Below are 144,179 nucleotides of genomic sequence, written 5' to 3' on the forward strand. Positions count from 1 at the left end.
AATCTCAGTGTCACAGGCAACTGTCAACTAGAGAAAGTCTGCCTCTATATCCACTTGTTTGCTGTTCTGCATCCATCTCCTCCTTGCCCAAACACTACGTGGCATGTTTTTGTTTAAAATTCTTTCTTAATGTCACCCTAGTACAACCCTGGAAGGGGCTTAACTATGACGGAGAATGAAATGATTCATTTCTGCTCATTCACAACGTTGAAGGATGTCATGGTAAAACTGGAGATAGATTATATAGAACTATCCTCTCATTTGCGAAATGATGGGGCTGTAGATAGCAGTAAGATCACATCAGTGTCTGCCTAATAATATGGACTGCTGGTTTTATGTGGCTCTATTTACAGTAGCTATCACAGAAGACTGTAGAGCACCTTCTGTAGACCTCATCTGGGGCTGATCACAGCTCGTGCGTGGAAATTCCCTACATGCTCAGTGATCATTTCTACAGGTGTTGCTGTAAATGATTTTATTTAACCATATATTACAGTTTCCCTCCAAGCTTGTTCTGGAGAAAAATGTCAATGCACTGCTAAGCTAACCAGTGACAACAGCCTGTTGTGACGAGCAGTACTGAAAAGATTTTAAAGGAAAGGGAAAACTCCAGCAGTACCTGTCACAGGTACCCCACAGCTGGTGAAGGGCAGACTCACTGCTACAGGATGCATTAATCAATTAGATAATTTATTATTAGATACTGTTATTCAGAGATAAATCATACATGATTACTCAGTCTCAACCACAGAAGAATTCAGGAGCAAAGATACTCATCCAGCAACCCTGATATATGCAGAGGTTTCCCTAGGTGGTAACAACAGAGCTGGCTATTGTAAAGGAGAACACATTTGTTTTAGTATCACAACACAAAAAATATAAGCAGAGGTCCTGTAAGTACAAAAAGTGTTTTGCCAATGTCTCCTGGGTCATAAGTAATTTTTTGTCATCCGGTGCCCCTGCTTCTTTTGCTGAATAAATAACCCTAACTGATTTCCCTGCTTCAGATGATCTGTCCAAGCAAATAATCTTTTCATTTATTTTCCCCTTGCCTAGGAGGAAATTTTTCTTTTCTATTAAAAGATGGTTGCATGGGAATATTGGTCAATGGTCTATGAAATGAGAGAAAGAGTGAGAGAGAAACTCTGTGTTGATAATTTAGATAAGGATTTATCTAGAGCCATTCTTCTGGGTTTATCCTCTCGGTAGCTGTCATTTCCCAAAACACAGAGGGAACAATGTCATTCTCACTTGAGCCTGAATGTGCATTGTTTCTTTCTACTGGAAAGAACCAAAATTGTTCATCTTATGTGTCACGAATTCTGTAATGGCATAATCTAATGGAAATACATCCCCTGTTCATTGGAAAAGTATCACCATTTTAGGAAGAAGGAGGCTATTTTTTGCGTTATAAGGCTCTGACTAGCCTCGGTGGACAGACTGCTGACATCTGTGAAGTGTCCAGAAAGCTACAAATCTGTTTCAATGTAAGCCGCCACTTCGAAGAGGAAAACAGAACTGTGTGACACCAGGCTTATTTGGGTAACATCCTAAAAAGACACTGAGACATATTCCAGCATGGTCCCAAGAAGGAGCTGGGCTGGCACAGCTAAGAGGTAGAGCAGAGCTGGGAAGAAGCAGTTCGGTGTGAGAGAAGGGGAACCGTTTCAGCAGGCAGAGCCAACAAAGCCTGTGCATTGATGAGCTATGGCTTCAGCAAGATATTCAGTCTGCTTTGGTTCTCTCTAGAGTCAGTGCAAAGACAGAGAAACCTCTAGAAGGTGATCTAAGACATCCAAGTTACACTTTTACCGTGAGCAGCCCTCAGAGATCGGCATACTCTTTGCTCACCTCAGACGAGTAGCCTGATATTTCGCTATGTCAGGCACTTAGGCTAAGCCTAAAGATAAACCTAAAGATGAAATTCTTCCTCCAGATTTTGTGGCACATGTAACACTTGTACAGTGCTAAGACTGAAGGGGTCCAGGTTCCCTTTCCCTCTGGTGCTAGGGAATAATTACTATCTATATTAGGCAGAAGTTGAAACGTAAGAGCAAGAACAGTCTATTCTGAGCTCAGATCCGTCCCACAGGATTAGCAATATACTTGTTTCGTAGGAAACAGGTATTCAAAAGTGTTTAGCTATTTAAGGCATCATATCTTCACATAATAAAGGAATCTGGGTGTCACAAAGAGCAAAACAGCCACCTCCTGAAAGACAGTGTCTCTTTAAAATGTCTCTAGTTAGCAACCTAGACACACACCCAAAATCACTGCTCAAGAGATAGCGCTGCTCCTGCGAGATCTCCCTGATGGCAATGCTGATGGGATTTTTATCTTACTTGTATCCTGGTGATGAATGTATAAGCAAATGCAGGCAAATTGATAGCCCTTCTCTTTTTATCCTGCCTATTTTTATTCATATAATTGTCTAATCCTTATTTGAAACTCCCTAAGCTATTTGCCTCAATAATTTAAGTTTTATTCATACTCTGGGGTTTGAAGAAACAGAGCATGGTGTCTCCTGCAAGAAAAATCCAAATGATGTTTCTTTGTGGCTGGAATTTAATCTATTCTAAGTGGTGCCTCTGGTCCCTAGTGCTTTGCTTAGCAGAGGTTAGCTCTCTGGTGCTGAAAATAGAAGATATTTTAGCATTTATGTGTAAGTATTTGCATGCAGGAATGCAAATCTGTAAAAGCTCTGGAGTTCATCTAAAATGCTAACAGAATTATAGAGCTCCCAGTCTACAGAGCTTCCATCCTGAAGAAGACATGATATTCATCGCTCCTTCCCAGACATATGTCGCTATAGGTCTCTCTCTTTGTCCACTGGTCAGCAGGGAGTGGTCATAACTTTCACGGTTGTTATGCAAAGAAAATGGCCTTGAATTTTATTGAGGGTGAGGGTGTCGCTTACATTCTTGCTCTCTAGAGGTGTTAATTCCAGATGTGAGAGCAGTCATTCTCTCGAGTGCTTTTTAGACTTTTATAATTCTGCTCAGGTGTAATCTAATTTAACAGTTAGAGCATCCTTCCTATATACCAAATGGAAAGAGACAAAACCAATCGGCTCTCTCAGCCATATTACAGTGAACAGAAATGAAAACGAGAGAAATCTACCACTGCCTCCATGGAGAAAGACCATGGCCCAGCAGCAGCAAGCTTTGCCACAGGAATGACATGCTGAGTGGGGGCAGCTCTGGAGAGGAAGGGAATCAGGGAATACCACAGCTGTGGGCTCTTACACATTAACTACTAGTCTGAGTATCACATCCTCTCTTACACATTACCTACTAGTCTGAGTGTCACATCCTCGTGTGTGTACACACAGCATTTGTACACTAACTTTACCATCAAGTAATGAACTACTTCTGTTCAAAGAGTGTTCTAAATTAAATCACTTTTCAGGCAATCTGATTTCACAGATCTCCTTCCTCATCATACGTAAATGACATATTCTTTATTTGCATAGTGCAACAGGAGAAAATGCCAAAATGAAGTTTGACAATCTAGTTTCTACTTCTGTCTACTACTACCTAAGTGACTCTGGGCAAGCTATTTTTTTCTGCATGTACTCCCCATTCAGGCAGGTGGGCACATTGCAATCCATGAATACTGTCAGGCAGTTCCGTTTATTAACATTTCAAAGTAAAGTAATTCTAAATCCCACAGTAAGAGCTCCTGAAAATCTTCCATAGCAAAGATTTTGAGCAGCTCTGCATTTCTTGGCTCTCTCCACAATAGGATACGAACTTGTTCAGACATCACAAGAACAACTGCTAGTATGTCACTTGCAAGTGCAACAAGGCCAACAGATGCAGAGCCTGATCTTGCTGCCCCTGTACAACAGTAGTCCTGTTCCAAACATTGTGTCATGTGGGTGAGGAAAGGAGGAGGAAACAAGGAAGCTTGTCTAGAAAAATTTCATCCCAGAGATCAGATTATTCCTGAAACCTACACTGGTGAGCACGGCCCTCAGATCCCCCCTCACGTCTGCATAAATCATCAGCTCTCGTGGGGCCAGGAGAGCACTGGTAGGGCACCTGAGTTCCTTTCGAGAAGGATCGTGCAAGGCAAGTTAAGAACTGGAAAGCACGTTTGCTGAATAATTGCCTGAGGTGAATTTTAGATCTCTCAAGAGGCTCCAGCCACATAATTGCAAATACTTTTTATTTTATCTGAACTTCGTAATTCTAACTTGTAGTGATTAAATTAAAATTCCCATCCCAGATCTGTAGAAACACAAGTCCTAATAACAACCACTAAATATCAGTATCACATTCAGCCTTAGTAATCTGCTTAAAAAAGCAAACATCTGCAATCACATTATCAACCAGCCAAGGGGCTGAAGTCTCCCAAAGGGATATGCTGGGTTAGAGAGAAATTTTGCTTAGAAAGGAAGCTCAGATCATCAGCATGAAAAAATCCCAACCAAAGACAGCAACTATGTGCTGTAAAACCTAACCACCGTAATGAATAGCAACCTTTTTTGTCTCTCTTCCATGCCTGAACAATTAAAAAGCTTCCAATAGATTCTCCCCCTCCTAAATGCAGGTCCATCCACTGTTTAAAAAGATTGCTTCAGGTTTATCATGACTCTAGAATTCTTTGTTTCTGGCATGCACAACTAATACAATAAACACCCTCACATTCTTATGTGGTATTGGTAAATAAATAAAAATAATCCCTAACACAATCCCCCACATGTCATCACGATAACAATGCTCTAGAGCATCTTATGCTTGCACACTGTCATCATCCAAACAGCATCAGCCATCTGAGAGAGCCCGGGTGGGTTTTCTTCTTTAATGAATCACAGAGAGAAACCAAATGTTGAAGCTGATCCTGCTGAACAGAACCCTCACAGCATTATGATACAACCGTAAAAAACAGAGGCAGACTCCGTTTCACATCGCTAACAGCATTGCCTGTGCTTCAATTTCTTCTGTCAAGGCGCAGTTTCTTTGGAAGAACTACAGCAAATATCATCCATGGCAATCAGTCTGTAGAGGCTAGCGTTGCCACTGGCAACTTCGGGCAGAAAAGGATAACTTAGTGGTTTAGGGATAAGTTTGATTCAGAGTAGATGGCAAACACAAGGCCCATGACATATGGAAAGGTGGCTGGGAAGGGAAAGGGGCTGTTTGGGCAGAAGACACGGGGGTACTGCTTTCCCCACTCCATGCCACCGAGCAGCGTCAATGCTGTGTTGCTGCTCCAGGCAGGATGCAATTAGGCATCGTAACGCGTGAAACTCATCTGCTGTACAGTTCTCCTGTGCGGCTGGGTGTCAGCACTCTCTGCTGCACAGTCTGCCTGTGGTCACTGGCAGGGTCTCAACACTCAGATTGTTTTAAGCGAGGTCTCAACATCTATGGTGAGGGGCTTGGTCCAGATTACAGCAGGCTCAGCACCAAGTTACAGTTTTAGCAAATTACCCCCTTTCAGCTGGGCTAGACACACTGTCTGGAGTACCTACCAAATGTGAGGTAATGTGGCTTGGACTAAACCTAAATGGTTTCATGTAAATTGGATTACTTCACCGAAGGCACCCGATATTTAACCTTTACCCCACCCACTTTTCTTTTGTTGTTGGCTGTTGTAACTGTAGTACACACAGGTCAATGGCCAGCTCCCTGCCTAAGGCTTTGTTATCTTTTTGATAAATCTCACTCATTACAGTTTTTACTTCTGCAATTTGAAAGGATTACAAAGACTTGGACAATGAGAGAGTTAACTAGGACTGCAAAGCACATTTTCAAGATCTAAATTCTACATCTTCAGTTCTCTATTGTTTTTCAGTGACTCTGAAGTACAGAATGAGGGGGCTCTACCTAAAAGAAGCAAGTGAAGTCTTAAATGCATACTTGATTGAGTATGATTACCCACCAGCTCTTTTGAACACTCATCTACAGACAGGGAGAAATGAAGCATGGAAAGAAGGCACAATAGCTTTGTATGTAACAAACATTAATGTTCTTGGTTGGGAAGCAGTATGCTTAAGGCTTCGGAAGCACTCTGAAGTCCCTGGTCTCCTTCACACTACAAATGCATCAACAGTAGAAGGGATGTTTACAACTAAACAACTGTTAATATGTTGTAGTTAATTAATACACATGGATTTAAGTCTCAGCATTAAAATTTGGATATGACAAAATACAGCATTGTTTAGATCTTTGGTTTTACTTTAGTATGCTGAAAAAGGCAGATCAGAATAGATTCTGGCTTTCAAACATTCCTGAAACACGGAATTTCTAATGTACACAGAGAGAAATTATAAACGATGGAGAGACGTCCTGTCCGCAGAGGACAGGATGAGAGCACAGTGGGCACTGACCCTCCTTGAACTGGGAAAATTCACTTCATCTCCCTAGCACAATCCATAGCTCTGTAAATCAGGTCACTGTGGATGTGCTGCTGTTGAAGCCCTGGCACTACTACATTAATCTGCTTATACTCCCACTGGCTCTAAGACCGAAGTAAGTTGCCTTTCTTAACCCTAAGACTGGCCCATACGGTTGGGTATAGCCAGACACGACTTTCCTCCTGCACCTATTTTGCAATCGGTATCCCAAGTAGTTAGTTCAAAGCTTTACTGGGTGTTCTTACACGAGGTGACACCTCTGACTGCGGCACGGGTGCACCCAAAGCCCCTGACCCTCTGCTCTCACTACAGATCAGAACGATGAGCACTTCACTGACGTAACGCTCTGCACAGTGTTCACGACCAACGGCCAGCCCAGACAATTCTACATACCAGCTGACACCAGCTCTGCTCCTGGCTGCGGTTAGGGGAGAGCAAAACAGAGTTCTAAATGAGAACACTGCTAGATTTCCTAGGCCCTCGGGCCATGCCTTCTACATGCAGCCATGCCTGCTACACAAGACTTACCATACTAAAAACCAGAAACGGTTACAAAAGGCACTTGTTAAAGAGCTGGCCATGGAATATTATGACAGCTTTTGTTAAAAACATCATACGTTATAGGTCAGCTACAGTACTGCATTGCCATTAGAACAGAAAAGCCAAGAGAGACAGCAGGTACTTTTAAAATTACTTTTTTACCATTAGGCCAGTATATTACATCCTGGATGATAAATACTGATGGCCTTCAAGACACTTGTAATCAATATACGTTCTTTCTCTTCATAATTGATTGGCAATTTAGGCTTAACTGCATAAGCAAGTTAGCCTAAGCATCTAACAAGCATTAAAGCAAGTAAGCTGGGCATCTGTTAATGTGCAAAGAACAGGGAAACAAAGATCCTGAATGGCAGCAAAGAGGCAGATGAAAGCAGCACTCTGAGGTTATTTGTTCTCATTCACCTCTAGGGACTCAGTCAACAGACACACAAATTTCGGTGCACCAAAACCACGTTACCATCTTGTGAATGAGAAAACACCTTCTTCGTAAAGGAACTGGCAGTTTGCTCATCCTTAGTAAAAATATACAGGCTGACTAATCACTGAATTTGTACTGTCAGTAAGAAGCAACTGCAGCAGTGTCTCTGTCTTGTCAATAAAAGGGAAAACTTGGCACTCCTGACACCTTCATGGCGACTAGCAACGGCCTCTGTCTCCGCAAGACTTGACATCCCTCTGGTCCGCAGCGGCGGGGAGATGAAAGAGGCAAAGAATAGCCATGTACAACATGTGCATTTTCTTTGGGACAACTACTGAGCAAACTCTCTGATGGGATGCTGTAAAGACAGTTCTCATGGGGCTATTTCATGTCAGCAGCTGATTCCATCTGTTGACATTACTCTGGTCACTACATCTTGAATACTTTATTTTTAATTCTTTTTTTTTGGTCCTAGATCAAAATTTTGCCCGCAGACACTTAGGTACAAATTACCACTGATGTGGGAGTCTGCAAAAGTCAGGTTTAAACAAGAGCCCTCAGACCATACCCTGTGCATGTTTGTTTGCGTGATATTTTTTTAAGCAAGGTATTTTCAGGTCCCCTATGAAAAATATTCAGGAAAGATGTATTCCCTTTTATTCCATTGAACCAAATGATTCTGTTCATTAAAGATACACTTTATTCCTTGCACACAGCAAGCTCCTGCTCAGCAGGCATTTCTGGCATGCAGAATCACTTATATTCACCCTCCACAGACCCCGGTGTTTCAAAGTCTCCTTGTCCTCTAGCACCACAGGCCAAGTTTGGTTACAGGCCAGCTCCTTCAACTTTTTTTGTAATTCTGTGATTAAGTAATGTCTTCAACCTTTCACTTCACAGAAGCACAGCGTAATTGAGGTTGGAAAGGACCTCTGGGGACCGTGCAGTCCAACCCTCTGCTCACAGCAGTCAGCCAGAGCAGGCTGCTCAGTACTGGGCCCAAACTGAGGTTTGAATATTTCCAAGGACAGAGATGCCATGACTCCTCTGGGCAATCTGTTTGAATGCAGTTAAATTTGAAATTCACTATCCACACTTATCTCAACACCTTTTATCTTTATAATTAAAAGTGACTATTAGCAATGTCTGCATGTGGAGATCACACACAGATCCCCAGCCTCACCTGCCCTGGGGGGAGGATGGTGCCTTTCATACCCAAGTCAAACCTCTCCCGTCAGACAGAGGATTGTTGTTGCCAGTGTTTAAAGGAGTATCATCATAAATAATTTGTTTTAAAACAATATCCAGATTTCCAGAACACACGATAGGACTGAATCCACAGAAGTTATAATATTTACTTTGCCTTTTATCACTGATGTTTGGCATTTTCATTTCAATGCAAGCATTAAAACTATAATATCTCCCGACAGTTTTATTTTCCATTTTTTATCATACTTTTATTTTTGTTATAGGCCTGTCTCTGATACTCATTATTTTAAGGTCTAATTGCTATCTGATCTTCAGTGCAGACTAGTATTAAAAGGAAAGGGCAAATTGCTTTAGGAGATTAACAATCCAATCAAAAATAACTACCCTACACGTTTTGGTACTGTAACTTCCCCACTTCCTTTTCTTCCCTACATAGCCTACCACTCCAAGGACAGACATTATCATATTCTGCTTCTAACAACAAATACATTATTGTTAAAAGACAAATATGCCCTGTCTATCAAACAACAGAGCAATAAATATGCAAACTGAATAATGCAGAGGCACCTGAAGCCATCGGAACCTCTGTCCAGAAGCAACACTTAAGTTTGTTATGTGCTGTGACTCTACTGGTGTCTTTTTCTTTATAAATAAAAAGATACTAAAATGTGTTTCTTTGTAGTAGTTAACACTGACCACATTATTGCAACAGTGGTAAGAGGCCTGGGAGAGACTGGGTCTGATAGGATCACACAGGTCAGGAATGAATTGGAGGGAGAGTGTTTTAGAGGTGGCTGCAAAGATCATAATTGCCAGCAAGAGTAGCTGTGCCTGCAGAAACATCTACCCAAGCCTGCCAATCCGCAGGGGAAACCAGAAAAACACAGGGTATCTGACGGGGACACTGTGCTCAGCAGCAGTAGCTACAATTGCAACAAGAACGGTTTCCTAGTCTAACTTCCCAGGCCATTTTTAGAAAAAGATACCAGTACTGAAAATAAATGAAGACCTTAAGCTCTTAAATTATTTCCATCTGTACACCAAGTAGGAAGCCTTCACAGTAAGTTGGCAAAAATACTGATTTTAAAACAAAAAGGTAAGGTTGAGTTATCGCTGGAAATTGTTAGCATTGCTCAAGAGAGCCAGCAAATTCTGCATTTGTCTTCAAAACCGGCACTGAGCAGGCAGCAGCTCTGCCAGCCCTCACTGCCTGCAGCCTCCTGCCAGGGGGCTTCACCCCACTGTTGTCCTTCGCCTTTAGGGAGCAAACCAGCCCTGTCACACCACGGCTCCTCTGCAGAAATTCCCTGTCAGGAGGCCAGGTAGTGGTTGCCTCTGTAGAGCAAGCCAGGTAGGATGCTTTGCTGTTCTTCACAGAAAATTCTGCAATGGCCTGCCTCTTGTAGCCACCGGGTCAGCAGTGACACTCCTTCCATCCAGCCACCACAATGGTTTCCCAATTCACGGCATAAATTAATCACATGCATCTGCCTAGTAGGTAACTACGCTCGCACTTCCAACTTGTTTAACTGCTTCAACTGAACCTTTATTGCAGTACAATGATTTTAAATTAATACTATTATAAACAGGAGTTGAATGAGCAACCAAACCAGAAGGGGCCTATACCCTGCGCTGGTGTTCCACTATCCCATGGAGCTGTAGCAAGAGCTGCTATGGAAAGCCAGAAAACGGGACAGGTATGCTTCGGTTCTTGTGATTGTTAAATACATAGGGCAAGAAATGTTAAGAAGGAAAAAATTCAGGGCCAAGCTGTCTGGACTGTATGAAAAGTTTATTTGTATAAAGGTTGTGACGATTGTTAAAAACATAAGGTATGAAATGTTAAGAAGGAAAAAAAAAAAGGGAGGAATTGTAGAGGAATGAAGGCAGGTTAATTAACGTTGATAATATATAGCTGTGGGCCGGCTTCAGGGGCAGTGGGTTGGCTGATGGGGATAATGTGCAGCTGTGGCTGGTTCCTGCTAAGTAGTTATATAGCTCTAAGGGAAGAGAATAAAGTTTAAGTAACAGCCTAGATTTTAAGTTTTTAAAGCTTCTGTAACTCCTGGGGTTATACCAGCCTAGGTCGGTGTCACCTTATCTAGCCATTTTTTTGGGTTTAGACACAAGCCTGCTCTTGTGCTTAATGTTCCCTGATGCTGGAAAGGACCAACAGGACACTAAGACCCTAAGGACAAGCAATTTTATTCAGCCAGAGTACATTTAAAAACACGTAACAGCTTCTGTTACATGCTAATGGTGCCACAGTTTCACTGTCTCATCTTACTCTGTCAACTTGGTGGCTGAATTACGGTTTTAATATCTTAAGCCTCTACTCTGACTATGATTAGTTGTTGTTTTTTTCTGATCTGCACTTTAGAGTAATACATTGTTAGATACTTTATCTGGTTATAACAGAGCATTGTGAAAAGAAAATCTCTTGGCTATTGTGAGTTATGTATCTCTATGGCCATACATGATCTAAACATGTTCAGAATCTGTGAATTTTTCAGAACATGAGTACAAGTTCCTGATAAAAAAGCAATACATCTTTACGCTTCATTTTTTTGATTAAAACCAGCAGCACATTTCAGCATTAACACTTTTCCCGGTTTACATATTTTCATCACAACCTCCATTCAAAATGCAGCTTCCATCCATTCTTTACAATCATTCTGCTTTAAATATTTAACGATAAACACACAAAATACAATATTGGATCAATGTGGCCTTTATTTCACAAGCCATTCCCAAGGGAATACATGCATGCAAACACCTTAACCCATAAATAAGTATGCAGCTGATCAGTCTATGTAATTATCCATAGCTGAGAGAAGACTATAAATGTACTTTACTTTTCAAAATTCAGGAACAATCTAGCAGAGTTTTTTAAGCTGAGCTATCACAGGAGTCAGCAGGTGTTCTATGAATGAAGAATTTGAAAGCTCAGGGTTTCGGCTGTAAGTGTTCCTCAGTTTGAAGAATTTATAAAGGTAAATAGGTGCACGGAGTAATAATGGAAAATTCCATTTAATACAGGACAAAAGAAGGGCGGATGCAGATATATTCTTAATGAAGGGAACAAAGCTTGACAAGGAGCTGACAGACTAGCCAATACCTTCAGGTCTTCGGGGTAGGTAACTATCCCAAGCTGAATCAATCTATGGACTGTGCAAATCACAGGGGCACAAAAACCTGCCTTCCACCAAATCAAGTTAAACACTTCTCCCACCACACCTATTCAGACTTGATATGCCCCAGCTTCTTTCCTGTATGTCTAATTTGTTCCACAGAACTGCCAGGTAGCCCCAGTCTCTTCCTTCACGAGCATTTTGATAACAAACAGAGGGTTACATTGATTCAGGAGGCTCGTTTGCTAGCAGGATGGGATTTTCAAGCAAAGGTTTCCAGGCTCTGAAGTCCACAATTCAAAATGCACTGCTATGTGAAGATACCTAATCAAATTCTAATCTAGCTGGGGAGAGCTAAATTCTTAGAAGTTTTAAACTTCTAAGGAAAATAACTAAGCTACAAGTTTTTATAGCTCTCCAGCTTAAGTATAATTTTTGAAAGCATATGAAGTTGAGGTAACTGAAATAGAATGATACTTTAATGATGCTTTGCCCATTAGGTTATTAAAGAGATCAGTCAATTTGTTTCACTTGCTTTTAATTATCTTCTGTGGAGTCATTCTGGTTTTATACTGGTGTAAACACATCCCATCCCATGCTGTTTAATTTCCTTAAAGATTTTGTTTGCCTGTTTCTAATTTTATGAGGACTTTAACTTCCAGGTGTTTAAATCAGCAATGAAAGAAAAAGATGATCATCTTACACTGCAATAGAATCAATCCAAACTATATTTTAACTTTATGAGTGTTCGTTTTCTTATATCGGCAATTCCCAGTCAGCAGTCTCAGGCAAGATAGCCTGACACTTTTAACCATATAAATACCGTGATTTTGAAATAACTGTAGGCTTCTGCTTGTTATTGCTTAAGATTCAACAGAGGATGCATTGTAAATGGGCCTTTAAGGAAGCCAATTCTATTATTGCTGCTAGCTGGGGCAATGACAACCATCCTGAAAGTAAAATTACTGCCATTAAATCAAGAAACTAATTAGAATCAGATCATCAAGTTCATTTTCTGCTGGAAACTTGGTCTACCAGCATGGGGTAGAATGATTTCCTCAAGAGTACATATCAGGGCTGAGCCAATCCTATTGGGTTAGTGTATTTCTGATATTCAAGCTGACTGAAAGCAGCTCAGCGGTTCAAGAAGGTTCACAGGCACTTGTGGTAGCTATATCTGGGCTAGCAACTCTCACGAAGAAGAAGGTTGGGAACATGCAGATTTGGAAATCTGGTTCATGCCTGTGCATGGAGTCAAAAGGAATCAGACTCTAATCTTCCTCCATAATCGCAAGTGTACATGGAGCCTTCAGATGACTGCATCAAAACCAAAGGCACTACTTTTGCCTTTCCCACCCTTTTTCATTATTGAGATCCCTCCATCCCTAAACTCTGACAGTAAAGATCAACATGGTATCATATGGAAAGGATTACAGTTTGACTATGCTCAAGCTTCTAAAATAAAGAGAAAATCTCTCTAGTTCACATAACAAGATATTAACTGCATTTGGCAATATTTGTGAGATACTTGCTGAAAATCCTCTTTCATACACAGACACTGGAAATCCCCTGCACACGTCGTTTAACTTGTCTGCCAAACTCAATGTCAGCTTCCTGCTGTCTATCTTCTCCCTCTGTAGGTGGTTCAGCTACTCAGAAGGTGCATAATTATTTGATGAATATCCTTCAGTAAGCTTATTAAACTTGGGAAAAAAGCATAGGACTTTTAAAGTTCTGATCTCATACATACTTGAGAATGCTGTGATATGGTGATTCACTCAAAATGATAACCAATTAGACAACTTTTCATTATCAAAAGATAATAATGAAAAAGATAATAAATAAGAGGATGTATCTTGTCATAGAAAGAAGTGCTGCTGTTAGAATTCAGGAATCTTGGTTGTCATTCTCTCTGACCTTAAAGGAGTCATGTACTCTTTAAGCCTTTGACTTCCCACCTATAGCGTGGCAACACTAATACTAAGACATTTTGCATGTCTTTTGAGAGCAATTAAATGTTTTGAATGTTCTTCAAAATTATATGAGTCAGTGCAAAATGTGTTCCCACATGTATACTTAATTGGTTTTTAAGAACATTTTAGGCATATGCGTGCCTATGTGTCTAATATGAACTCTCACTCAGCCTGTAGTTATTGGAGACCAAAGAAAAAACACCAAAATTTACATCTATGAGGTCCAATCTATTAATGGGACTTCAGAGTTATCAATTCTACAATTGTGATTTCTTTATAGCCAACACACACTGAAGGGAATGATAAATTTACTTAATAGCTGCAGCATTATTGAACACACAGTCTAGTGGAACATTCCACAAAGCACCGAGTGGTTTGCCTGATTGCTTCCAGCTACCTATCCCACAGGAGTTGGAAACATCAGCCATGTTTCAAGGAAGCTGCTGGTAAGAATATAATAGCTTAACCAATACAATGAAAATCACTATTTAAGGTTATGGAGGCTGTATTTATTGAGAAGGTCTGTCTTAGACTAGGATACTAAAGTCCTCAAACATCTGCACACACATGCATACACAGTTAAGTGGCAGAAACTGGTTGCTCAAGTTGAGATTTTCGTCCAGTTTCTGAGTTCTCAAACAGTCCCAGAAAAGGAAGACAGAAGTTTTTTCTCCAAAAATACAATCACCTGAAACAACTCACCTTACCAATAAGGAAATGCTCCGAGCATCATTGATGTTCCTTCTTCCAGGCCACAACATTTCTCAGAAATAAGCCTGCCTTCAGAGGAGATTACAAAGATGTCAAAATGGTGTTCTCTGAACAAACTACAAAATCACTTCACCTTCTCCAGTAGAAATAATATTCCACCAATAAAAGAATTAGAAAACCAGAAAAAGCCTTGGCTAATATGACTTACAGCACATGTAGGACATTTCAATACAGCAACGACTAATATCACAAAAGCTGGTGAAAGAAAAAATAAACACTGTGTTTTTACAATAGATGGATATATGATGGGTTAAACCCATCATATCAATGTCAATATGAAAAGCTGCAATTTCTAAATTAAGGCATTTTCTGAACTATCAAAACAATTTATCACTTTGAAGCAAATTCTGAAAGATTCCCAAGAGAGTCAACCTATTAGTGAAGAAAACTGATTAATATGTCTACTATCGATCTGTTGAAAGTGTATGACGACTTTGCCTTTTCCTTTGAAAGCTCTCCCCACAGCAACACACTGGGAATTCATCAGGATGGTCCACAAGGAAATCATTAAGCAAAAATTATAAAAGGAGAGAATAAAATGAAGAAAATCTCAAACATTTACTCTGTGGGTTTCCCAGCTCTCTTCTTTCACAGGAATTCATGTCATGTTCAGGAAAAAAACCCAACCCATCCATCTAAGGGAATGCTTTGTTCCTCCGAAGCACAATGATAAACCACTGGCCTCAAATACCCAATTATTTAAAGGATCTTCTTGAATGCACCTACAATAACTAACTCTGAATGGGGAAAAATTAAAATGAACTGATGCAAACATGTATACAAGGATGCAGACTGAGTTTAAAAAACACCACCTTTGTGCACCTCTGAAAGCAAGAGGATCTTGCATTGGAACTTTCTTATGCTCAAGTTGCTGTTGTAAGCAGCACTGAATCTATTCAGATACAAAAAGATCAAGACTATTGTGAAAGATGTGATTTAGAGATTCAGTCCCATCCCATCTTAGGTTTAGGGTCAGCAGACAGACAATTCCAAGTGAAGTACTCTGAGAAATCAAGAGTGGATCTAATTCTTAACTCTCTTCCACTACAAGTTTTACTTCCTCTGAAAGAAACTACTTTCAAACGCCTGGTCAGTCTCCTCTGCTCTTCAGACAGCACCTCCCACAGCTGTGTCTCCTCCAACAGGTCTTTATGTCTCTGTTGAAGAGCTCAGATGCTTCCACAGAAATGGAAATACATATGTACATACGTATATGAACAGATATCTCATAATGCTGGCTAATGGAACTTTATTGCATTTTCAGATGTTTTCCCACAAGGTTATTGCAATTTCTTGCTACTGTAAGGAGAAAGGACTCACAAGGAAATCCGCAATCTATGCATGCAGTTTGCATTGAAATGCACCCAAAAATGGCAAGGTAAATGTTTTCTATTTACCACCACGTTAGGACACGCAGTGAGTAACAATATTTGTCCAGCTGAAAGCGCAAAGCAACATTAGGAAGACAGTTACGATACCCGGAATTTAGCCTATGCACTGAGGCTAATACCAAGCCTTGGAATGCAGCTTTGTGATCACAAGTGGTAATTTCTGTTTTGTGTCTCATCCTAAGGACAACCTTTCCTCACGTTACGCTGGGGAAGGCATAAAACACTCTCCAGCATCTCACAGAAGCAACACATTGTACAAAAGCTTGGCATAAAAAGACACTTGTCATGCTCTTCACAAAGGATCTTTACTAGATATTTCTCCCCCGGGTGGTTACCGAGTCTGGCCAAGACAAAAGCATACCTGCCTGCAGAGATGCTACTGTGACCAAGGACAAGATAGTAAGAGACAGTTTGCATCTTTTTTTCACAAAAGATTTTTAGTCTTCTTTTCCACACCATGAAGCCTAGTGAAAATGCAGCTAATTGTGGTTTCCTACTACCAACAATAGCATAATTAAGAACGGCTACCTATAAATATAGGTTTACAATTTTTTCTGTCTGAAACTTAGTGGACAGTTTTAACATTTAATTTGTATGCACACTTCTGATCTGCCATGGACACCAGCCATTCTCCAGCAACTTTAAGCAAAGATCAATCCATTTCCTAATTAGAGATGTGAATTAATGGAAACTGAAATGACCATTTTAAATACAGCAGGCCCTAAATGATGACTTCCTGAGATGCTGCATGCCCTAGAGCATTTCCTTTGTAATATTTTCAAACTATCCACTCTCATCAGTGATTTATGGCGTCTAGGTGCTGCCTGGCAGTACTTTGAATGTCTGTGCTGATAAAGAAAACCTTATTGTATCTTGAACTGTCAACAAATGCTTTGAAATTTCCTAAGAGTTCTTGCATTTGTCCTTCATATTTCCAGAGTTAAAAAAGCCAACCTCAAACTACCTGCCTTTCATATAGAATAATGCTTATGAGCATCTCATTAATGAGTCACATTAACTTTCTCCACCATCAGAATATGCGTAATTCCATTGGCCTCACACCATAATTCTCCAACTGGATACTGAATCTCGTTGTGACAGCCCAATTAGTTCTGCTGGCAACATTAATGAGATTATGATTATTTGAGAAACATACCTAGCAAGTATGAATTCTTATGCAGCCCTCTGGTTAAAAGGGATATTACAACTTTAATAGAAGGAGACATCAAAAAGCACTTACCCACACAAAGGAATTCAGCAATTGTGTTTAAATTTAATTTAACATATGATAAAGAGACAAGCTGGAGTAAAAGCCTGTCACTGCTTCTCACATAATATTATTTATGGCTCTGTATAGGACCAATTCCATGACATTAGCAGATGGAAATCGTAATACCTTCTGACACAACTGGGTTGAGCCATCTATTATCACCCACAAATCCTTTAAAAACAAATCCTGGTTCAAATAATTATGCTGTTCAATATATTAACTTCCCAACAAGAGGAACCACAGTGATAAAATGACCTGGTTTAGGGAAGACCAGTGAAAAGAATGTGTGTATCCCAGGCTTCAAATCAAAAGCCTTTAATATTAGGATCACACTCTCCACTGAATAAATGTCAGAGAAATAAACTTGATAGAACAATATATTTTCCATGGTTTAAAATTATGAATTTTAAAAAGGATCAAGAACATGGAACTACAAAGTCTTTAACCTCTAGGGAATAAATTCAAATACCAACCAGGTCAGCAATAATCTAATGTCAGCTGTTACCACTAAAAAAAATGGACAATGATATATAATGAAGAACCAAGCTGCCAGGGAGGTATTTAGTGGGAACTGTGAGGATCTGCGTTATTCTTAGTTATTCCGTGCATCTTGATTAGAATTTTAAAGAAAAGGTAATGCTTCTCCCAACCCTATTTCACCATCATTTATAACCCAGAGCATGAAAACTGTCAGCTTACCTCTTAGATTCTTCCAGATACTGATCTTATTCAGCTTGGGTGCTTGCTAGCTTGTTTGCAACATTACTTTCCTGAGAAAGAAAATATAACAGTTGACGAAAGGTGAATCTTTGGTTTGGAGAGGTTTAGTACACAATGCAGATTTTGCTGATCTACCTAGCATATAGTTCCTTAATCACATTTTCCTCCCTCTGTAGTTTTGACAGCCTAAGTCTCATTGGTATTCAGCTGACTCCCACCTCCAGCAGTATGGATAACTGCCCCTTCCATTTGCAGTTGCACACCTGACCACTACTATAATTTGTATGGATGGCAAATGTAAAAGAAATGTTAGTCACATCTAAATTATTTTAATTTTTTTGAAGCAAGCTAGATGAAAAGGGCCAGCGCCAAGCACTCCACTGTCTGCAGAAAGCAGTGAACAACCAAATCCGAGAACATTTGAATATGTGCTCAGACCTGTTTACATCCTTTTGCTTTACACTCCACTGCACCAATGCATTTATTTACTCTTCTGCAACACTGCGGATCTATCTCATTATGCTGGCCAAAGTTTCTTTATATGATAGGTATAGCTGCAGCACAGAGTTGTCTCTTTCAAGAGAAACACCATCCACGTAAGCTGCTAACACCCCGTGCTGCGCTGCATCAAACAGGAGGGAAGCCAAGAGCTGTGTCCTAGAGCTCTCAGTGATGGCGAGACCTTGGCCAGTTGGTCCAAACACCACGTGAGGTGCTTGTCAGGATACAGCCCCCCGTGACTTACACGTGGCAGACATGCACCACGCTATGCACCCCAGAACTAAAGAATAAGCTTTTCTTGATAAAAATAACGACTTCACTGAAATAAAAAGAGTGAAAACCTGAAATAGCAACATTAAAGGTATGTGTGTATATATAAATATATACATGTGTACATATATGTATACAGAAGAACCGGTTTTATCCACAATGTAACCTGTTGAAACTAGACCTCAGGCTACAGGTGGATCTCACCCCCTAAAACACACGCTGCTTGCACCTTACCCCCGTGGCAGGGTCCGGCCCAAGGCCGCAGCCCCCGCCATGGCGCCCCCCCGGGACACCCCCCCCCACGGCCCGCGCCACCCCACCCGTGCCCGGCCCCCCCGCCCGGCGGCAGCGGGGCCCGGCCCGCCAGAGCTTTAACCAAGGGCTCCCTCGGCCCCTGGCTGCCCGCGGGGCTGGGGGCGCCTGAGGCAGATGGCGGCCGCTGCCGCCCAGGACCCCCGGCAAAGCCCCGCCGGCCCTCGGTGCCCGCAGCCCGGGCGGGGCGGAGCCGCAGCCGAGGGCAGCCGGGCCTCCCGCCCCCGTACCTCAGGCGGAGCCGGCGAGAGGCCGCCGGGCCCGGGCTGCCCGCGCTGCTCCCCTCGGCCCAGCCGGGGTGAGCCGGGGCCGCCAGCGGGGTCGGGCCCGCTGCGGGGACCGCCCCCCTCCCGTGCTGCTGTTGGCAGCGCAGCGCCCTGGGCGGCTGGCCGTGCCGAAGCGGGTCGGGGCCGGCTCTCGGTAAGGAGCCCCGCTGCGAGGAGAGGCGGGCGCCCCGGGGCCGGCGGGAGGGCACAGCTCCGGGCGGGAGCGGAGCGCGGCGGGGCAGGGCTGCCCGCCACAGCCCGGACCGCGGCTGAGGGGACGGCGGCGCTGGCGGGCTCGGTCCTGGCACCAGGCCCCGGGGCTGGCGGGAGGGCCCGGGCCCGGGGCGGGCCGTGTGGTAAAAGGTAGCCTGAAGGCCAGGTTCGCGGTAGGGTTTTCTAAAAAGGCATTTGTCAGTGGAAGCGTGTGTTAAATCGGTTTGAAAAATGCGTTTTTTCCAGCCTGGAGTGTGAAATGAAAGAAACCCAACACACCACAAACAACCCAGCACCCCACCTGTGTTGCCTCTGGGTTTTAACTTGAAGGCGCACGGAGGAGAGTATCTTAATTGGCAGTAATTTGGTGGAAGTGACGGTTTTTCACGAGTGGGGTGTGTTACATCTGTGCCTCCTGAGAGGGGGGAGCCTCGTTCCCTCAGGTGCCTCCCGAGCTCGGTGACATGTCGCGGCAGCCCCTTCTGCCGCGCCAAGGGTTTGTCACCGTGTCGGTAGGACAGAGCCATCCTTAGCAAAGCGATTGGAACCGTTTTGTGGCTTCTCTTTTTCAGAACCCTTACTGAAGCACTAAGCTCGCTTTCTGCCAATCTGTGAAGGTGGGTATTACCTCAGCCTTGCGAGGAACAAAAGCTGTATGATAGCAGATGGGGCTTTAAAGTTGTCTGTAAAAATGTTTTATTTGCTCTTTATAAGTATACTTAATGCTTCCAAGTTATTTATCTGCTGGTGTTGTAACAAATACCTATTTTTCAATGTGAAAATGAGCTAGTATCGGTCATATCTGATATTATGAAGCCTTTCTAGTTCAGCCAGTCTTGTTACTTGCTGAAATTCATCTCGCTCCGCAACCATCCCCGTGCTGCTTATGCAGCTGTGACTCCTTAGGCGGGCTGGAACACTGACTCTCTTCTTGAATTTCCTGTTTTCTTCAGTAGACCTGATCCTAATAACCAATCTCCAGCCTGAATCAGTGGTGAATAATGAACAAAAGAGTTACTTAAAGTTTATTAATCTTTAAAATTTAGGTCAGAACAGTTCTTTAATTTTTGGGACCGTGTTAAAACAAAAAGGAAACTTTTGGATCTAGAAATTTGGCGCAACAGATGAGTTTTGGAAGTCTAGCCTTGGGAATGATGTTCTGAATTTGTTGAAGGGGCATAGGGTCTTTACACAGCAGGCAGAAAGACTTCGGCAGCAATATGGCATGTAAAACAGGCAGCATAGCATATTCAGTAGGGAAATGGCCAAACTCAGCAGCTTTAAAACGAAGCTGCCCAAACCCCGGTAACAAACACCAAGTACAGTGGCATATCTGAGTTTCAGGCATGACAAGAAGTGCCTTTGTCTACCTGCTGTTAGCACGCTGGGGTTCCCATGCTTCTCATGAAGCAGCCATGGCTGACTGCTGCAAGCATCTTTCTGGAGGGATATTGCCCATACATTTACTGTCCGTAGTTTATGAGGGTAGGGAAGACATTGAAGCAAAATTATTCAGGACAAAGTTATTTAGGTCCTTAAATTCAAAGGAAGAAGGGGCATCACATCATCCTAATTAAAAAAAAAAAAAAAAAAAGGATAAAATAAGTAAGAACAAAGATTTAAAATAAATCAGTTACACGATAGGGAATTACCTTAGGTCTGTTTTGTTCCTGGAGCTTGAATCTAGAGAACTTTCTCTTTTTCACATTGAGAGTGTGATCCCTCATTCGAGAGCATCAGCTGGCTTATGTTTTCATCTTAATGAAAGGCTATGTTTTCATCTTAATTATTTAGACAAAATCTAAACAGAACAAGAAGGTTTGCATTTCTGAGTGGCAAAAGGCTTAATAATTAGGAAAAACTGGTGTTTTCAGATTTTTTTTTGTTTGTTTTCATGAATGATTTTATCCAAGTGTTACTGTAATTCACTACAAATGTGAAAGGGACACTGCTCAGAATTCATTGCTAGTGGTCAATGGTAATTGTTACTGAAGGCTTACCCACCAGATCTGCATGTGCACTACTTTGATCAGCAGTAGTGCTTTAAAGGGTGTTGCCTTGATGTAGGGTGCTGATTAGGTAGTTATTTCATTCACCTGTTGTGGAGGCTAAATTGGGTGTGAACCGAGCTGTAGTAATCCTCCATATGTCCCCCATTGCTATAAGTAATCCAGTCATTCTTCCTGTATAAATGTATTTATTACATGCTCTTGTTTTTATTTGCTGTGCTGCACCATGACAACTGTCTCAGCAGATAGCTCTGGTAGCTACACAAAGTGGCCAATGGAATTGAGCAGAAGTTACAGCAGCTCTGGTTCGGACTATGCAGAAGATACCTTTGAGTCCTTCAGCGAGGAGGAAGAAGCCTGCAGGCAGTGGGAAAGCAAACCATCTGAATCGTATTGTTCCACAGAAGATTTAGAGGGGTCTGCTGTGTCAGATATGTTGGACAGCGTGTCTAGGTTAGCAGGCCAAAATCATGCAGGTATGCGGAGCTTACCATGCACGAGACCTACCTTTCACATCTTTAAATCAGTGCAGCAGAGACTTGAATCAGCAAAAATAAAACCGTAAGATTTGCGTACAGTGTTCTTGCTGTGCAAAGTATGCTGACTAGATCTGTGTTATGTGCTCTGTGGATCTGCTGATAACTACATGCAGAAGGGTATGATTTGGTCGTGGAAACCCTTCCTTGTGATGCTGAAATTCTGTTGGCACGGTAAAAAAAAAAATAATCTGCAAGATATCTTGACTGAGTTACCATGTATAAAAAGTAGTCAGGCTGTAAAATAATTTTTCCAAGGGCACAGGGAAAGTTTCAGGACCTGAAATCTTAAAAGAGGGCTAGGTAGTATCTTAAGGCTGTATCAGATGAGTGATGAAGAAGCAGACAGCAGGACATAAGCTAACTCTCTTAATGTCATGTTAGGTTTTCTTTTGTCTTTGTGGGTTTCTCTGTCATTCTCATACATTCTCCTTTTCTCCAAGTTTAGTCTGGCAAGTATTGTGAGTACTTGAAGAGATTAATATTTCTGTAAAATCTCTTTTTAATTTGGGAGCTTGTCAGCATATACAAACGTTATAGCTTTAAAGATTACCTATGGTACTTTTAATATATTTTTTAAAGTAGTGTAGATTTAAAATATATTTTAATGTTTACTAGCTGTTACTCTTGTAATCTGATTCTACTCAGTTCAACTTGATCAGCTGGCATACACCAATATATAATTAGCCTTGTCTACACTTTAAAATTGGGAAGCTGTTTCTTTTCCTGCTATAGACAAGTCCACTAGAGATGTACCTCCTGTCCCTCATCTATCTAACATGTTCATGTGGGTGGTTGTTGGTTGGTTTTTTTTCACTCTGCAGTAATATTGTTAAGAATCCTTTTAAAATACTGTTTAGGCATGAAATCCCCACAATACTGGACAAAATTTGCCATCAAATCTACATGAAGTAAACCCTGTTTATTGTAGCACAGAATATAGCATTAGGTATCAGTGCTTCAGAAATCTGAATAAAGGATGATCGTTGCCTTGGCGTCAATTTATGCTACATTGATACAATTGAACATCGTCTAATGGATTTAACAGTTTTGCTTTTCTACAGTTTATAGGTTTTAATAAACCATTTGCTTCTGGGGTATAACAGGTTTTTTTTAAATTATTGCATGTCTAACCATTGAAATCATTATTTCTGGTGTCAAGGAGTGCATGCTAGGAGGAATCCTTGCTGTGTGCGTAGAGGTTTTTTTTAATAAGTATTACCACTTTTTATCTTTACAAGGTTAATGTTTCATAAAATTATGGAGTCTTCTGAATACTACTAGGGAATATTTCATAGAAAAATATTTTGGGAAATTGATTGCTTTCTATGGTATATATCTTACAGAGAACAGCATATATATATATAATAAAAGCTATAGAAAACCTGTCATGCTGGTGTCCCCGTAGGGACACACAATTTCCTTGTATAAACCCACTGAATTTGCTGTTGGTATCCTGAAAACAAAGTAGAGAGGTCAGGTGTTTCCTGAGTGTCCTCAGTATTTGGAAGTAGGACCATGCTGTATGCATCTTGCTGTCAGTGGCAGTGACTTTTCAGGCCTCTTAAGTCTTCTGTCTTTTTGCAGCTATTTGCTTTCCTGTCTTTGGTGTTTCCTTAGCTTCTGCAGAACTGGACTTGTACTGGAACAAGCTGGAGAACAGGGAGCTGATACGGATGTTTTATTGCCCCTGTCCCACATGATTTTTCACTTGGATCAGTACCTTGCAACAGTTCAGCTGAGCTCCTGAGGGTATTTGTACTGCCACAGGTGAAGACCCTGTGCAAGGCTGAAAATAAGTGATGGGGCTCCATGAGGGAGGACATAGATTGAGGTTAAGTTAGCATTACAGATAAAATTGAATGTGACAACAAGCTGTAAGCAGGAGTTTGTTTTTCTCAGTGCATCCTATATTGTTGTTCAGTAGCGTGATTAGAAATGAGCAAGATAAGAACTTTGTGGGACAGAAGCTTGCTCAGCGTTTCACCCCAAAGTCACCGATACCTGCGTAGTCCTGTGGTTTGGGGTTTCTTTTCCCTCGACAGGGAAAACTGTCACTTTTGAATGGATTATTTGCCTCCTGCTTTGTTTTTCTGCAGTCCTGCTTTCTTTACAATGTATGTTCAAAGCTACCTTTTTTCATTGCAGATGAACATTCTGAAGTAGCGGATTCTGCAGCTACAGAAAGAGGCGTCATGGGAAAATGGATTGATCTAAAAAATAAAGAAGCTGGCATTCAGCAAGACAAATTTATCATCAAAACTCATGCTGGTGAGTTCAGTAACTTCAGTAGCGGTAATAATTCTTGTTCCTTTTGAAAGGAGGTGTAAACTTTTAACTAGACTTAAATTTTATATACAAGCTGTTAAAGTTAAGCCAGGTAATTAGCCTGGCTTAATGAACCAGGTAATTAAGTATGCAGTTCCTCTCTTATGCTTTCTCAGAAAGCAGTTTGGCTCCCATAGCGCACATGGCTCTGATGCTTCTGACATAGTGACATTATCCTAGTGATACATTATGACAAGATCTGGATAAATGCATTAAAAAAATGTATCCATATTTTAAATTTAACTGTAATCATGAAAATTTTACTGGACTGTTTAGTTTTTCTCTTTTCCTCTTCAGCTGTACAGGTACTAGGTGTGTGATTGGGGTTTTTTTCCCCTCCAAAATAAACAGACTTCAGAATTTATTGTGTGAAATGTTTTCCCCCTCCCCTTGTTAATGCGTTGTGTTAATTATGGAATTACTTGTTTGCCATGTTTTAGTTCCTCTCCCAAGCTGAGGGAGGCAGCAGGACACCAATTTTGGCAAGAACAATGGAGCAGCTTTAACCAACACAATGATGTGTAGTGTATGGAGGAGGAGAGGGAAAGGGAGGAAGGAAGGTTGCTGTTTGCATATACTGGTTATGCAAGCAACGGTGAGAGCAGATGGTGGGATCCAAGTCCTGCTTAAGTCGTTCTAAAAAGTGGGTCAGAGATACTATTTTTAATTTTAAAAAAGAGCAAGAAAGCTGTAGTTGAGCAAAAAATAATTGAAGCAGAAGGGGAATCTTCCTGTCTGTGTGTATATGAAAAGTGAACTAACTCAGAAGTTTTGTAGGTCACCTGTAAGATATTAACCTGGGAGATCCTCCTGCCTAGTTACTTTATGGCATTGTATTTGCATACAAACATCCTCAAACCGTCCATATAACATGGGAAAACATGACCTAGGATCATTTTTAGGCTATTCTTGGTTGTATAGCTCATTCACAACAGTGGTGAGTCAATGTTATGAGTTTCTGACTCATCTTCAGCATTTACCCTTCTATTAATGGCTTTCCAAGACTGCCGCGTAGTCAAGTGAGAAGACAGTTAATGTAGATCATCTCATCTGTAGTAGGGAGGCTTCTCCTGGCAAGCTCCTCTGAGATAGTCTTCCTAAAATATATCAGAATCTTGTGACCACTTGATTCATAGAGAAATTGAAAAGGACCTGATGGAGTTCAGATTCATTGAATGAATGATAAACAACAGTGTAACACTGAGGAAGTCTTCCATCTCTACAGAGCTTTCCCTTGAAAGTTACACTTGGGAAGATTTTATTCTCTTAATCTCAGACTTTTATAGTTCTGCACAAGGGAACGTTCTGCCTTTGGTGTATGGACTTGGATGGGCGAGGAGAGTCAGCGTGGTCACTCAGTCTTGAGTAGCCAGTTCCATTTCATTAGCTTGTGCTGATATATAGGTTGATGCGTTGTGTTTTGCCTGCCTGTCCTGTTGCTTCTCATCTTAGGTGCTAAGTGCTTTTCAGGTACGCTGTTACAGTGCTTCCAACCACTATCAACATGAAGATCACAAAATAAAGTTCAGTTTGTTTATATCAGTTTTGTTTTACCTGCAGGAGTTCTTCAAACAGTGTGTTTGTTGATCAGACTGTCAGCATGTTAATCTGAACTGCTGTGCTCAGCTGTACAAACAATTTAGATAATAATGAAAATGTTATCTTGAGATGCAGGGTTAAAATCTTTCTGGAAAGTAGTTATCAGTTACTGCCTCTTACAGTTATCTCCTTTAACTGTTCTACATTTTTTCTTCTTAAAGTAGAGTATTAATAAGCATAACAACAACAAAATGCCTGCCTATTTTCCTATTAAATCAAAGTTAGACATCAAAGGAAAAGGAAAGTCAATATAGGTTTTCTTTATTTTTCTTCCTTCATTCCTATGGATTCAAAAGGTCATACTTTAAAGATGTAGTTGCATACAGAAAGCAAAATCTATGTAGGTCACTTGGTTATAAACCACACAGCAGGGTTTAGCATATAGACATGGAGATTAGCTTATCTCTGTTGGTACACAGAGGGCTTCTGTAATCAGAGCAGCTTCTTAGTCCAGTTTATTATGCTTTACTTTTCAAGTATTCTGTGGTTTGTGACCTTACTGCTGTATGATACGTGGCTCTGACTTTATGACTGTTTTGGTGTCTGGTTTTGCTGTTCTTGTCCCCTGTTCCTGCCTTATTCCTCTCCAATGAAGAGGATGTGGAATGCAGGATTCGGGGCAACAAGCATCAGCTAGATGTACTTCTGGAACAGTAATTGGCACTAGAAGGGATTCACTGTAGACAGACATGCAGTGGCATTTAAATCTGCCACCACAAGCACAAGATTGAGCCTTTGAGCATGTCTAGTTCAAAGATGGAAGGGAGGGAATATGTGAAAATCACAAGAAATAAAACCAATCACCAAATTGGGTGCTTAGACCCTCTTGTATGTACCTCTCTCCTTTCAGCTGAAGGACAGGTGAACCACATGTACCTAGAAGAAAATCTGAAAGTGTAAATAGTCCTTGTGCAGTTAAAGGCTGAGTATTCAGAACTCAACTGTGTGCTGACTTTTGCCATAATTTTTTGCTCTTGTTTCAGTAAAATTATAGTCCTTGATTTTTTTTCCTTCTGAGCTTATTTTGTTAAACATGGATTGATGTTAAACAATAACTTTTTGAAATTGGTCATGCTGTCAGGTTTAAAAATTGCTGTTCTCTTTGCTGGTGTTTCTTCTAATATCTGTAGGTGCAAATGAGTGGGTATATGGCACCACACAATTAGTGCAATATTAGAAACCGAATCTTAATTAAAATCCACTTCTATATATCAGGAGAAACTTAAGTGAATTAGACTGATATTAAATTGTTACAAAACGTTCAGCAAACCCCTTGTGTTTTACTTACTAAGTTGAGTACTCAACTTGGTATATGTCAATGCTTTGTTCTGTGGGTTTTTTCCTCCCTACAATAGTAACTTTTAAATCTTTTTATTCATTCTGTGTCCAGTATAAATGAATATGCCACTGTTTTTGTTGGTGTGATTAAACCCAGTAGTGGCACATGATTTTCACTGTTTTATAGGGATTCTACATTGCAATTGTAAGGAAAATGACCTGATGACTGAAATGGTGGTTTCAACTCAAATGTTTATAATCCTACCCAAGAAATTTTTTTGGTTAAATTGCATTTTAAATTAATGTTAATTCTTATTCATCTGTCTATAAACTATCACTATGTCTTTTTCTTTAGCCAATTTGATACATCATCTTTTAGGGGAGGAACAAATTGCTTTACAACACTTGATTCTGAACTGTGGTAGTTGCCCTTAAATCACATTGTTTCCTTGTTGTCCGTAAAGCAAAGCTCACGGATTCCTGCTTTGCTTAGTCTTAACTAGAGGTCCACTTACCCTTTATACACATCGACTGCATTTCTGAAGGGATAATCACTTTCCTTTCAAAATTCCACAGCTCTATCTTGTGTACGTGAGACTAAATTAACTGTAACAGATTTAGGCAGAGTTTTACATTCATGTTGTTCAGTGTTTTAAGGATTTGTGTTGTGGTTATGCCAAGATACCCCACAGGACTGGAATGCCAGTATACTAGTTGTCAGATAATGCACCCTGCAATATGTAGTACTTGTCTAAAAAAAGTAAAACTGAATCACTGAAAATGAGTGAAACTGACAATATGGATGGATTTTTTTCCCCAATTATATAATCGTACATTCGAGCTAAATGGGCAGTATAATTTGTTTCTGAATACATTGAGTTAAAACAAACTGACCATACCTTACCTCCGTAGTTATTACCAGTTGTCTGGCTAATTTTTAGCTGTCAGAGTGGAGTCCTGAGAAGGGAACGCTGTGTTAGCATTAGCTATATGCAGAGGTATTCGCAAGACTTCTAGTAATGCTTTCTGTAATACTTTGTCTTCTCATTTTTTCTTCAATTACACACATTAAAGTGTTTATTTGGGGTTCAGTAGTTGCATAAAAGTAAAATCCATGTAATAAAGATAGAAAGGTACTCTACCCTGTGTAAGTAGTTGAAAACAGTGGTCTCTTAAGGCTGCATAGTACCACACAGCATCATTACATGTTGATGCTCATGAAATACTGTATTGATTGGTTGTGTTTAAGCCTGTGGAAAATCTCCCACTAAGCAGTGAATGAAGTTGTAAATCCATCCTTACCTGCCCATCTGAAGTATAATCTCTCAGTTTTTATTTATTATTACATGCCACTGGGAAGGATAAGAGAAGATGAAAGGGTGAAAGATACTGTTTAAACAAGGTCATATAAAGAATTTAGGAAATTATTATTGATGCTTTAGAGAGAAGTATCTTCTAATATAATTGTATTTCTAAAAAAAAAAAAAAAAGCCGAACCATAGGTTGTAGAATATATGTGAGGTGTTTTCCAAAGTTACTTTAATAGACACTGCTTGTAATTTTTCAGTGTCTTCTGAGTTGCTCCTTAGAGTTACTAGATAAGTAGCTCTTTTAAAATGTTAATTCATTGTAGTTTGGCAAGTTGCAGTTTCAGGTAGGAAGAAGCTAAGTCTGTATTAGGCAGTCATTGAAACTCAGTTTGTTTAATGTTATAGCATTTAAGTACTTGATTTAGTAATATATTTGTGCTGTATCATTAAGTAATCTAATTCTTTAGGGTTCTTAGCCCCTCCCCTCTTTGGAGGTTATTAATATCAATGTTTATTGTGCAAGTTCCTACAATTATGATCCAGATTTTTATTTAAATTCTGCACTGTTTTATTACAGTCATTGCCTCTAGACTTGACATTGTTTTTTTTTTTTTTAATTAGATAATACAAGGTCACAGAGGTGGAAGACCACTAATTCTTCTCTTTGCCTGATACAGTAATTGACACTTTTGTTTTATTGATTTATGCCTGACAGAAATTACTGAATTATCAGATGGAGAACTGGATGCTTTCCGGGCTTTTTGCACCATTAAGATAAGTAAGATGCGACAGCAGCTGATCTCTAGGCAGGCAACTGGTGGCAAGTCAAGAAAGCTGCAGCACAGATTCACAGGAAAGAAACGGGAGACAAACGATTTGAACTGCATTGTTCCTGATGAGCTGATGAACAGAATCCGCCTGAAAAATATCAGAGAGACTGTTAAACAGGTACTGAAAGGGAGAAAAAATTGTATGTTTTGCCTGTGCTGTTGGGAGAACCACTGAATAAAAAAGCTGTAATATGAGGCTCAAATCAGGCAGACCTTGCTGATGCCATGCTCAGGCCTCTGAAAGGGATTTTTGCTTGGTATTTCAAGATACACCTTTCTAATTTTTTGGTTTTTTATTAGACATTACTGCAGAACTGTTGCTATTAAATAATCTGATCATTATAAAGTATTGTCTGGTGATCTAAAAAAAAAAAATGTTTTGTGTGATTGAGTGAGGCTGGGATGGTCAGTTATTGCAGACCACGGTAAGCCCTGAATCAACTGAAGAAGAAGTCTTGTTTTCTGGTTACATTTGCAACTGCTGTTTATAGAAATGTCCTGCATATTATTTGGTCATGGGGTCTTTGTGACTCCAGTATTAAAAGTATTCCAAAGGCAAAACCTCCCCCCTGCTCCCAGATTTTTTAGACATTTGGTAATATCAAGAATTAAAGCACATCCAACAGTATCTTGATGGCATCAGTTCCCTTACTAAGAAGCATCTGTATTGTCTTTTCACAATTCAAAGTGTTTTTCTTTTTCACCAGCTCAGTGTGTTTTTCCCCACAATAGGACAGGCATTCTGACACAGCCCTTGCCTTCAGCTCTGCATCTGAGAGTCTCAAGGCTGGGATTTTTTTGGCCAGTGATACTCGCATTCTTGCTTTGTGCTTGCATCTGGATTTGAATATGCGGTTACGTGGATTTGAGTACTGACCATTACCTACAGATGCCTTCACCCATAAATCTGGGCCTTGGCAAATGTCTATACGTGGTTTGAAATTGGTACAGAATGTCTGCATCTCTGTATTTCTGATAAAAAATGAGCTTTGAATAGTCCTTTATTTTGTTTTCTCTCTATCGCTTTTGCTGGCTTTCATTTATTGCCGTATAGCATAGTAAAAGTGATAGCATATTCGTCTGCAAAGCCTGCGCCAGGTGAGCAGGGAGCAATACTTTTAAAGTCAGTTCTGGCATGATGATTATTTCAGGCTTCCTGTTCATTTAAATTGTTTTAAGATTTCAGCAGTCTGCATTCTGTCATCATGTTAATGTTAACCAACCCACCATCCAAATTTTGTAGAATTTTTACTGCGTCTTACAGTGTGGTAATAAGTTTTTTTTAAGAAAAGTAATTTTGACTGCTATGTGTATTTGCTTCTGTCTTTACCGCCACATAATAATGTTTTTATGCAGAGAAGAGGAAATCAAGGAAGAAGACGACAGAGACGTGACTTTCTGGGATTGATTCCACTGCTTTTGTAGCAATTTACTGTGTTTATGTAGCCAGATGGAATCTGTATAAATTACATCAGATAAAATTATTGTGCATTTTTGAAATAGCAAATACTGGGATTTGTGTAATGCTATTAAATATGCTTAAAATTTCATGGTCAATAAAATAACATAGGAATTTATAAGTAGTACTGTTTATCATGGAAAGAAAACTGTAGAATTTTGTCTGTGTTCTGACTTGGAGCTGCATGTAGACATTTGAACTAATTGCTTCAGGGTTTATTTACCTCTTAAAATTTGCACAGTTAATTATAACCTCTATGGTTGGTATTTAAGCCCTTATGTATACTGTCAGCGTAGGAACGCTGCTGTTCCTATAGCTTCATTACAGACAAGCAGTTACATATGGTGGAATTATTGCTGATTAACAATGGCTGTTACTGAGTTGTGATGGTCAAGTATTCGAAATGTGGAGTAAAACATGTTAATTTAACATAATTGAGCCTTCAGGAATTACTGTATTTGCTATTGTGGAAGATTGGTTAGCATGCACAGGCTGGCTTCCTGGAACATCAGGTACTCATTAAGCAAGAGTAACTAATGGCTGGTGGTGCTCTAAACGTGTTTAACGCTAGCAAAATATGTATAGATTTACATTGGCAAAATTGTACTGAGCATCTACCCAAGGTTAAATGGGTTATACTAATTAAAACAATTTTTTTGCCAGTATAACTGTATCCTCACAGTCGGTATTGGCTGGTCACTGATATGTTGCTTGGCAATCTCATTACTTTCTTTTTGAAGGTTGTAGTTTCTGTGGAAGAGGTCAGTGATGTCCATGCAACCACAACCATCAGGAAAACTTTGCCTGTTACAAAAAGTAGTATATTACGGATCAGTGCTGTGGTTCTGAGATACAGATAACTTAGTTCCATTAAAATTATCTATCAGTGTTGGAAGGGGTAATACCTGGGGAAAAGCCAAGTATGTTTAGTGTGAAAACATTCAGACAGGCTCATCAAGATGATAGTGACAAAGATTATGAAATAATTTACAGCTGCCTACAAAAGCAAATTTTTGTCTTGAGACAGTATCTATATCTTTATTTTTATTGATTGTTCTTAATAGAGTGGCCATATTGCTAGGACAAGCTCATTGCATCAAAGTCTCATCTTTCAGGTGACAGAAGCTCAAATTCACGAATCTTTGATGTGCCCTGACTGTCAGAAGAAGGAAGCAGAGCTAGCTGAGATTACCTTTCTCAGACAAAAGAAGATTCTAATGGAAAGTGCTTTAATCCAAGAGAAACTGGAAGAACAGATTTACTCCAGAGTAAGCAAACATTGTTTAAAAAAGTTGTGGTACATTTTTATACATGCTGTAACTGAAGAGTCTGTAAGCCAGACTTCGCTCTGATTTATGGCAATGAGATCAGATTGACCTGAATGTGATGTGATAGTAGGTAACTACACTCATACTGGTCTTCCTTATGCATCCTTTGGTATAGGAGTCTATGTAGGACACTGCAACATGTTATGGAGGCTAAGGCCTCTTGGATACACTGACATTTCTTCTTGGAAGAACTGTCGTCTTCTGTCTGCATCTGCTGTCAATAAAGCTTGGATCTTTGTGTTAGGAAATACCTCTGGAAAAGATGGTAGGCAGTGTAAGCTGAAACTTACAGAATTCCTTGGGTCTTCTCTGCTGTTTATCAGGATGATCTTCTTCCTGAAGGAAAAACTCTCACTTCTTGAAAGGGAGTCAGACTGAAAGCAGGTCGTTTCTGAGCAATGAATAAGTAGTGCTTCCAAAAGTCCCGAGATCTGTCTTTCTGTGTTTGTAAGCAGGGCAGAAATTTGTGCGCTGTACCACACATTCTTTTTTACTTAATAATTACAGTCTTCTGATTTTTGACTCTCATTTGCTCCATACCTAAGATTTGAGAGCTTCAGTCTGAAGTGAGGCTTCACTTTTTTTTTTCTCTTGGTTTTCCCTCAGCTTCCCTGAAAAGGCTTGCTGCCTTTTTCGTTCCCCTCCTCAGGGAAGAAACTTGCTTTATGAGGCAGATCGCTGGCCACACTGTTCAGCAGAGTTTTTAAACAGGATGCTTTGAAAATCCGGCAAAATTATGCTAAGTGCTGCCTGCTTAGTTGCTTTTGAGGGACTCTTGTAGCTGGCAGTGGTAGTCCTGTGCTACAGGACATGAGAAATAGCAGGAATACAAAACCAAGTAATTTCCATATTTCCTTTTTATTTCAGGATGTGCTTACACTTATAGGAGAAGCACTCAGAAGCTTTCCCAAACCTTCAGAGGATCCCAGGAACTTATGGCAAAGGCTGAAAGGTCAGAAAATGTAAGGCCTGAAAGTAGTAAACATAACTCAAGGACATAAAGAACTGGGAGAGTTCTGTGGGCAGTCATGTACTGAATGCCAACGATTGTGGATATAACCTGTTTTGTCAGTGATGAATTGGGTGGTGGTTTAGTATTCTTGCAGGTGGAACCAGATATGCCCAGCACGCTGGCATCTGGGTTGTGATTCAAGTCTTCATTCTTCCTAAATGCAAATGCTGCAATATAGTAATCCAACTATATACATTTTTCAAATTACGGAAGCTCACACTTTGTATTATTAATCTGACAAGTAATAAGTATTGTTTTTTGTGGGATTGCTTGTGGGATTTCAGAGCAGCTCACAGCTGCTTCCATCCATAAGAAAAATAAATTATTCTGTTTTTTGGGCCAGGGAGGTGTAATTACTGGGTTTCAGCTCAGTCTTTGCCCACTGTCTCATGTTAAATTGCAAGTGAGAGCCCCAGGTGGAGGAGAAAGAGGGTTGCAAAGTAACTATAGAAAGGAGTAAAATGAAATGGACTATTTATAGAACTGAAATAATGAGACTGTAACAGAAATTAATCAGCAAGACTGCAGATGCCAACAGGACAAGAAATGATCCTAAATTAATCATGGAACTTACATAGGATAGGTGTCTAGCAACAGAAAAAAATAACATAGATTAAAATTGGGATAAGATGCCAAATAATATTTTGACTGTTTTTTGAATATACTCTGGAATTTGTTGGAATTTTCTGTGATTTTTCAAGATGCCAAATGTTACTAGACTAGAAAAGAATATATCTGGGTGAAGACTGGCATTCAGTACACATTCAAATAAAATGGATTTATACCAGCTCTGTGAGTAAAACAATGAAATAATCTTCATTATAGCCTCAAAAATACATGTGTTATCTGTGGGCACAAATGCAGCCCACCTTTCTGACTGTTGCTGACAGCAAGAGCTCATTGCATCGCTCTTGCAGCGACCTTGTGGCCGTTGGACTTGTGTGAGTCATAGAGTTACTGACTCTCCTCAGTCTCCAGTTCCCTGACTGCTGTGCATTCAGATCTCTGAAGTCTGTGGAAATCTTGGGGAAATGTCCTTATCTATGAACTCATACTGAGTTTTTGTTATAAAGCAAATAGGATTAAATCTTACTGTTGAGTTTTATTTGTCTGTTTTGGGACGAGGATATGTATTGTTGAAGTTGGTTTTGTATTTTTATACCCATGTACTTATTTTCATTTGTATGCTATATATTGTTTATAAGAGTGCTTGAGGGCTGTTTAGCCTCTTATTTTCGCTTCCCACAAATCAATGGAAAATCTGAAAAGAAGTGCTAGCGTACAGAGGTAGATAGGCCCACCTATCTTAGTGACTATTTGCCTTTTGTTGCTTAAAAACCTACCTTGGGTGACTTCACCTGGGAGTTGATCCTGAGTAGGTCAAGCCCCAAGAGAAAACATAATGCAGCCCTGAGTTATTCAAAGCTAGTTGTCCTCACTGCATTATTGGCAATTTATTCTTGTTTCTTGTGAACAGCAGGTTTAATAGTCCATGAAAAATACTCCCCTAGCTTGGCTTTAACTTCTGAATTGTCACTACAGAATACATAGCTACCTATATAATGAATAAACTGCTACTTGTTCCTTCCCATTACTCTACAATCCTTAGAAATGTTTAAGTCCCTTAAATCTCCTATCTTCCCATCTTACAAACCTTTTCTTTTTAGATACTCCATCTCTGTTCCTTGTTTGCTTTGGGCTACGCTTCCCTTTTCTGTTGAGTCTTTCGAAGTCTCTAGCAGCCTGCCCAATACGAGGCAAAGGATGCCCATTATTCCTTATGAAGTCTCATAAGGGCTGTCAGATACAGAAGTGGTGATCAGAAATTGAATCCTTTGAAAATGTAATTTTGTTGTTATTGCCAATGAACACAGCTTTCAGACCTTACAGAAAACCACAGAAATTGAGTTCCAGGACTCTAACTGTAGATTGGTTATTTTTATAAGTAAAGAAGAGTTGTTGATATTTTTGCTTACAGTATATAGGTGCTTTCTAGAAATACTGAAATACTTCTTTGCAACTCTTGTCAAGCCTTTATGTAAATATATTGAACTATGAGGTGTTTGAGTTAGGCATCTGACAATATTTGTCTGTAAAATAGTATTCATACTCACACAGCACAGTGCCTGTACAGTTCTTGTTTGTTTGCATAAATGTTACAAAGACAATTCAAATAGCTCCTCTGAAAAATCAAAGCACATTTTGCTTATGTCTGTTACGTTTTCCTACTGCTCACTACAGTTCTTTCATTTTTTTCATCAGGAATGACTCTGAGATATGAGTGTTTGTCTTCTGCTTTCTTGTAGCAGCGATTAGGGACGTATAATGGAATGAATGATCTGAGTCTCTAAATTTATTTTATAATCCTGCAGTGTTTGAGACTAGAGATTCAAAAGTTCTGACATGGAGGATGTAGGGGAAAAAAAAGTAGTAGATTGTGTCTCTTCCTTTTTCCCTCACAGGAACTCCCCCCCCTGCCCCCTTCCTCAGCAGTAGATTTTTCTTTTCATCTAAAGAAACACTCTAAAACCATGATCAAGAAATATTTATTCATCTGCTTCATTGTTTGTGCTTGCTGGGGCATAAAAGGAGCGAGGTGGATCAAGGGTGATTCATATGGTAAGCAGCTGAGCACTGAAACAAATCAATCTGCCTATTAAAAGTACTTTGGGGCTTTTGCTTTCTAGCTTTCATGCTACACAGTTCCATTCTTTAATCGTTTGAATTATTTGAGATGTAGAGTTTATTGCTCTGAACTTTGTACAAATACAGAAGGGTTTATCCTATATACATTGCTTTATATTATGTGCATGGAGATAACCGGTTTCATGATGTCATACTTTATAACTGACCTTTTGGATAAAATTATATTCCTCAAATTATCATTAAAATCAGTTTCCTGTGGATTGTAGCGATGTAATTTCCACTTTCATTTGCTGTGGCTTTCTCTGGGGGAAAAAAAAATTAACCTGGCTTCCAGGCTCAGTCATTCCTTAGTCTTGTTTCTAAACAGCTGTTGGACCATGGGACTTTGTATTTGTTTTTCCTCTACGATAAACTTCTGTGTCGTTCACAATGGGTTACTAGTATGTGTTTGAATGGGAATGAAGTTCTAGTGCAATTAATTTGCCTGGATATGAACTGGGAACAAATATAAACACATTTCAATACTGGTTTCCAGCTACTGGTGAAATATGTAATCACAGAATGGTGAAGGTTGGAAGGGACCGCTGGATGTAGTTCAGCCTCCTGCTTGAGCAACAAGGTCATTGAAGCCAGGTGGGACCTGGTCCCACCAGTCCAGTAGTCCTTACATTAATCTTGAATGTTTTCTCTGAAGCTATACTGGAGCCTGAAATGCTTCAGGCCCCCTTGGGACCACTGTCTCTTCATAGATCTATCTCCCAGTCATGGTTTTGTTGTGTGGCAGGAGCCAGTTTGTTGGTTTTTTTTACCATAGCCAGTTCGATCAGCTTCCAGGAAGAGAAGCTGAACCCATTTATTTGTATTGGGAGCTTGGCAAAAATTTTAACTGGTGTCACTGAGGATATGGTTTTGCTGCTGGATGCGTTCGTGTTCCCCTGTGAAATTGTTAGCTGACACAGTGCCCAGATTCTTCTTCAGTAAAAACCTGAATTGTAGCTTTCAGTGCAGTTATTCCAAATCATACATACTCCAGCAAGAGCTGGAATGCTTCCAGCTATGTATTTTTAAAGCATTTTGAAATATACTTGCATTCTTCAAATGGTAATTTTATTACCATTCAGTAAGATTTTCAGAGAATGACTTTTTATTGTCTCCACTCAATAAGAGCTAACATAGACACTATGTGCAAATTGTTACTGCCTGCAACAGAGTTGGTATTCTAAATGCCACTGTGTTTAAAAAATGTTTTTTAATTTTGTGAATACATATATTAATCTTATGAATACTACATTTGCACTGGTTTTATATAACTAGCTCTTACTTTTTCCTCCACAACTGATTCTGAAAGTCTTTGCCTGCACTGACAGCAGCATCGTCCATATGGGGGGTAGCTGGGAAATGAGGGGGAGTGTATACCTTCTGTCAGTAAGGTACTAGGTTCTTTCTTTCAAATTACCTGTAGAATTGATCAGGGTACCTTTTAAAAAACAAAACCCAAACCAAACGTTTTCCAGCTTCTGGGCATGGATATTCATTGCTTATTTATTCATTTATTTTGTAATAAAATAGTACTGTTTGTTCTCACATTAACTAGTGTGTATGATCCATAAATACTTTTTTAAAATATATCTGTAGTGTGTAACAGAATCCTTTAGAATATTCTGTGAAAATTAATAATTTTAGTTGATAGCACTTTAAGAACATTTACATCTTTCATATTGACATTTTTAAATAGAACATATTTTTTCCTACAGAAGTAAGTTTACAGCATCATCACAGTAGTATAGCTTGTTTAAAAATACATACAGCATTAATGGTAATTGCAAGCAAGCTATATACTTGAGCAGGGTTTTTGTTTGTGATTTTACACGTTTTCTACTCTTTAAAACAATTACGTATATTAATATTACATCTATCACTTTGTTAGAAAATATTACTTATATGCTACTCACAATAGATCTGTCATTTTTCTGTAACATAATATTACAGGCTATGAAAATAGAAACACACCATTGTATGGTTGGTTTAAAAATAATTACAAGCCGGATTAAAAAAGTGCGTTAGGCTTGCTCTTCCCTTGGTACCTTAGATTCTGCTAATGTTGGATGTCCTTAATCCACTTAGGGTTGGAATGCCACTAGCACCTCTCGGCACTGAACCTTACGTGAAAGCAATGCTGACTTACCCCCTGCTAACAAGCCTGGGGCTTGGTCCCCCATGCTCTCTGGGTGGAACTGTTGCTGAAAACCCTGAGGAGTTCTTCAGCTACAGTCTTTCCAGGGCCATTCTGTTACTGCTGAGTATCTGTGAATCTGATTAAGACTCCAATTAGATTTCTTTCAAAATCTTCAACCAGATGATTAGATCGGTGCAAGGTAACACAACTCCACTGATTTTTATCAGCTGTGTTGGTTTGCATTAACAAAAGTCTGACCTCTTGCCTTGCATGGGCCAGTGGATTTTTGAAAGAGTGCGAGCAACAACAGAGTTAAATTTACTGTTTTAGTAACACGATAGGAGTAAAAATACATGATTGCGTTGGTTTGACTATGCACAAGTAAGACTAAATATATAAATATATATATGTGTAATAAAGCTGTAGGAAATCTCCAAACTGCTAACAACTCTTATAAATGAGATAAAACAAGGATATATTTGCTTGGAAATTTCATAGTTGCCATTCTTTTATTATTTTCATTTTCATGTAATGCAAGAGTATTTCATGGTGGATCCATTTTTTTTTTTATGAAACAAGTCCAGGTGTGCTTTGAAAAATGCTCTTTTCCTGGTCTTTCTGATACTCCTCTTGTGCTTTCTGCAGTTTTTTACTTCTCAGTTTCCACTTGTGAAAACAGTAGGTTACTAGGGATGTCATTATCAAAGAGAAGATAATAACCAGCACTATTATCAGTGCAATAGTGGATGAGAGGGACCCCTCAAGCTGCTTAGTTTCAGTGTCTCTTGTTGTGTTTAGTTTAGCAAAGTTTTCATAGTCTGTTGAGGCCAAAAGTGCCGGTACTGGAACTTCTTTAAACTTGGGCCTCATTGGGACTCAGTAGGTGTTCTCACTCAGTCAAAATTTCTGAAGAAGCAAGGACTAGGATTTCCTTGTCACCTGTGTCATTCATAAGACTGTTTTCTCCTCAGGTTCTCCAGGCATAGATGAGGCTCAGAAGCTTTATTTGTTTGTGAAGCCAGGGAGCGTAGGAATAAGAGTGTGTGTCATAAAGTTTACAGCACAGGTCGTCTATATCCGAAGTTGTGTAAGTCAGAAATGTGTGTACGCTGTTGTCGTCTTTATCAAGGGGCAGGGGAAAGCTGCTTAGCTGGCTGCCAGTTTGTGATTCTTTGTTTTCTTGAAGAGATAATTGAAGAAAATCTAATCAATTTTCCAGTAACATTGTGGTGGCAGGGCTTATCCTCAGGCTTTAAAGAAAAACAAGTACTGCAGCAAGCGTAGTTTATATCTTATGATTTTTTTCAGTGAGAGGGGTTTTTTTTCTTCCCCTAAATATTCCCAAAAGAGAATGAAATCAAAGGCATATTTTTTTACTGAGGGACAGGCTTGGTTTTGCGAACATCATAGGCATTAACAAAATCAGCTACAAAACAGCAGCTCTCATGTTAACGAAGGGTTTTTATTTTCCCCTCTTCTTTGATATTTGCTCTCAAACTTGGCTTGTCTGGAGAGGATTTTGATTTGGGGTTTTTGTCCTCGTTAACTGGAGTTTAGGAGATGTCCTCACTGATTGCAAATCTCGAATCTGGAAAAATGACCTGGGTGAGAAATGACACAGGATTATTTAAAAGGTGAGCTCCCCTAAAGGCAGTGAGCTGTAATCTAGAATTTAAGAACCTTACTTTTTCATAATTCTGATAGAATTGCAAATACGTTTAAGTCATTTGGCTTTGATACATGCTGTGTGTGACAAATCCTAAAAAATGTACTCATCTGAGCAGTTCTGAAGTTACGAGCTGGTCTGGAGAAGGTGAAGAGCTGGTCTGCCCTCATACTTCTCTCCCCTATTCCAAATCTCATCTTGGAGTTAAATCTGATGAGGAACAAGTCTGGTCTGCTGTTACTGGTTTCTGCTTTCACTCAGGACAGTGGGATTTGGCCCCAGGATGTTTTACTTTGAGGATCTGTAAGCACTTTCAGAGCTATTTATTTCAAATAACAGATTGCTCCAAACCCCCTCCACCCTACTCCCAAATGCTTTGAGGCCATAATTAGGTTTCAGAGATCTTGCAGCATAACTTTGTTTGGAGATGCTCTGTTTGATAGGATGCAATTGCAATTCATCCTCTTTGTAGAAATCTATGGTTCATCCCACTCAACTTAGCAGAGAACTGAGGGTCTCTCTTACTAATTAACAGCACGTTCTTGTTTGTAATGAAGACTGTTTACTATAGATTAGCATTCTGTTGATGTTAAAAGATGTAAATGAGCAGTTCTTGCCAGTTTGGAACAATATGTTCACATAGTCAAAAATAAATGTTGATTTTAAAGAAAGTTTAAAAGCCAGATTTTACTGTAGTTTAGGACAAAAAAAAAAATATGCATGTTTGTAAAGCTGATTGAAAGTTCATTTCACATAAGGGAACAAGTGCAACATACCGCATCTTTGATGAATGTCTGCATGTTGTACTACTGGCAAGTCGTATATCAGTAGGTTATGACAATAGAATATTTTAGTGCCACTTGGCTATGTATTCAACATCTTTCTCAAGTAGCCTAAAGAAAGAAACTGCAATAAAAGGACTTAAACTGAGAAATGCCCTTTTGATTTATGGAGTAGCTAAGTGTCTACCACCCACGTGAAAGTCCAGGAGGGTAGAATGCCTCAGCACTAATGAAAATCAGATCTTGTCATACTTGCCTGAACCTGCATCTCATCTCATATGTATCCACAGCTATCAGATTCCTATGGGGAATATAAAATATATAAAATCATTAGGCATCTGGTACTGTACGGTACTGTTCCAGGGTGGTGAGTGGATGTTATTTGTAACTCTTATTTCACCATCAGTTCAGGTATGTGTATTTCCAAAAATACAAACAGGAATGCTTTTAAGATCTTATGTCTGCAAAGTACTGTTGTGTTTCAGCTGCATTTTGGGAGAAGGAGACTACTTTTATGGACAAATCCCAGCCCTTTAAAACAATGTCTGAGGATTCTGTTCTTTGCTCTGCTGCAGACTCCTGAGCGACTATAACCAAACCACCCAGTGTCTGTGGGTGATGTGGCAATGCTACCACCACTGTCTAGTCTGCCTTGCTTTGAAGATTCTTGAGGGCAAAGAATGCTTCTTCCTGTTGTTTGTGGATGAATTGGTGAACCAAGTTGGCAAGCAAAGGGTGCAGGGTGGTGTAGATAAGAGAAACCTCAAAAACTGCAAAACACGGCTGAAGGGGGCCTGCCTCAAGTGTCTGCACAGAAATAAGTGCCAAGAAGGCAGCTTTATGGGAGAAGCTCTTGCTTTTTCCTAGGAATCAACATGACCAGGTGTCTGTCTGCAGTGCCTGTACACTAACACATGGAGTGTGGAGAAAAAACAGTAGGAGGGATTAGAGGGCTTCAGAAGTTGCAAGATGATGGGCTCACTGGGATCACAGACACCACCAGAGTGCTGCCATGGAAGCTCAGGAAAGCAGACCTTGGCCTTTTCCGGGACTTGCTTGGAAGATTCTAACACAGACACTCTTGGGGAGAAGAGCAGTCCGGGACATCTGGCTGATTTCTGAGGATTACCTACCAAAACCTCAGGAACGGTCCATCCCAATGTGCAGGAAATGTGGTGATGGTGGCAGGCAGTCTGCATGGGTGAACAGGTTGCTCCTGACAAAACTCAGACGTGAAAAGGAAGCATGTAGGAGGTAGAACCTGTCATCTGTGAGGAATAGAGTGACACTGTTGGAGCATGCAGGGATGGCGGTATGAAAGCTGAAGCCCATTAGGAGATGAGTCTTGCAAGGAACAAATGCAAGAGGAAGGGCTTCTCTAGGTATACCTGCAGCAAAAGAAAGGCTAGGGCAAATGCGGACCTGAATGGGGCAGGAAATGCGTTGACCAAGGACATGAAAAAGACCAAAGTGCTCGATACCTTTTTCACTTCAGTCATTACTGGTCAGATGTGCTCTCAGCAATCCCAGCCCTCGTAAGACCAGTAGAAAAGTGTGGCACAGTGAGTACTTGCCCTTGATATGAGAGTATAGAGTTAGGGAATGCTTAAAGATACTACCGAACACTTACAAACCCATAGGAGCTGTTGGATTACACCCAGGAAATGCTGAGGAGGCTGGACAGTGTCATTGCAAGGCCATTCTCAGTAAGTTTTTAAAGGTCATGGTGACCTGTGGGATGCTTCAGAGGACTGGAAGCAAGTAAATTTCAGTCCTGCCTTCAAGAAGGGCAAGGAGGAGGATCTGGGGAAGTACAGGCTGATCAGCATCACTTCAATCCCTTGGGAAGGTAACAGCAAACCCTCCCAGAAACCATTTCCAAACATTAAGGACAAGAAGGTAATTGGGTGTAGTCAGCGTGGATATATGAGAGGGGAAAATAACCTTGACCAACCTGGTAGCCTTCTGCAATGAAGTGATTAGCCTGGTGGATGAAGGAGAGTGGGGGCTGTTGTCTATCTTGAATTTGGAGAGGCTTTTTGCACTGTCAGTAAGACTATTTCATAGACAAACTGATGAAATATGGACCAGATAGATGGATAGTGAAGCGGGTTTAAAACTGGTGGAGCTGCTGATCTCAAAGGGTTGAGATCTGCACAAAGCCCACTTGGGGGCAAGTCAGTGGTGGCGTTACCCTGGGGCTTAATACTGGGGTCAGTGCTGTTCAATATTGTTACTGATGACTTAGATGATGAGATAGAGTGTGCGCACAGCGGGTGTGCAAATAATACAAAACTAGGAGTGGTGGCTGATTGTAGAGGAGTGAAGGCAGTGGGTTGGTTAACACTGATAACATGCAGCTGTGGCCTTGCCTCAGAGGCAGCGGGTTGATTGACAAGGTTGATGTGCAGCTGTAGCTTGTTCGTGCTAAATGGTTAAATAGCCCTGAAGAGTGTGGGAGAGGGGGGTGGATGGATGAGGAGCAGGGTGGTCTGGCCTCTGGAGGAAGGAGAAGCAGCATGGACAGTAGAATCTGACTGACAGTAAAAGCCTTGTTGCAGCTTGCTAGTGCTGTGACAGTTGGTGCCACGTGTGAGGCTGCCTGATTTGGACTCCAGCTCCAACACCTGAACTATGACAGCCGATAAACCAGGCAGTTGTGCTGCCATTCAGAGGAGCCTCAACAGGCTGGAGAAGTGGACAGAGAGGAACCTCATGAAGTTCAGCAAGGGGAAATACAAAGACCTATCCCTGCAGAGGAACAGCCTGATGCACAAGTACATGCTGGGGGCCAACTGGCTGGAAAGCAGTTTTGCAGAAAAGGACATGGGAGTGCTGGCAGACACCAAGCTGAATGTGAGCCAGCACTGGGCTCTTGTAAAGTCCAATGGCATCCTCGCCTGTGCTACAGCGTTGTCAGCAAGTTGAGGGAAGTGATTATTCACCTCTACTCAGCACTGATGAGACCACAGTATAATAGAGGCAAATGTCTTGGCATCAGCTCATATTGCAATGTCCTACTGAGATTTCAGTTTTTGAGAAAGAGTTGGACCTCTAGGACTCTGCTTAGATTTCACTGAGACTGTTCAGGTCATCTGTAATCATTGTGTTGAGTACACGCATGTACTCAACACAAAAGCACTGATTTAGAGTTGAGTCAGGTTTCACGTGCTGAAGTTTCAATGTCAACATACTCTCATGAGGAAACTTTCCATTAAAAAAACCCAAAACATTCTTCATTGTCCATGCTCTAATTTAATTCAAACAGTAGAAAATAATTTATTCTTGCATTGTTTTGTTGGTTTTGTGTGAGTCATAAGTCTTCAGTGTATTTTTATCTGAGCATTATGAACATGCCAACTAGTATCTCAGGACTGTGCACATTTAATTCTCATTAACATTTAATAAAATATATTAGAAAGGTTTAGGTATTTACAAAAATAGTTTGATTATTTTTTTTAATATATTTTCTTTCCCCCTGGAAATGCTGGTTTGTTGGAAGAAACTTTTCATGAAAGGATGTTAGAATATTTGTAAGCCGAACACATTTCTAAAACTTTTAATGAAATAGTAGCATTTTACTTTGATATTTACATAAGTATAGGCTATTGATGTAGTGCATGTGCTTGCCTAGGGATGGACTGTGCTGTCGTGGCTCATGTTTTCATCTCTTACCGTTTTAGCAAGCTAATGTTTAGAGTAAAGTACAACTCTGTATGAGATGGGGAAGACAAAATCTGCTCCTTATTTTGTAATATACTTAAGATAGGTATTGTCTCTCCTTTTGTTGTTCAAGCTTGACCTCTGTCCCTCTACTTAGAGTACTCCAACAAAGTAGTGACAAGTGTGTTTTTGAGCTTTAGTGTAGTTATTGTGGGCAGAAAGTAAGAGCAGGTTGGATATAATTTATAGGAGAGGAACAAAAAATCAGTCTTTCAAATATTAATTCAGATTATTGGCATCTGTCAAATACTGAATTACTGAAAAGAAACAAGAATGTTGATCAACAGATTTTTGGGCTCATTGAGACTCCTGCCTCTTAGAGGCAAGTTTTACCCTTACAATTTGGTAGTGACTTGGTAATAATGACATTATCAGTGTTCAATTAGAAAAAGTAATGGCAATTTGCACTGAATCCTAAAAAAAAAAAAGAAAAGTCAAAATGTCAGGTGGGAGACAAGACTTGTATGAAGTTTTAATTGGCTCTGGTTTGTGGGATATTTATTTATTCATTTTTAGGATAACTCTGTTTCCTGATTCTGTGTTTTAGTTAAAGGAAGAAGCAAGTTTGGTGGATGTCTGAAATCTTCAGCTTTCTTGGAAGGATAAAGGCCAGGCATTATATGTGAGCTACTGCAGTTTTATTGTTTTAATAGGAAACTGATTGTGTGTACCTGACCCTTAAGCTAACTGAAACTTCCTTTGACTTTGTGATGACATTTAGAATGGTTGATAAGGACATATAAACAGCAGCAAGTGACAGAAATGTATAGTATTGTTCTTAAATGAACACAAAAACATCTTTCCAAAGTAAAGACAACTGATCTGAAACTATACACCTGCTCCTTGTGAATTAATATGAAGAATCTTTGTTTTCTATCTTAGTGCCTGTGTCTCGTGCACTCATTCATATGTACACTGTCCATTTTCAGATGTTGAATTACTTACAGTGTTTATATCATCTTAAATATATATTGGCTTTTTAATATAGTTTCAGGCTTTCTTTCTGCCTTCAGCTTGCCTGTACATTTCCCTGCTGCCTTTCAAATTGTCTCTTCTATTTTTATTGCATTATGGAAGAATGTGGCTCCTTTCTCTAAATTTGCATCTTTTTGATGTAAAAACATTTGTATGAAATGTATCCCTAATGTTGTAAACCTGATACATGTAAATGAATCTTTTCTCCTCCTCCAGAGCTAGTGTAGCAAGACATCTACTAATACACTTGTACACAAATTTGCAGATGAAAGCCACAGTGGGAGTGGGAGCAAATGAAAGCGGGGACAAGGAGGAGGGAGGGAAAGAAGGAAGGAAGGGGGGAAGGAGAGAAGGCAGCAAAGGCTTCAGAAAGCACGTAGTGAGATGTTCTAGCCTTGCTACTAGTTTTTCACTGCATCTTCTATAAACTCATGTGTAAGGGCAAAGGGCTAGATTTTAGGAGTATTTTAAATATGTATGTAAGACCACCCTTGCCATTTTCGAAACCTGTGTACATCTGTCTTTATTTTTGGATGCTTAAAATGCTTTTGGAAATCTTAAGGTTTCAAGCTGAGAACCAGCTAGGCTTCCTCTTCCCTGTAGGTTCTGTGTGCTTTAGGTTAGGCTTATGGCCTTAAGTGATAGACTTTGTCGTTACAGAATGACACGCTAGATATGTTTAGTGTCACTGGGTTTGTAGGTGTTAAACACCATAGATTTATCTGGGAAGTCTTAAAATCAAATTATGCCTTTGTCATCCATATTGTTAATCTAAAAACAAAATAGAAAAAAAATGTCTCTATTAGATTTTTACATGTAGTCATCCTTAGGAACTTAATTTTCATAAAACCCTTCTGATTACATCCAGTGATATAACTGGCAACTTAGATAAAGATACAAGATAAAGTCAATTAATCTTTTAATTAAGTGCATAAAATTCTAGCCCTAGTCTCAGAATGCATTATGCTGTTTTTATCTTAGTGAGCAAGAAAACTCTGCTTTTAAGTAGTTGTTCGGTCTGTTCTGTCTTCATTATACCTAAGGTTTTCTTCCGCCTTATGCAGGAAGAGGAAAAGACCGCAAGTTTTGGAAGCACTTGTAATAACTCCTTACAGCATTGGTTAGATCTGTAAGCCAACAGAAAGTTCAATCTTATTTCTATAAAAAGATCTAGTGGCATCCAGACTCTCCTTAGAGCTGCAAGAGGCTCGGATATCTCTGAGGGGCAATTTGTGTATGACAAAAGCAAGTAATTATAGAGCAGAACCTGATCCCGTCTTACCTCTGCATTGAAAGATGCTGAGCAGAACAGCTTCCGTGGATTCAGATGGAAGTTGCAGGCTGTACGACTGCTCAGGACATCTGCTTTTATGTTCCGGAAGAACTCGTGTGGGCAGGTGTCTGTGCTTAGCATGGACCACAAATGTAATGTACTGTTTTCCTGGGCATTTAGTTTATAGAGAACCCATATGGAACTTAGGTTTTTAAGGTTTTAATTTTAATGAAGTAATCCCTGAAGTATAGAGCAACAATTGAAGCAACAGATCTGTATTGTTGTGGATTTAGACTCTCTGAAATTTATATTAATCCCACTGATTTTATTGGTGACTTCTCATGATAGTTATACTAAATTAATATGTTATACTATGATTTGATAAACACCAGCAGCTTTTTAGGTGTGATTACAGCCTCCCTGTAACTGCATGTTTTGGCAGATAACTGTCTTTTGTCTGTGAAAAGTCCAAACCCTTATAGTAGTTGCTGGTGCCTATTACCAGGAACAAACTACACATAAGTCATGTTACAGACTGAACGCTTGACAAATTCCCTCCTTAAGCCAGTGCTACTAAAATGTACCTGTGATACATATTTTAGCCTTCTTCTGTCTTGTCTTTCCAGTGGTATGGGGAAAGCCTGTCCTGATCAGTGAAATCCTTCTATGACATTTTTAGGGTAGCTTTGAAACTGTATATTAAATGCTCCCCATAGGTGTGCTGACTGAGGCTTAGGCATACTGTAATAAAACATGGTAGGAAGAGATACTGAGTCCTGTTCCTTTTACGTGCTCATATTTGGGGAAGGGTTTGGATTTTTTTCCCCTTTCCTTTTAAACTTGGAAAACAGTGCTGTATCAAAGTGCTGTTCTCTGAAGTTGAACAGATCTGTTCATTATATTTACTTTGAACTAGGCTTCACTGCATTTTAAAAAACACGTTGAGATTGGTTTTCTCAAAACAGCACATACTATTCCTCTTTTTGGAAGATGGGTTTTCCTGATAAGCCATTCTTTGTTTTTCCTACTAAAGGAACAGTCTTATTTCATCAGCTAAAATATATACCCCATAAAATATGGATTCTTTCTTCTCTTTGGAATTGGCTTTCATGGTTAACTTTTTGCTGATTTAGTTCATAATCATTTCTTTTGCACAACATTCTATGCAGTTCTTCCCCCACCATTCAAAATCAGGGGCGATTACATCCTGCAATTACAGAGGGCAGCTTGTGAATTTTTTCATTAGTCCATATTTTAGATGTTATTCTCTGAAAACTCAAATCCTGGAGTGCAAACAATTCCCTAGCCACACTGATACATAAACTTGCTCAGCGATTTTTTTTTTTATTTTTTTTTTTTTTTTTTTTCCATTTGCCTGTTTCTAGAATCAGTTTGTCCTGATGCTCACGTTACGTGTTTTTTGGAGTCAGAACAAGTACTTACCAGTCCAGGTACAAGTGCATGTTTAATTGTTCCCTTGAGTTAAAGGATAAACAACTGAAAGCTGTTTAGAGCTGAATTCAAATTAACAAAACCAAAACCTATGAACCTTAATGAAATAAGATCTTAAGACAATCAGTGGCCTTTTCATTAAATTCTCATTTTCTTTGCAGGTGAAGGAGGGTTCTGATTCTGGCTAATTGGCTGTGAAAGGGAGATGAACAAATGAGATCTGCTTTTGTATCCCCCTCCCTTTTTTAATCTCTTCTCCTTTTTTTCACCTTTCCCCCTGCTAGCAAGAAAAGTAATTATGGATGGGACACTTTGCAGCCCTTCTCTTGGATCTAAAATCTGCCAAGATTGAAACTCCTGCAGGGATAACATTTTTTTTAAAAATGTGCCAAAGAGCAAAAGATGTTTGAACATTCAAGTATTCATCCAACTCATTTAAAAAGAAAACTCTTCTCATTCTAGCCAGTGTGCCTGTTAACAGTCTAGGACTACAATATATTTAATACTCAGGGAATTTCACCTTTAAAATGTGCAACAAAAAGAGTAAGTTAAAGGATGGGAGAGAGCAGGGGGCTGAGAGGGGAAGTGATGAATGTTGTTTTAGATGCAGCTACTTTGTGTCTGTACGTTTCTGAAATAAGGCTACATTACTTTTCCCACAGCATGGGCTGGGGCCAGTCTCTGTGCAATTTGAGAGTTCCTAAGCAAGCAGAAAGCACCCTTCCTTCCTCCTCTCCCAGTCTTAAAGCCCAGGGAGCTTGTCTCTGGGGTGGGCTGAACTGGTGTGCAGTAAGCTGGTCCCAGTACTGAGGCTAAGGGAGTAGGCACGGGGAAAGAAGGGAATAAAGACTTTCTTTAGGCATTCAGTGCTTACTGGTCAGCATTGATTTTTCCCTTCAGCTCCAAAACACATTCCAACAGGAAAAGTTATGTCAAATGCATTTGAGATGAGGGAACATGTTAGAGATCGGTGAGTGATGTGGCAGGTGCCTGTGCACTGATTTAGCCATGGGTGGCAGGGGCTGCGGGGCACGTCACCTTCCCCTCTTTGTGGTTTGGGGGGTTTAGCTCTCATGCAGAGGTAGCAATGCAGGGCTTACATGCATGTGGAGAAGTGGGTGCATGATGAGTGGGAAAGGGTGGGGGGTCCCTGGGCCCCAGTGAGGATGGAGAGAAAGATGCACGTTGTGTGAGAGGAGGAGGCTGTGTTTATAGGGGAGTTCAGTGCACCTTTGTGCTGTGAGGGAGGGTGTCGGATACATCTTTTGTGCACGGTGGGTGCGTGGCAGGTGTATGCATGGAAAGCTGCTGGTACCCAGGGGAAGACGGTCAAGCCTCTGACTAGAGCTGGCTCACCCCAGGGGGGGCCACGAGTGGCCCTGGGCCGGGTCGGGGGGCAGCAGGGTGGGTGGTGCAGCCCCGGATGCTGCTGTGCTCCGTGCTGCGCCGTGCCAGTCCCGCATGCTGGTACCGCGCTGCCCGCTGTGGTGCCGTGCCATGCCAGCCTGCGTGCTGGTGCCGCGCTGTGCCAGCCTTGCCTGCCAGGTGCCAACTCTGCGCGCCGGCTATCGCCGTGCCGTGCCAGCCCTGCACGCCGGCTGCTGCGATGCCCGTGCCGTGCCAGCCCCGCGTGCTGGCCGCTCACCCTGCCCTGGTGGCCGGCCTGGGGGGCTGTGGGGGGCTGGGGCGGGACGCAGCGGGAGCTGCCCTCCGAGCTGTGCCCGCCGAGGCACCCGCCTGCCCGGCCGGCCGAGCGCACGTCTGCAGCAGGCAGTTCTGACGCCTGGGCTTACTGCTGCTGCGCTTTGCGCCCCGCGCCAGGAAAATGAGCTTTGTTGGGAAATCAGCTCATTAGGTAGATTCTCTCTGAAAGGGGCACACGTGCCCTTTGCATAATGGGGAAGGAGAGGAGGCTTTCGGCTGTGTCCGTTTAAAAAATTGCAACCGCTGCCCCCTCCCTCCTCCACTTTGTAACGAGCCTCCGGTTCCGCACAAAGGATTCATCATAGCCATGCAGCACTCACCTTCTCCGGCCACATCTTCCTCGGCTCGCTGGGCTACTTTCAAAAGGGGAGAGTGATCGGGGGGTGGCGAGGCTGGGAGCTTGTGCTGAAGCCTGACCATGGAGGTAGCCCGAGACCTTGCTAACTGGCCAGTCTGGTCCCCCCTTGGTCTTTAAAACCGAGAGGCAGATAGTGCTGAACAGGCGGGTTATTTGTGCTGCAGATGCAGGGAGGGCGGAATAGCTCCACACACCCGCTACCTCAGCAGCACTCACTGATCCCAGCCAAATTTTTCAACTTTATTTAGGGGGAAGAATAGATCACATGGGGAGCTTCAACAAACTGGGAGGAGCGTGTTAGTGCAGAATCAGGTCACTAACATAAAAGCCCAGGAGTTAGTCACAGACACAAAGATTAATAGTGTTAGCATAATCGAGACATAAAAAGCAGCCTAAGACAAAGACAAGAGATGCTTATGGGAATTAGATGCTTCTGTTTTCTTCCCTTAGCTGTGTCATTAAGCAGGGAAATTTCTTGCTTCTTTTATCAGGTGAGTTTTCCTAACTGAGTAAGAAATAGAGTAGATGTAGAAGAAATGTATTCAGCTTCTAAGTGCTTTTGAGCACATTCTTCTTGGCTGGCAATCTAGCATTTGCACAGGCTTTAATTTTTTTTTTTTTTTTCATTTCTGAAATACTGTCTGTCTCTGCCCTGCTGCGTGGTATTGATTCAGTCCCAGAGAAATAGATGCTACAGACCCATTACAAAATACACATATGCCTGCATAAAATAGTCTGGGTTGAATAGTTGCCGCACTCCTAGTCGCCTCTCTTGCTCAGACAAAGGCAAGCAGGCTGCTGGCTCATCCCTTATTGTCCCAGTGGTTGAGAAATCATTGTGGAATTAAGTTTCTACAGCACCTTCTTCTGATCTCTGCCTGTCATTCATTAATAGATGGCAAGGCTCCCAACAGGACCATCAGTAATACAAAAGCTGTCCCTGAGTGCTGAAGAGCTGATTGCTGCTAGGACCGCAGCATGATTCTTATTTTAATCATCATTTTAATATCTTTATTCAATCAACTGCACATTCCAAAAAAACTGTGATGGATTTTGGTTATTTAGAGGCCAAAACTCAAATGTGGATGCCTAAATGTGGGTACCTAAATACATACATATCTTGCGAAGAAGTGGGTCTGACTTTTATAGGTGCTAAGCAACTGTTCTTCTGCATTTCCATCTGCTTTTAAGTCACATCCCACCCTCTGCCACCTTCCTCATGTCCACACTTTTAAAAAGAAATTAGCTTTGAAAAGTAGGCTATCTTGTTCCTTTGCTTACAGAAGCATCCTGCCCGAAAGAAGCTCTGTCCTAAAATTTGATACCAGATGAAGAGGAAATTAGTGACCAGGTGAATTGCCACAACAAAGCCGAGAGGCCTGGTGTATCCAGTTTGTGTAAAACTACAGGAGAGCTTTTCTGCTGCGCACCCAAAAATTACTCAAACAGTCGTCAAACAAGTTGCACCTGCCTACAGAGTGACTATCCTTCCTTCAGTTTTCAGAAAAATTAACCAGCTTTGGCAGTTAAAGGCTATAACAGTCAAAATGTTGATTCTTGGCAACTTCTTAATGAAGTGCCTCTGGATTAGATATTATATCAATCAGGATATCACATCAAGAAAAGCAATCTTCATGTTAGTGTAGATCAAAATATGTAACTGAATCCTTTGGTGTGCAGTGCCGTTCTCTGCCGTGTTACCTGTGCAGTATAACTTTCTGCTTCTTGTTTTCATTTCCCCAGCCTGGGGTGCAGGGGGGTAACCTGTGTCTATTCCAGGCTCCCTGCTTCCTGCGGGTCTCTTACAGGAATCCAGGGAGTGCAGCTGCTTACTCTGGAGGGGAGAAGAATTGCAATTGCAGTTGGTTCTTTTATAGGTCAAATCAATGGAGTGGAGAAAAAGCACTTTACATCTTTACTACAATACAGGCATGCTGCAAACACAGTTAGAACCTGTCCTGTGCTTTAAACTTGGAAATTTCTCAGCTGCATTTTATTACCTAGAGACTGACCTTTATGTATAACTTCCATTTCAAATGTGCAGAGGCCCGATTTTGACAGAGATGCCATCCATTCCTCTGTTGATAGAGTTTGAGATATTTTCTTTGGTTTTATTTTTTTAATAATTTCCCTGTATTACCGGCATGCAATGGGAGATAACATGCCTAACAAAGGCTTTTAGCGGTCTGGTTAGCCCTTATTTGTATTTTCATCCCCAAGTTCTTCTTTTCTTACTGACTGAACTTTTCTGTCTTATGCGTTTCATAAAACTTCCTTTTATATTTCTTTTTATACACAGCTTCTTACTGAAGTGTCTTATGTCAACTGAAAAAGCTATATATAATGTGCGTGTATACATACATATTTATATATATGCATACATATACATATGCAAAGACCTGGGGATACAAATTTCTACCAGTTTGTATTAGTGCAAGGGTAGTTTTTCCTCCATTTTTATTTATATTTAACTCTCCCCAACATTTTGCCTATGAACTCCTAAGTAAAGCAGTAATGGATGTCTGAAAATGTTCTAATATATTTTTATGCTACATTGAATCTTTTTTTCAAATACTTGGTTCTTAATCCAGTATGACTAATACACTAAAATTTCTCTCGCTATCAGATTTGCCACTTCCTGAATCTTCTCTCTTTCAAGGCTCATAACTGGTCAAAAACTGTATCAGTCTGTTGGGGATTATGACTGTGTCAGAGGACACAGTGTTGACCAGCTACAGGAGCAGTTGTGGTGTAGCCCTGCCTCCTCCAGGAAAACTGAGGCTTCTCAGAAAATCAGTTGATACCACGGTTAAGCCCACAGATCCAAATCAGCAGTGGCTTACAAATGCCCAACTCCCATTGATTTCAATAGGACTTAGACCAAAGGATCTTTGTGCTTATGATCTCTTGACAACGCATGCTAATTGAAGTTCAGGGGAGCCGTTAGAAGGACCACAGTATGTTCTGACAGCAACTGAAGGGCTAGAAGAAAAATGAACGTTTGTAACTCCTGAAGTTCTTCAAGCTTTGAAAAATGACCTAAAGGTTCTCTCCCAGTCTGCAGTGAAATGTTCCTTATTCATCGTTGCAAAATTCTGTGATGTCCCAGTCAGATTATTGACATTGCTATTGCTGCTTCTATTTTAAATGTTATAATTAGTAATTTTTCACGCTTCCAGCTTGTCCTTTCTCTCAGAAATTTAAACTACAAAGACTGATGAATTAAAGCACATCAGATACCACTGTAATGTACGTATGTGGTACAAGGAGATTACTCCCAAGGTAATGTTTTCTCCTCTTCTACCTTCAATGCCTACATTGTTGTCAAGGTGCTATTCTCATTATGTAGAGATTGAAACAAGTCCATTACGTGTAATGGGTCACCATTTCACCTTGGCACAGTGAGAAGGGAATATGGCTTTCCTTATTTAGAACGGAGCATGCATGCATTAAAAAAAGAATTATTAAAAGCAAAGTTTCTCATCAAAGCCAGGCCATCAAAATCCTCTTTGATAAAGTTATAAATATTGACTGCAGGGGAAGAGCAAAATTTATAGCCAAACTTAATGAAATGAAATCACATTATGCAAAAAGTTTCAGTACTTGTGTGTTGTTCTCCTCTTCAGTCCTAACCAGAAGGTTTGATTTTATTAGGAGAGACAAAATTTACTTAATAAAAAAAAATCAGTTTAACAGTCTATTCCTGGATGAGTACATAATGTAAAAATGGCTTACCCTAGTGCTGCTGCTACATCTATCAGTATCACTAATTTTAATTGAATGCAGCCTGATCATAAAATGTGGAATGAGTTTTGAGATTTCAGAGGCATTGTTGGTGGGTATTATTGGACTGTTCCACTAGCATTGTACATGGGTAGCTATGAAATGGCTCCTGGAGAAGACTGACAGTTCCTGAATTCTTTATTCCAGAAAGAAGGCAGGCAGGAGGGGGTATGGTAGGAGTATATAAAATACATAAAACTGAGGAAGTAAGTCAGAAATTCCTAATTAATCTCTGCCATTTTTTGAGAAGAAGGAGAAATTCAGTGAAATTGAAAGGCATTACAGATAATGTTAACGAAGGAAATGCTTCTGTACATAGCACAGTATTCTCCTGTAGAATTCTCTTCTGCCAAGTGTGCACTGAGGCTGAAAACCCTGAAGGATTTCTGTACAGGTGTCAGTGTTCATGTGGGAATGAGAGCATCCGTAATTATAAGCAGTGTGTTTTTATTGTGGCCTGTGGTTGTAAGACACACGCTACTTAGCACATGTAAGAAGGAAATTCCCTTTTGGGCAGATTTCCTGTATTCATTTTTCTCTTTAAGCGTAAAAGCATTTTTAAAAGCATCTGGAACTGACCAGCGTCAGAATCCAGGGCTACATAGATAACATGTTTGATCTTATATAGTGACTTTTGTGTTCTTACCATGAAACAGTTCTGGTTTCAGATCTGCTAGGTGAGGAATAAACTCTGGTTCAGCAATAGCAATATTAATCTAGATTTTTCCACTGCAGTCAACTCCTCCTGTGTATATCTCTGTACATTTTTAGTCCTAGCACTAGTGGCCCGAGAGGCAATGTGTTTCTTTTGCCAGATCAAAAATCTCCTCAAAATGGCTTAAATCAAATAATGAGCGTTCTGGAAACATGAAAAGATAGTAAAAGCATTCTAATGCGTGTAGGATAGGTATATCTTACTTTACACTGCTGTATTGGAAAGGTCGGAACTGTTAAAGACATGTTCTTTGGAATGACCCCGAGTAATCCCAGAACAGATCTCTTGTCATTTCTTGGATTTTCTTTTGTTGCCTCTCTTGCCTCATGTCGAACTAGTTAACTTTCAACACCAATCGTGTCTCTGGACAGTTTCTCATTCATGAAACACATGCCTACTCCTGTAAGTGGACTTCCACGTGCTGTACATACCCTCCTGTGTTTTGTGGCTGAAGCTTTTTCTTCTAACCTCTGATTTTCTTTTAAAATGGAAATAAAGCAGCTTTTGGAGCTTAAGAAGGCCCTGTTCAACAGTTGGCAGACCTAAGGTTAACAGTCTTTCATTTTCTTTCGATAGGGAAATAGCAGCAGCTGCCTCCCTTCCTGCAGAGATTCCTGGGAAGCCCAGCCTGGAGGCTTTGGAGCTGGACTCTTCCAGAGAGAGCTGCTTTCTGGGATGGGACTGCCAGAAAAGGGAGTAAACTGGTTGCTATGAACTCCACTTTTCCATCCTTTTATCTTGCTTCTACCGTCACATCAATACATTAGGACACAGAACAGGGTTAACTTTTTGGCTTCTTTTAGGCAGGAGAAGCTTTTAAAATCACAGCCAGACTCCATGCAAGGTGCGGCGTGCTGATGGGCACACGGTGCTTTAGTGGTTGTGCTGATTGCACTGGCCTGAGAGGAGCCCAGGTTGAAGAAGGTGCAAAGAGGGCTGAAAACACCTTAATTCTCATAGGTTTCTGAAGAGCAGCTGTGTGTTTTCTAGTCACTTGCATCAGTTCTTTTGAAGCCTGAACTAGCTGTTCCTGCTAGATGCTTCTGCTCGCAGTGATCTGTGCGCCACCTTCCCAGGCCATTCTCTTCTTGTGCTTCAGGGATAGTCTGCAGCCAGAAACCCTGTGTTTTCTGCTTTCCTGTGCTCTCTTTTTCCGTGCCAAAAGATTTGTGTACCTCCTCTTCTCCCTTAACTCTCATTCCCAGTAACTCAGTGTCCCTTATTCTTCTGTGCCACACCATGGACTTCCATGTGCCCTGCGCTGTACCCTGCTGCTTTCCTGATTTCTGCCAGAGGTGATACGGTTCTGTGCATTGATGCCTGGATGCAGAAGTACAAACAGAAAACCATCATCCATTTGAGCTCAAGACCTTACATCACTTGACCAATTATCATCAGTTAGCTCTTCCATTCCTGAGGTTTCCTTAAGCTTTTTTGCTTAAGCTCTGTTTCTCAGTTGCAGTTGTTTGGTGACAATGTGCTGAACGTGTAACACCATGTCAGCTGGGTATGTCTCAGGGGTTTTTAGTCTTTCGCTTTAAGGTGTTAGTGCTTCTAGTCCTAAAACCTGCTGGTGTGATGAAATTTGTCACCATTAGTAGTTTTTTCCCCCCCTCTTTATTAAAATTTACCCAAGTTTGGCCAAGTTATAAGTGCAGTACAGACTGAGTTTTTCACAGAAGTTCACATTAGTCTGTGAGGATAAGCATGCAAGTCTCCTACAAATCATGGCAGAGTCTCCTTCAGAGGGCAGATGAAGGGAAAACCTGAATTTAGGAATTGAGGAATCTTACCTCTGGGCAGTTTCAGGAATCTCAGGAAACCAGTGAACCTGCTTTAGCAGGGGGGTTGGACTAGATGATCTCCAGAGGTCCCTTCCAACCCTCACCATTCTATGATTCTGTAATTGTTTTAAACTAGCTTTTCCAGAGCGTTGCGGATAGCCAACCCTAAGCCCAAGCACCTGCAGATTTTGTCACCACCGACCCTGCAGCAGCCTGGATCAAAAGAGGTCTTAGAGGACTTGTAACTCTGGACTTTGGCAGGCTGAGTTGTACTTGGAGGTGAGGTGAGGGTAGCCCAGAACAGAAACTGGGGGTGAAGAGACAGTGCATTCGGTTAAGCACTTTATAAAGGGTGATTAGGGTGGGGAGCCAGTACATACAGGGAAAGTGGAAAAGATGTGCTTTTAGGGAATGTGCTTCTCTAGGATGGGGGAGGAACTGGTTGGGGACAATCTAGGAGGAAGGCAGCTGTGTCCAGGAGCTAATATGGGAGCGGCTGCAGAGACTGGAACAGGAATGTGGATACTGATAGTGTCTGGTGAGGAAAACGGGAAAATAGGATGAAGAATCAGATGTGAAGACAGGACTGGAGCAGAGACAGTTTGGCAGTGATGGAAAAGAAGGGGACCCAAAGGAAACAGGCAGTGGGCTCTGAACACATGCCCCTCCACAGCCTGGCATGGAACCAGAGACCCCTTGCCGTTCCTCACCTTCCAGCTAAAACAAGTGAGGATCACTGACAAAGAGTCTCATCCCTTCTTGCACTGCTCCACATAAAGCTACCAGTTTAGTGATAAACTGGAAGCCTGGCAGGTTGTGTTATGAAAAAGTCTTGGACTTTCCTACACAGCTTCAATGGTTGCAGAAGTTTGGAAATACATACCAAACAACGATTTAAAGTGCAGGAAGAAAGGAAGTGGTCTCACCAGGGCAGTTGACATACAAGAGTATGTTTGACATTGATTTTGATGGAAGGAGAGTAGTGAGTCCACTTATCCTGGTGCTTCTCCCTCTCTTCCCTTCGTCTTTCTGGTCTGGCACTTGAATCTTTTGGGTCTGTGGATCTGGGTGCATTTGCAGTGCTTGTTCTGCTGATAGCCACATTACTGGGTCTCATTGTTAACCCAGCTAAATGCAGCCTTGGAAAACTTTATTTAATTTCTGCCTTTACTACGGAGATTCTAGTGCCAAGTTACTGCAAATAAAACCTTTTCTGAAGTGTTCATTAACTGGATGTTCCTCATTTTCTGGATACTCAGTTTGAGGCAGTATCTGATCTGCAGCAGCACCATATACTTAGAGCTGCAGCTGGACCTGAGTTTTTAGCATTTAAAGCACCCTATAATGCTGAGCAGTCTAGAAAAAGCATTCTCTCATTTTCTAAATTGTATATCCCAAATTAACGAATACTTTTACCACACAGAAACTTTCTAATATTTTTTTTCAGTCAGTCTAGTTAAAATGGAAGTGTTGGGACAATAAGTTCATCAAAAATGTATTAGCAATGTAAACCTTAGAAAAGCTATGAATAAATTAATCATGTGTGCTCAGAGTAGAGTCTGAGTTTGGTGAAGTGGGTTAAACTAAGCAGAGATGAAAAGGTCTTGTTCTGCAGTCAGGGAATTGTTCAGCTGTTTCTGAGTAACCCCCTGTGGAGGCAAGCCATCAGAAATGGGCTGCACACTAAACAACAAGAAAACAAATATTGAATAGCTGCTCGCTAATTGAGAATCATCCATCCTCTTCTCTGAACAAGGCAAGGGTCCTGCAGAAAAAATAATATGTGATCATGTAATTGAAGGTGGTAGCACACTGCATAACAACAGATTCAAATTAAGATTGCATAGGCGATCTTAATTCTGAAATTTCTTAATTTTTGAATATTTGACTTAGCATTTTCAATAATGTTCTTTTAACTTGGAATATTGTGTGTAGTATATATAAACGTTGTTTTTAAATAAATCTGGTTTGTCTCCAAGTCATGTCATTTTCACACTGCCTGCTGTCGCCGTTTCTGAAGGAGAAGCAGCTGGTGTGCTAAAAGAAGTTATGGACTTTGAAATCCTGCAAGGTTAGGAACTGAGTGGTTGGAGGCAGATATTTACACAAATGTCATCTTTTTTGGCCTGCTAGATTCCTCCCACTGTTTTCCTCACTGTATTTTATGGAGCAAAGTGTAAACATTTGCTTTGAGGTGTTTTGTGGCTCTAGTCTGTGAGTGATCCTAACAGTAGCTTGATGGGGTTCCATGGTTGTGGTTTCTCAGTGGCTTCTCAATCCGGTATTCTCACTTCATAAATAGAAAGTTGGGGTTCTTCATAATTGCCAGCTGCAAGCTCAGCGTGGGATCTAAGAGTCAAACCGGGCTCTGCTGGCTCAAACGTTACCAGCAGGAGAGAGGCTGTGATCAGAATTTGGTTAACTGCTCTGTTCATGTTTGGGCCGCAACAGAATCCAGCTTGCGCTCTGATAACTGTGTAGGCTCTGCCATGCTAAATAAAGACAAAATTCCAAAAATGGGTATCAATTAGGTGAGCAGGTGCACGTTTGACTATAGGGGACAGGTCTAGTAAATAGGAACTTGTGGGTTTTACTTACTTTCAAACGAATGAGATTTTAGAGCGTGTCTTTAGTTAAGGAAATTGTAATCTTTAATTCTGTTTCTTTTATTCATAGTTAACATAGAATGTAAATGAAAACTGATTAATTTCTCTTAATCTCATAATCTTGACACAAAAGAAAGAGCAATATGTTTAACTCTTTGAGAAAGACCATTAGATATAATACTGCAGTAAGACATACAAGGCAATGACTAGCAGCTTAGTTTTTTTAATGAATCTCCTATTTAATCATGGGTGATTGGTAGTCAAAGAGCTCGTCTAAGGTTGCTCCTGACAGTGGAATACAAGTTGATCAGGAGCGTGAAGAGCCAGGAGGAGTGTTTTGCCCAGTACACAGCTCTGTCTCTGTAGCTAAATTTGTTGGGTTGAAGGTTTATCTTCCGCTAGGATGACAACGTATCTTGGAAACATAACCAGCTTTAGACCAGTCAAGATTTTGGTGATACCGCTGAGACAATCTGCACTGGAATGGAATGAGAACTGAGTCATCGTTACACAACTTGGTCTATTATGTGTAACAAATACTACATACATACACTTTTTAAGGTGTTCTTTGAGCAGTGTGGGATGTTTCCTGCGGTTCTGCCAAAATGAATCTCTTGCCTTTGGAACGGGGATTCTGGAAGTCAACACTTGATTGCTGCAGAAGACTCAGTGCTCAATTCATGCCCAGGGACAGGAATCATAGCTGGAGGAAAGAGAAATATGACCAGAGAGATGAGCTTTGGAAACTCACAGATTGGATGTGCTACCTTGTTATGATATATGTGCATATATATCAAAAAGAAAGTGACTTTCTTAGGAAGAGATGTTACCCTGTGCTGTGTCTCATTTCAGTAGGTATTTAAAAGAAACTGTTGTGCGTGTTTTAAGTTAGCAAGAAAGGCTCTGGTTCTGTCAGTAGCATTCCATCACGGTAGTTTTTAACAATATTTTCCCCGGTTTGCCTTATTTCTAGGCACAAGTGGAGTTAGTGTTGAATTTGGCCACCATAGAAGAGGTATTGGCTTAGGGCTCCAAACAGGACTTTAGAAACAGATGTAAAGTACACGCTGAGATCATACTGCTCTTTTATCAGGTTCTGTTAGCAGTGTTGTGTTTGTACTCAAGGTCATTTAAGCCACAATATAACCTTACACCACATTTCTGTGGATAATTTTTTAAGACAAGGGGTGCATTTTCATCCCCCACTCGTGTGAGTCATCAGGTGTATTGCAAATTCGCTCTCTTAATCAAAAACCTCTTTGCTATAAGAGGGTGCTATAAGGAGACTGTTATAGTTTCTTTGCTCTATCCAGCCTCTTTTTTTCATGAAACGTGATTTTCTCTGAGCCCTTCTGAAATTGGATTTCCATTGGCCAATGACTTCAGAAGTTACTATCAGTGGGACAGTTCTAGATGGACATGCATGGACGACCACCAACAGGACTGCAAATACAAAATATTTGGACTAAGCCCGGGTATTTCTAAGAGCGTGATGGGAGGACATCTGAATCCTGCATTCCAGTTTGATTTCCACTCTGGATGTACATGCTTTTTCTGCTGTGTGATAAATGAACACAGTTAAAGTAGAATTTCTGGCCAGTTGCATTCAGGTCTGCTACATGGTGTGGAGTGTGCTGCAGCAGTAAATTTCCAGTTTTGCTTCCACAGCGGTACCTATCACCCTGGGAAACATAGCAAGTGCGACAAGTTTTTGATCCATTTCTGGTTTGGGTTTTGGTGGGGTTTTTTCCAACAGTTGGTCTAAAACTTTCTGTGTTGCTGTTTAGATATGGAGCTTTAATGGATTTTTGTTCTCAAATACTAGATATATGTATCCTATATTTGCATAAACCTTTGAGTTTATGTGTTTGCATGTGTCTCGGTCTGTGTATTCACAAGTCTGTTTCCTCGTCCTTGGGGAAAAAAAAGTAACTTCACACCTGTACTAGTGGTGTTAACTTGTGAAAGGTTTTGTTGGCTCATGTGTGCATCTATCACTTGTTACATTTCACAGACCCTAGCATTTCTCCCCCTTTCAGTTTTATTCTGAAAAGCTTTGTTTCTGCTGATCCACACACCAGATGCTACTGTATTTTCTGGATGCCTGAACTTTCCACTCAAAACCTGTCAATGTCTTTTGTATAGCTATTACATGTAGCTAACTTGAAAGTGGTATTTGTGTACTGTGACACTCCGTGGTAGGATTTTTTTATTTTTTTACTTATGCCAGGAGAAACTCATGCAGTCACATTCGTGCTGGAAAAATAGTGTTTTTACTGGTGTGCCTCAAGTGAGGTGTGCACAGTAGATTTCTGGTGAGTGCATCATTCAAGAACAGGAAAAGATGTGCGATGCCAAAGCCCATGTGACAGTGAATCTCATCCTTTTGTGGTGCGTGTTTTCTTCGAGCAGATAGTTTTATTATATTTGTACAAAGTACAGCTATACCGGTGCAGTTTCATTCGCCTTGGAGCTCTTTGCCAGCACGGGAGACTGTAACCCTGGCTCAGCAAAGTGGTGCTAGTATAGGGCTGACCTTATGAGCATTCCCTAGTGTTTGCGTTTTTAAACTTGAAAAATGGTTCTATAGAGTTTTGCTGAGTTTAATATCACCAAGCTGCACAGTTCTACTAAAGGTAGAATTAGTACTGGCAAAAGGAGCCTTTGGACAGTTGGGAAATTGGGTTAAGATTACCCCAAAAGGACATAATTGGCTATGTGTCATCTCCCTGAAAGGGTGTGGGATATAACTAATAGGTAGCTGTTTATATAGTATATTACATTATTATTATTACTTCTACTGATAATAATAATTCAAAAGTATATACATAAAATAAGGTATAGCTAAGTCTGCGGTAAATCTTTTCCAAAGGCTTTATCCATTAAATGCCAGGAGAACCTACCTAGAGTAAACAAGTCTGGATACCTACCTTTTGAGAATATTTTTTAAATAATAAGTGGCGCTGAGATATTTTATATAAAACTGCAATGCATTGGGATGCAGATCCAGTACTTTGCAAGGAAAGCTCCAACAAACAAAAGTTAATGCTTTAAAAAAATCCTGTCAAAATGCCACTTCTCAGAAGGCTGTTTTTCCAACCTTCTGTTGTAGTGGTTTGAAGTTTTGTTAGAAGCTAAGGCAGGCTTCATCATGACAGAGCCGCTTAAGCTGGTATTTCACATGCACAGTTCATGTCTCAGCATCTGCTGAGCACCCAGAATAAATGGTCTAGAAGTACACCTGTTTGAACCTAAATCGTCAGGCTTTCTGAGCAGATCGGTTTCTCTTCGTATTTCTCAGCAGCAAGAGCTACAAGCCTTTAAGCGGTTTAAAACTGATGTTTCCTGCTTCCCCCCCTCCCCCACCCCCAACCCCAATTAAATTACATGACACAGTAATTGGCATGTCCTTGTTGCCTGGAGCCTTAATACTTTTAATGATGTCCAAACAAATTAACTATTAAACAAGTTATGAAGCAGCTCAGTGGGAACTGACTTGTGGAAGCAGAGGATGAAAGCACAAAGCTGTAAAATGACTCCTGAAGTGCTAATAACTTCTAATAACTTTTAAAGGGAGAGAATTAAACTGTGGAAAGAGCAGCTCTGTCATATTCTGATTATTTAAAGGGAAGCTTGGTTGGGATGCATAGCTGTTTGTCATTTGAGCGGAGGAAACTAGTGAGAAAGCCTCAAACTAGCTTGGGTGGTTTAAGAAAGTTCCAGTCCCAAAACAAAAGAGAAGAACCAGATAGGATGGATCTGTCTGCTGGGCATGAGCTGTCTGCATAGCTCACTCAGACAGCAAAATGTGTTACTGCTTTCTTCCCTTCCCTTTCTTGCCCTCGATGCAGCTCACTCCAGGGGAGTGAGCTGGAATCCAGACTTTCTGGAAGAGCTGCTGAACATGGGCAAAGCCACCCCCAGTAACGGGCAGAGCCACCTCCAGTAAGGTGCTTACCCGGCTGCAAGTGATGACTGTGTGACCTAAGAACCTGAATCCATAATAATATGTGCATAATAAATGAGAATCCAGCTGGTTCCGTTCCGTTGTACACATTTAGAAAGGACCGTTATTTTGTTCCTGTGCTCAGTCAATGTGATGCAATGCTGGAAGCACAAGAAACACAAACCCTTCCTTTCCCTTCCCCTCCTCACTGCCTCAGAAGCCGGTGTGGCTTTTCCTTCCCTGCCTTCATTCCTCTTCATCTGCTTTCTTGTCTTTGCTCCCTCTAGTGTTCCCGTGTCCGTGCTGTCTTGCTCTCCAGCTCCAAGCAGAGAGATTGAGTATTAAACTATTCGATTTATTTTCCCTACATTTTGCATAACGTGGGAATGACAACAGCCTACCTGTCACACCCATCGAAGAGAGAATAGTACCGAGTCTCTGCGGCCGTACGTCACCTCCTTACAGCATCTCTAGCATGCTAGTAGCGTGCTAGCACCAGCCTTTGACAGTCCTTGAGGCCAGCTTAAAATTCATTAGATTTTTAAAAATACCTGTATCGTTCTGATCATTTTCAAGTCTGTAACTCATTCTCAGTTCATGGTTTTGGAGTTTCTTTTACAACCATTAAAATTTCTTTCTAATGCAGGGAGCTGGGAATTTAGGAATAATGTAGGATATGACACTTGGGATTAGAGCCACAAGATTTTGGTAACGCTGCAACAACATCCATTGCACCCAGATATTATGCTAGTTCACTGTTGACTCTTGAATTTAATCTAGCTACAAAAGTTTTCTTAGCCGTGAGATGTACCGTCCTGCTTATTAGTTGAAAATCAGAAAATATGAAAGGGGACTGGAGATCTGCGTGTATCTCTGAATCACTGGATCACTGCTGCAGAGAGAATGTTTAATCAGAAACGGGGGCTCCTCTTTACATCATATAGGAAGCTGCTTTACAGAGTTTTTACTGAAGTGCAACTGTTTAATGTGCTCTGGAACTGTGGCTTACTTTCATATGTATGCCGTCTAGATGAGGGTATCCACGTACTTGTGCTGTGCACATAGGCATTTCAAAGATGAGAAAATACTTTGAGGCCTCCCCTTTTTAACTAGGAATCCAGATGCGGCCTGTAGAGACTAGTCTGTCAGGGTTGGGGATTACTTGTTGGTCTTAAGTAAGTTTTGAAGGTTTCAAACAGCCATCTTAAAAATCACATCGAGTCTTCCATCATCGCTGGAGATGAAGTGACATTCCTTATGTTAGGAAAGAAGATTACAGCTAATGAAGAGCAAACACTGGGCTTTCTGCTTTAGTCTGAGGAATGATCCTTTTGTTATCTAAACTATATAAGACTAGCAAGCCAAAGAAGAGAGCCTAAATTACTGAAACTTCCGTGTGTTCTCTGAATAACTGGTAGAATAGAGATAAGTGAGTTATCTCTCTCACTAGTACTAAATCTAGTAAAAAAAAAAAAAGATATAGTCAAACTATAACGATTTGAAAATCAGTCCAGCCAAAAACGGTCAGATGACATGATATTAACTTTCTGTGGACGGCTCAGCACCCTGGTGTTGACATCTGGCGTGGTCTTTGGTTGGGATTCAGATTGATAACTCTGAGGAGAAATCCCCCCCGACACCCAGCAGATGTGGAGCTGGTTGGCCAGGGACAAGGGGTCCTCTGCTTTTGGGAGCAGTGAGGTGGAAGGGTTCCCTCCACAGGTGCCCATTTGCACAGTATGTGGAGGGACACCATCTCCAAGAGACAGGAAGGTCTTCCACAAATTCCCAGGAGTGCGTGAGTGGGTGAGTGACAGCTGAACACCGAGTCCATGGTGAGCTGCAGATCTGCTAATTACCACCTTCCTCCACTCACCCTCCCCACAAGCAACTTCCTGAAATCTGTTTCAGGGAGTTTTGTATTTTTGTCACTCCGCATTAGGCTGCAGCGCAGCGCGGCTTGTCACTTTGCCTTACGTGTGATCATGCTGTCTGGAATCGGACCGAACGTAATGGAAAATACATGGTTATAGTGGGATTTAACTCATCAGGTTTCTTCCAGCACATCTTTCACGTTGGATCATCAGTCTGTTGCAGAGCTGGGTGTTGGAAGCCTTTTGCGTCACAGGGGAATAGAACAAGAGATATAATACCCTATCTAGACCATAATGTTTACTCTTCAGGAATGCTTGGACCTGTTGCTTCCAGCTCAATGGAGCAATGTTAACTTGGTGGCAGACACTTCCTCACACACACGTTAAAAAAGTAGAAAACCAACGCTTTTTTGAAAAGCCCAAAATATTACCGTATAGCATATGGCACCCAAGATATGAGTAAACTTGCAACATCCACTTACGTCTGGCTTCCCGTGGTATGTTGAAGGTGTTGCTTTGGGATTTTTAGTGTGGAAATGGAGTTGCTGCGGGGCAAGGGAAGTGTTTTATACCCTGTCATCTGTGAAGAAGAAGAAAGCTGATATTCTGTTAACTCCTTAGAGACTATATTGCATGAGTACCCTGTGAGTAAGAGGAGTAGGCATGGTGATCCATATGGAGACTCGATTCCTAATTACCTGTGTCAGATAATGCAGCCCACTCCCGGTGACCCTGATTTTTTGGCATGTCTCCAGGGTAAGCTGCAGGTTTGGCAGCAGTGTGTTTGCTGCAGGCCAGAAGGTGCTAGAAACCTTCTCCCATCACACCACCACTGGTCCACAGCTCTTTCTACCTCCAGGCCTGGGGAGCTCAGGAAAGCTGCTATGAATTCCTTCGATGTCAGCAAACGTGTAAAGAAAAATTACAGGGCTTCATTCTCCTTTCACAAGGTTTTTACAACAGTCCATATCCAAGAGAGTTTGTCCTAATTTACACAGCTAAAATGAGAGGAAACCCAAACTTTTCACGTCTTTTTGGTGAAATTACCTAACTACTTATGCAGATGCATAACTACCCCAGATTATTTGAGACCATTAATTGCACTGAGATTCTGTAGCGTGTATAAATTGCGTGACATTGCTGAAGACACCATTTGCCTTTTCAGTGAAAGTCTTTTACCAATAGATTGGATGTATGATATTTTGGGCAATTGGGAGCCTGTTCTGGTAAAGCAGTCAGTCCAGATTGCGCTGAGGACGATGTCTATTACAGGCCTGATTGTGCAGCATGCATAGGTTTGTGCTTGAAGTGAAACAACCAGCATTTTGCTGATAATAGCTGGTGACCTCTCTTTGCTTCCCAACAGCTGGCTTACAGAAAGAAGCACATGGTGAAATGGCACCTGCTGAAGCCTGAAGCATGGAATGACAGTCATGATCCAGGAATGTCTCATTATTTGATCAGCAGTAATACATATTTTCCTCTCATTGCTGCACCCTTGAAGAACACGGCTAAATACAAGGCGCTTTAAGAGTTGGGGGGGGGGGCATTTTCAACAACGTTAATGCTGCCAGCAAATTGACATTATTGCGATATGATTGCGGAATTGTGGCAACAGAAATGAAAGGCAGTAGAAGTGCTGCTCCTTTTGTTCCACCCAAATGATAGCAATCACTGGACACATTAATGATATCTTCATTAAAACGTGCCGGTAGAAAATCACTGTCTTTTTTGGCGTGTGCATTCCTAGATCACTTTTTTTCAATGTGACCGTAGGGGTTTGACACAAATTACTGTGCTGCCAGCACAGCTGTCCTACATTATTTGTTGTTGCGTAGCTAGAATTAATGATTTTAACCAAGTATCAAGACAGGGATTTTAGGAGTGTGCGCTGCAGAGCTTCTGGCTCTCTAATAAGACCCATCTGTTATAAACCATATACAGTGTGGCATGAGTGCTGAACAATGAGCAGCTTAACCACTTGTGTAAAGAAGATCTTAATGGGATCAAACCTGCTTCAACAACTGGCTGAGGGCTTTGCGGCTTCGGCATGGCACTAGCTATATCAGGGCATGCTCCTCCATCTCAGAAGAGGATGGTATTGGGCAAGGAGTTGAAGTTAGCGTTGTGATGCATCCGTCATGGGGCAGAACAGTACTCACCGTCTTTGCGATGCTGCCTGCGAGGAAAGATGTATCCTGGATCCCTCATTGGGATGCTAGGAGCATGTGGAAAGAATATGACTGAACCAGTATAACTGGCACTCTTTAACTGGAAGCTGTGAGTGAATCGGTATGATGGCAGCCAGTGGATCCATGAACCTATCAGTCCGATCTAGAAAACAGAACATTTACTGTGTCACTTTACTCACTGATTCCTTGAAAAGTATTTTCCTTGCTCACTGAAAAGAATATTCTTGAGCTATGGGAAAGTTTGGGATCACATCCGGAATAAGCAGGTCAGCTCTACTGATGCACAGCTTGCACTCTAGAAAACCTATAGGAAGTTGCAGGGAAGTGTAGAAACATTAGCTAAACCAGTATTTGCATTTTCCAGTTGCTCCTGTTTAATGGTAATAGCACCAAAAAAAAAGAGGATGGGAAGCCATATGAGGTTAATTATTTTGTTCACTTGTTGCTTCCTCATATTATAGGTCCTGCCAAGTACCAGCTCTTCACAGAGAAAGTGATATCAGAATGCTTAAAACAGTTTTTTTCTTGAACAGAAGAAAATAACAGTTCTAGGAATTTGACTTTATTTTGCTGCATGTGAACTTTAATAGACCACAGAGAAATAGTAGAAGAAGCTTTATTGATTTATTTGATTGGCCAAAGCTCAATGAGTCATGACTCAGAAGATCTAAGCGAAAGGGAAAAGCCAGTGAGTGCACAGGAACAGGTTACTTATATTCAAGGTCTGGTCATGAAATCTGCAGAACTTGTGTCTTCCATCCCCAAGATGGCAGAGTACAATATTCTCATTTTTGTAACGAGTTTTGTTGTTGCTGTTGCCAGTCAATCATGGAGTCTGATCTCAAGGGGTGCCTAGTGCTCTTGCTATAGCTGGTAGAAATTCTGCATGCTGATAGTTCACAGGATCGATACTTTTGCTCTCCAGGGCCTTTAAGTCTGATCCCATATGAAAAGCATTTTGCTTTAGTCATGTATTAGCAAGTTATTGCTCAGTGGGAAGAGGAGAGGAGCTAGAAGTTTAAGCTTGTGAAAGGTGTTCCAAATGTCCTTAGAAAAGTAAATAATTCCAGTGAGTCTCATTGCAAACTGGCCATTAGCAGGTTTACGTCTTTATATCCACAGAGCAAATAAGCAGAACTGAAAGCAACAGTTTCAAAGGAAGGAGAATCACTCCCTGAACTGCTTTAGATGTTAGCAACAGCAAGACCTGAACAATGCAGACACATCGAGAGGTAAGTTAAAAGTCTTTTAGTTCATCTTCAAGCACTTTGTTGTAAGGGAAACCAGCGTGGTATCAAAACGGGCCTTTTATACAGGGCCTGTTTACTCAAGCAGCACAAACCAGGAACTTAGCTTGGTAGCATGAAATGTGCAGAACATTGTCATTTTTGATCTGTTCACTTTTATTGGAGACAGTAAATGTAATAGTTTCTGGTTCTCCCAATCTCTGCAAAGCGATTTTCCAGTAACTGTATTAAAGAGGGCTTTCTGCTGGTGCACGCAGCCTGTGGCTTAGTCGCACTGCTGCACCGATGGGTGCAGATCCCTGGTTGTCCTGTAGTCCCAGACCTTGTCTCCTTACAGTCAACAGATAAAGGCAGAAAGCACAACTGAGGAAGGCAGATAAACAACCTGACAAGATCTCCTACCACTGTCCTTTGTTAAATAGTCTGAAGCACATTTGTTCTCTTTAACGTAGATGCCACTTAAGTCTGCAGATAGGTGGTTTGAATTCAGCTTAATGGAAGTAAAATTTTTAGCAGAGACTGAGCCATTTCCAGGAGATATGATCCTCAGCAGGCCAGATATGAGAGGGTGCCCTGGTGTGTTTAGGGCAGAAGAGAGGGAAATTAATGGAAGTGCCCAAGGCAACAGGCGGTTTCCTATGCAGCTGCAGGAACAGTAGAGGAAGAGCCCTTGGCCTGATGAGAAATGCTTCTGGAAATTCTGCCAGTGGTGGTACACCCCAGCCTCCCAGTGGGAGATCTGCTGATTATATTTCTTTGGTGGCCGGAGGACCACTCACCATATCCTCTGGGCCTTACAAACAGCAGCTATCTGCCCTCTACAGAGAGAATGTTAAATGGTAGCAGATGCTGAAAGGTCAGATTTGATTGTTGGTCGCTATTACTGACACCTTCCAAACTTAGAGACACACTGTAGCATCGGACTGTTAACTGATGCTCCTTAAGATTGTCTGGGTTCCTCTTAACTTTGCTATTTCCTGGTTCATGGGAAAGGCTCCTAATATCAGCACCAATATCTTGCTTGTTCACAGATGGTTGCCGAGAGGAGACACCTGGCACTCTCTGGGTCTCTTTGCATTGCTCAGATAATATTAATTACAGCTCAAAGGGAAACAGCCGCCTGCCAACCTTTGACTTGATGCTGTTTGTATTATGAATGCCACAGAACACCATTCTTTCTCCATAGACCTGCAGTTTACCCTGCTGAGAGAAATTCATTGCCACTTTCCAGGTTTCCGGATACTCCATTAGTGTTCCTGAGGCTGGGAAAAGGGCACTCTTGCTGATTACAGCACAGGGTGAATGTCAGGGCTTGTGACTACTGTCTGCTGCTTTGTTCCTAGCTTGACTTGCCTACATTTACAGAGGTGCCATGAGGCTGAAAGTATTGATGTGTATATAAAAAGTCATTTGAGATCACTGGATGAAAGGTAGCCAAACAGATAGTTTATTCAGAGCTGGGTTTTTTCTGGGCTTTGGAAGGTCTTTGTTAGCTTTATCCAGAGCCAGGGAGCTAATTATTTTCCCAGGTTCTTCTTCTGTCTGCTTGATAACAACCTTTTCCTATTGCAGCCGAAACTTCCACAGTGATGACCACAGGGCAGGGGGATAGGAGGGAAAATATGGAGGTTTAAGAGATTTAGCATGCTGAGCAAAGAGAACGAGCACAGTTCTATAAAAAGACTGGGTTCATTATGATTTTCCAAACACCCCTTCCCTTTCTCCACACCCTTGCTTCAGTTTTCTCCATATATTTTCTCAAATGATTTCTTGTATTTGCTATACAGCTGCAGTTCTCTCCTATTAGTACCTCATAGCCATTTTGTATTTGTTCTCAGAGAGGAGGTTCTTTTCATCTTATTTCGGAAGGGTTTAATTTATCTGACCTACCTGATGTGTTTGTGTGAATGTATTTGTCTTCGCTGCCTGGAACCAGGCACCTTTCCCCTTCCCCAGCAGTGACACTGGATCACCCAAAGGCTTGTTCCTCTGAGTGCAAATCATATAAGTGCTTAACCTGGGTCATTTTCTACTGAGCATCTAGGTGCAAGATCAGAAGTTGTTTTGCCCTTCTCATTCCTGCATAGTCAAATTGCTTCTTGGGCAGAAGGAAAATGCAGAGTGACTCACTGACGTGCAAGACACAGCCAGAGACTTCCAAATCACAATTATGGGTTTGAGGGAAAGCTGTGTGCTTCAGAATTGTATTAATAGACTTGAAATAATGTGGAAATTTGTTGCATGCTCAGTTTTCCTGCATGCTGCTGGAAATCAGAAGCTGCTGATGTGTCCAAGCCAATGGTATCCTCTAGGAAGTCAGTTGCTGATCTCTATTCAGCTCCTAGAGGATGTGTGGATTCGGCACAGCTGTTCTCTTTACATCCAAGAAAGGGACATCATCTTAAAGAAATGTACCTCCCTGCTCAATTTTCAATTCCATTTCAGGACTGGCTGTATAAGGTTTTAGATGTCACTTCATATGACCAGTTTAGGGGAGTGACACGGCCAGCACTTTGGACTCTGAAGGACAAGCCAGCACATTTGAAAAGTGGATGGGGGGAAATGTACTGTATATATAGGCTGAGGAGGGTAGCAGCATTCAGTGAAATCCCCTAGCTAGTTATAAGGTCATAAATAGAGTGTAATGAAAGATTAGAGCCAATTATCCTGTATGCATCCCTTGGATTTAGGCATGCTGGGACGCCCTGAATTTTGGGTCAGATTCTCCCTAGCAGGGGATGAGCGGACAGGTCCGTTCATTCCCAAGCGTGGCACTGCCCTGCAGCGTCTGTTTGGCCTTTCTGCTTCAGGCCCTCCTCTGACAGCAAAGCCAGGGAATTTCTGCCCCTCTGATATAGTGAAGGGGGCCATGAAATGCCACCCCCTCCCTGCTCTGCATCTGGCGTCCCTTCGGTGCTGCAGCGGTGCGCTGCTCAGAGCGGCCAGGCCTCCCAGCTCTTGCACACAGAGGGGTTCTGGGGGCTTAGTACCCTCATGGAACTGCCTTCGCCAGCTCATAGGCCACACGCCAGGCCCTCACTTTCTCCAAAAGGAATTTGCTTTGGTTATGACTTTTCTTCAAATACTGGGAAAAAAACAGAGCTCTCCTGGCTCCCTTGGCCTCTCTCGAGGAGTACTTGCTCTGGAGTAATTTTTTCTCTTTCATTTTTTACCCTAATGAAAACCACTATGCTGTGTCCGGTATTTTCTATTTGATCCTACCCCCCTTGTCTTCCATGATCTTAGTGCTGGATTTGGTTGAGAGATTTCTTGCAAAGCTGTTTTCCGTTAGAAGCTATTTAGCCACACCAAACCACTTCACAGGAACATCTACTTATACAAAACTTTCAACAAACATTCAGACATTCAAGACCTCCTTGTGCTGTGGGTGTGAGTGTTTCATACTGGCAGTGTTAAGACTTTTTTCACTACTTTGTGCCAGAATGTAAATTTTTTTCGGAATGATAAAGCTGGAAAAACATGCTTCCACCTAGGAAAGTAAGGCAGTTCAGTGAGGCTGTTCCAGATCATCTTTCTTGCATGTATTTATTTCATGTGGAATTTCAAAACTTCAGTTTTCTGTTCCAGTTTGGGACAGCAGAAAGTTTGTGGAGCAAAAAATCTGAAGTTCAGTCAGTTCCTAGTCCTTGATTTAAAATATATAACATTTAAATGAAGAGAACCAAAAAAGATATCCAGGAAAGAATATCTAAAGCTCTTCATGATCTTTCACTGTTGTATCCCTGTCCTCCCATACACTCTTATCCATCATCTTCCCTTGCTGTACTCTAATTATAGATTCCCTGAGGCAGAGACCTGCCAATGTTTCCATCAGTAAAGTGCCAAGCACATCTATGATGCTTTACAATTAATCATAGAGAATGAATATTTTGTAAAGTGTTTAAGCTTCTCCTGTTAAAAAAAATATCTATCTGCCATATCAGGCATGATTAAATTTCAGTGCCATATCCTTCCTTTGCTAAGATGCTAAATTAAACTTTTTCCTCTGTTGTTCTTGCTTCTTGCAAATGAGAGGCAGGGGCCGCACTCCCCTCTTCTTCCCACATTTAAGAATTTTTTTTCAAACCCCAGCAACTTAGATACCAGCCCCAATCCCGTCAAAATAATTTGAATGTCTAAGGTGTGTAAGAATAAGGGACAGTCATCTCAAATCTCCTTTAGCTGCCCATGGAGTCTTTGTGTTTACTGAACTTTAACTTTTTATTACCTAAAATGACACAAAATACCTAGAGTACAAGAGGCACCATGTTGAAGGCTGCATCATTCTCTCTGTCTTCCTTAGAACTGCCCAGGACCTGAGCACGTGCCATGGTTTAGCCCCAGCCAGCCCTATGCAGCCCCCCACTCACTGCCCCCCGTGGGATGCAGGAGAGAATCGAAAGGGTTGAAGTGAGAAAACTCACGGGGTGAGATGAAGGCCGTTTAATAGGTAAACCAAGAGCCAGGCACGCAAGTAAAGCAGAACAGGGAATTCATTCACTGCATCCCATGGGCAGGTCTCAGCCCCCCCCAGGAGAGCAGGGCTGCATCTGCGCAACCGGGAATTGGGAAGACAAACGCCATCGCTCCAAACGTCCCCCCTCCTCCTTCTTCCCCCAGCTTTTTATTGCTGAGCATGACGCCGTATGGTGTGGGCTGTGTCTTTGGCCAGTTGGGGTCAGCTGTCCCAGCTGTGCCCCCTGCCAGCTCCTTGTGCCCCCCCAGCCTATTTCTTGGCAGGGTGGTGTGAGAGACAGAAAAGGCCTTGGCTCCCTGTGAGCACTGCTCTGCAATAACGAAAACATCACTGTGTTATCAACACTCTTCTCAACAGGAATCCAAACCATTGTCCCATACCAGCTACTGTGTAAAAAGTTAACTCTATCCCAGTCAAAACCAGTACAGCACGTCAAACATCTTGCAAAGGAATAACTGTGTGACAGATCACCTTCTGTGCTGGTAGAAGCCTGGTTTCCAAAAAGAAGGCATTTCACAGGTTAGGAAGTGCTGCAGAAAGCTCCTGCAAAATGAAGCTTCTCAACTTTCTCTTTATTCCCTGAACAAATTATTCATCATTAAAAGCAAACAGGCACGTAGCACTCAGGAGGGACGGGGCCTCTCATCACCAGCCGTGTCATGATGAATCTGCCGGCAGGGCTCTCCGGAGCTGGGTGGCCTGCAGCACGGAGCCCGCCTCGGCAATCAGCTGAGCATAACGCCGCAACCGCCCGATCAGCCACTTAGTAATTTGCTGAATTTACGGTGGGGGATGGAAAACCATTTCTTTGTGCCTTAATATAGAAGCAACGGAGACAAACACCCAAGATTCAGTGTCTGAAGAGCTGGCAAAGCCTTTCTTAAGTGTCTGTGTGAAACGATGACTTGTAAGTGTTTGCAGAGGTCCCCAGCGCTTTTGCCTGCTTCTGCTTTCCAGCCGGCTGGGCCAGCCTTTGTTCTGTCCGCCGAAACGTGCGCTGCCCCCACGCACCCCCGTGGGGTGACGCTGGCTTGGCACAGCAGCAGCTGGGGTGGTCGCTGCCTGCTGTGCTGCTAAGTACACATCATGCGGGCTGAGCGGTCAAGATTTAAATTGCTTCATGTCACTGTTCACTTAAGTCTGAATGCAGATGTTGCTGTTAACCGTAATGAGGTTTACCTTTTTCCCTTCCATCTCGTGCCTCGCACGGCTTTCCTTGACAGAGAGGACACGCTTTCACAGTGACACAACAATCCTTAGGGAAACAAATGGAAGAGTGCATGATCTCAAGCAAAGTGAGAAGCCCACCAGTGATAAAAGCTTCCTACGGTATCAGAACTGAGGCATTTGTGTGTACGTGTGTGTGGGTGTGGGTGTATAAGAAAAGAAAAATCTTCAGGTTTGAGGTCTTGGAACCTTTGTAACAAGATAATGATTTCAGGCTGAAAGCAGCATTCGGCTGATCTTTTAATAGAATTCTTGATCAGAAAAGATCTATTCAGAGAGGCAGAGATCAGAGACAATCAATAACAACACTGACCCTGTATTACATTAGACCTAAGGTATGGTTTCATAGACACAGTTCTTTTTCAGAAAATAGAATGTTGTTTTCTGGTTACGAATCTAAATATAGTTGCTCCAAATTTTCTTCATCAAAAGGGAAGTTGCGTTATTGGCTTTTTCAAAATTTTCTGAAGTCTACTTTTCATGATTTTTCCTTTCTTCATCTGTCAGGAGTCTTTCTTGAAATGAGATGGTTTTTTCCTCTCTGCACAGTAAGGATTTGAGAATAAGTGGTTTTTCTTTAAGATCCTTAGGGATTCCATAATTTTGTATTATTATCGCTGTCTTACAAACTGAATTTTACCGACACATGCTGAAGGAACTTTAAACAGACAGTGATTCCCTTTGCGTTATCACAAATGGTTCTTTGGATATTTCCAAATCTGTTCAATTTGACTCTCCAGCTCAGAGTGATTCAGGAAGTGCCATTAGGAATATCAAAGTAAGAAAAAAAATCCATCTAGAAATTAATTTTATTGCTTGTCTTTATAAAAATAATCTATTCATTCTGTGATGTATTACCAATGAGTCCTTGCCTCATTAACTGTTAGTTACTTAGCTATTAGCCACCCATAAATCAACCTATTAACAATTTCTGCTCCTGATCTACAGTCATGGTTTGACTGTCAATATCCAAAGAGGCTGGTCTGAATTCAGGGACATGTAGTCATGATTTTTCTCCTCTCTATCCGTAAGTTAAAAAAAAAATTAATGGCCTGAGCATTGCTCCATGGGGAGATAAAGAGTCAGAACTGTCAAACCAGGCAGCAAAATCAAAAGATGTGGTGAAGGATGATGATGATCGCAGAAGGAGACATCCAGCAGAACAGCCTTCTCCTGAGGGTAACACATGGTGATTAGTGCTGGTTAGGGCTTAGATATTATTTGTCTTAATAAGCAGATTATTCAGTTGTTCATATATTTTTTTTCCTGAAGCATTTGTCACTGCTGCATTGCTAGCTGGCTGCAGGATGGTTGAAGCAAGCATCTGGACAAGACACTGGAGAAGAGCTGAGGTCATAGCGTGAATCATTTCCTGTAAGTCTTTCTTCTGTTAGACACTCGCTTTCCACAAGGTGCAGGCAGTTTTCCAGGTAGAAGCCTTTCATTAGCAAAGGGGTTTGACCCACGGGATCTAAGTCTGTGGAAGATTAATGTGATGGCATGAGCTCCTAAAAGTGAGCAAAGAAGGGAGAAAAGGGTTGGACAAAGCACCTCTAAAAGCCTGCTTTGTCATCTGTCTTACCAATGTTTTAACCGCCAGTCACCCTGAAGAACCTAGGTCCTGCTGGGCTACAACACTGGCAGAATTGTCAGATTAGTTGAATAATGTTATCAGAGTTGTGCTTTTTATGATGTATGTCATGACCATCCTCAGAATGTTGTAGTTTGCCAGAAGGCCGTTTAAGCCAGAAGAAATCCACTAATGGGAAGAGTGCCACAGAATCCTAAATTCGGGGAAGTTTTCCCCTAACTGCCCTGAACAGATGGAAAGACAAGGGAGATTAACAAATAAATGGGTGGTTATGCCATTTTGAACAAGGGAAGAGATGAAAAATTGAGCAGGTTGCTATTGTGTGTAGGCGTGGTGTGTAGAGGTAGCCAGGTGTACCACCTTTAAGGTGTTAGTCTAAGTGACAGTACTCAAGATGTATTTTCCATTTGTAAATAGTGCCTTGAGTTTGTATGGCTAATGGGTGCTTCAAGGATTCGTGGTAACAGCGGGGAAAGAAATTTGATGCTAAAATTATATTTTTGGTTATTTTCCTCTTTTTGTAATCTTCTTTCTCGCTTAATAATTAAGAGCCTAACTTTTTTGTGTGCTACAATTAAATTATATGCTTTCACCTTTAATCTGCTTGATGTTGAGTGAATTCAGCTGAAGCTAGCAAACACAAACCAGATTACTGCTCCAGAGGAGACACATCCATTTATAACAGTAAGTGTAGGAAACCTCTTGATGTGTGTCTGCCATTTGAGGTGCACCCTACAATGGAATATGTCTCCTGCTCTTCAAAAATGAGCTTGAGGACTGGTATCACCAGCTGCGGGGTGCTAGGAACAAGTGTCTGTGTCAGTAGAGATCAATTTATATGTAGGTATTCCCCAGTCATCTCAGTGAGCTGTATAATTTCAAAGATAATTGATCAGAATGTGAGAATGATTAAAATGAATCATGTATTTCAACAAAATAAGTTGATTCTGTATGAATAACAGTGCGGCCAGCAAGGTCTCAATTTCTCACGTGGTTTCCATAACTTATACAACATCTCATCATTGTATTTTTTCATTAAAACCTTAATAATTAGATCCCACCTCATTGGGACTGTACGCTCTGCTTGTCTTCAAACAAGCTAGCAATAAACAAGATGTTCCTGCTGATCACAGTGTGGCTCTGAGCTAATATGTTAATAAAACCATCCAGGCAGGATAAAGGCTAGTAAAAGGATTTGACAGAGGTGTAAGGTCTGTGTGGGGTCGGTTCGCAGGCTTATTATAGGACTGGTGACCGGAGGGAGAAATTATCCCCCTTCTCATGCCAGGTCTCCCTAAATTTGAAAAATCCTCAAGCAAAGGTGTGTCTCGAAGAAAAGAAATGTGTAAGTGTTGTAATTTCAGTAGGATAAAAAATTAGTTCTCTCTGTGCGTGTGTGTGTGTTAGAAAAGAACAAATCTTTACTGTGGAATGTAAGCAGTTTCAAAGGCAGTTGAAGCTAGAAGATGCAAGTTAAGACCTTGAGCTATAAAAATAGTTGTAGAAGCGAATGCATAATGTGACATTACACAAAAGGATTAGTGGGAGTGAGAATAGTGTTAAACTTTGCTCTTTAATAGGCAGTGTGGGACACAGTCACATTCAAAAGAACCAGACTCAAATATAATCACTGCATCTTCGTCTAAATGATGGACCTCATGCTTGTAGTTGAACAGAATAGCTCACCTTTGAGTAAAGGAAAATTATACTCATCAGGTTGGTAGTGAGAGCACAGGTAGCTTTGAAAAATGCCCTTGAAGCTTGAAGACATCCAGAAAAGCTGCTGTGACCTACTGATAATACTAGCTTAGACAAACTGCCAGCAATTTGTTTCCTCCTGTAAAAAGGACAACACGGGTATGTGAAGGATGAGATCCAGAGGTGAGAGAGGAAGAACTTTCAGGCTGTAGAGAGGCAAGCCAAACAAGAAATCAGCTGTAACCCCTGAAGGCAGGGCATGGTGGTGCGATGCTGAACTGCCTTGGCAGACAGAAGTTTATCTCACCACCTATTCGGAATTTTTTTCATTCAGCTGCAGACCAACCAAGTAAAGGTTGTCCCATAGACAGAGCAGTGCCCTCCTGATAACAGTTTCAGGGAAATTACCTTCAACAGATCAATGGGCAGATGGGACTTCATGATGTAATGGGTCTCTCTCACCCAGGCTGGTGGAGGACCTGTGTTACAGCTGCAACTTGGCAGGTAAATTCAGACGCCATCCAGATGGGTCACGGTAACTTGGGCATACTGGCTGTCATATTGCAACAGTTTACAAAGGACAGGGAAGCAGGAACATAATCATATTCCTCCTAACCTCTTAGCTGTCCTTTTTGGCCAGAAGGAAGGGATTTGCCCCCTCTGGATGATCCCTCTTGCTCCTTTCTTGTCCGGTGTGAATCTCCAGCTGTGGCTTGCTTGGGGAGCAGAAGCTACAGACCGAACATTCAGACCTGTGTTCCCCGAAGCAGCTATATCTGTACGAACACAGCAAGTTTCAGCAAGTTAGATCTGTTTCTAATTCTGTATTTGAAAATGAGCTTAAATGCCAGTGGTGACGTAATTATCATTTACATTTAGATTCTGTTTATTTTTATTCCTATTAACTGAATCTGGATTCTAACAGTTTGATTTTTTTTTTTTATTCATCCAGGCTCTCTTTGATATGAACAGCTCATTTCTTACTTAAAGCCTGCCAAATTTCATGCCTTATTGATTCAATAAACGAAGAAGAATGACAGGTAGAAGGGGAAATGGATGTTTCCTCCCCAAGGGAAGTCTTATAAATTTGATATGAACTGTTTCTCTAGGAAATGTTTCCTCTGATTGCCACTTAAATGGGTCTGGAAGGAAGTTAGAGAGTATCATTCACCTCAGGTTTGTCCTGGATATGCATAGCTGGAGAGATGCTTTGCTTTTAAGATATCTCATGCACCATATTCCATAAACATGAACTGCCTATATGTGAGAGATGGCTTAAAAATAACTGCACGTCTCTATCTGCAGCCTGTCTTTCTGTGGTTCTTTGCTCTCAGTGCTGCTGTGTGCTCTGACACTCCTGAGGACTTTCCTGGAGGTAGGAGCTACCAAAGCACGCTGTCATTAGGTGTGTCCTTGTTCACAAATAGGCACACTTCAAATGCAGGAGCTCAAGTGGTTTCTCAGCCCCTTCATATACCTAGAGCATGAGGCAAAGACAAAAGAGCCAGGGCATCGACCAGCGTATAGCAGCTGGAAATCCAGACTGAGAAGAGCAGGCCAGGGGATTAAGGCAGGGACCTAAGTGCTTCTGAGCAATGGGTTTGTTTATTCTCCCAGAAAGATCAAGGAGATTTATCTTTAGAAGAAACAAAGTAATAACAGCTAGGGTCATCAGCACGATTTCTCCAAGTACTTACTCCCATAAATATCCACTGGGGTGACAGAGTTCCCTAACGGAATGGTGTTGAAAGAATTGCCAGAATAATTAGTTTTCTATTAGGATACACACGACATTTGATATCTCTCAAAACTATTGTTTCAGGCTCTCCACAGACACAAACACACCAGTTACGCTGGATTCGCCTGCTCGCACTTTCCTTCAGAACAGAGAGGTTTACGAGAGTCCTATTTTTTAATTTAAGATCCTGAGATAATTACATGACTTCAGGAGGCAAGAGACTCATTGGGCTGTGACTCAATCCAGGCAGGCATGCAAGTGAGAGAATAGACAAGTCACAGCTAATAAGAAAGCTTGCTATTGTACGCAAAAAGTTACATTAAACTAGTATTATAAAGGCTGCAAACGGACGAACTCCACAATCAGAAAACAGCAGAATAGAGGTTGACTTTATGAATTTAATTAGCCCCTTTGCCCATTTACATTATGATATACTCCTTAATTACATGATCACACCTTTTTCCAGAGGACTGCTGTCTTGAGGTTAGATATTGTTGCCAGCTTTATGTATCGTTAATTTACTTTTTTAACAGAGCATGCAAACCGAATGTGGCAATTGCTTTCCACTCATTTTTTCTATTATGGCGAACTGCTCTTACAGAAGAAGGCTGCAGGGAATATCAGAGCACATAACACATAAAGTGCAACCTATCCTACGGATTCCACAAGTCTAGCAGGAGAGGTAAGACTTTCATTTCCTTATGAGCAAGGTTGCATCATGCAGGTGAGCTCAGAGATACTGGTCTCCTCAGGTAACCAGCTTTGCTGACAGTAGGGAAATCTGCTGTGCAATTTACTTCTGTGCTGGGCATTTCCAATCTTTCAGACACAATGGACCAGATTTACAAATAATGTAAGCTGAAGTAGCTTCTACAAACTTTGGAAATCCAGAGACAGGATGAATTTTGATCCTTTAAATAGATTGAAGCAAATTCACAGGCAGGAATTCATCAAACCCTGAAAGATACAGGTTTTTTTGGTCATAGCTTTTATTTCCTCACAGTTACTTGCTTGCAATTTTAGTATTTCTCAAGTTGGCTGCCTCTTCGTTTTCCACTTTCCTCTCTTGCTCCCCTCCTTATCAGGCTTTTAAAAATACCCTCTGTAAAAATCCTTCTTGTTAGAAATCACCCTGTACCCACTGCACATGATGCTCTGGTGAGTGTGTGAACAGGACAGTCCTGAGCATTGACCCACACAGTCCGAGATGTGGTTGGGAATGTTGTTCACTGCACGCTGGTCTGAGCCTGGTCACATCCTTGCTTTTGTCAGTGAGTAGGTCAGATAAGTCCTTCAGAATAGCTGCAGTTCTGTGGTACTTCTTGTGTAATGTGTACTAGCCCCGAATTGAGGCGGAAGGCAGCCACTGTTCAAGACAGCAGAGCTCCTGGCGATGGAAGCCTGCTCTCACCCATCGGTGCTGGTGTTGGCCGACACCGCGCCCTGCTGCAGGGCAGAAATAGAAGTCAAAGCAACTTTGCTTCCAAGGATTGTCTTTTTCTTTGCTTCAACAACAGCTTGAGAAAACCAACCATCTCCCTCTGATCCTTACAGATGCTCCATCAGAAGCAACTTTGCCTTTTATTTGACAATCACCTCTGCAGACAAAAAAGAGAAATGGACTGTGTCCTTGCTGTGCAAAGAGCCCAACGCAAACAGAGCAACATGTGTATGTGCAAGGAAGAGGCTGTGTGTGGAGTAACAAAGCAGGTGGCAAGCAAGGACATCTGATTTATGGAAGAGTCGTCGGGACTCATCCTCTTCCCAGCTCTGCACTTTGTAGAAATGGGCCCTTCATTTTAGCCTAATAATGAGTCCAGAATATGGTATAATGAGTGCTACCACTGTCAGACAACAGACCTTAAAGTTTTTTCAGCCTTTTAACAGACATGGACAGACTTCCAGCCTTTTTGTCTGCAGCTTTGATTAAACTCTTGCTGAAGTTTCCCTTTGTTGATACATTCCCTTTCAGGCAAAGGTGAAGAGTAGGAGAAAAAACCCAGCCGATGTCTGAGAGCATGTAGGCTCCCATCTCCATCCCTAATAGCGCTATACAGATCTAAGCCACTTGTTGCCTTTCCCTGCTCAGTGTCTTGACTGGTTGGGTCATGTGGCTTATGAAATGCCTTGCCTAGTGAGGGCACTGGCTGAGATGATTGACAGCTTTTCCATGTCAGAAGACCAGGCTGGCTCAATCCACGGCAGGGAGCTTTAAAGCCTTAAAACGAGCAGTATCTCCACTGCTCACAGGAGCCCATTAGTGATTTTCTGCTTTTGAATCTAAGTTTAGGATGTACCATTAGGATCCCAGCTAACCTTATCAGAGATGTCAAAAGGAGTTAGCAAGAAACTCTCACTGTTTGATTCCCATCTGACCACAGAAACGAAAAAAAGGAAGAAAAGAAGATGAAGATAGAGGGGGAAATAATGCTGTGGGGAGGGTTCTTCTAGCCTCTAACGGAGCGCTATCGACTGTTAATAGATACTAGATGGCACTATGTTAATAACAGAGTATCAGTGTTTATCAGGCACTACATGACAGGTGAAATTTCTGATCACTATGTTGATAATGAGTCCGTCCAAGAGAAGTGTTTCGAATTGGCTGCAGATTGTAATTAGCTTTTCCCCAGCCTTTGTTTTTCCCTCATTTCTCCTCCCATCCTGATATACCACTCTCACTACTTACACAGTTTTTTCTGTCAGGATTCAGGAAAAAAATGAAGCCATTCATGATCTTTCACCATGATAAGTCGTTCCTGAATTTCATTAATATTGTCAGATCTTATCAGAAAAGTGACAGAGACACTTGCATCAGCCCTCTGCCTGACTGCGTCTGCTGCCACATGGAGACACGGGAAGAGAAGGATGTGGCATCTCTGTCTATTATCTTTAAGTAGCACAAGTCATGACACAAAAGCTGTGGTAAACCTTTGCCATACATACTTCTTGCAGAACTTGCATGGTGCTCTAAAACAGCAGAAAGAAGGGAGGAAACTTCTGATTTCATTTGGCATTAAAGGTTCTTCCTTCAGGCAGCCATTGATGCAAAATGCACCTGCTGCTCCATTGCAGTCTGCCATGGCCTGACATGGACTGAGCACTGCTTGGCTGTAGTCACAACACACAGGAGAATGCCGTTAGCATTTAATCTGAATTGCAGGGTGAGTATTACTACCTAATCCTACCCTCACTTCATACAACCATACTTGTAACCCAGATTTCAACCTAGCCAGTGTCTGATGATTCTCTTCTTGCTGCGCTGCAAGAGGTACTTCCATTAAGCTCAGCAGAAGGATCAGGCTGTCCAGGTGAGGCAAGTAATGGGCTCTCACCTGAAGCCTCTGCTTACGTGCCTTTTTTTAAAATCTGCTTCTCTTCAAACTTATCCAAGACCACTGATTTTGACATGTATAAGAGCTTTCAGCATTAGGATCTGGGTGTGAAAGTCTGATTACCCATCACTTTGCCTACAAGATGAGCTATCTCTTGCTTCTTGCCTCCTTCCATGTGTTTGGTAGTTTTCCTGATGGGTGGAAACAGAAGAATGTAGCAGGATGATGAGGGAAGATAAATATGTAAGAAAGGTTAGGAATCTGTAGGCAAGGGCATCTCAGGTTGCTTATTCCCCTGCTTGCTTGGTGGAACGTTATGGGAGACTTCCACACTCCCGGGCTGCCTCAGGCTCCTCTTTAAAAATCTTCAAAGAAGGTTTCCCTCTGACCGCATTAGGGCAACCTCTTAGACCTGAGATACGTTCCCAGAGATTTGCAGGGAAATCTGGTAATTGATGATAGTCATGAATATCTGAAAGATAAAGTTTTATCAGAAGGCAGATAAAAATAGTGAAGTCAGAATTCATGCAGGGTGGGACTTCTAAAGCATGTCATGAGTTGCTGGTGCTTTCTTTGGAAGCAAGCAGCCTGGTTCAAACTCTGCTTATAGTCCATGGAAAAACAACTGATTTTCATGCCGTTCCCTGCTATGGATAATTCTAGGGGGAAAAAACAGAGAAAATCAATGTTTTTTCACTTTGTGCTGAAATGCACAATGAAAGCGTTGAAGATGAACAGTCATAGAGGTTCTAAAAAACCCTGATTCTTCTACTTCTGAGAACAGAAGTAACATAACTATACCTCCATGTATTATCCAGATCTAAGGCAGCAGACACAGCTATTGAAATGTCTGCACACATTGCAAGTGTCTCTCCACTGTCATCCTGCCAGAGGTACAGCTGAGATCTCAGGAGAGAAAGAAGTCCAAAGCAGTGCCTCGTGTTTGTCCCCTCCTTGTTGAGAATCACAACTGCAGCCTTCCAGGCCCTTGAGGTACTTGTTTGTTTATAGTGAGTGAACCCTGACAAGGCATTAGGACAGGTTGTTACAATGAGGCGCTTCATCCTCAACAGTCATCGGGCTGGCGTTCGCTCATCTGCCCAGCCAAGACTGCCCGGTGACATGATACAGTACATTCATTTGATTTCATGAAAGAACACTGTGGCGTGATGAGCACAATGCTTGTACCCTGGAACAGAAAGGGTAACATTGCACAAAGCTGTAGTGGGTCTGAAGCCAGCCTGTTTGGCAGCCCAACTCTGGCTGTGCTCCGATGGAAGGCTCTGGGCAACCCCTGCTTTTCAGGGGTTTGCCCCCACGCCTTCAAAAGCCAAACCCATGCCCAGACAACTCTCAGGTATCATTATTTCTCAAGACAGTACAGTCTAGAAAAACAGCAAAGAGCAAAGCCAGGCTGAGAGATTTTATATTCTGAGGAATATAAGCATATATTGATGCCCTGGGTGAGCAGCCTTGGGGTGGTGTGCTTGGGAAAGGGGAATTACTGGTTTTAGCTATGATCTGTATTGTAAGGGACAAGGTAACTCAGAAAGGGAAGAGCTGTAAAATGGTGGGGATGCCATCTCTTAACAAAGCATATGAAACAACTGATTTCCACTTGAGCAAGACCCTTCGCAGGGATTGTCTTCCTCCATTTTCCCCTTGATGCCTCCGTTCTTGTTATTTTGTCACTTCATCACTGGAAGGAATGTGCTGAGGTGCAGGAGCATGCTCTGTCTACCCATGGTGCAAGCAGCTGTTAGCTGACAAACGAGATGCTCAGAGAGGCATTTTAAAATATGGTGTGATTCTGATGAACATTAAATTTCTTTTAGAGGACAGCATGCTTCCAGACAGAGAAACAAGATCTCTTCCCTGTGAATAGACAGCAAAGTATCAATCCTTCCTTTAAAAAAAACCACACGGTTTTAATTGTGAGACAAATGAACATGAATGCCTCCCTTTCTTTCACTTTGCAAAAAGAGGCTGACTAGGAAACTAATTAAGTGGTTGGTTAACTTTATGCATATAAGTAGCTTCATTTAATTTTAAGTCAGGTTACTGCAGCTTCCTATTGAAAGCATCAGCAGAAAGGCGGGCAACTAAATCTCCATAAAAATGCTGTTAATCTTGAGGAGACCTTGAAAGGCTCCTGCATTCCCTAATGGAGCCTTGCATGCGCTTTTCTTTTCACAGTCTCATTTCTATGTGGTGCACTTTCACTTGTGTGCCAGAAAAAATAGAGTAACTCAGGAAGAACCATGAACCTTCCTTGAAATAATAATCTGTAACTCCCATGGAAGAGGAATAGAAATAGGAGTAGGATGCATGTTATGAACATGCCGTTGGCTCAGCAGTGCAGCAGGTGTACAGGACAGTGCCAGCGGTAACTCAAATGAGACGTCCGTCAGGGTTCTTCAATGCGTGCTACGTAAATTTTAGAACTGATTCATCATGCAAAATGTCTGTAGTTCTACAGTAAAGTTATACGGTGGTTTTCGTGATTATATGTCCATGATGTGATTTTTGGCACAGGAAGACACAATTTATGCATATTCATGATAACAGAGAAAGAAGATTTTCATGTATTTAGGCTTGAGTTCGCATCTGAGGCAACCGGTAAATCTGTATGATGTTTTGGGTGTGAGCTTGCATCAGTGCTTGAGTTCAAAGTCCCCTTGTATCACACTGTTTCCACTCAAACGTACACCCCGGCACGGCTTTTGGGAGCTTTGGGGCGTGCTGAGGGAGAGCCTTCGGGTGCCTGCTGTTGACTGAAGGGTTTAAAGCAAGGACCTCCTCTCAGTGAGGATGGGCCAGGCTGAGCCCGTGGGTGAGGATGAGGATTGCATCGGTTTCATGGCGCTTTCACAAGAGCCCAGGCTGGGCCCAAGGCGTTAGGTCTTCCAGGAAGGGCACAACAGTGGATCAAGGAGAAAATGAGATCCTTAGGCTCAGCCTGCCTTCTAACTGTGCAGGCAGCCATATCTGCTGGACCTACCAGCTGAGCAGCTTGTGGGTAAGTAAGTGTGGGGGCCGTGACAGGTTTTAGCGTTTTTGAACAAACAAAATCCAAACACTTTATATTTACATGGTTTTTTCCATGCTCTGTCTTACACAAATCAAACCCTCCAAGGACAGATACCCTGAAAGTTTTGCCTCCCTCTTGCACTTTGCCCATCTTGTAGGACTTGTCACACCATGCCACACGTTCCTCACTTGCAGCCGTGTGGGTGGCTGCTGGTGCAGACCAGCCGGAGAGACGGTGGAGCCACAGGTGCAGATAGGAAGGCTGTGTAATCACCAGGGTAGAAACGTTAGCAGAAGGCAGATGCTAAGCCAGAAGCAGCAACAATGCAGAAATATATTCAGAAAGAGCGAAGGCGAAGGGTAAGGCAGGGGGAAGGTGGGGCATCACCTCGAACAGCGAAGGCAGCAGCAGGCGTCTCTCCTCCTAGTGTGCTGTGCCAGACCAGCCACGGGACACGCTTCTACCTGCCTGTACCAGTCACCAAGAATGCGTGACACCTTTCTGCTGCCATGGGTAGCGTTAGTAATTTATTGAGCTTTCAGGAGTATTTAGAATGGAAAAGAGCACTCATCCCTCATTCCCACATGCCCCCTCCAATATCGGCTGTCACTGGCAATGGGCATGCTGTTAGTCATTTGCTTGGTTCATCTGTTTTGCCTGCTGCTTGGGTTTAACGGAGGCTTTCTGGCTTTAAAAAAGCTCCAGCTATTGGTTTGATGTCGGTGCAGAGGTGGGATCCCAGTGCACAGCACATGAAATGCCACCTACCTTTTTTTTTTTTTAATTCTGTGGTGTGCCGTAATGTGGGGTGGCTAAGGTTGGGGAAAAGGGTCATATATGTATGACCTTTATGTATGGCTATATCATTACCTTCAGCCCTTCATTATTCCTGAGCACTGTATATACCTCTGTGTGTTTAATTTCTGCTATTTCTTGGAGTATAATTTGTATTTTTGGTGTGACTGCATCTGTATCTGTTTGTGGACTAGACTGAAGAAATCAGTCAGCCTTCTCCTCCCTGTTCCATCTTTGTTGTAGTTCTGTTACAGTCAACTGCCATGAGGTGCAGCAGCTGGGTGATTGGAGAGCTGTTTGTCCCCAGAGAAAAAAGCCCTTTATTGTCACGCTCGGGTTTTGTTCTAGCAGGAGACATGCTCACACACTACACTCAAGTTGCAAGATCCAAGGCTGTCAACTGTCAAATGGCATTTTACCCAGGAGCTGAATTGAAGATATAAAAGTTCAGCCGTGGGTTTGGTTGGGTTTTTTGAGTAATCCAACAGATGAGAACAGAACTGTATAGGACAGTGGCCAGAGAAAGAGAGGGTCGCTGCCACACCGTTACAGCTCGTACCTTATTTATGACGTGTTTAGAAAAACCGACTGGGTTGTACCAGTTCATACCAGACCATTGAGTCTGGACTTCATGGAGCAGCGTTGGTAACAGACTTGGTAGCAAGCTTTGTTCCATGCAACAGCTGTCTGTACTGGGAGAAACTGATGTCGCTCAGATAATTCTGGCAATCAAGACAGCAATCACTTGCACTTTTTACAAGGGTACATCTTGCAAGGGTATTTTAAGTCCAAGGCCTTGGCCGTATTCCAGAGTGTGTTATTACATGGCACTGTCCTAGGACTCAGATTCATCTGGAGTGTACGATTCTCCTTTCGTTGTCTCTTTCAGGCTGCTATATGCACTGTTGAACAACTGGCCTGTTCTACCCCGGTGGTGAGACTTTTGTAAGTTGTAAGGCTTGCGCAGCCTTCATTCCTCAGGTCAGAAGGGAGATGGGCGAGTTCAGGCTCTCTGAAGGCAGTTTGTGCTGGAGCAGGTCGATGGTGCCACCACGTCCCCTCGCAGGAGCTCCTGCCCATGAAGCAGCGCTGTGCCGGGGAGGGCTGAGGAGCTGGCGGCGGGTCCTGTCCTGCACTGGGTGGCTGGCATGTGTGGGCAGGAGGCAGAGGCACACGATGGGATCGCTCTGTGCTGCTGTGCTGGTAAGAATCACCAGAGTGATCCTGGGGCTTGGAACAGGCAGGAGGAGCCAACGGGAGTGGCTTTTGATGGGAGTCAAAGCCAAAGCCAAGCTAGGATAGCCTGAGCCTACAGCAGGAGCTGCGAACACGTCACTGCAGTCCCTGCTGTGGCCGGGGGTCTGGGAATACTGTGTCTTCACCTTAAGGGTCTGGGAACTGGAGGGGAGGGAGGAATCTTCTGAGTGACCTGCTGTGTTAGCAGAGAGGTAACCCTGGGGTGTGAAGCTGCCGTTGCATGGCTGAGCCCTGGGGCTGCGGGGTGATGGAGAGGGGACCTGTGTAACCGAGGGGTGTCAGACCCAGGTCTGCTTTCCAGGGTGGAAGGAGGTGTGAGCTGAGCCCCTCATGAAGTCTCTGGATTAATTTCTGCCTTTTCCAAGGTTGTGGAAAGACGTAGCGGATTTGGGCCTGGGAATACAGAAGCGTTTATCTCAGATACATTTTTTGAACATTTAAAATCCCCGTAAAAACTCCAAATGCGGTGGTGAGGTGATGAACGGGGTAGATGTGCAAATCACCGAACCCCATGAAGTTCTGATGCACCGCTGCTGTGTGACTGCCTTTAAATGCCGTTCATACGGGCGTGCATGCGCGTGACAGCGAGCAAGGGGAGATGCTGAACTGTAACAGTTCCGTGGACCTGCAGTTTCCCGCTGGTTTAAGCATACTTCATCCCCAGTATTTGCTAGCACAGAAATCTCAGTAAACATAACTGCTTGTTCAGCATATCCTAATTGTTTTGGGGACGTGTGTCAGTATGGCATTGATATTAATTACATGTCATTGTTCCTGAATTAAAATGTTCCTATTTACTAACCTCCTTCCTCATTACAGTCCTGAGCCTCTGGAGAGTTTGAAGTTCATCTAGTTGTCAAATATGTTCTGTGAGTTAATTCTTCTGTCACCATTATTGGGTCTTTGTAGCCACTGGTAACAGCCCAGGAATTGCCATTTCACTCAGAAATGGGTTGTCTGACCTGACTGTCAAGGATTATGCAAGTAAATAAATGAGCAACTGGAGACATTATGTGTCTGTGCTAGGAATACCAAGTCCAATGTCACTGTTATGTTAATAAGTTAATGGACTTTAATAATTTATAATGGTTATAGATAGATGCTCATTATGAAATCAGTTGCTTTGTTTTCTTTTGTTTTTAGTTAACAGCTGCTCAAATACTGAAAAGCCTGACTGTTTTCAAGCTGACAACTACTTAGGACCCAGAACAATTTATTTTCTTAAATAAAGGTAAGCAAGAAGTTATTTCGCCTGAAAAATGTGTCAGATTTTTTAATGTGTCCCATGCTGAAGTGGGATGAAATGTCAAAACTCATTAAAACTTCAGCAAAGCAGAAATCGACGTGAAAAGATTCATTTGGTGTTTAATTTGTATAGGCCTTGATTTACCAGAGTGCCTAAATGCACGTTTAATTTTCTGTATCTATAATTTCAACCACTTAGGGTTTTATTGAGTCAAAAAATTGATGAGGTTTCTGGGAGTCTGGTCCTGGAGTGCCTGGGGAATAAACGTGACAAACAACATGTTTTCCAAGAGTGCCGTGAAGCCGTGGACCTCTACCGCTGGCTGCTCTGCACCACGCAGTAAGTGCCGGGAAGAACCCGTTCCTGAAGGGTTAAGCTGCGCTTTAAATGGCACATGCAAGACTCATTCCAGGCTGCTTGTCTGGAGTGCTTGCAGGGGTGGGTGGCAGCAACACCTGAAAACAGATCTGTTGTCTAAAGCTGTCTAAAGCTGTCTAAAGCTGGTGCTGTCCACAGTCACTTATCTTCTGGATAAAGAAAGGAATCAAACTTTTTTACTGTCGCGTTTAATGTTTTCCTTTATGGAACCTCTGCAGGCCCTTTTCTGTAGTCTTGGGGTTCCCTTTCTCTGCTCTGCTAAATAACATCTGGGTAATGGAGCAACCAACTGGGCTGAAGATTTTTAGATGCTTTCGAATTGTCTTGGTCAATGTTAACCAGGATTTCATTCCCATAATCCCATGGCTGTGCTTGGCAGCTTGTAAATCAGAGATGTACGTCAGTGGGAAGGAGTGGATTCCTTCTGTCTTAATCTGCAGCCTCCTACTTTTATGACCGCTTTGTATCATCAGTCTTTATTTCCATCACAAGGAAAAAATGTCTTCCCCCAGTGGTTGCACCCAGATGAATGTGTTTTATTCTCGGCAAGATCCGAGGAAGGCGATTTACAAGGGTTCTGGGCACTCAGGACGCAGGAGCGCTGGTGCTTTTGAAACATGCGTTGTATATGATGGATGGGGCATATTATCTAAATGCTAATAAATACCGAGCCACAAATTGGCTCAATTTTTCTTCATTCCTCTGCTGCCTGTGGTTGTTGAATGATGCTAAATCTAGCCTCAGACACATCACAGTACTAATTAGTTCTGATTTCTTTCTTTGTTCTTTCTTTCTGGCAGGGCAACATGGATGTGCTGCCTCTGGGCATATTTACATGACGGCCCCGTTGGCTTGCTTCCACCATGAGTGCGTGGTGTGGTTTGGTGTGAGACAGACGAGGTACAAAGCTGGTGTAAATCTCATCTGGCACAGGACTCCTGAGCATCATTTAAAATGGCCAGTAGGTTTGTGTCTCTGACTAAACTCTGCAGAACTTTCCCATAGGGATGATGTCCCTTCAATGTACGTTTGATCACATACATACGCATCATATAATTTACTCTGTTGGATGAATACTTGCAACAGCATCTTCTGCATCAACTGAAGAACAAATCAATTGTTCTTTTTAGCATTCCAGAATTTAGATTCTTAAAGATAAGCTGATGGATATTGACTTCTTCAATTTTCACTTTGGGCCAAAATTTTAAAAGCAAGTGCAAGACTTCTGCTTAAACAACTTTAAATATACTCCTGCTGCTGGCAGTGCCTGAGCAAAACTGCTGCTGGAAGTACATACCTGGACCTGCAGAACCCCTTATGTCAAGAGTTACAGCAGTTCGCAGGTGGATATGTTGGAAGTGCTGGTGATGTTCACAAGTATGCCTACACATAATTTGCAAATATATCAGAGCTGCTTTTTGAAAATCTGTCCCCAAACTCTGTGAGGCAGAGTTCATTTGCAGTTCTTTGTATTCAAGACATTCTCAGTAATAGCACCTGTTGCTTTTTGGCCAGAAAACAAATAAGCCAGTTTGCACTGATGCTACACATGCGTCCTGCAAGTCTGACATGTTATTCCAAATTAAATAAAAAGAATAAATAAAATTCATGGCTCATAGGCAGCCTCTAGGAAGGCTCTCTGGTACCTTCTGTGAGCTTTTGGGACCAATGCTGACTTTGTAGCGGATGAAAACTTTGAATAACTCGGCACTTCAGTACTCAGAAATAATATGTCCTTTCTTAAAGTCCTGGTTATTAAAGATTCAGAGTCTTTTCAGTCTACTGTGAGATCACTAACAATTTTCTGTCTCAGAGAATTCAGATGTTTGCTAGGTACTTGTGGAAAAAATCCTTGCAATTTAGTGCAGTGGGAATGGCCTGTCTGAAGCAAAGGCAAAATGAACAAATACATATTTAAGATACCCACCACTTTCATATGTTTATTCTGTGAAATACAGCAGCAAATTTTTCCATCAATTGGTTTTTGGTCTTCTACCAACAGACTCCAGAAACTGAATGTACTGAATTTAGCAAGCAGAGGTTATGAGTGACTTCATGACAGTCTGTGCACGGGGGGAACAAGACCTGTTTTTCTCTTCTGGGTGGCAGACAAATGCATAACCTAATCTGAGTTAAAGCAAGACTGAAGGTAGGGTTCTCATTTTTAATGATGCCAGTGATGCGTTGCAGGAAACCCTGTCCAGGCATTGCAATTATTTCTTATAACCAGGGTTTCTGGTTGGGCTTACCTTCTAGACTCTGCTCTGTAGCTCAGACAAGTGGTTCTATCAAGGATACAGTTTATACTCTTTGTTACAGATCAGATGGAATGGTTCAATTGGTTCTTTCTGGTTTGAAAACAGAGTCAGTGGTTCTCGTAAATAGTAACAGGCTGCTGTGTGCCATCCTTGCTTAGAGAGTTCTCCCAGGCTTCCTTAGGAAGCTGAGTTATGGTTGGAGACGTACATAAGCTGTGTCAAGAAATTTACTATGAGATTGCTGCATTTGTGGTTACCCTGTGGTACAAATGAGGCGTATCAGGTGGGTGTGTAGACAGAGGATCTACTGGGACATTCCCATAGCCCTTACAAGAGGCTGACTGTTGTGTGCATTTACCCTGGGGAGCGTATGATGGACATTCTGTAAGTGAAACATAAAATACTGGAGGTGGGAGAGATCAGTGTCTCCTACTGACTCCTATGGCACTTGTCTGAAAGACATTTTTTAACTTGATAATTCTCTAGCTTACGATGTGGATAAGGGAAGACATTTCACATTCTTCACAATTTAGACATTGAAATATCTCGGGAGAGTTTGATGGTACTGAACTAATCATACGGTCTGGCTCTGGTCCCTAGCAAAACTATCCTCGACTCCAGATGCAGGCTTGCATGGCCTGCGTTTGCTACCTGTGCTTCTGTGTTATTACTGTCATCTGTGTTTGTTTGCTTGTTTAGAGCCAAGTCGGGACTCACCTGACGTTGTGGATTTCTGTAGGATCAAGCTCAGCTCTGAGCATCTGGCTTTGGGTTTTTTTTTCCATGTTCATCTTTTCTAGAGGAGGCTGATAAAAAGCAATTCAAAGGTGCCCAGTGGGTGCAGAGATACAATATGCCAGCGCTGTCTGTAAACGGTGATGAGACGACCTCAGCAGTCCTGAGGTTTGATCATACTCATCCAAATACATAGACGAGACAATCTTGTTAAATAATTGAAGTGGTATTAAGTTCAGGCCTCTCACATTTAGTGCTTTTCAACTCTCCTGCCACTTATTTCATTGCTCTTTGCAGAGAAATTACACTTTTCTAGTTTTAGCATTTGTTCTGCTCTGTGCCACTGGCTCCCAGCAGCTTCTGCAGACCTCTCGACCTCCCTGTTGCAGCTGGTAATATCATGACTTGTTTCCATGGAGACCAGAATAAAGTGATAAATAAATGTGGCTGGGAATAGCAAGCTTTCACCTTCTGTCACTGGGATAAAAAGAGGGGGAACCATGGCCTAACTGTGTAGTTACACCAAGAAGAGGGGAGAGCCCCCAGTGCCTTCCTCTTCTCCCTCCTTCACCCAGAGCCACGGCGATGTGCGCGGTGCTGGCGCGGCTGGCTTTGCATCCCCTCAGCATCCCCAGGGGGATGGGTGAGCGAGCCCCAGCCCACGGGTGGTCCTTCACTGCAGCTACTACTGAGAAACCAGCGTACTGGGTGCATCTTCCATCCCTGCTGTGGTGCCTTGACACGGTAGGGGCAGCATTTATTTCGGGGTATGCTTCGTTTCACTGACTGACACTGAAGACCATGAACTGGGCAATGTACATTCAGATGACATGAGTGAAAATATCCGTGCTGCTTTCCTTTGATGTGCTGATGGAATTGTAGACTGGGAGCCAGAAAAACTCAGCTTTTGATCCCAATCATGTTGCTGAGCTGCTGTGTGATCTTGAAAGATCATTTCTTGTTCGTCTCTTATGCTTTACTGATGAGGTTGTAACGCTTTTGGAGCAGGAAACTTCTTCCTGAGGATAGTTTATATGCTGTCTGTCCCAGGGATGGCTTTGTCATGATTACAGTTTCTACGTGAATCATAATAATAAAAAAATAAAGTTCAGGAGTGCTCCTCGAGGCCGGTATTGTGTTTCATTCTCCCACATACATCCGGTTACAGGTCCTGCAGGGCGTAGTGAGGACTGCCAATGAACATGGGTCTTCCAAAACTGCCCTGACAATGAAAATGGAAAACTGCTCTCAGGCTACTCTTTGTTTGGTTTTTTTTTCTGCTTAGAGAGAAGTTGTTCTCAGAATAAATGGCTTTTCTTATTGGAGGATTCAGTCTAACCTCACCCCTGATGAGTATTTTCTCCCATGGTAGAGTAGGTGAATTTTGTCAGGCTGAATGCCATTGTTTAAAGATGTGGTAGGGTCAGTCCAAAAATTCTAACCCCAGATCCTCCTCACCTCTAGTGAAATGAAAAGCTGAAACCAGATCTGAGTGCTGGGGTGGTTCAGCTTCAAAATAAATTAAAGAATAAAATTCAGAATGTCCAAATTGGGAGTGGAAACTTCAAACTGTGTCAGATCTGAATTGTAACCTGTTCATGCTTACTTTACTATCAGCTCCTTTCTGTCTTGTCACATTTATTAATTACTGCAACTATCATGTTCGTCTGTAAGCAGTCAGTCTTTTCCAGGCCTTGTTATTACTCATTACTTGAATCACTCTCTCTTTATCTCGTTTGATTCTGCTGGGAGACCCAGGCAATTTTCCAAGGCTGTGAGCACAGGATTGTGTAGAAATCATTGCCTGGCATTGATGCTTCAGCTGAAGATGCTCTCTCTTGTGATTTACCAATAAACCAGCGAGACATTTTGCTGCTAGCAGCCTTATACTGCTGAAAATTGTTTTTCGGGTGAGATGGTAAATTATGGTCTTTCACTTTCTGTTGACATAGCTGTTTGATAGCTGTAGTTTTGGTGTCTTATGTAGTCAAACGGAAAGTCCCCTGTACTTTCCCTCCCTCATGTTAAAAACCCAGTTGTTTGGTGTTCTGTGTTTCACAGAAGTGGCTGCATTGCATTAGGACATGTATGTGCAGTGTAGATGGGGGGGGAAAGCTTGGCACAGCAGAAAATACCATCTTTCTTCTCTTCTCATTACACAGGCAACAAGAACATGTGCGCCACCGATGTGCTGAGTATTACATTGCGAGGCATTGCCATGACCTGTGTACGTGCCTGGTTTTATATACTCCAGTCTAGTTCTTCCGAGATTTACATTGCTACTGGGATACAAGTCTTATGGCTGAAGGGACGCTGAAGGGAACGGTCCCTTCCGTAAGCCTTTGGTCCTCTGACGTTTGTCCTGTGGCGCTGCCTTATGCACTATGGGTCCCCCATTTTCAGTTGTCTGAACAGTTCTGTGTTAGCGCTTTACTGCGAGTGAACACTTACTTCTCTCTCGTACCCCTGTGGTTCCTTCCTTTAGTATTTGCTGGCTTTATCTTTAGGATCCCTCTTAACTGTAAGTTCTGAAATGGGCTTCTGATTGACCATCACCAATGAATGCCATTTAAAAAATACCAGAATTGTGCTTGAACTCTCATCTGTCCTTCTTTTTGCTCCGATGGGACTGAATACCTAATTGTAAAGAAGTAAGAAAAATGAAAGGAACTGTTCTGTCCTTTCTAGAATCCTGTTTGACAGTCCAGTTATCCTCAAGAAGAAAGGACTGTCCTAGTGCAGCCCCAGAGGATAAGGATTAACAACCCTGGAAGCAGTGAAAGAAGATTCACACTGATGTGAAGAAGACAGATGCGTGTGTAGTTCAAGTTCATCTTGGCAGAGTCATGCTGAAAATGCCAATTCAACAATTTTAATGCTGGCAGGAAAAGAAATGTATGAGGGGGCTGGGTAAGTGATGGCTCATTGCAGCTCAGCAGGAGCTACGGCAGGGAGGCTGCACTCCCCCACAGCCCCCACACGCCCAGGGTGGCTCTTTTCTGCGAGTACAATCAAGGTGACAAAGGACACCAACCCAGAGATGATCGTTCATCTTGGGCTCTTGCAGCTGGGTGGTGAGAGAGATGTGAGCTGAGATGTTTTTGCCTCAAGCAACACGGTATATCGATGGGGCAGGCGAAGGTGCAGCCATACCTGCATTCCCTTGGAGCTCGGTGCTGATGGCCAGGCAGCGGCAGCAGCACTGAGCCGTGCGGGCTGCACCGTGCACTTCAGAAGGGAGGTGGACACGGCAGGAGAAAGCTAGTGCTGGAAAACACTTAAGTCTCAGTGGTTCATTGGAATCCATCTCCTGTGAACATTCATCTCTCAGGAGTTTGGTCCTAGATTTGATCTTTGTGGTCACAAATGTGATGTAAATGTTGGTCCTTCTTCGCTCTTCAATCACACCCATCAGAGCTCTGTCCCCGACTTAGCACCGGGCAGGGCTCTTGTATACGATTGCCTGGTACCCGTTTGTCACATCGTTGTAGTATTCACAGGCTCTTCCAGTGTTGTAACATTTGGATGTAGCCTCTGTGGAAATTCCTCAAAGGCTTAATGTCTGTCAGTCTAGAATCCTTAGCAGGATTTCAAGAGGGATTATGTCCTATGGGAAAGTGTCAGCATTTCATCTTACAAGCAGCTTAGGAAAGGAAAGCATCGCGCTGCTTTCTGTCTGGTTCAGATTTTTTCACCTTTCTGCATTGGGAATATGGACAGCAGTAGTCTTTGCTTGTAAAGTAAAGGAGGATATGGCCATGTTAGAAATTCTCCATGGTTTTGATGCGCTGCCAGCAGTTTCTTGGAGGTGCCCAGGTGAAACAGTGGAAATGGTGCTTTTTAACAGAGGATCTTGGAATGCACTGAGTGAAGCAAATAAAAGACATTTCTGGAATGATTCTTCCTGTTGAAAATCAATGGAAGACACGCTGAAAAGAGTGAAATGAGGAGAGTCTTGCAAAGTAGAAAAAGCTGTAGGAGCCCTTTCTTGGAGCAAATGTGTCAGTGAAGTACCCTCACTGCCGTCACCCACCACTCCCTCTGCCTCCTGGAGAGACAGGCTGGGGTACCGGCCCCGCAGCACGGCCACCTCACCCACCAGCCAAAGGACCGGCTGTGGAGCCAGGACACACCTGAGTGCGCAGAGCAGCAAAGGAGCAGAGAAGAGAAGATGAACCTTATCACACTGAGTCCCTGGGTGGTGACAGGGCAGTGAACAGCATTGGTTTTTACCGCGTAACTTAGATCTTGCCCAGCTGCTCAGTGGATGCTATTGCAAGGCTGACAGTAAAGAGCAAGCTGGAAGCGTATAATTAATTCCCTTCTGGAGAAGAAACATTGCTGGTTATTAGGATTCATTTTTTTTTTTTAGTAACTGGCACACCCTAACCATCTTATAGAGTGGAAGGGGATGAAAATCTAAGCCAAAGGTGAGACAGCTTAGTTCTGGGGTGTTGGACACCTGCTGGATGCAGCAGAGCAGGAAACCCAAGTGCTTTTATAAAGCAAGTTTCTATACTGATGGTAAAAGAGAGGAAGGTTCATGTGAGGCTTTCAGCAGTTCTGCATTGGTGACTTCAATCTGGGTTATTTTTTATGCAGAAAGGATCCATCAAGGCACTCAGAAGCAAAAACATTTTGACTGAATATAATTAGGAAAATGCCTGGTGTTGGAAAAGACTGAAAGCGCATTATGTGTGTATGTATTCAGGGGAAGCTTTGTCACTCAGTGTGTTTGAAATCGCAGTTAGTCTCCTGAGTCTAATGGAAAAGCAGTTTGCATCTGGGAGAAAGCAAGAAGGCTATCCCAAAGAAGGAGCCTTGTAAGAGGCAGTAGCCAGTCTCTGTATCTGTTGCAGGGTCTAATTTTCATCAGTGGCCGATTGCAGTTCATTTGTGAAACGGCTAGCACACTTCGCTCCAGAGGCGCGGGGCTCCTGCAAGTGGGCATGCAGGATAATGGGATTCTGTCTCCACAAGGAACATCATGCCTTGATTTTGAAATTAAAAACAGGATTTTAGCAGTTGAGTAAAACCAGGGGGTTTTGTTGTTGTTTTGATTAACAGTGGTCCCTTTACAATGTAACTTTCTGGAGCTGGAAAATGTTTCCTTCTTCTCCCCTTTTGTTTTGCCATGAACACATAAACATCCATAAAGTCATTCTCTCTCTGCTTTGCACAACATTCCATGAGCCTGAAGGGTTGCCCAGGCAGCAAAAATTCCTTGCATATGTTATCATAATCTCCAGTTTGGTTGTTGTTTAACACATCTTGCTTTTACAGGTTTTGCATCTTAATCCGAGATGATTTTCTTGCCCTATCACGGACTGTTAACAATTTTTTTTCTTCTGCTTTACACAAGTTACATGCATTTACTTTTGCAAAACTAACTTTCCAATCTAACTCTGTCGAAGAGTTTATCATTGCAGCTACTTGATGTTTCATAGATAACAGACATGATGGGGGAATCTGTGGAAGCAGAACACCTCTGCTAGGCAAGCTCTGCCCCTAAAAGACAGTATGAAGCGTAATAAATACAGTTCCTTCTCCTGTTTCTCAAAAGATTCTCTTCATTAAGGTACTGATCTTCACTAATCTCTCATGTGGCTATTTAACACAGGTTTGTCTGCATTGATTTTCTTCTGCAGATCACTTCAGCTCTTGCACACTTTGAACCCATCTTGTGTGCTTGACATGGTTTGTTGCCTCTGGATATATTGCGGGACACAGCAAGCCGGTGAGTCTCTGAAGCCAATTTTTTTACATTTGAACTTGCTAGGTCGCCTCTTATTATAAGACTGACAGGCAAGGGCAGCTTCTAGCTGAGATAATTTGTAAACTTCTTGCTGATTTCTTCCCAAGTGTCATAACGAAGCATCTGTGAACAGATCATTTCTGGGATCTGCAGCTGGACTGGCTTGTAGGTGACAGCCAAAAAAATCTGTCCCTACAGAAACAGAATTTGAATTGTCTGCCGTAGGTCAGCTCTGTTCTCAAGTATAACTTAAAATAAAGCTGGTATGGAACAGAGCAGAATGCATTCCTGTGTCTGTGGCAAGCTTTGCTGATGTATTGAGATGAATTAATTTTTAATACCATCAACAGAGCTGCTGGAAATCATGCTAATCTCCATGACTGTCTTATACTTAATATGGAAGATTTTGGCTTTGATTCAGGATGACTTGTTACTGCAACAGAGGTCTCAGTGCACAGGAGCACAAAACTAGGCAGAAACAAGTAATTGGTGATGTTGACAGGTTGGGAGCGGTGTGGGGGCAGACGAGCCCATTGCCTGCCTGAGGGAGCATGTGGGGGGCAGCCTGCTCCTGCTCCAGGGGCTGTCTGCATCACAGGCTGGAGAAGCGCTAGGATGCCTCCAAGTCTCCATCACTCCAAACTGCAGAAAACTTCGAGTCAGTATTTACATTCAGTTGGGTTGCCTCAGTGCCAAATTGATGTCAGAGAGAAAACAAAAATGGTTAAGGAATTTGAAGGATTGACTTGGAGAGGTGGTTAAAATTGTTCAACATGCATCGTTTGCCTTAAGGGCAAACTGGGAGGATATGGCTAGGAAGTAAAGAATTAGGAGGATAAGAAGACAAAGGAGAGACAGGCTGTTAGTGGGAGTTGTGGAGGAGCCACTGGGGTCAGTGAATAAATTAAACAGCAGGAAAATAGACAAAGTGTGTTCTGTTCCCAGCACTGAAACTGATTTCTGGAATGATCTTGAACAAGTTACTTAAGTTATTTGGCTGTCACTTTTCTTGCACAGTGCTGGAAACTTGATTTCTTGTTGCCTACTAAACAGTTTTTAGGTGGAGCCCTGAAGCCACATTGTTCTCCGAGAATGTACAGTTGGATTGTTGTTGCTGAGTCGTCTCCTCCAATTCTAATACAAGAATTTAATTAAGAGTCTTTTCTCTGTACTGTAAATATTTGCCCTCTCTGCTGAAAAAATTAGTTATGGTGATAATACATGAGATGCTTTGAATTCTGTGGATGAAGAAGTATTGATATATGCTAGTATCATGTTTTAAAGTGACCAAATGTTTAAAATTTGTCAAGATTGTCATACACAGCAAACACAAGGTATTGTACTAAAGTGTGTCTAGACACACTGCTGCTAAATGTAAGAATACAGCTCTTGTTGCAATTACATAGCCAGGGGTTTTAGCAAGGAGTATGTCAATAAAATATTGAAAGTTAAATACCAGGTGAAAATGCAGGCTCATGAGATCCATTAGGTGGAGATCACGTCCCTGACAAGGTGCTGATGCTGGGAATCAGTGGTTGGTGCACTTGAGATTACAGTGGTAGAGAGTAATCTTGAGAGATGCAACAGCAATCCTTTCCTGTTTGCTCGCTGAGATTCTTGGTAAGGTCAAGAAGGTGGAAGGACAGCAAATGCAGGACATGTGTTTCCCCTTGTGTTTCAGTGCACAAGGTGCATGATTGCTGAGTTCTGTCTAGCTGGCATCCCCCTGCTTTTGAGAAATAAGCATTTAGAAAACAAGACAGAGAAGGAATGCAAGCATATGTGCATTGTACAAGCCATAACAGTTACCAACGAGTGTTCAGAAAAAAGCCTGAAGAGTATCCCAGAGCACTGCGGAGGTTAACGCACTGCCTGAAGCTGTTGCTGTAGACTTTCCAGGAGAGAATGATTTTTATGGGCTAAAATCAGCAGCTGTATGTCACCCGTCTGTGTGACTGTCAAATGAGCACTGCTGTCTCTTGAAGCTGAATTTTCTGAGGTGACCAAGCTGGTACAGAACTGGTGAAGGTCCATGTTTACAGCAAGCCTCTGTGGGACTGACGTGTTGTTTAAGGTGTCTTAAATAGGGACAGCAAGGTGCTAGGAGAGACTCTGTGCCAGGCTGAGCAGCAGTGAGTGGTGTTTTTTGCAGCAGGCAGATTCAAAATCTTTCCAGTCACTGTAGACAGAGTAGTCGTGGGTAGTCATGGATATGTCAAAATGTTAAGCTCATTATTTCATATTTAGGTAGGGTTCAAAAATGTAGTTCATAAAACCAATGCAAAATAATATTATTCTCTAACTGGAGTGTCAGCACTGGAGAGCCAGCTGACTTCTACCCCAGGGTCTGATGCACCAGCATGTTTTGCACCATGTGTACCACTGTATCAGACATCTAGGGGTACATCTGTGATAATCATCACCTCTGAGTCTCATAGCAGGAGGATGAGGTCCCTTAGGTATAAGTGGAAGCAATCAAGGGATCTGAAAATACCAGACCGAATCTTTTCAGTGATTCATTAGCTTCTGTATGGTTTGCACATTCCAAGAATGATCTCCAAGGTCCCTGCTCTATAAGTCAGTATCTTGGGCTTAACATTCTGTATGAACAGCTAGACTCCCATCTGAACGGTATGTACACCTGAGGGTTTCATTAAAAAGTTAGCTTTTGCAGCCTCACCATGTCAAGCAGTTCAGTGTTCTCCAGCAGGCTGATAGATGTGTGCGTGTGCCTGTGTATAAACAGGGACTGTAGGTGAGGCTATCCACATTTCCATCTCAAAACCTAGGACCGGTTTTGAGCTGCAGGGTTTTCTTTGTTCCTAGTTCTTCAGATGACCACATTAATCCTGTTCACTGCAGTCTCAATACAAACTGGTTTGTGGGAGAGGAGGAGACTTGCCAGTTCCAGGACAAATGTACTTCAGAGTGTATTCACACCATTGAAAAGTAGGTGAGTATGTAAAGTTTTCAGTAGGGCTTACTTTTTCTGCAGCTGCAAGGTTGTTCTGTATGCTCCAGACACCTTAGCGCTGTCTATGCAAATGGTGAGTCAAGTCTTGAGATGCTCAAGAGATATTTGTATTCAGAAGCTGGGATCTTTCCCGTATTTGAAACTTACCCTGTAGTCTCCTGGATCATCAGCAGGGCTGAGCCCCGAGGCTTTCAGCACCATGCCACGGTGCTGATGTAAATCCCAGGGCTGGTGGTGTTACTGTACTGGGGACAAATGTGTTCTGAAGAATGTCTAAATCTGTCAGTGCGATGCCTCAATGCCTTTTTGTTAGCAATAACACGCAGCAGAAGAAAGCTTGTCAAAATTATTTGCATGCCTCTCAATGTTTTGTTCCACTGAAAATGTTACAAAATATAACCCAGTGAAGCTAGACTTCTCATCAGTAGTTGTCTACTTTTAAAGATGTTTAAGACATGAATTATGTGATCAATGTAGTTTGCTACAAAGGGAATAAATGCACCCACTGAGGTTGATGTGATGCTCAGCAGTACTGTAGCTAGAGCTCAGGAAACAGGATGGGGCTCACTCAAGGAAGCAGAAAGGAAAGGAGAGCAACGGGAGAGAAGAAGAAAATGGAAGCAATACCAACCTTTCCTAAGGACTGGAACAGGGAGGAGTATGTTTAAGAATCTCCATTATCATTTAGTCTAGACATGATTTCTTTTTTGCTTATTGCTTCCAGGATCAGGATGAATAGTTTAAGTAATTAGTTTAAAGAGTCTGGATCAATAACTAGTTAAACAAACAATTGTATTCTTGTTTCAAAGCACAGATTTAGTTTTAACTACTTCTGGAAGGTCTTTAGCAATTTGGCTGGGCTTAGTGGTGCTGATAGTGTGCTTTTGTATGTTTTTGGTGGCTTTCTTTTTTTACCCCTGTTCTTTTTTTTAATAATATGTTAGAGGAGGGAAATGGCAACCACAGAAGAAAGTCTACTCTTGAGCATGCTGGTGAAGGATACCGATCAGGAAGACAATGGACTGCAGGGGTTTTAGAGTGGATATTGAAGTTTCTGTAATACTTTAAACTCAACCAATCCTTCAGTGCTTGTTAACTATTTGATCCACATGAAATGGCAACTTACAATGCACATATAAAAGCCTCTGTACTGCTGCTCTTTGCTCCTTCCTCCTCCTTTACTGCCAGACTCAGTGAAGTGCTGAAGTAGCTTGCCTAAGGCTATGGATACAATCGATTAGGAGGTTGTAATTAGGAGTCTTAGCCTGCTGGTCATTCTTTTGGTCTGTCTTATCTTTATTTTTCAGAGGAAGAGCCCATCTGAGGTGCTCTTCAGAAAATCCAGGTCAAGATTTTCAGCTCCTAGAAATCTAGGAAACTTAATGTCTAGTCTTAGATTTGGTATTTAAATCCATGTCTTATCAAACCAACATGAAGATGCACCACACTGTGATCATACTGAAATGCAGTAGAGGATCTGATAAAGGAGCAATCCTATAATCTTGAAGAGATAGCCTTTTAGATTCTCCATTGCATATTTTACATTGGTATTTGATATGTCATGAAGCCCAAAGCATACCCTGCCAGTGAGATCCATAACCAGTCCTTTGGGTTAGCATTCTCAGGCCTTTCACTTCTTAGATATTCATGGAAAGTAGATTTTTCTATTGCATGTCAAGAAAAGACCATGTTTCTTATTAAGGGTGGAATGGTAATATGTCATTTATAAGAATCTTCCATAAGCTTCTAGCAAGGCAAGAAAACACTATAGGTATCTTCAATTTTTGTGATTTTTTTTTCCTTTTTTTTTTTTCCCCTTCCTTTTTGGAAGATTGAAAATTTGTTACTTTACTTTCCAACTTCAAGCAATATTCCCTGCACACACATTTTGTGGATCATTATATTCTGTGGACTGTTTTAAGGGGATGCGGTGTGCTTGAAGGCTTGACTTCCCTACACTCTGTCTTCTTTCCTTTTTAAGGTACCTGCAACTGAAAACGTTTCTGCTTGGTGCATGCTGACACATGCAACGCAGCACGTCTGCCTGTTTACGCAGAGGAGGCAAGCAGAGAGCGGGGCAGGAAGAACAGGTAACAGATGTACAACATTTCTTACACGCTTCTCTACTATTAATATAGGCTGCAAGAGAAGATACTGTGAAAAGGAAGATCCAGGTCTAGGGGTGGGAAAGGGAAAACACATTTTAAACCAACTCCAGCTGCTTTGACCTACTGCATATTTACTTACTGTTCAACACAGGGAGAGTGAAAATAGAAGCCTAAATTGCTGCAAAGGGTTTTCCCTCTGTAGGAAGGCTATTTTCTGCCTCTTCAGCGTGCCAAGATACAGGGCTGTCAGACCAAGCAGAGGGGCTTACAAGGCCAGGCAGACCAATGCTGGGCTAGACTTTCAGACCCAGATGTGCAGCCACTTGTTTGTGTCTGGTAGGCACAGAAATCTTGCTCTCTGCACAGGCTTTGTGACAGAGCTTTGTGTTGTGTAAGGCTGGAGAGAGACATCTGAAAACAAAGTGCACCCCAGGGGAGCTCGTGCTGCCGAACCGTCGGAGATGAGTTGGCAGCACACCAGCCCCCAGAATAACGAGACTGAAAATGAGCTCTGACAGGTTAGATGTAATGCTGCAGGGCCCACTGTGCTAGATAGCAGCTTCGGTGCTGGCGTGCGGAGGGATTTCAGCTGTGATAGCTTGCCCAGGGAGAAGTACTCATCCCACTGTAGGATGGAAGCAGCAACCTCCTTGAGTGCCGGGACCTCTCCGAAGGCTGGATACAGGAGGCCGTGTTCTCCGAAGCAGGGGTTGGTAGTGAATGCCTCCGCCGAGGGCGGCAACAGGGCAGCCCACGGGCAGCATGCTAGAGCCCTGGCTTTTCCACGGTGGGACTGAGAGCTTAAGGTCTAGGTTGTTTGGGAAATCCCATTCTAGCTCCAACCCTCATCAGTCCCTGAATCCTGCGTCCCATTCTAGCTCCAGCCTAAATCAGTCCCTGAATCCTGCCAAATGGATACACCTGGCTTTCTGTGTGTATGACCTTTAGTCCTGAAATAAATTGACGTGGGCAAACAGGGACTAAAATGAAACTGCTGAGCTCTGGGACAGCTCTAGAGGCGACTACGCAAACCCAGGAGAGGGTGTGGGTGGAAGTGCACTGCCCAGTGGGTGTTTGGACAGAGGATTACAGCACAGCTAATGTTGTAAATTTGGATAAAGTGTGTTGGCAGAGCTGTGTTTTGACAGGAGCTCACCATGTCCAAGATGATAAAGCAGAGTTGGAAGGAAATGGTTCTGAAATGGTGAACTACTGCCAGACCTGTGTCTGACAGATCTGTCAGCTTTTCCATGCACACTGTATTTATGCACTTAAACACTGACTTCACTAGTAAATTTGTAAAAAGCCTACTCCAGTGGAAAACTGAGCCCTGATTACTGTGCCAGTGTATTCCTCGCTCAGAACTTAAGAAAAGAATTCCAACCCCTCCAAGCCTCTTCCAGAATTGAGAAGAATTTAAATACGTGACCCAAATACAGCTCGGTTCCAAGCAAAGCAGCGGTTTAGCTTGCCAGGTGGGCCGGCTGTGTTAGATACTCTCCAGAACAGGGTCCCAACTGCAAGAAGAAATGCTGGGATGTGGGTGATCCAGACTGGGATGATCCAATATGGCTGTGTTCTCACAGACTGGCTTTTCTGCAGAGAGGAGGCAGAGGGAGAGCAGGGCTTGAGAAATCCTTTTGTTCCCTTTGCTGAAGAGTTCTGCCTGCATGCAAGCTAGAGGAAAAAAGTAAAGGTTGGAGTTGGTGTCCTGAAGGAGTGTTGACTGCAGCGTGTGTGGACATGGACTGAGGGAGGGTGAGGGACAACAGGAGACTGTTGTGTTCTCTTGGTGGGAAAATAAAGGATGTGAGAATGGTACTGCTATGCTTCCACAGCACCAATGCAGCTTGTAGCACAAGTCTGGATATTTCAAGACTTAGCTAATGGATTAGGAACCTTATTTTTAATGACTTCTACCCCACTCAGCCTTCTGACAATCATCTTGAACTTGAGCTTCATGAAGTTGTTGCAACTCTTCCCAGGAGAAATTTAATTTACAGCGAGCCCTTAGTGTTTTGTGATGGTGGCTGTAAGTACATCTTGTACTTCTCTCTTTTTTAAAGTACTGTGAAGACAGATTTGGTTCATCTTCACCATTCCTAGAATTGCCTGATTATTCACACCAGCTTCTCGCCTCAAAATAATTTATAAGTTCTTACGTCACCTTCTCTCAAGAGCCTCTACATTGATTAATCAACTTTTCTAAGGTGATTAATAGTTTGACAGAGACCAGGTAAAATAACTGCATGAAAACCATCTCTTAGTCCTGTATCAAAATTCCTAACGGAGGAAAGTGACCTTGAGTTCCTCCCCTTCCTATAAAACATGCAAAATCGGTACTGCTGTCCCTATGGAAATAACAGGTCCAAAGGAACTCTTGTTTCCCTTGCTACTGGATTCAAACCACTCACGAGATAGGGATACACTGAAGTATTTTTCCTCTCTTAAGTTTTGAATAAGTTTTTAACAAAAACAGCCCTGCAGATAATCTTGACATTAGTCTTTGAGCCTTTCTTTGTGTTATTCATGATGCAAGTAAAGTCAGGGCCTTGTAATTAGCTAATCCCTGTCGGATTTGCTAGCAGAACATCTGAAGTCCCAACCATCTTTCAAGACCAGATAACGGCAGCAACAAAACATTAATATGGGCTTTGTCTTTAAAAGCAAAATCTTTGAAAATTAGTACTAGAGTCTGAAATGCTCATTTGTTCAGGACTTTTGCAGATCTAAGCACGTGTTGCAGCCTGTTCTAAAGTCTAGTTAGGTTTTCAGCTAAAGGAAACTTTGTTTTTCATGTGGTCTTAAAGAGAGATTTTTCTGGCTTTTAAAGCTGTTTTTCTCTTAAGAAAATATATTCAATTGTCTGGCCGCCTTCCCTCAGAAGGTGTCATTGCATTTTTTGTTAAAAAAACCCAAACCTTGCAGTGCCCTGTGAAAAAGAGCTGATGTTTTTCTCACACATGGAGAATGGGATGTACAAGTTGTAAAAGTGATTTACCAAAACTAATGAAGAAAATCCGTGATGGAATTGAGATTAGAAACTTAATCTGCTTCCTTCTCTACACCTTACTCTAGATTTAGGTCAGCTCTTGCTGGGCTGAAGCTAGGATCACTGAAAGCAGTGGCAAGCCTTCCACTAACTTCAAATGCGACAAAAAATTTTGCTAAATATGTCTGAAATAATAGTAATATAGAAGTTCATAATGGTCCTTTTGCTATGTCCAGAGCAGGCCACCACTAGTTCACAGGCTGGTTTAGGATTTCTCCATGGCATTCTTCATAATGTAATTTTCATTACATGGCTTGTATTATGTTGAATTCAGAAGACACGTCACACGGACTAACAGCACATCTCAGAAGCAGGAGGGAAAAAAAGCGGGTATCTTCTGCTGGCTGCAGGCCAAAGCTTTTTGTCTCTGTGATGATACAAATGTTGGGTGTTAAACTTTACTGGTCATGCAAGATTGCTGTAGTAGAGGTAAAGGGCAAGAGTACCCTGTATTCTCTGATGTGATCGCCGAGTTCAGCACTGATGTAGCATCGGTGGGGGTTCAAAATACGGCTGCCACAGATTATCTGGCTGGATCAGAGAAACGGAGTTTCTGCTTGCAGGATGGGAGAGTTTGCTTTGGGCAGCAGTGGTTCGGAGATGGGTTTAAATACCATCACAAAGAGCAACTTTACTATACGTTCTTGGTGCACAGTTACAAGAAAAGTTTTTAGGATAATATATATGATAATGGCATTAAAAGGAATATGAGCACAGAGAGGAAGGTGAAGCTGCAGTCTCGATTCCAGGAGGTTAGCCTGTGCTAATTCCTTTGTTAATACTGTCAGTAATCAAACCAAGTGTTTTCCAACGTGTATGGATGTAAACTGTTTTTCCTGCAGTGGCTGTTCAGAGAGGAGGAGTGTGTGGAACTGTCTTCTGGATCTGCAGAGTTAATGGCACGTTTTCTGTCCCTTTGGAGAAGGCTGGATTTTATGTTGGTGTGCCCCGGTCCGTGGCCAGGCAGCACCGTGGACAAGTAAGAAAGCAAAACGGGAATATCGGAGAGGAACTCCCTCTAACTGTGACACCGCATAGAAAAGTCTGCAGGCTGTGTATCTCACAACAGGTTTGCTTTAAAACTTGGTATTTCATCCATCTTATCCATATGGTTCCTGCAGGTAACAGTCAGGAGTTATGCATTCGTATGTCATGAAAACCACTTGATAGTTCTGTGGCATACATTTTTTTATTGCTAGGTATGGGGGACTATTTGTGGCTCTGAGGTTTGGCACTGTCAACAGGGAAACTAAGGCACAACAGATCATGGGTGTACAAGACAGATAGAGTGTGTAAGGCTTCCCTAGGTGGATTTGGGCAAAACATGATGCTGCATGAAGGGAGAACAGAAGGAAGGTGGCAGAGCATGGAGGTGGGAAAAACTGCAGAACAGCAGGAACAGAGACTGGGAGGGACTAGTAGATTTGTAGAGGCAATAGAAGAGAGGCGGAGGAAGAGCAGAAGCCAAGTGCCTATGGAAGCAAATGAAATACTGGGTATGATAAAAGCCAGAAGAGCCTGGCAGGGCTAGATCAGCACTAGGAGGAAGGAGTTAACAGCACCTGCTGCAGCACTTATTCTGCTGTTGGCCTCTCATACACCACTGGTACCACTGCTTTGTCCATGTCAGTCTTCAAAATACGCAGAGAAAATTCCAGTTCAGCCTCCAGTGATTTACTGTGTTTCTGTGTCTTTTCTTCTGGCTCTGAATTCTCCAGGGGGACCAGAGGGCAGCAAAGGGCTTAAACAACAACTTTTTTTTCTTTTTTAAACTTTCTCCATCGAAATACATGGTCTTTTCCAGCATTAGTCTGAAGCCTCATTTAGTCGAGGAAACTTTGCATTTAATCCACAGACCTATTAGGGAAACAGCACAGCAGGAAACTAGTTAGACTGTTGAGTAGAAAATAGACTTGCTAATAAACCTCTTGTTCTCATTACAGTCCCAAGATGCTGAACATTTTTTGTTTTAATAAACAGAAGCTGGTGAATTTGGATGACACTTTTTTCTTTTCCCTTAGATTAATACCTTGCCGTCTGGTTCAAAGGCAAGAAAACGAGGTATTTCAGAGAGAATTGTACATTTCTTGTATACAACTCATCCCTTTGCTTGACACTATAATCACAAAGAAAACAAAAACTTGGCTTTTTTGTATCAGTGTAACTTTGTTGTCTGGTATGTCTTGGTATGGCATAAATAAAAGGAGGACAAGGCCCTGGAGATTCTGTTTCACTCATCGTTTTGTCCTTTCATCTCACCAGTCCTTGTTTTAGGATATGTCTGTCTAGAGCCAAATTTCAGTTTGTTCTTTATGCCTGTTGTTTTTTGGAGACCTATTTCTATGAGCATGTCCGTGACTATTTGTGCTTTCCTTAGAAGCTGAGAAATACCAGCTTGGCGATATCTCTCTCAGAGCTGCCACAAAAGGGCTGAAGTGCAAAGAGTGATACACCTAAGAAAATTGCATGAAGCTTTTTCTTAGATGCAATATCAAGGCAAAGAGGTAAAAAAAAATATTTTTAAATGTTTATTTCATCTGGGCACTGGCGTGAACTGGTATCTGTGGGAGCAAGAGGAGCTTGGGGGTAGGAGCAGTTAGTGTTATTAAAGCCCTGACAAGCATCTATTTGTGAAGGTTTGGAATTCCTCCAGATGTTTCTCCCCCCCTCCCCACCACGGACATGGTAAAGTCTGTGTCCAATTTGGGTTTGGAACTTGGATATCCTGATCCCCAGATCTCAACTTACGCCATTTCTTTTCATTCTTCTTCCCCAGCGTATCTTGGATGTAGCTACAATAAGTGAAAAAACCCTTCACACAGGTTCAAAGGTCAGTGCTTATACGAGGCTACTGAATGTATAAGTCGTCTGTCAGACCTGTGTCGGGGCTCTGAGGGCACTAGTACCCCTAAGGGCCCTGGTAGCCCCTAAGGGCCCTAAGCAGTCTTGCCTGGGACCCCCATGGTGAGGAGTCCTGGTCCTGCTCAGCCTGGGGCACTGAGCCCTTGCCCGAGCCATGCTGCCGTGTGCGGGTCCCAGCCCTGTTCCTGAATTCCTGTCTGCATTTCCTGGATTGACCTTGGACCTGGCTGGTTTTTCTACCTACCTACCAAAATGCTAAACACAGATAGTTTATTGGACTAAGTTAAACAGTGGTTTTGCAAAAGAAGGGTGTTTCTCTGCTCAGTGCACACCTTGGCAAGGTCCTTTGGGCAGTAGGGGTGCTAACATCGAGAAGAATGCTTGGCTGGAAAGATCTTCTGGATCGGGTGAGCTGCCGTTAGGGAAATCAATAGCTTTGGAACCTTCGTGACTATATATGTCAGTGTTGGTAAGTGATTCAAGATTGTTTCTTATTGTTCCGTATTTTTTGTTTTAACATGCAAACCCATCTCTGCGTTGTAGCTAGGTTTCGGGATCACATCAAAGAACATAAGTGGGTTAAGTTTCATTTTCACCAGAAAGAAGGAACTCATAAGCTTGTATCTGTGTAAAAAAAGAAATTAATCTATTTTGGAAGTGGCAGGATAGTTTCAGACACAGAACAATAACATAAACGCTGCCAGTCCGCTGGCATGTGGGACAGCAGTACCTACCATCAGACCGGGGGGGGGTGTAGAAGGCACACGTGGATGTTGCCTATATTCCCTGAAACAGGATCTTAGGAAAACTCATTGGTTTCTTTTGATTATAATCAGTATTTGTCTATTAGTCTTAGTCATAATATTACTGATTTTAATAGCAATCACAGTCTGTCAGTTCTCACATAAACCACCACAGATTTTTATTAATCTCATGTTATAACCTGGATACTTCATAAACACCCTACCAAAGGATGTCTTGCTTTCTTAATGAGAGACCTTACATTAGATAACTGAAAATCAGATCCAGTGTAAGGACAAAGACCTTGCAAGCTTTTTAAGCACTTCTAAGGGTAAATCTTGTTTCTTCTGGAATTGATGGGTGTAATTTTCTTTTGATTTCAGAGTTCTAAAAAGGAATTTCATATTTTCCTGTTCCATTCACAGAATTAAAAGAGGGACTAGCACTGGCAAAAATGTAGCCCTGCTGCCGGCTCGATGAATTTGCTGGCCAGTTTTGCATGTTCATGTAAACAGTGGGACTGGCAGGCAGCACCAGAAGCTACGTGCAGGGTGTGAGATCCTATGGTTCTGTTTACTTCAGAGAGTTTTGGCTGTAGGAAGATGGAAATTGCCGCAGGGGGTTGTAGCAAGAGCCACATCTCATCCTTCCTCCAGTCTCAAAGAGCAGCCACCTGCCTTTTAAATACTCTTGAGGAGAGCGGTTACAGAGGTACCTGTCTAAAGAGAGAGCTCACAGTTGTGGGTGAATGTCTGACATGGACCACATTTACGCCTATCTTTTATCCTGTTCGTATAACTATAGTGTTCTCTCTGAGGCAAACTGTCAGTCACTTGTCATCGCTCCGGTGGCTTCAGTGGAGCTGTGACAATTAATCCCTCTGAGAGGCTGCTCTGCTCTTTCTGCACCAGGCTGTTTCTGAAACCCGCTCACCTTTCTAGCTCTTGTTCCGTTTGCAGTCCGTGAAGGCACAGGGCTATCATCCCCTGACCTCATGTGCCAAGATTCAGACAGCTTGATTGAGGCACTTGATTTAGGCATCAAGAACTCTCTTATGAAGGGATTTCCTCTCCAGTCTGCGGACAGAATTGGTTACAGCCACTGAGGGATCCAGGGCATCGAAGGGAGGCACCGTCCTCTCCCTGCTGGCTGCAGAGGGGCCCTAAGCGGCCTCAGAAGGTAATTCTGGAGTTGTTGCTTTAGTTTTGTTCACCAGCTTGAGACAGGCTGTGTAGCCCATCAGCAGTGTGTCAGCACGTCCTTGTGTGCCTCACGCAGGGCTGCACACCAGGGGTCCGCACCTGCACAGGACAAGGGGTGACCTTGGCTGTAAAGTCCTTTCCAATACAGGGCTGCACAGAGCATCAGTTTTCTGAGCCCTCTGTGGGACTTAACTGCATCAAATACAAACCTGAGGGGTATTTAGGTGGCCTTAATCACATCCTAAAACCATTAGGAGGAGTTTTTCAACTTCTTGAAACCCTGATAAGGTAGACCTTGCCCTGTCTGTAACAGACAGTTTTGTCAATATGTTCAAATTAGGTGGCTAATTTTGCCTTAGGGTAAAATGATGTATGAAATTCCCCCATCATCTGATACCAGCAAGGAGTCTGTAACTTCTTTCTTGTTCATTTTCATCCAGTTTATGTGCCTGAGTTGCAACTTGATTTATTTTCTTCAGGGTTAGGGCTTCCTTAAGGCCGCCTTCTTCTTGCCATCTTTCCACTAAAACCAGCTGGTTTGCTGGAGAACAGCAATGAGATCACCCAATTTGTAACTCTTTTCAGAAGCCTTATACATTCTGTGAGGTTGGTTACTCTGCGTTTATTTTCATTGCCAATTCGATTATCTTGGTCTTTCATACTTCTCTTTCCTTACTGGAAGTTACAGCTCTGAAGTTCGTATCTCCACAATATGAGCTCTGAGACAAATAAATCAGTTGGCTTCTTTGCAGTGTCTCTGCTTGGATTAGTTGCTCTATGTCCTTCACACAAGGACTTGTAGCATCAGGCCCAGATTAGCTTTTCTTGATTGCATCATCTGTCTTGTAAAAGACATCTGCTTCTTTTTCTTGCTGCTCTCAGCATGCTACATATAAACTGGTGTTCATGAAGATGGCTGTGAGAGTCCCAGCATCAATCCTTAGGAGAATTTTCTCTTGAACAGTGTAAGCAGCCCAGAATTCCTTTTGAAGCCCAAGGATGTGACTGTTTAGGTTAGAGAATGTGAAACTCTTGAGAGAAAATTAGCACTCTTTTATACTATTCAAAGTAACTTAATCACTGGTGATTAATAATAAGCCGTGCTATTTGTTGGACAGGTTCTGTCTTTGACTTTGGCAACAGAAAGACAAGAGACAACTACATTTATATAATTCAGGGAAGAGGTTTCTCTGAGGAGACATAACCGGAGGCTCTAACTGTCTTCAAGGTAACCTAGTATATATCCCTTACTTTGTTAATTCCTTTCCTGTGGGATAGTGTAATCTATTTCATATGGTGATAGGACAGAGAATGATGACCTAAAACTAAAGCAGCAAAAACTTAAGCTAAATATCAGTACAATTATTCCGGAGCGCTGAAAGTTAGCACCAAGCAAACGCACAAATGGTGGAGGGATTAACTACCGTTTCTTAAGGGAATCAAAACTAGCAAAAGTTAAGGCTGACATACTAACCCACCAATGTTAGCTAGAACAGATTTAGTGTATGAGAGAAAGCGTCAGTGTTTTAAAGAGGCAAAGCACTCTGCACAGATGTTGGAGTGAAAAAGCATCCGCTTCCTTGGCAGTGCTGGTGGGGCGGTACATTTGTATCGCTGCAGCAACCACTGCCAGGATTGGCATTACTTTTTTGTCATTAGGTGGCCAGGGAACATGTTGGATGGGAGCAAAACTCCCAAAAGCATAAGGGAGCACAGGTTTGGTTTTGTTTCTGGAAACAAATAAAACCAGATACAGACCAGATTTTATTTTCTGAAGGGAGTAAACCTAAAAATGAGTTTAGCTGATTGCCATCCAGCAAAATAACTTAGCAGAGTAAAGTTATTTAGAGGTCAATAGCAAGGAGTTTAAAAGAAACGGTAATATTTCAAGGCCAAGAACTCAGAAGTTAGGAGGCAGTAGAATTACTATTTCTCAGAAATGGGAATTTGTTGAATATGTATGCTGGAGTACAAGACTGCCAGCTCAAGCCGGCAGTAGATTTTGGTCTGTTTCAGTCTTGGTCAATCACATTTAGGATCAGGGGTAACTGACATGGCTAAAACCCCTAGCCTAAAAGTAAAGATGGCCAAAACAATTCTGTCTGTAGAGGTTTTCTTCTGTGGCATACTGGCTGAGCTGAGCAGAAGCATCTACCTAACATTTTAAAGGTCATATTTGTGCATATCCTATGTATCTCCATCTCTGGGATTGAAAGGTGAAATGCTGGTTGTTTATTTTCCTTGCTGCTTTTAGATGCTTCAGGTTTGGGGTTTGATTTTGCTAATTCAACCTTCTGGAGTCCCCTTAATTCTGGTGAGTGCTTATGTTTTCAAAAGGTTTCAGAAACCACTCTCTGCGGCATCTTCTGAAGCACTTCTTTAGTGCTAAGTTTATTTTCCAAAGACCTGAATATTCCAGTATCACTATTATAAACCATACGTAATTATATGTATCACTGACAGCAGGAATTAAATCAGAAGAATTCAGGCTGGTCTGTCTTCATAGTGAAAGAGTGATGAAAGGACACTGGAGGAACTGGGAGGATTGTTTCTCTGGGTATAGTCCTTTGGAAGTGTAACCCATTTTTAGCTCTCTTGGTGCTGTTGCTCAGCAGAACTGCAAACAAATTGGTCTCTAACACCTTATTTACGGGTCTGTTTACCACTGAGAATTCTGCTGGTGTCAAGATGCAAAGCTGCAAAGGGGCTTGGTCCGGCGTGGTCTGTCTTGAAGCTGCTTTGCGCTCAAGAAATCCTGTATCTTACAATATATCAAACTGAAAACAACCCGATAAATCAAACCTGAGGGAAGGACTTCAGTTCCTTCTTCGCTTAGGTGGAAGGTTGAAGTTGTCCAGGTAAATCTCGCTCTTCTGAAGCCACGAAAATGTGCCGTGAAATAACCTTAAATACTAAGTTTTATGCTGAAGGTTGTACTTAACCATACCTGTCAGGTATAACGCAGGACACATTTCAGCTCCCTGATTAAAGATGGTGCTAGGAGTGGGCCAGGCTTAGGTCTGTTTGGGTGGGCAAAAATGGGTTGTAAGGAAAGGAAAGGTTAAAATATCCCCTTATTTATGTGGAAAAACATGAACTGAACAATGTCATACTGGACCTGAAAAGCCAGTCCGTGGGGCAGACTATAACCACAAAGGTATAAATTAGTATGTGATCAAAATTAATATGTGATCAAAAGAAATGAAGTGGCTTAGCAAATTATTTCCTGTCAACTGAGCTGCAGTAACAGTTCACGTGCCCATTTTCGCTCTGCACCGGTGGTGAGCTACCATCCACTTCACACACGGAGGGCTCAGGGTGAGTGCGCACTCCATTATACAAGTCAGCAGCCAGGTGGAAGTGTGCAGTGACATATTCATTCTCAGCTGTGGGCCTGTACTTTAGGATGACGAATGACTATAAAATGCAGATTAACCACTATTAGTGATAGGGAGAAGAATCAGGTTACTGATTTATTTTTTTCCCCCGCTTAGGTTTTATGCAGGTCAGCTGAATTTGATAGGAACTCATGTTTTACTGTTTAGCAACAAAGGCAGAGAAGAAGCAGAGATACTCCTCAGTCCATGGTGGGTACGTACAGTTACGAAAGCCATCAGTGATACCTGGTGATCTGTCCTTGTCAGGGTCCCCCAGCATGGCTGTTCCTTTGGAGAGCTTGCCCAGCCCTGGGGTGCAGAGCAGCCACCGGGGGAAGCAGCGCTGCCCGGCCGGGCACCAGGCTCTTTGCTGCCCTTTGCTGACTGGGCGGATCCACTTAACATCCAGCTCAACTGGGACACTGGTAGCAAGGGAAGTCCCAGTGTGTGCTTAGGCGCTCCTGTGCACCCCCATCCTGCACAGTTATTAATTTATTGGCTATGTTAGAGAAGGTGGCAGCTGCTGGTTTTAATTTGAATACGGTGCTGGTTTCTCTCAAGGAGGCTTTGTCCCCATATTCGGGAGGATCAGAAAGCATTCTGTACTGGAACCATCTCATGATACTTTTACTACATCCTACTCATCTTTTTGTTTTTTTTTCTGGCAGAGGGTTACATACGTTAACTATCTTTTGGCAAATCATTATTTTTTCCAGTTTATCGTTTCATATGTTTGAAACTCAAGCTATTGACAGCCTTCCCTTTTATTCGTTTTGTCTAAATATGTTTTAGAGTTGCTTGCAAGTGTTAAGAACACACGCTGACATCCCCTGTTAGGAAACATGGGGGAATACATCACGGTCTCCTCTTTTTTTCTTTCCTCTCAGACACAGTCACACACACTTTACCATTATTATCTGGTCATTGTGGAGAAACAGAATGAAAATAAGTGGAAAGAGATAAAATAAATATGCTCCAAACCCATTTTTTGGTAAGTTACTTAATATGGCCGTATGGAGACGGCAGTTGTCTGAGGGTGAGGTGTGAGATATACGGGGCGTAATTGTTTAACAGAAGCAAGCATGTATTCCAGCATGCTCAGAACGCTGGCCTGGGAACCTGCTTCCCATTACGCTTCAAGCAGTTCCCTGGACAATTAAATCTGCAGTTACGTTACATTCCTCAATTCCTCATTTGTGTCTCATTTTCAGTGATGGTTTTCATCGCTCTGCGAAAGAATTTGAGGTTTTGGTTTCCTGGCAAAGAAAGCTAACAGACTATATAAATTTTTCACAGTTTGTACATGTTCAACAAGTGACTCTCCATTTCAGGAGAATTTCACCAGAACTGCTAGATTTGAGATCCCAGCGCAAGGTGGCTGTGGGGCAAGTTACAGCGTGGTCACTCTTAGGTGAGTAAAGCACTGAGGTAGGAGAGGTCTGTTCTCACCCCGTTAAGGTTTAACTCTGTGTTCCCTTCTTGCAGTGCCATGGAAACAGCAAAATTGCAGTAATTCCTTTTGGCTGGGTCTTTTGAGTCCCGCCAGTGATTGTAAACCTTCAGAGTTCATGCCTGTAGATAAAGAGTTTCAGAAGAATGCAGGAGACTGGTAAATCCGTTAGTGCACGATGTTAGGGAGCAGGAGAGACCTTCATGTCACAGTACAAGTTAAAGGTCACGTACTTGGAGGGGCAGCATCCCCACCGCACCACGGCCGTGGTGGCTGGGGGCACTGCTTTCTGCACCCCTTCCTCTCCGACTGCCTCTTCCTTTCAAACCCAGCACCTTCCCAGGGAGGGCTAAAAGGAGGCAGATGCATGCATTTTGTTACTGCTGGTGGTTTGAGAACACACCTTTGGTCATTGCTAGCCAGCTTTCAGGCTGTTAAAGATAAAACTCTGAAGTACCGGCCATCGGGTCAGTACTGTCCTACTTGTAAAGAAGAAAAAGCTGTGCAGTTTCTAGAAATGACACAGCCAGTTTATTTTGTATGGTTTTCAGACATTTTGTGAGCCACATAGCAAGGGTTGGGCAAGTCCCACTGAATCTCAGTATTAAGGATAAGAGAATAATGTAAACACAAATTCCTTGACAAAGGCTAGCAGCCAGATTCTGCTGTCTGCTTCACTGGAGTAAAACGTAGGGACTTCAGTGAAATCAGCAGGCTTACTCTACTTTTACACTCAGTTAACAGAATTTGGCCCAAAGAGACTGAAAGAACTGATGTATCACTTTTATTTAGTTGAATATAACTGTTAGGCTCTGTTCAGGAGAATATTTTAATCAGGCCCCATATAATGTTGCCTGTACTTTATGACTAATTTCTACAGCAATACTAATTTGATTCTGTAGCAATATATTGACTAAGAAGGAATTAAATTGCTTGCCAGGATAATGGGGTGAAGAGAGAACTTAGTAGGAGGGTTAAGTATGGCAGATTTCATTGATCACAAGAATACTAACTATAATACAATGTAACAAAGTTCCTATAAGAACAGTAAGTAAGGAGTTTAATATATCACTAGCAGGTATGAGCTACTTAATCTGCTGCAAGACATTGTGCTTTTGTCTGCTTGGAAGTCAGGCTCCATCTCGCCCAACATAAAAATTGTTTGAGAGCCTCGAGCCATTAGCTCGTAAAGAACACAGGAAATAATGTTGTTATTGTAGTACTTCTGCTAATTTCATCTCCATATCATTGCCATGCTAAATCAGAAAAAAAAAAAAAAACGTTAAAAGATGTAAATTGTTCTTAAAATCAAGGGGGAGAGTGTTTGTGCATTTTTATTGTTGGGTTTTTTATAACATTATGGATGATGTTGGTAAACTCATATTAAGTGGAAAGTGGTTTTACTTCTTCCCCTGCAGGTTTTACAATTATTAAAATACAGAGGTTATAATGTAATTTATTTAAATCTGTTCTGAGGAGTGTAGAATAAAATATTAAAAATTACTCAGACCTGCTGAGTTTTTGAGGATCCTTTCAAAAAGATTTCTAAGTGTCTGAATGAATCCAGGAAGATTAAGTGTCAGAAATACACTGCTTAAATAATGAGCTTGTAATTGCAGCTTTTATGTACTAGGAACAGGCATTTTCGTCATTTGCTCTCCTTAGCTGAGATGGAAGCTGCCTCCCCTTAATTCACATTTACTCTACCATGGAAGATAGTTTATACAGAGCACTGAGGCTCCGCTTGCTCAAACGGTGAGGCTGTAACAGCAAACTGGATCAACAAACATTTGTTTGCAATTCATTAGTGTAATTCTTATTTCAGATGCCTAATATGTCAAATAGGAGACCAAGATCAAAATGTATTGCTGGTGTAAGCAGATGTAAATCCACTGGTCTGAAAAGGTTAAAAGATCATTGGAAACCATCCCAGTACAATCTTGGAATAACAGAAGTCCTTTTGCATCGCACATTTCTTTGAAACCCGGCCCTCCTTCTCAACCCCCCCAAAAAAAAGCAGATGTCGTGCAAGCCTTCCAAAGAGCCGCGTTCTTGGACCTGGGTAAGGAAAGGATTTGAGGATGATGAAGAAAAAATAATGGAGCTTCCCTTTGTCCGTCCAGCTGCTCCCTTTGCAGAGCAGAGCCAGCACAGCTCATCCTCCCTGGGGTGCTGGGGGCTCATGCGGCACCTTTCACCCCCTGGTTGCAAAGCGTTTAAGCTGCAGTGACAGCACAAAGCGTGCCTGTAAGATGGTGGCACCTCTGCACAATCTTTTCCTGTACAGGGTGTTGTAGTTTAACTTCCACCAGCAACTCGCCCCCCGCCAGCCGCTCGCTCACTGCCCCCAGTGGGATGGGGGAGGGAATCGGAAGGGTAAAAGTGAGAAAGTGTCTCATCCTGGGGTGAGATAAAGGCAGTTTAACAGGTAAAGCAAAAGCAAAGCAGAACAGGGAATTCATTCACCGCATCCCATGGGCAGGTCTCAGCCCCCCCCAGGAGAGCAGGGCTGCATCTGCGCAACCGGGAATTGGGAAGACAAACGCCATCGCTCCAAACGTCCCCCCTCCTCCTTCTTCCCCCAGCTTTTTATTGCTGAGCATGACGTTCTGTGGCATGGCCAGCTTGGGCCAGCTGTCCCGGCTGTGTCCCCTCCCGTTCCCTGTGCCCCCAGCCCTCTCACTGGCAGGGCCTGTGAAACTGCAAAGCCCTTGGCTCTTATAAACATTACCAGCAACAGTTAAACCCATCAGTTATCAGCATTATTCTCACAGGGAATCCAGAACACAACACCGCAGCAGCTACTAAGACAAAAATCAACTATCGCAGCCGAAACCCGGACAGAGGGGAAAGAGCAGAGAGGACCGAAAGATGAGATTTCTGCACGATCGCGTGTATTTGGTGCTGCACGGGGTAGGTAGGTTAATGCACACCCTTTGGTGTGCATGTGGTGATTGCAGCTGCATCTTTTGTGCGCAGTTTTCTATCTAAAAATTAAAAATTTTATGTCTTGGGTCTCCTGTTGAAAGCAGCAGGACTCATGGCTTTGCTGATGACAGTGTGAGCCCTGCCCCAAACAGCGATACAGCTGACTTGAATCCCCTCTGCTTTTTGAATCTGTACCCGACCTGTGGTGGTTCTCATGTAACTTTTTTATCTTTTTTTTAAATTATTTTTTTAAATCTCTTTTTCCTCTGTCTGCTCCACTGCCTGTGAATAGGCTGGATCTGTTGCAATGGGGGGAGCCCCACCACCCTGCGCAGGTCACCTCTGTGGTACCCCGCTGCTTGTCCTGGCAGGGTGGAACCCTGCACCTCATCCGTAGGTCAGAAATTATTCAGAAGTAGAGTGGTGAGACGTGTATTAGTGTGATCCTTTCCAAACCCAAAGACTTGAATCCAGTTTCGATTAGAAGATGGTGAGCTAATTTCTTGGAAAGATAAATCTGGTTCCGGTTGTCCCTCCCACCACCCTTCTGTACTGGTGGCCCAGAGCGGTTCCCTAAGTCACACATCTGGCTGGACATGACCCAGCACCTTGCCCTCTCCCTCAGAAGCTGAAAATGTGTTTCAGTGTAGATGAAAATAGAGTTTCTGCTTCATCTGCGGGCTCCAGTCTGGCATGCCTGTGACTGGAATCGAGAAGAAGGTTTCTCAGCCACGAGCACTTGCCTGGCTGAGAGGACAAACAGCTATCAGCTCATTACCTGGCCATAAAAATACATTTCCTATAGAGAACGTGTCAAATCCTTTTCCTAGGGTGACAGTAACTGCTAAGAGGATTGTCAGTCAGGGATAGTAGACAAACTTGAAATGGTGCTGCAGTAGTGTTCAGCTTGTTTTTTTCCTTTTTTTTTTTTTTTTAAAAAGGGGGAAATTTAAGGTCGTAAAACTGAACCAGCTTTCAGTTTGGGATATTGCAACTCCATTAATCAACGGGGCAGGTTCACCAATAGCTTCAGGAAATCCAACTTTCTCCTGTGATCTCTTCCTAGTGTACCTCAGCCCTGAGCTGGAGAGAAATCTGATGGTGCAAAAGAACAGCAAGTGACTTTAAGCTGTTCCACTCCCTTGGTCCCCAAAGTTAATACCAAGAGCCTTACAGGGCTCTCTCACGCTGGCATGTGAGCGCTGCTGTAAGAAATACCTGCTCATTTCCTACCGCCCAAGGAAACGTTTGGTTCTCCTGAAGCACTGTAGGAGCCGACAGGAACGGCTTTGCTTTTATTTCTCATTTTTAAACATAACTATCAGTATCCTCAGCCTTATCTGTCTTTGTCTCCCTTCAGTCCTGGAATGCATAGATCATGTTTATTGTTTTCAGCTCTGGGCAGCACCAGCACTTGTCTAAAGCAGCTCCCTCTCCTTAACTAACCTGGAGTCAAACACGGAAGAAAATGTGTGCAGGGGTCCACATGCTGGCAGCTCCCTAACATCTCCTGCTCACCGGGGACCACGGACAGGACGGGAGGTAGCAGCAGGCTTCTGCCAGCGAGGGGGCACTTGGGCAGCGCGAGCAGTGCCCCGCTGAGGGCTGGGGTGAGGTCGTCTCCATCCCGTGTTCTGCCAGCAGCTGGGATGCTGCCAGGAGGGAAGCGAAGGCTGCAGCCGTAGGATGGGCTGGTCTTTCAGAGCCGCTGCATGTAACGGCCCGTGCAGAGGGCTCCCTGGAGGATTTCGTTGTTCTGCGCTTCTAGCAGGAGTAACTGCGGTCTGAGCGTGGGAGGGAGGGCTGAGGGTGCGGGGGGGCGATGCCGGATTGCTGCTGGACCCACTGACAGCTCACTGCTCCCTGTCTGCCCTATCTCGGTAACAAGGGGATGTTACTTTAACTAAACATCTTGTTTAAGGCTTTACTGGTTTTGAAGCATCGGTGGATAGTGGTAGTGGAGAGAAAAGGGCTCCATCTTTCAGTCACGGCATAATTAGGAGGTTTTCCTCTCCATCTGCTCAGGAGCGAGCTCGTGGCTCAGGCAGGCGGTCAGACTGCAGAAGGTCAAACTGTGGTTGTCTCCTTGGCTCCTGGTCAAGCGAGATGGTTCACACACAGCCCAGTTAAACTGCCTGCAACAGTCCTTGGGGGCATGGGGGGCTCTGCTGGCACCCCTCTTCAACAGGGTCCGAGGTGTTTGAAAAACAATTAATAAATGAAAGTAGCTGTCTCTTCCCATCCTGGAAATTCTTTCTTCCCTCAAATTCTCCTGGGTCATATATGGGATGTGCTGTTCTAAGCCCAGATTCACATTTCAGTGTAATTAGATTGTCATCCCTATCTCTGTTGTAATTAAATAACAAGCCAAACATGGGCAGATAGGAGACTTAATGCTGCTCAGCTGCCAGCTTTGCAGAGGAGATCAAGGTAATTTGTTTTAGCGGGACAGTTTATTCTCAGCTTTTCTTCTCCTTAGACAGCTGACCACTGATTTTCTCCTGCCAGTTAATGACAACAACAACAACAAAAAATACTGTGAATTAAAAACGGTTTCCTGCAACTTGTTTAAAAAATACACTTTTGAGCACAGCTAATGTAGGCAGCAGTTGTCTCACTAGCCAGGCCCCCGGTGGCGTCCCGCGGCGCAGGGGCCATGCTGCTGGGAAGGAGCCTGGGCGCTGGGCTCCTGCTTCTGTTCAGCAGCTGAGTAAGCTGCTCCCTCTCGCTGGGTTCGGTTTCTGCCGTCTCTTTGCCCTCTTCTTCCCTCCACTCCATGCCCTCAAATCTCTAGGTGAGTCCTGCTTCCCCCCTGCCAGCTGTGAGGCTGTGACTGCCACTGGATCCAGGTGTGCTCTGGAGCTCCCCAGCCTCTCCCGCTCCCCCAGGACCACGCGGGTGGGTAGCTGCGCCAGCCCCGAGGCAGAACCGGGGAGCTCTGCGTCTCGCCTGGCCTGGGCTATAGCGTGCGTCGGTAACGCTGCATGGCGAGAGCTCGGACCCACGGGGCTCGGAGGGGGCCGCAGCCCCCGGTGCTCGGGGGTCTCACAGGCACCGAGCAGCTTGTGGTGGGTGCCCGGGATGTGGTAGTGGGGGGATGGATGAGTCCAGAGCGCAGGAGCGGTGTGGGTCAGCCCCCGGGTGCTGTGGGTGGCAGAGCTGGGGGTCTGGAGGCAAGGTGTGGGTCAGCCCTCGGGTGCTGTGGGTGAGAGCTGGGGGTCTGGAGGCAAGGTGTGGGTCAGCCCCCAGGTGCTGTGGGTGAGAGCTGGGGGTCTGGAGGCAAGGGCATTGGCAGAGAGCGCTGCAGCACTGTTCCAGCACGAGGACAAAAGAAGGGGCTTTGACAGCAGAGAAGTGTCTTGCCTTTAGAGATGGGGGATGGTTAGACAGGGAGAAATGGGGGGAGAAGGAGGGGGAGAAAGTACAAAAAAGCCAAAACGGTCTAGAACAGGGAGAGGAGGCGGAGTCTTTAAATAGACATTTGGAGCTAAGAACATCGTTACATACCTGTTCACTCTGCACCCAGGCAGATCCCAATGTGTCAGCCACTACAGGGCTGTTCGGTGCTAGACATTTCAGGGCTGGGAAGTGCTCTAGACCACGTTTACACTCCAAACACTTTGGATGTGAGACAGTTTAAGACTCAGAGGAAGGGTTCTGGCCCAACTTTAACAACAGCACAAATGTAGCTGTGACTTGACTGGTGGCAGTGTAAGTTCTGAAGGTGCTGAAAGGCTCGTGCCATACATTAAAATACATAACAGAGCTGTTGATGTTGAAATACTTTCTCTTTTTCCTTAGACCACACTTTCCTACAACCGATGAAATATTGATGTGTATTTCAGCACATGAAGAGACTATTAACTTTTGGCTTTAGCCGACTTAGCTAACAATTTGAAGGCTACAGCAGCTCCATAGAGAATTCTCTGCCATCAGTTCACTCCTCCTCACATGAACAACACCCCAAACTCATTCCTCTCTCTGGTCTCAGCTGCTGCATTTTGGCACTGGGCTATGGCACCCACTGCTGCTGAAGAACTCGGCGCTTGACAGATGAAAACCAAACATCTTGAATTCCACCCAGAGCCTGCTGGCAGCAAATGCAGGGCTCAGAGCGGCTATGGCTATGTGGTGCTTTCTCACGGTGACACGTGGCTGGGTGAGCAGGATCCACATTACCTTTTGCTCCCCAGTAGTTCTGAGGTTCAGTCCCACAAAGAATGCACGGTGGAAATCTAATCATGAGGTGACAAAAATAGATAGTTGCAGCAAGATCCCTGCACAGGCAGGGTGTCCCGATGCATGTGTGCGGGATACTTGCAGCTTGTGAAGCCTTCTGTACTTGTTCCAGAAGGAGATTTCAGGCATGTGTTATATTGCATTGCGGGTGGGTTTTGCTGTGTGGCTTCTGTCCTGCTGTCCACCCAAGCTGCCTTTCTTCAACAGAAGTCTGAGCTAGTGCCCTGCACTTAGGACGGTGTGTATATTTAGTAATTACAATTAATAATTCAGTAAAAACGTACCTGCTTTTCCCAGCTTTCAAATGGCTCAGCATGCTTGTACTTATCTCATAATGAGCTGTCTACAAATGCTGTTACCTTAAATTTTGTTCCAGACCTTTAACAACCTGAGCCTAGTAAGAGAAACAAACTGCCAGAAGAAGCAATTAGCTTAAATTTACCTGAAAGCAAAGTCTTACCCAGTGACATGAATGAATCCCAAGTGGTTCATGGCTGTGAAGGAGTTTCAGCAAGTAGAGATCAAGTTGCTTTTCATGTTCTCGGGCTTTATGTCCCTTGTCAGATGCCAGCTGTTGCCCTGTTTTCCCCAAGAAAGGCTCCACCAGCCTGAACTTGGCCCATGGTCCTCCCTGCATTAAGAACAGGGTATGTGGATATAGAATATTGTGGGCTTGTCCAACAGAACAGCCAGTGTGGATGACCCTTCGGATTATCCATGGGTAACTTCATGATGCTGAAAGCGTGACTTGTTTACGGGCCTGGGCCAGATGATCAGTGGTGGGTCGGAGAGGTCCCAGGGATCCTGCCCAGCAAATTAATAAGATCGGCTTTGCACCAGACAAGAGCGAGTCAGCCTGCATGACCTGATAAGTGTCTGTGCGTCAGGATTTGGGTTAGCTGATGGGCCTGGTAGCAAGCCGCAAGCCCTGAGCCACTGGGGCTTTCCTGCGGCGTCTATTTAACCACGTGTTTGTGTGGAGGCAGCGATTACATAAATGAGTGGGAGATGGGGTAGTGTTATTTATGTTACAGGCTCATCCTGTATGTGTGAAGTGCTGGATGCAAATAGTGCCATTTAGAACCCAGGTGCTGTTGGTGTATGTGCTGCAGCATGCTGCAGGCTGGGCGAGTCGTCACCGGTCCTGAACATCACACAACCCTCCAGCCCCAGACAGCAGGCTGTGGCCAGCCAGGATTCACCAAGGGCACAATAAGAAAGACAATAGTGCTAGGAAAGCCAATATTTAAAATCCAAATCTGCTTCTGGAAAATATTTCCCACCTTTACGATGAGCCCGGGATTTGAAGCGTGTGGATTGCAGAGCTGAACGGATGGCGTGTGCTGCCACGGCGTGCGGAGGAACAGCGATGCCGTCTGTCCTTCCTGCTCGTTTTAACGCTGCCACCCTATAAACCTGTTTACAATCAAATAATCCATGCAGAAATTGCTTGGGTTTGGTTAATCATGCTTGGCAAACAGCGTGGCCTGGGTATCAGCATCATGGTCTGATCTCTAGGCAACAGCTTCTCCTCTGCCTCGTACCGTTGCTCTTTCTGAAATGGGAGGGATGGGGAGTATTAATGAGAACCCCAGCAGGCTGTAAAGACAGCACACCGCTTGGGAAGAGGGTGCTGCTGTATCTTCACTAATAAATCAGGATCTTTATCACACCAGGGGAGAGAAAGAGAACCCAGAGCAAGGGCATCTGGTGTGAGTTATGTCTGTGAGCCTGCTGGAGCTCTCTGTCTTCCTGAGGCACTTGCCTCAGCTAAGCCGTACCGCCTGCCAGCAGCCATTAATCCCTTCCACTCCTGCCGGAAAGCTGATACTGGGCCGAGGCAAATATTTCTTGTGTCTGACAGTTTGGGGTTGTTTTGTTTTGGTTTTTTTTTTTCTTCTTTTTAATACTTGCTGTAATGAGTAAAAGCCCAGAAACGCTCGGAGTGCTTTCTGCAGAGTGCACGGATGTGCGTGTCAGCACAGGGAAATACAAAAGCCAGAGCAGCTTTCTCTTTGTGCAAGCGCAGTCGCCCCTTTTGGCTCCAAATACTTGTGCATATATAAAGAGAGGAGCGACAGCTGCTGAGCACGGGGATTTAACTACAGCACTGAGTCTCTATAGAATCCATTTGCTATACAGTACTTTTCCTGCAAGGGAATTGGGGGTGGGGGGTGGGGTGGGGAGAGCTGGGGGGAATGCCAGTAGCAAAATTCCCAAATTCATTAGTTTCTGATTTCACTCAGGCTTGTTAAGACACAAATGCCCTGAATGTGATTTTCTAAGAGTAATCCTGATTTATGCAACCAATCCTATTTGGTTTTGGTGGGGGTTTTTTGGTTGGTTGTTTTTTGGTTGGTTTGTTGTTTGTTTTTTTTTATGGGAAGGAAAACACCAAAGGCACTTTTTAGCTTGAAAGCTTTCTTGGCCAAGGCTGTCTCCACACACTGGTAATGTGATGCTACGGCCTGAAGACCTGTTTCAGGTGATGCATGCTAACATAACACAGCATGTCAGAATATTTTACAGACGTCTGCTCAGTGTTGATGTCAGATTTTCCCAGGGTTTACCATGGCACAGCACTAGCACTTACATCAATAAGAGCTTGTGTCTTTCAGTCAGTACAACCTTATGGATTTGTCTGACAGCCTCTTGTTCCTCAGCAAAGGTGAACCCGAACCCTCGATAACCAAGTCTGTATTTTGTAGAAATAAATGTGAGTCACAAGAATAGATTTGACCTACTTTTTCTATAAAATGACACAGCTGATGCCAACAAGCCCATGCTGTGGGGGTTTGTGTCAGTGACACCTAAGGATGTCGCTAAGGAGCCGCATCGTATGGGCAAGCGTGGTGCTGCTGCCTCCGACAGAACCTACTGTTCTGTCCGGCACATTTTCAGCATCCTCACTCTTAGACCAATTCCCTCTGCTGCTACTCAGGAATGAAAATATGGGATTCCTGGCAGCCATCACCAGGCTATTACTAAGGGGCTCAGTCTCCTCCAGTTGCCTGTTTGGAGGGAGCCCGACAACTTGGGATAGCAATGTGGAACGGGGCAGATCTCGGCATTGCTTTTCTCTGTCTCAGCACTGCTTTTCTCAGCTGTGGAGAGCGATTTAGTCTGATTGTTTCCAAATGAACATACCCAGCAGCTGGGCAGCTTCTGCAGCTCTGGCTCTCAAGCTGCTTTGCCTTGCATGAAGCATGTTTTAATGACTGGGGATGGGCTAAATGAATGAAATTCTTATCCCCAAAATGTTGGATCTGCAGTGCCTCATGCCAGTGCTCTGAGATGCTAGGAAAGAGCTGTGCACTGGATGTTTACCAAGTGCTGAATAATGCATAGTAGTGAATCACACACAGATTTCCCTTTCTTCCTATTAAAATTATTGTTAGCAATAATATGATTGACCCAGAACAAAAATAACTCCAACAGACGACGCTATAGTGAGGTATTAGGGGACTCCCTATCCAATAACCAAAGCTTAAACACTGAATTTACTGTTTCCAAAAAGTTTTAACTGCAGTGTATTGGAGCAAGTGGTGTACTAAGACCTTTCCTTTAAGGAAAAAAAAAAAAAAAAAAAGAGGGTGATAAAAACTGATGCTTAAATGTTATAGTAACTTCTTTAACTTAAATGCAAAGTTTATCTGTTTGCTACAGAGATGGAACCAATGATAACAAATAGTGACAAGTAACATGAGAGAGGATGGGTGAACAGGTTTTTCTGAATATTACCTAATGAACTGGATAAAATAATGGAGCAGAAATGCAGTTGAGGGACCCTTGATATCACCAGAAACTCCTCCAGAAGGAGGCGTCCCAGCCTGAGTGACAGTCCTGAGTTACCTGGATGAGAATCGTGTCTTATTTCTCGTTCCTTAGGCTAGCACAGAGGAATAAATAAGCCATTCCAACCATGTGAATATTGCTGACTGTTCCTGGCTTAGCTTTGTTTTCACTCTTTCTGTTATCAGATGGCATGTGTGAAAAGGAAAAAGACAGTATGCGTAAGTTCAAGACAAGACAAAGGTAAACTGACTGAAGTAGTAAAATCAAGTGGAACCAGCTTACAGCTGCCCCTGTCTCTCCAAACAAGAGAAACCCTGTTTGTTTCTTGTGGTGAGGAGGGGTGGTGTTCACGCTGCTAGTAACAGCGATCAGGGTGACAAATCACCAATGCTCCTTTTCCTGGAGCACCTTTCTCCCCTGCTGTTCTGGTCCCTCCAAACCATTGCTGCCTCCAGTATTAATAGTAATAGGCTGTAAGTGGTTCCAGAGGTTTCCTTGAAGTCAGCAGGTTCCAGTATGATTTGTGCTCTCGGGGCAAAGGAGTGTCACAACTGATGCGTTATGTGGTTGTTACGCTCTGGATTTTGCTCTCATGAGTTACTACCTATCCAGCTGCACAGATAGCTGTGCGATAGCAGAGACTTGGGCTTATGCATACACCGGTGACAGTGCGGTAGCACACAGTAATGCCAGTCTGCGGTGCTCCTAGCACAGTAACTGGACTAAAACAGGCCTACAACACCCAATGCGTTACGGAGCGGTGGTTGTTTTCATTAAAAGTCACTAAATACTGCTTTTGATATGCTGCTGTTATGCACCCAAGTCCCGTTCTGATCAGCTGTGCAGAACAGCGAGCTTCTTTCTGTGGAGCAGGGTTTTCAAGTTCGAAGTATGTTCCTTCCTGTGAAGCTGCTGCCTCTGCTTTTTCCTGACTTAGAAAAATGCCTCTCAGATCAACCCACTTCCTCGCAAGAGACAGGAACACTGTAGTTGCACATTTTTGCCATTTACTCGTCATCGTCTAAGTAACAAATACCTCTTTGTCATCAACTTGATGTGTGAGTAGGTATCATGTACCTACCGCATTCTGCAATGCCTGTAATTGAGGGACCTCTGGCTTCCACTGAGTGTAATTTGCTGCTCTTCCAAGGCAGGTGCTGTCCTCGCCGTCCCCTGGCTGAAAACCTACACCTAAGGGGATACAGCCTGCTCAAGCACAGCGTGGTGGGAAGTGTTTGTAGAATTAAGTGATTTGCCTGAGCTCAAAAATAATATATTTTGTAGGTACGTAAATTTATTTCTCTATATATGTCTAATTTTCTGTTACATAGAGAGATGCCGGTGATGTTAACTACCAAGACAGTAGTAAGAGGAAGGACATTTATCCTTAGTGAGAGAAACAGGATTTCTCTTGTTTGGAGGTGGAAGCAGCTTTGAGTTAGATCCATGTCTTGCTGTTTCTCCCTTTTGTTCATTTACAACTTGCTGTTTAATTCCAGCCACAGTAGTTCACCTTCAAAGGCGAATTATACCCACACTTATTCTACAGTTCTCTACCTAGAAGAGGGACAGCCCTTCTTCTTCCGTCTGCTCGAAGAGACACCTCTCAGGTGCCTTCTGTACTCAGACACTTGCCTCAAAGAAAACAACTACAGTGAACCCAGCTGTACCGCCAGGGCAGGCAGCTTCTCTCGGAGGGTTACCCTGCAGAACCAGCCAGGAGTGCTGGGGCCGGTCACCCTGTCGGGAGAGCACCTTTCCAAACCTTAACTGCAATGGATGGAGCTGCTTCACCCTACTCGGAGCCGCATCGCTCCCTTACTGAAGCTCACTTTCCTTTACCTGCATTCTCAGTGCTTTTCGTTGTTCAGGTTTTTGTGGGTGGGTTTAACTTTACGTATGCTCCATAGTTTGCTGTGCTATAGATAGACAGCTCTAGTCCCTTCTGCTTTGACATCAGTTTGGGTAATTAAAGGTGGTAATTAAAAGCAGCTCTCCTACAGGCTGCAGTAACACCCTTCTCTGTGCCTGAGGCCGTGACTAGAAGCCAGGTTGTTCCTTACGGCCGGGCCGGGGCTCCCCGCAGCATCCCCTTTGGCTTTTCTTGATGCTTTTCTTTTTCAGGCTATTCCCCTGCCTGGAACTCGACCTTGGTCCCCGTTTCAGCATTGCCCAGGTCCTGCCACGGTAACAGCAGGTAACCCCCTGCGGCAGGGATGCCATCGCTGCCTGCCCCCCTGCCTCATCAGGAGATGCTGGAAAATGCCCGGTGCTGTTACAGAGGGGGACGAATCTCCTCACGGATTTCTTCAGAACCTTTTAGCACCAGGGTCTGCGGGCGCTCAGCACCGCTCAGCACCGCGGGGGTGCAGCCTGTGGCGGTGGCTAGGGCGGCTGGAGGGGGCCTGGAGGGCCGGGCCGGGAACTGAGGTGGGGGATTGGGGGGGCTTCGGGCGGTTTGGGGAGGCTGGGAGGGGTCTGCAGGTATCTAGGGCGACCTGGGGAGGCGGGAGGGAGGCTGAAGGGGACCTGGGAGGGCAGGACGTGGGGCTGAGGGGGGTCTGGGGAAGCTGGGGGGATTTGGCGAGGCGGGGTGGTGGTGTCTGGGGGCCCTTAGGGCAGCCTGGGGAGGCGGCAGGGGGAGGCTGGGTGGGCCAGGATGTCCCTGGGGCCTGGGGGTCCCTGGGGGCTGGGAGCGGGGCCCGCGGTGGGGGCAGCGCCCGAGGAAGGGTCCGACCCCGGCGGGGCGCGGGGTGGCCGGCAGGGGGCGGTGGGGAGCCGCGCGGCTCACGCATGCGCCGGTCCTGCTCCGTCCTGGCGGCCGCGCCGCGGTGCCCCCGGGCCTCCCAGAGGGCCCCGGCCGCAACGAGCGCTCACGGAGCCACCCCGGGGCTGCCCGGCTCGCAGGGGACTCGGCCTGGGGCGGCGCGGCGCGGCACGGCCCGGCCTGGGGGCACCGCTGGGGGGCGGCAGTGCGCATGTGCGCGGCGAAGGTGGCCAATCGCAGCGCAGCGCTGCCAAGCGCGAGGGGTCGGGCATGCGCCCTGCAGCCGGCGGCGCTGCTGACGTTACCGGAAGCGCTGCGCGCCACTTCCGGCTGTGCCGCCGCGGCGGGGCGGCTGAGGGAGCGCCCGGCCTGGCGGGGGCCCCGGGGCCGCCGGAGGCTGCGGGGAGCTCCAGCGCCAGGCAGCGGCCCTCGGGGACGGCTTAGTGCCGGCCGCGCTGCCGCTGCGGCCTGGCGGGTTGCTGCACCTGCACCGCGGCCTGCGGCAGCTGCGGGCGGGGCCGCGGCTTTGGTGCGTGTAGGTGGGGCGGTGCGGCGCGGGGGGTGCCCGCCTCCCGGGCGGCCCGCGTGGCTCCCTGGGGTCCCGCCGGAATAGCAGGCGTGTTGGAATCCCGCCCGCTGTTCCAGCATTCGCTCGGCTGGCCGGTGCAGGGCTCAAACGCCCGCAAATACTATCTTTTTTCCCCCTATAAAGAATAGCATGGATTACTGTTTTACTTTCAGAGCACCTGTACTTCCTTACTGTAAAGTATAGTAGGAAGTTCTTGAGTGGTTTCTGAGATGCAGGGCAATGCTAACTCATTTTGTTTGAAGGAAAACGATGTTTCTACCTAAAGATCAGTTTTTTGCAAAGCTTGGCCAGTTACGGGTGGGTTTCTGCAAGAAACCCACACTTTTAAGGACCAGTTGGGTGAACATCTGTCAGTGCTGAGTCAGTGACTAGTGCCAGAGTTCAGAAGCAAAGCCTGACTTGACTTGTTGCTTTAAAACAGGCAGCAGTGCTCACCCAGAGTTCTTTGTGTGAACTCCCTAAGTGCAGAGCCAAGCAGGAGGATGGATATTCTCCTGACATATCCGAGTTCTGTGCCCAGCTCATCCCAACAGCTACGTGTCTTCCTGTCACTGTGGTATTCCTGCTGTGCCTTGCCACCAGAAGGGTTTAAATAATGTCATCTCAGGCTCCCAGTGCAGCTTTTTATGGTTGATTTTATCCTGGGAACAGTAGCCAGTTCTCTGGGATCAACATGTTCAGTTTAAGAAGCTGCAGCCACTTCCCTGTCTCTGTATTTCATGTTTTGTTCTTTTTGCAGAAATACTTTGTATATTTACTCTTGTCCTTTTCCCCCCGGCCCCCAATTTTGTATAATTTTGCAACCTCTAATTGCAACAAATAGCTGAATAAAACAGCAATTAAAGTCAAACAGAGCATCTCGTCATGCAGTCGTGACCGCTTAGAGGAGATACAAACACCTTAGGGTGGTTTGTAATTTTTCTGGGATGACTGTAGGGAAATCCTAATGGAACCTTGCATTTTTTACATAGTTTCTACAAATTAATTACCTTGAAAACTGGGCCTCAAACTCAAAAAAGTTCTCATTTCTAACTAGAGCAGGCTGAGAGTGAGTTCAGTGGAAGATTTATGGGCAGTTTTTAATTTTGTTAGTTTTTCTTGCAGTTGTTGTAATCCTTTCCTTCAGTCACATTTCATATAGAAAGACATATTTACAGCAATGTGCAGTACACATGTGAGCAATGATTTGGTAAACAAGCAGGATTCTTAGTATTTGTAAAGTAATTTTTTGTTGGGTTTTTTTTTTGTTTTTTTTCTGATTCTGTTACTGTTTCTAGCTAAAATTTCTGCATCAGGTTATAGAACAACTGAAGAAAAGGGCAGTGTGGTCACAGCTGCTGTCAAAACATGAAACAGAATTCATGGTAAGTGGATTTTTGAGAGGCTGGAGATGTGGGGGACGTTACATCTCAAGAAAGAAGTTAGAATGTGGACAAAATTTGTTGCTTAGACAGTCAGAGTTAATGTGGTTTTGTGTGTTTTTCAAGAGGGTTCCCTGCCTAGTGAATTACTCTTGTAAAGATTTCAGTGCTAGAAAATCTACAGGTATTTCTGTAGTTGTTCCTGTACATTTTGTAGTTGAATCCTGCTGACGTCACAGTCATGACACTTGTCCTTGTATTGCCTGTATTCCTCCAGGAGCCTGGTACTGCAGCATTTCTTCAGCCCACATTCCCCACCCCCCACCCCCCCCCAAGTAGTTTCAAGATGTTTAGGACAGAATAGCACAATTTCTGATTTCAGGTGCATCTCCGCCTTGTTTTGTGTAATGTTTAATGTACTTTTTTTCTCCTTTCCTGTGGATTTTGTTGCAGAGTGGGATAGAGGATGTGATGATAGGCTTGGGGTGTAATACAGAATAACGGGGGGTGTCTGGTAAGTGCAGCAAGTTCTGGCATTGCATTTTGTTAGGTCCCTTGCTCACAGCACAGCTTTTATTTTTTGGAGCATGGGGCTGGTGTGTTGTCTTGCTTCACTGAAGAGGTTTCTTTACAGGCTGCAGCTATCTTAGCCTTGCAGGCTGCGTGAAAGCCAGTTCTAACAGCAAAGTGAAGCTGTAAGCAACAGTGAGTGGAAATGGGGAGTGGCAAGTTCCACCAGTCACAGTAATGGCTTTGTGAAATCCCTTGGAGGAGCGATCCTGGAGAGCCATGAAGCAAAAGGCTCTGCTGCATGATTTCCTGCTAAAGAATAAAAATATTAAGTTAATCTTTTGGAAGGTGTAAATGCTTAAAGATGTTTGGTGTCCCAGGGTGAAAGAGGTTGTTACAGGACATGATGTCTTCTTTTTCACTGGGAAGTGCTAAAATAAGCCAGACGGAATTTGTCTTCACTGGTTTCGCTCGCAGGGATGTCCGAGGGAGTTACATGATAGCTTTCTTGGCCTTTAGGAGAGGTACGTGAAAGCATCACCACTTCTGAGTTAAAAATCTCAGCTGAGGGAAAGCACGTAAAAGAGGCTGAAGTTGCGCTGATGCCAGTTGTGGCTTTACCAGCACAGATCTAGTTGAGGAATGTGGGAGAGGCAGCTGCTTGGGTGTTTTGGACTACAATTCAGTTTGTGTTCCAGAGCTCAGAGGCAGCAGCAGGAGAAGGGGGTTAACTTGGGAGGCTGTGGTGAAACCCTGTCCAAAATTGCCTTTAATGTGCAGAGGTTTGAGGTGGTCTAACCTACGGGATCATGATAATCCTGGGAAAACCCCACTTCCTGGAGAAACCTCTCCGCTTAGCTGGGTAAATGAAAAGAGATGCTTCAAGTTGTGATTTATCCACGGGGGTGCACATCAGATGAGCTTCCCTAAATCGCTGCCATTAGTGCTTGTACTATTTTTTGCCTGCTGTCTGGCACGTGCTTTTAGACTTAGCAGATTTCCCAGGACAGTTACATTGTGAGAGGAGGAATAGTTCCTGTTCTTGCCCATGAGTTAAGAGCGTGAGTGTTGTGTTGATGTAAAGCTGAGTGCGCATCTGTGTGCCAAAGCAGAGACACTGCATCCCAGTTTGCATTCAGAGCCCTACAAGCTCATTAACAGTTTGACCACTTGCTCTGTGTAATCCTGACAGGTTTTAGAGAGGATTTTGTAATCGTTGCCTTCAAAGCAGAAGGTAAGGAAGGAATGTTGCAGAGAACAGAAGTGTGATTACAGCTGAGAATTTCAGCAGAGCAAATCCTTGGTACGGGAGACAGACCACGTAACTTAAAAAGCAAAGGCAATATCTGGCTTTCAAAATAAAGCTAAGAATAGAAGGGGAAATCTCAGCGTGAAGCTGGAGGATACATCTTACAAGACTCTCCTGTGCGAACATGTCTAATCATTCATTGATTTTTCTCTCTTTTTTTTTTTCTTTTTTTTTCCCCCCTGCTCCACATACTGTCTGATCATTTTAGGTGATTACAGACAAGACATGAAACAACAAAGCTGAAAAGTGGATCACACAGGGGCTACAAAGCAGTTTGATGTGAAAAGCAAGAGAGGAGCTCTCAAGAAAGAGCCTTCCTTTTCTGTCAACTTGAGTTTTATGCGCAGTCATATGACACCCAGATATTCTTGGAAAATACTGAACTAAGCAGTTTGGCAGGGCATTAACTTTGCCCTCCAGGCTGACGGGTGATCAGCCCCAGCGTGCAGATATAAGTTGACCCTCATGGAGGTGGATTTCAGTAACCAGCTGAAAGCAGTCTTGCGCTCAGTGCAGGGGACAGGAGTAAGGTGTAGATGAGCTATGTTAACATGCTGTTGCTGAAAGCTTTCAGGACCTTCTGAAAGTATTTTGCTGCTTCTTTTTGATTTGTCATGTCCATGTGGCAAATCCCTTTGAGACTGTGAAACTTGTATGTTACGATTTCATTCTAGTTTAAAGAGCACCATCTGTTACCAGCATTTCAAGACAGCCTGTGGTCACAGAACTAGAAGTGTTTAGAGATGTGCACTTCAAAAAGTGGTGGGGAGGTTTATGAAACTCTGTGAGACTCTCTCAATGTTGCATTTTTTGCTTTATTTGCTTTCTCATAGGGTGTCCGTCACCCACCCAATAAAGAAGATGTGGAAGCCTATCCACAGCAAACCTGACAAGTACGCTAGATCTCCGCTCCATCACAAGCGTTTGATTGAAGATGTGCATTCAGGTGTCTCCTCCCATGTGTGAAACACAGGGTACCCAGGTCCTTTGTTTTGTAGTGAAGCCATTGTACAGCTGCTGATCTCTGCAGCGGGTTGTGAGCAAGAATTCCATCTCGCCTCACAACTGCAAAACAGGCTGCTTTATGTCCATGTCCAGAATTATGAGCTGCTTTATCACGCTGCTTGGATGCTTTAATGTTAGCTCTGAGCAGGCCTCCAGCACCATAGCCACTGGTTGAACACCAGTAATTCACAGGCCGAGGCAGGTGTGCGGTACTTTCCGTTGATATGTGTTGCAGCCAAGCATCAGGTTTCTGGGGAAATAAATGCACAGAATTCTGTATCTGTGCACTTCATGGGCAGTAAATCGAGAAGAATGGCCGAGTGCCTGAATTCCAAATGGCTTCTATTCGTATTGTCTTCTGTGTACTTTTTTTTACTTCTCTCTCTTACTCCAGACTGGCCCCCTGGAGAAAAGTAATATTGCAGTGTACTGTATTTCACAAGTGGTGATATATTCAATAAGAACATAAGAATTCACGCTGTGGAAATGGGCCTTGCAATCAGCGTGCCTGTGAGCCACCTCCTGGACGTGCCAGGTCAGTTCATGCCTTTGTGCAGGATATTTTTTCTAGTTACATCCTCTGTGTGATCCTCTTTTAAATTGCGCTCGCAAGGTATTGGAAACGCTTCTGGTAATATTGTAGTTCACTGAAATTTTTCACTGTCTCTTGACTGACACTGGCTGCCACTGGGGCAAGGAGAGGCAGCCTGCTTACCTGCAGGCAGCGCTGGCACAGAGAAATTGCCTCTTCAGCCCACCTCACCTGCTTGGGAGAGTTTGCTGTTAGCCAGGACAGGACAGGAGGAGAAGGGAGGGCTGGCTGTTGATGTCTCTTGCTTTAAAATTTTGTATAGCTCCAAAGATAATTAAGTATCTTGCTTCCTTGGGCACAGATAGTTATTAATACTTAAATACCTTTGTGCCTGCATGAAAAGGTCTGTGGTTTCTGTGCAGATCTGTTCTGCTTAGAGCAGTTCATCTTAATCTTGGCAGCTCAAGGTGGTACCAAACTTCGGCCTTTTAAATCTCACCTATAATGTACTGGCAGGTGATGCTGGGAAGGCCCTTCTGGGAGAACGCGAAGACGGCGCCTTTGACTATGGCCACTGAAGTCCCTGCAGCCCAAGGACGAGCGCGAATACCTGCTTGCCTGCGTGTCACCTAGTGACACTCGCATAGTCTACAAACAACCAGACTTGAGTGCAAGTCTGCAAGAAGCCTGCATTACTGATGTAAGCCCATAGTGCCAGGGCAGCATGTAAAGACTAAATCTTGTATTACCTCATTTTGCTGTCTCTGTCTTAACATAAAAGCATTTAAAGCAGGTGAAAACATTCAGTGTACTAAGAAAAACCTGCAGTGAGGGCAGTATGGTAGGCAGACCCCTGGGAAGAGAGCACCTTGTCATTTGCTTGTGTGCTTAGTACAAGTTTTATCAGAGAAGTGAATCACAGGCTGCTTTTTTACCCTGCGGAGCAGGAAGTTCTCACTTTTAGATGAAACATTTTGTCTTAAAAGTTTTGGCAGCTCGGTTTGAAGAAGGTGGGTACTGATGAACAGCGACACTTCTGTGGAGTCACTGTGTGATCTGTTTAAGTGCAATAGCTGTAGTAATCAAGCCGACTAAACAATACATAGATGATTAAGCTATTTTAGTCTTTTTCTAATGATAACGGCACTTGGGCTGTGATCACAATTAGAAAAGTCCAGATACCTTTGGAACTGAGCAAGTCTTCCTAGCTTGTTTCCTGTATTGCTGCAAAAGATGATCACAGTACTGGTATCTGTGGTTTCGTCTCTGTGCAAACACCCCTTACTGCTTAACAGGGCAGTCTGTCAAAGAAATAGTGTAGCTCGATCTCTTTTGGTGATTTGCTGTGTAAATTGTTTTACAGTCGTAAAAGCAAGAGGTTGAATGTCCAGAGAAGTATGATTTCTTGTTCTGTGGTTGCAAATTGTCTCGTGAAGTAGTGTTGTTACTGCTGTACAGTCCCTGAGCTACAATTTTTATAGCTTTAGAGCCTTTTGGAATGTTCAAGTGAAAATTTTGCCAATAAAGCTTCTAGCATTAACAACTTGAGTATACAATGTACAGAATCTGTGTAGCAGAAGGCACTTTATAAATAACAATAACACAGATTAGGTGCTGGCAGTAAGTGAATGCCGGATTGTGCAGTTAAATTATAAACTTAGTCAGTTCCAGAATTTGAGAAAAGTTTATCTCCTGTAAGAGTCCCAGGGAATTAGAAGGATTTTATCAGAATAATCAGACTTTGTACTTTTTTCTTTGAACATGTGCTTTAAAAATAGGGGAGGTGCACATAAGGAAGGGGGGTAGGGGAGAAAAAGCATGTTTGACTCGAAAACGAACAGAGAAGAGCTATCTAGTAGCAGCAGCTTGTAATAGTGGTTATGTAAAATAAGGTCTTACGAACTGCTAAACAGGATAGTGCTTTTCAAAACATGGATTTGGCAAAGAGGCTTGCTTGTATGCTGTTTCACAGCTCATCACAGCACACCTTTAATTTTTTCTGCTTAATTGGGACGTCTGAGAGTTCAGCAAGAAAAATGAAGAAGTGAATTGGCTCTGAATTCCATGGCAAAGGTGGACCTTGGCATTGTTACAGAACACAAAGTCATCAGAGCCACTACTGAAAAATACTTTGCATGAATGTGAGATGAATGTACCACAGAGTCATGCAAAACTGTAGGATTCTACAATTTCAGGTTCAAGGTCTGACAAGGATGTTGTACTAGGTGTTTGAAATGAGCCAATATAAAAAGGAAGTGGGGCGGAATGTTTTCTTGACATCTTTCCCAGTCTTAAAAGGAGACCTATAAAACCATTCTTCATGTCTGTGTTGGCTCTTAAAAGCCTTGAGTAACAGGGGAGGAAAAAAAGGCTTAAAGCTTAAAAGCCTGAAATCCTCTGGGGCATTCACTTCCATTCCAACACCACTAAATAGTTAAGGGTCATTTTGTCAGAGGGAAAAATATTGAAGTATTTTGACTGTGCAATGTCTGCTTTTTAAATAAAATTAATAGTAATTCAGCTTACTTGCCTAAGGAGCAGGAGGGGGACTCTACTAGCAGTTAACCAGCCGATTACTGACTATCATTCCGGTTTGTAAATTAAAATGACCTCATGCGCCAGTACGTGCTGCAGCTGACCAGCTGGAAGGCAGTTTTGCAGAGGACCTGAGGGTCCTGGCAAACACCAGCCTGGACTGGGAATGTGCCCCTGCAGCAAAGGCAGCGGACGGGCTGCGTGAGGGAGCGCTGCCAGCGTGTCCAGGGGGGTGATCGGCGCTGGTGTGCTGTGTCCAGGTCTGGGCTCCCCAGTGTAAGGACAGGATCAGACCAGTAAATGACCAGCAAAGGGCCACTGAGATCAAGTGGCTGCAGCATCTGTCATAGTAGCAGAGTCTTGAGAGCTGGGACTGTTTAGCCTGGAGAAGAGAAAGCTCAGGGAGTAACCTCAACATGTATAAATACCTGCTGTTCAGACTGAAGGTAGACCCAGGCTCTTCTCAGTGGTGCCTAGTGAAAGGAAAAGTGGACACAAACTCAAATACAGGAACTGCCACTTAAACAAAAAACACAGTGTGATCAAGCACTGCAAGAGGATGCCCAGAAAGGTTGTGGAATGGCCTGTCCTTGGAGATACTCAAAGCCCAGCTGGACACAGTCCTGGACAACTTGCTCTAGCTGACCTTGCTGTGAGCAGGGTGGTTGGACCAGACATCCTCAAAGTCCCTTCCAGCCTCAACAGTTCTGCAGTGGGCGCTGTGCGGGTGTTGTTTGTCTTAGAAACAGGTCTTTTCAGCTGTTGCTACTCTATTGGAAAACATTTTTATCTGCTGTGTGGGCACTTTTTATCCAACATCCAAGAAACAGGGCTGTTCATGGGCTAAACTTCCATTCTATTGCGTGCACCATGTGTGTGGAAATCCTCCTTGGTTATACAGGGATTCTTTCCTGCCTCAGCTGCCCTGGCTGCTACATGCACTGGTTTTGCAGCAGCGTGCTTTTCTTCCCAGTAATGTATCTGTGAATGCCTTCCCCGGGGAGTTCCTTCAGCTGAAACTGGCTGCAGCAACCGCTCTGTGCATTGTAGCTTTTAAAACCGTAAGGACATACGCCTTTAGCCTACCAGCAGATGGTCTTTCAGACACATCAGCCCTGTCTTTCTGCTCCCTTACAGCCTTTGTACCTGCATATTCTGTTCTCTGGTTTTCGAGAACAGTTTTCTTTACTTACATATCTGTTCCCACCGACCCTGTTGGAGTAGTGGCTGCGTAAGCAATGTAGGTAACTGTCTGTGGCTGCTGGGTGCTCGCAAGAGCCTTGTGTCTCTTGAGAAAGGTGTTTCTCAGCAGAAGGCAGTCTGTTCTTCAGGAAAGGAACTGCTCACATTCCTTCAGCTGCTGTTACAGGGAATGTGCAGTTACCCCGTTCTTCATGTCTAGAAAGAACATTCCTATTGCATGTGACGATGCGAAGCTCCCGTTCACAGGAATCCTTGCCAGGAACCACTTTTATTTAAAAAAGAAAGGAAACACCTTCCCAAGTCAATACAGAGCAGCTCTGTGAATGTATGTCTGCGGCTGATGTACTGTCACAAGAAGGCACGTGAGAGCGGTAGATAGCCAAAGTGTTCCAGATATGTCGGGCAGGAGGGGGAGGACTAGTGCTGACCTTCCCTAGAGAGCACAAGACTCATGGGAGACCGTACACGTGGTACTGTCTGAAATACTTTCTTAAGAGACCTCACACGGTCACCCCTTTGAGATGTTACCTGTACTGTTCTGTGATCTTAATTGTCTTGATTCTAGGGTTGAGTTGTTCCTTTTGCACTTGAACCATCCTTCTCAGCAGTCCTTTCTTACACAGGGGGGCTGCTTCAGCCTGCCTGCAGGCTTCTGGTGCAAAAGGAACAGTAGAGCTACGGCGCAGCATTGGTGGAGGGCTTCGTGTGCACCTGCCTGGGTTGAGAAAATTTACATTGCAGTACCTAGAGAGAAAAAACAACCCATTTTATGCACCCCTTTTCTAATATCCTCAAATATTCAGAGGTCCATTTCTGCTTAAATTTTAAAGGCAGAAGTCAATTCTTGGCAAAGATCACCAATTCTATTTTTTATGTAAGACAACTTTTTTTCCCTTCCTTTTTTTTTCTTTTTCATTCTCTTTTTAGGACATCAAGCCTTCATCGAAAAGCTTCAGCTCATGAGGAATAAGCTAGGTAATTTTTATCAATTATTTTCAAAAAAAGCACCTGATTTAAATATATAAGAAGAACTGTCTACTGTAGGCTTTGAAACAGTTATTTAATCTAGCAGGCATTCTTCCCTCTTGGAACTTCAGCTTCTCTGCTGCCTGCCACCTCTGGTCTGTTTGTAGTTCACTCTGTCCTGTTTGATGTACAGACACTGAACGAGCCATCTGTTACAGGTGCCGTCCCGAGTTACTCGAGGTAATCCTGAGCATCTCCATTGTGAGAGGACAACTCCCGCAGTGCTGACGCTCTGGCTAGGCTGGGTTCCTCACTTCCAGACCCTTTCAGTGTGGCAGCATGCTGTGCCCCCTCTCCTGCTGTGTGACCCACTCTCTGCCCCTAGGTATGCCCTAGCACCGTAGGATGCAGAGCTCCAAGTTGTGTGCAGCTCACGCTACCCAGGCAGCCAGCCTGACTGACCCAAGCATCTCTCCCGTCCCTGGAGTTGGCTTCCCTCTTCAGCTGAAAACCTGACAGCTCTCGGTTTAGATCTCCTTTAAGTCACTTCCAAAGGCACTATTTTGGACCTGAGAGCAGATCCCGTTACTGGTTATCTTCGGGACAGCAATTCTGTTGCTTTGCTTGAGAAGTTACTAACTAATTGATTTTAATCCAGTTCTTACGGAGCTTCAGCATGGCACGCGTTGCTGTTGGAATAGCACATGGGAGCGAGACAAATGCATTGCAGATGCTGCAAACTTGATGAGGAAACTCAAATATTGACGATGATGATGGGAGCATTGTGTGGTTTGTAACAGTTAGGCTCTCTGTCAGCCTTCGTGGGGCACGGAGGGGTTTGCACCTGGTTCGTGATCGGGTTGATCAACCTGTGTGGACTGAAATCAGAATGGATGTGGAGCTGATCTTCAGTCTCACTCATCCCGAGCCTACGGAGCTACCATGTTTGTACTTACTCGATAGCTAGGGTTGATCGTTCTTTATGCAGGCTGCAGGCTGACTGGTGGCGATGCGGTTCCGCCTTTGCCAGCAAGAGAAACACAGAATATTCCCTGTTTGTAGATGGAGGTGCACAACGCAGTGGTGCGTAACATGACAAAATGTATTTGGTAGTGCCTGAAGCCTTCAGCTCTTCATCGTTTGGACATTCAGCTGCTATTTTGAGTGTTGCTTCCTGCTTATTGTTGGAGACGGAGAGCTCCGTCATGTATCTTAACCCTGTGTAGCAACAAAAGACGACAGGAGGAACTTGCCGTGTTCAGGGACGTTCCCGGGGCAGCACCTACCATCACCCCCCCACATTCTCCATGGTCCTCAGGAGGGGGCACAGAGACCCACCCCACGGGGCTTCAGGCTGGGCCACCAGCCCACGGGGGGACAGCTCTGTCTGCACAGCACCCGCCGCCCCTCGGGGGCACAGCCCGCGCCCCACAGCCTGCCCCGGCCGGGACCCCCGCGGAGGATGGCGGGGGGCTGTGGGGCGCCGTGCCCCTGCTCCTGCCAGCCGGGGGGTGCCGGGGCTCAGGGGGACACCTGGTTCTGGGTGCGGGGAGGAGGCCCTGCCCTCGCTGGGTGACCCCGGCCATGCGAGGCCTCGGCCGCCGCGCCGCCCAGCCCCTGCGCTGCCTGCCCCAGCGCTTTAGTGAGAAAGGTGTTGCACAAACCTGGCGGTGCGAAGGATTTCCCTTCACAAATGACTAGCCCGACACACTCATGTATATTATGTGTATATGTATTTGTACGTATGTATATCTTTAAGGAGATTTTTGCTGGTGGAGTCGCCATACAGCAGTTATTTGCCTTGGACAATAGCCAGGGCAGTTTGTGCTGTGGGATACAAGCAGTAATTTTCTTGCTTACATTAGAGGAAAGAAGCAATTAACTCCACATTAGTTAGGCACTTTGTTGTCCAATTTACTTGAACATTTTAAACTGAGGTGGGAGGTAGGGGCTGCAGTGGCAGAGCACTGCGACCCTTCCGGAGGCTCTGGGGTCAGGGCATTTGGTCACAGAGGTGCAAAAAATGTGGTCTGAAAGTGCCGGGAGGGGACTCTGCGGGAAAACTTGTGCTGGGGGAGGTGTAGGCTGGATATTGGGAAAAATGTCTTCACCGACAGGGCTGCCCGGCACCGCGACAGGCTGCCCAGGGAAGTGGCGGTCACCATCCCTGGGGGTGTTTAAAGAACGCATAGATGTGGCGCTTGGGGACAAGGGTTAGTGGTGGGCTTGGCAGTGCTGGGTAACGGCTGGGCTTGATAAAGGTCCTTTCCAACCCAAAAGATTTTATGCCAAGAATGGAGTGTTACCAAAATCTTGGAATGAAGAACTTATCAACACCAGTGTGATGTAGAAGGGCAGACACTTCCTTTATTAACAGCCAGGTGCATGAGTGAGTCCTCTCACGATCAACGCACACCAAGTTTCAAAATCATACACCTTATATAGAACTTATTAGAACTTACATAGAACCTTATTATAGAATTTATCTAGAACTTATTCATACATATTCATTAAGTATTCATGCATAATCATAGTATTTCCCCATTATAGTAAATAATCATTAACATACTCTCCTCCCATATCTGATTCTGCGCAGTAAAGGTTAGAAAGGTCCAGAAATGGGTCTGGGGTACCATTTGGGTAGGCGGCATATGAGTCGGTGGTCGCGATCGCCCCCTGTCGGAATTACCTTTTACTAAAGTTCACGGTTTCTTGGCAGGTAACTACGAGTTGTTCCAGTCGACTCTCCCCAGTTCCCATGAATTCTACATTCTGACATTTCAATCCACTTTCTACATACAGAAGACTAGTCAAATACAAAGAAATCTGTAATATCCCAGATTTGTTACCTAAGTTTTAAACAATGATTCTAGCCCATTCTTCTGGCCTTGGTACAGGGCTGTACAAAGGATTTCATAGCAGCTTTTACTGTGCAACTACAAGTTTCATTAAAATATATTTCTTATTCCAAATGATTTTATAAAATCAAAGAAAGTCAATGAATTCTAACTTATTAGCAGATCTGTAACACGAGGAAGCGGGCGGCACTTCCCGCTCCGGGGCGGGTAAGAAAAGATCTCAGCTTCCCATACCGGGAGTCGAACCCGGGCCGCCTGGGTGAAAACCAGGAATCCTAACCGCTAGACCATATGGGAGGCGCTGAAGAGATACCCCGCCGGCCGCCTCACAGCTCTGCTAGCCCGCGAGCTCCCGCCGCCCCGGACGCTGTGAGGCTCGGGCGGGCCCCGCCGAGAGCTCTCGCCCGTCCCCTGAGAGCCGCCGCCGGCCGCCGCGCCGCGCTCCCGCCATCGCAAACCCCCTCCTGCCACTAACGGGCTGCCCGCATCAAAGATGGCGGCCAGAGCCTCGTCTTCGCCCCGCCCCTTTCTGCCTCCGCCCGCCCGTCGTGGCGCCGCGCGTCACGTGACGGGAGGGGGCGCGGGAGGGGTGGGGCGAGCGCTCACGTGACCGGCGGCCGCCGCCGAGCGCTGGGTCTCGTGAGCGCCGCTGTGGGGGGGCGGGGGGTCCCGGGTGCCGCGGCGGGAGCGGGCGAGACCCCGGCGGCGCGGCGGGCTCACGTGAGGCCGCGGCTTTGAGGCCTACCCCGGAGCGGGGGGCTCTCGGTGCCGCAGAGCTCCGCCGCCTCCGGAGCGCAGGCCGGCAGGCTCCCCCGCCGCCGCCCGCGGGCACCGCCGAGCCGGCCCGGGAGGCGCCTACCGCGGCTAGAGGTAGCGGGGGGCGGCGGGGCCCGGCGGCGCGGGCCGGGCCGAGCCGGGGGTCGAGGCCACGGCGGGGCCCGGCGGGGTGGGGGCGGCCGCGGGGAGCGGGGCCGGGGGCGGCGGTAGCCGGGGCTGGGCTGCGGGGCGCCCCGCGGGCAGGGCCCGGGGCCGGGGCGGGTCGGTGTGCTGCCCGCTCGTGGGCCCGCTGCCCGGCCTGCTGGGGAGCGCTGCTGGCCGGGGGCTCGCAGGGGGCTCCCGGGGGCTTCGGCTGAAGTTTGAGCCGCCTGAGGCAGCAGCTCCAAGCGCCTGGCACGGCGGAGGTCCGGGGGCACCCTGCCCGGGTGGGAGCGCTTCCCCTTTCCCACCGCGCTGCTGGGGTGGGATGCAGGCGCTAGAGCAAAGCCTGTACGTGGGGAAGGCAGAGCAGGCTAAGAATGTGGTCTTCTCTTTGCAGGTGGGTGATGCCAAGCACAGCCATGAAGAAAAAGGTAAGAACTGAAAGGAGAATCCCTTGCAGTTGGGTTTTCATTCCCCATCTGCATTTGCTAATGTCATTATGTGTGTGCATCCTTGCCTCAGCGTGTTCTTTGGCCGTCATGTGCCTCTGAAGGCTCAGTGTCAGCAGACGCATCCTTCGCTTAAAGTGCTAGAAACTAAAATTGGAGTTGAGTTTATTGGCTGCATGAGTGGCAGGGCAGGCTTGCCATGGAGCCGTCGTGGTAACCGCTGCATCCGCGTTACTGGTACATGTTGCAAAATCCTTGGCTCGCTGCGTGCCTCCTGTGGTATGAGGGAAGAGGGTATGTCCTGACCCACTTCATCAGCCCAGGGGGAGACCCTTCCAGTGCATTACAGAAACTTGTCTGGGGAGTCTGTAATTCGCTGAGGGCTCCTGGGAGGCTCAGACTTCACACCTGGGGAAAGAGTAGAGCTTTTCCTGAGAACTCAGGGGGTGAAGGTGGGTGTATTCCAGCAGTAAGTATACTCACAGCTGTTAAAGTGGCTGTGTAGAGGCCACACAGCTGCCTTTCCGTGGTGTGCTAGGATTGAGTTTCCTGCCCAGGCCTGAGTGCTGATGTCTGACCCCTCTGAAAGGCCTCCGTAGCCTAAAACTTGGGAATTGGGTTCGCCTGTAGGCTGGCTTGGGCTGTGCTGTTGAGCCGTATTGTGTTTCTGCAGGTGCTATGAAATAAGAGATGTTGATGTTTGCTCCTTCTGCCCTGCCTGTAGCTCAGGGACAGAAGACAGTGCAGGTTTCTGGGGGTTTTGCTCCGGAAAGGCGGGTAGGCAGCCTGCCTCTCTGAGGAAAAGCCCTTGTTACCAAATCATCGAGACATGTGGTCAGCTTCTCCTTGGAAAGGGTGCTCGCCAGCCTGTGAAACGTTGCAGTCACTCTCGGAAGGATAACTTATGCAAACGGGCTGGTGCGATTCTGCCTCTCGGGTTTTGCCCTGAGATTTTGGCAGCTGTTGCCAT

At 43.4% G+C, this 144,179-nt stretch overlaps 2 protein-coding genes across 11 annotated transcripts in view; both read left to right on the plus strand.

Moving 5' to 3' along the window:
• The first annotated feature begins 19,292 nt into the window (after positions 1-19,292).
• LOC308054043 (uncharacterized protein C8orf48) lies at positions 19,293-116,757 on the plus strand. Of its 9 annotated transcripts, XR_013923917.1 has the most exons (20): positions 19,333-19,987; positions 21,625-21,855; positions 24,064-24,186; positions 29,146-29,378; positions 31,835-31,987; positions 32,915-32,999; positions 44,600-44,674; positions 65,889-66,980; positions 67,837-67,946; positions 72,265-73,767; positions 74,938-75,039; positions 88,251-88,338; positions 88,552-88,692; positions 89,532-89,696; positions 97,373-97,461; positions 102,435-102,543; positions 106,456-111,646; positions 113,913-114,009; positions 114,683-114,786; positions 115,127-116,757. XR_013923917.1 is itself a non-coding variant. In XM_080366194.1 (9 exons), the coding sequence occupies exons 4-9, from the start codon at positions 21,654-21,656 to the stop codon at positions 55,010-55,012; spliced, it is 930 nt and encodes a 309-aa protein (XP_080222320.1). In that variant the 5' UTR covers positions 19,330-19,813; positions 19,943-19,987; positions 20,417-20,498; positions 21,629-21,653; the 3' UTR covers positions 55,013-65,882. The 9 variants fall into 9 exon arrangements, 6 of the variants coding, with proteins under 6 accessions (XP_080222317.1, XP_080222320.1, XP_080222319.1 ...); XR_013923915.1 differs by lacking the exons at positions 44,600-44,674; positions 65,889-66,980; positions 67,837-67,946; positions 72,265-73,767 and having other exon boundaries at positions 19,332-19,987; positions 74,938-79,374; XR_013923916.1 differs by lacking the exons at positions 44,600-44,674; positions 65,889-66,980; positions 67,837-67,946; positions 72,265-73,767 and having other exon boundaries at positions 32,915-33,009.
• A 25,693-nt stretch (positions 116,758-142,450) lies between these two features.
• The window catches only part of LOC308054044 (ras-related GTP-binding protein A), a 14,054-nt gene continuing 12,325 nt past the window's right edge, over positions 142,451-144,179 (plus strand). The window contains exons 1-2 of one of the 2 annotated variants that reach the window (XM_080366198.1): positions 142,451-142,711; positions 143,156-143,191. In XM_080366198.1, coding sequence (XP_080222324.1) covers positions 143,165-143,191 — 27 coding nt within the window. In that variant the 5' untranslated portion in view covers positions 142,451-142,711; positions 143,156-143,164. Of the gene's footprint in view, positions 142,713-143,155; positions 143,192-144,179 lie in introns of both variants that reach the window. The other variant, XM_080366197.1, reaches the window with a different exon arrangement.

The sequence above is a fragment of the Falco punctatus genome, assembly GCF_963210335.1.
Source record: "Falco punctatus genome assembly, chromosome: 15".
Classification (NCBI taxonomy): Eukaryota; Metazoa; Chordata; class Aves; order Falconiformes; family Falconidae; genus Falco; species Falco punctatus.

Bases quoted from the DNA above. Each gene is read 5' to 3' on its own strand.
- LOC308054043 (XM_080366191.1), top strand. From the start codon at position 21,654: ATGGAATTGAGCAGAAGTTACAGCAGCTCTGGTTCGGACTATGCAGAA. The intron at 21,856-24,063 runs GTATGCGGAGCT...TTTTCATTGCAG, and splicing joins AGCAGGCCAAAATCATGCAG to ATGAACATTCTGAAGTAGCG. The intron at 33,010-54,888 runs GTAAGGCCTGAA...TTCTTTCGATAG, and splicing joins AGGCTGAAAGGTCAGAAAAT to GGAAATAGCAGCAGCTGCCT.